The sequence below is a fragment of the Cyprinodon tularosa genome, unplaced genomic scaffold, assembly GCF_016077235.1.
Source record: "Cyprinodon tularosa strain WSP-4 unplaced genomic scaffold, ASM1607723v1 ctg533, whole genome shotgun sequence".
NCBI classification, from domain to species: Eukaryota; Metazoa; Chordata; class Actinopteri; order Cyprinodontiformes; family Cyprinodontidae; genus Cyprinodon; species Cyprinodon tularosa.
In genome coordinates this window covers 140326-262221 of record NW_024039267.1, presented here as the reverse complement: position 1 = coordinate 262221, position 121896 = coordinate 140326, and the positions used below count along the sequence as shown (strand labels likewise).

The following is a 121896-nucleotide window of genomic DNA, read 5'->3' as shown; positions in this document are numbered from 1 at the left end:
AGATAACATTAAAGTAAGAATATAAAGATTTTTTTGTTTTGGCAAAGTTGAGAAAAATGGTTTTAATGTTAGAATGATTAACTCCATCCTGCTGTTTTCAGGTCTGCCTGTTGGGGGAGTCACAGACATTGTTTAAATGTGATGACAGCAGCAGCAGCAGTTAGTTTATTGGAGTGCAGAGAGATCCTGATCTCATCTCAGACTGAATCCCAGCAGATCTCTGGGTTTTAAATCCAGCAGCAGCAGCAGACTGAGGTGGAGACAGGAATGTTTCACCCAGCAATGTTTCTGCTGTTCAGGGTCTAATCTTTACAAACCAAGTGAAACAAGACAGTGAGACAATCCCTTTTGTTTTGCTTTCCATGAGCTGCTGTACCTGCCTGAACATGACACATCTGACTGAACCGGAGAACGTTCTGGCTGTAAATCCCTCACAAAGAGCCTGGCTGCTCTGCTGTTCACAGTCAGGTTACAGAGAAACCCTGCAGCAATGCAGGCAGGGGCAGAGCTACCAGCAGACCTGGATTGGTCTTTATCTCTAAAATATTTATATCTAAATCAGAAAAAATGTTCTGATGAACTCTATCACTGTTTCTTTGCTACATGACGCCCCATGCAGGGAAAAGGTGACTTTTTAGCTTTTTCTCATATTTACCAAACTCTACACTGAAGGCAACATGCTTGTTTTTCCTCAGGGGGGGTTGGAATGTACTGGACACTTAAAAAAACAAACATTTATTTAGTCAAACTAAAAAACCTGATCAGGAAAGAGTGACTAAATATCAGTGCAGTGAAATACTCTCTGTATTTTCTCCAAATCAAAGCTGCTGGTAAGTGAAAATTAACTTCTGATCCAGTAACAATTTAAGCCAGAGCATTTTTTTAGGCTATCTATTTGTTGCTCTGTATGATTGCATCCCTTTTTCTTTCATCTCTTTGCAGGAAAACAAAAAGAACTGATTGTTTTGTGCTTGAAGAGCATAAAACCAGCTGTGGACCACAACCAGAAGTCTTCCTTTGTCTGCAGGTATTTGTAATATCCTGAGGGCAGATTCAGGGTGTGTCCCACAGGTTCACAGCTGAAGCTTCACTATCTGAGGATCTGTGAGCAGCTATAGAAAGAACAGCAGCAGCAGACCTATGAGGCTGACCCATGAACATGTTCTAACGCATTTAATCCACAATCACTTAAAAACAAGCTGCAAACAATGTTTAATAATCCAACCATATACTCCACTGCTTGCTCACTTGAATTAATCACCATAAAGAGCAAAATACATGAATAAATTCAGAAAAAAACATAATAAAATAATCTGATTCATACATTTTTTTATGAAAACATGTATCTATGCTAGTATTACTAATTTATGAATGTTCTAATTAATAATTAAGTGACTATTTAAATTATTGTTTTTATTGTTCTAGTAATTGTTGATGTTTTGATTTATTATTTAGCTGTTTTTAAATGCTGTAACAAACGCTGCCATTAATTACTATTAAAGTAACCATTACAGTAATAATTCATTTTTGGTGGAAATAGAAGCAGCAGCAGTGAATTTTCTCAGATTATATTAGATTGTCCTGAACACATGAGAGGGGCCAATAGGGGCCAGACTGAGGGCCACTAATGTGTTCATCTACTGTCTCTTTCATGCGACCTGAAGACATAAATGAGGCGGAGAAATGTCCCTGGAGGGTTTTTATTGAAGGCATTTTGATCGTGGGCGGGGTCTGGATCCCCCCTCCCCAGCCTGTTTCTCAGCAGCTAGTCTGAGTCTGGATCAGAGCTGATTTTGATCATCATGCGCTCTGGCCGAGGTGTGATGCGGCTGTAAGAAATGTCCTGTTTCCTCTCCTCTCCGTGGAGGTGTGTGCTGAGTGTCACAGTGGGCGTCTCTGCGTGAAGCGCAGCCTCCTCCCAGCCAGGCCACTCCCGGGAAGCGCGCCGCCCGCCTCGAGCACTGACGGACGGACGGACCGTCCCCGCTGCTCTTCCTCAGTGCGCCTCGGCCGTCTCTCCTGCGCGCATCTGTCCTCCTGGCTCCTGGTTGTGGATGAAGGCATGTGGGAAGGACTGTGACGCTCCGAGCAGCATGTAGCACCTGGAGCTGCCCTCCTCCTCCTCCTGCTCCTCTCGGCTCTGCGTGTTCTCCACCTCCCGGAGCGCTCATTCTTCCGCTCCGCATCGCCTTCAGCGGGATTTTTTATTAGTTTTTTTCTTACGGGGATCTTGTTGGGGGTGGGTGGGGGTTGGGGGTGCTCAGGCCTGTTTTTAGAGGAGTGAGTCTCCATCCCTCAGCACCTCCCGGTCGATGGTCGTAGAGGAAGCTTCCATCTTGAGCAGCGCTTCTACAGTCGGAACCATGGCGAGCGACTCCCCGGCGCGGAGTCTGGATGAGATAGACCTGTCTGCACTAAGGGTAAATATCTTCAGCCCGCGTGCGCGTGTAGAGGTGTCCTTTCCTATGTGTGCGCGTGCATGTGCAACACCTGTCCCCCCCTCCTCCCCTCCCCTCCCCTCCCTCCATCCTCCCTCTCCTCTCTCAGGATGTGTCTCCAAATGCGCTTTCCTCTCCTCTACCTGTAGCGAGCACGCGGAGGCTTTAATCTCAGATGTGCGCGTGCATGATGAGATGTGTGGGAGGTGTGTGTGTGTGTGTGGTGAAGAAGCAGTGCGCGTGTAAAGCGGACATTGATTGAGGAAATAAGGTCGGTGATCAGAGATATCGGTGTGGGATCACTCAGCTGCTGCTTCTGGTTCTGCTTAACCATTGGGACGTGACGTAATGAGGCCCTGAGCTGCTGCTGCTGTGTGTGCGCGCGCGCGTTCACCACCCCGCACTCTCGCGGCATCATAAACGCGGCTCTTGTCTGCACTATGTGGGGCAGATGTTAAAAGCCGCTCACTGACACTTTGCACAAAGCCATCGGATGCACGCGCACTCTCCAAACACGCGCGCGCTCTACCTCCTCTCCTGTTCTCTCTCTCAATCATTCTTTCTTTTTTCCTCGTGCACACGCGCATTTGCACGCACGCGCCCTCACTGCGGGAGGGGGTGGTGGTGGGGGGATAACAGCGATTATAACCGCAACAGGAGCGAGTTCCGCCATTTCGTGATGTTGTGGCGACAGCAGCCTTTTGGGTTGATTTTTTTTCTGTATCACAGCGGCTGTTTGTGCACGCTGACAGGAAGTGCAGTACCGGAATGTGTGCGCGTGCACCCAGGCATGCATGTCAAAAAGAAAACTGACTACAGTTTGTTACAGGTCACCCTAAAAGGAGGCGCGTCATGGCTGAATGAAGCATGTCACATGGATGTGCCCCCCCACATCTCTATCCTTTCCCAGCTGCTTATGCAACTCAGCTGTACCTGCAGAGCAACCATCAAGTCTGGACATGAGCGGCGGGGTGGGACTGAACCTGAGCGTGTCTGTAACGCACTGAAAGGCGTGGGGGTGGGGGGGTGGGGCGGTGATAGAGACAGAAAGATGTGAGGAAGAGGTTTCTGTGCAGCCAGAACCTGTTCTTTCTCCATCAGTGGAGTTCAGAGCAGAAATTGGGTCAGAGAAAAAGAAGGGTTGGTGGGCGGTGGAGGGGGTGAGGGAAGCTTTTTGCCACACTTCCTGTTTCTGTGATCGCCTCCTCTCCCACCCTGTCTGGAGTCTTCATGGTCCACACTGGATGTTTAAATGCTGCCTGTCAGGGTTTATAAATAGCTGTCTGACTGTCACATATAGGAACATGATTGTGTTATATCACCTGGTGAATCATTCTGGAGGAGAATCCTCTCATGCAGAGCCTAAAGTGTTATATGAGGCCAAAGCAGTGTTTCATGAGGTGTTTTATAATATATTCACATCATTGCAGCTTTTATGTATTTCTAAAGCTACATCATAAACATTGTGTATTTCATATCACAGACCATCAGAGAATTGCACAAACTATGGGGCAGTGTTCCACTTTTCATTTTTCAACCATTCGTCTTTGCAGAGGAGCCCAAACTCAGGCACATTCAGTGGAGAACATCTGTAAACATCTGTTCTGTCTTACCATAGACTCCCAGTTGTCAGTCTAGCTATGCTAATATACACTATATTGCCAAAAGTATTTGCTCACCTGCCTTGACTCACATATGAGCTTAAGTGACATCCCGTTCCTAATCCATAGGGTTCAATATGACGTCGGTCCACCCTTTGCAGCTAGAACAGCTTCAACTCTTCTGGGAAGGCTGTCCACAAGGTTTAGGAGTGTGTTTATGGGAATTTTTGACCATTCTTCCAGAAGCGCATTTGTGAGGTCGCACACTGATGTTGGACGAGAAGGCCTGGCTCTCAGTCTCCGCTCTAATTCATCCCAAAGGTGTTCTATCGGGTTGAGGTCAGGACTCTGTGCAGGCCAGTCAAGTTCATCCACACCAGACTCTGTCATCCATGTCTTTATGGACCTTGCTTTGTGCACTGGTGCACAGTCATGTTGGAAGAGGAAGGGGCCAGCTCCAAACTGTTCCCACAAAGTTGGGAGCATGGAATTGTCCAAAATGTCTTGGTATGCTGAAGCATTCAGAGTTCCTTTCACTGGAACTAAGGGGCCAAGCCCAGCTCCTGAAAAACAACCCCACACCATAATCCCCCCTCCACCAAACTTTACACTTGGCACAATGCAGTCAGACAAGTACCGTTCTCCTGGCAACCGCCAAACCCAGACCCGTCCATCAGATTGCCAGATGGAGAAGCGCGATTCGTCACTCCAGAGAACGCGTCTCCACTGCTCTAGAGTCCAGTGGCGGCGTGCTTTACACCACCGCATCCGACGCTTTGCATTGCACTTGGTGATGTATGGCTTGGATGCAGCTGCTCGACCATGGAAACCCATTCCATGAAGCTCTCTGCACACTGTTCTTGAGCTAATCTGAAGGCCACATGAAGTTTGGAGGTCTGTAGTGATTGACTCTGCAGAAAGTTGGCGACCTCTTCGCACTATGCGCGTCAGCATCCGCTGACCCCGCTCCGTCAGTTTACGTGGCCTACCACTTCGTGGCTGAGTTGCTGTCGTTCCCAAACACTTCCATTTTCTTATAATACAGCTGACAGTTGACTGTGGAATATTTAGGAGCGAGGAAATTTCACGACTGGATTTGTTGCACAGGTGGCATCCTATCACAGTTCCACGCTGGAATTCACTGAGCTCCTGAGAGCGACCCATTCTTTCACAAATGTTTGTAAAAACAGTCTGCATGCCTAGGTGCTTGAATTTATACACCTGTGGCCATGGAAGTGATTGGAACACCTGATTCCAATAATTTGGATGGGTGAGCAAATACTTTTGGCAATATAGTGTATCTATAGCTCTGGGTTCCTTGTCTTGCCCCAGGCTCATCCTCTGTGGCCTAAAGGGCAGATTATACTTCTGCATCCGCACACATCAAATATTGTTTGCGTCTGGTTGCGCACCAGTTTTGCTGGTATGCTTCTGCACCGTCGGTCTGGAATTTCTAGGGACGAACAGCCGTTTCCCGCCGAAGCGCAAGGGGGAGCATATTGGAGAACTTGCGAGAACTTCTGTGGATGGTCATGAGAACTTCGTTTTTGCAGAGACCTTGGCATCTTTATATAATTTGTCTGAGGCATTGTATAAGTGGTTGTACTTCCAAACCTCCGCGATTAACCTTTCGTTATAGTTGTCCATTGTAGTTGTTCTTCGGTTTTTAAAATGGCGGGTTTGCGACCATTCAACGCATAGTCAGGATTTTTTGAGGTGCCCCACGGCGGGTGCAGAACCTCTGAACGGGGGCGTGGTTGCGCACAGAGACAGATTTGACGGTTGCAGAGGCTATGCGTCAGAAGCATAAATTGGCCTTGGATAAAATTCCCCTCAATCTTTTCATTAACTCTGTCCAGTTTCTTTATTCCTGTTGAAAAGAAGCATTCCCCACAGCATTATGGTGCCACCACCGTGTATCTCTGTAAAGATTGTGTGTTCAGCTTGACCTTTTTTTTTTTGGTCTGATCAGACATCAGCCACCATTTCTGCATGTTTTCTTTAGAATAGCTAGTAGCAAACTGCTAATAAGTGTATTTGTATTTTAGGGCTAAAACAATCAAATTAGTCATCATTAATAGATTATTGAAATAATCGTCAACTAATTTAGTTATCGATTAATCGTTTACTGGAGTACAGAGACTTTTAAACATGCCTTTAGCTGACAGAGCGACCCACTTAGAGCAGTAACTAGTTTTTTTTCTCCAGTGGAAATTTAGAAACGCTTGTAAAGACAGAGTGGTGTTCTGTTTAAGGTAGATGTCAGCTTGATGAGAATTTTTTTTCTGGACCAAAAAAAAACAAAACAAGCTAATTTACTTCCAGAGGTTAGATAAAGAATTTAAATCCTTTAAATCAGTGAATCCCTCAGTCATGTGAGGTAAACACATCCTCCTTGAACCCTAGTCGGCCTTGGCAGATGGCCGCTCACACTGAGCCTGGTTCTCCTGGAGGTATCTTCCTGTTAAAAGGGAGTTTTTCCTCTCCACTGTCGCTACAAGCATGCTTAGTGTGAGGGATTGCCTTTGAGTCAATGAGTCGATGCATTCAACTGTTTTTTCTTAGATAGAAAAACTTTGAATCAATTTCACTGGATGATCTGGTGAACTGTAAAGGGCCTTGAGATGACATGTGTTGTGAATTGGAGCTATAGAAATAAACTGAATTGATTTGAAATTAATTTTGCACATATGAACAACAATAATGTGGCTTTACCTACAATATTGGAAACACAATGAGAAAAAAACATTTAGATATATTCAAAACTGAAAACATCTAAACTAAAAAAATGACCAGAATGATTAAACTAGTTATAGCTGAATGGCTAGCTAATTGTGCTGGACTAGTTAGCTTCTTAGCAGTTTTAACTTTCTGAATTAGTACTTAGTAACATTTTAATAAATCTTCTTTAAAGCCCATGTGATTGATGTTAGAGTGTTTGTGAGACAACTGAGGAGCCTGACGTCCCGCTTTAACGTCTCAACTTTCTATGCCAGCGTCCTGGTGGCCGTCGCGCATCTCTTCTTTGGTTCTTGTGGTAAAATGAACATCTGTATAGCAGCCTGATGTAAGGCCATTAGCATCGATAAGCCTCACGCTTCGCTACCCTCTGGTGATCATTTATCAGATTTAGGAGACTATGACTTTGCTGAGCTAGCGAAAAAGCTTCTGAATTCTAGTTTACTAATATCCCAGACAACCTAAAATATTGCCAAATTTTGTTACATTTGAATTGCTTATTTTGCATTCATTTTTAACTAGCATATTGTCGTGAAAACATGTTCCATTTTGCTGAAGAAAAAAGGGATTTTTTGTCATTTTGATCATTTTTTAATTCATGTTATTTCTCATATTCAGTCCACATGGGATTGAGTTTCAAATATTTTCCTGAGTATTGATAGTGAGTTTGAATTTTAGTATGATGATGACTCACTAAATCGTGTAATATTATCTACTCTCTTCAGACATCTTGTCATGATATGTGTTTTATAGCTGCTTTCAAAGTGGCAGCGCACTAAAGCTGTAGCTGTGAGGAACACGAACGATAATCAGTGTTTACGACAATGCAATTTTCAGTAGTTCCTGTTGGGGGAGCCCCACCTACCTAGCGCTGCTTATCAAATCCAAAAACAATGTTACACTACACAGACAATTGTCCAGCACTAGGACTGTCTTTTCTTTATGATTGGCTGTCACCGCTGTCACTCCTGAGAAGCTCACTACAAACATTTGATGCACCACTGAATTGGGTCTGTGATTGGATGGTCAAACACACTGAAGATAGTTATATTAAAAATACTTCTAAAATCAAAATGTCATCCATGTAAGTATATTTATACACACATATATATATATATATATATATATATATATATATATATATATATATATATATATATATATATATATATATATATATATATATATATATATATATATATATATATATATATATATATATATATATTGTCATTACACTGTACAGAGCAATGAAATGAACTCCCCCTTGGGGATCAGTGGGCTGCCATGTGCAGCGCCAAGGGAGCAGTGTGGGGTTAAGGGTCTTGCTATAGGCACTAATTAAATAATTCTGGTCATTTTTTTAGTTTAGATGTTTTCGGTTTTGAATATATCGAAATGTTTTTTTCTCATTCTGTTTCCAATATGTTAGGTAAAGCCACATTATTATTGTTCATAGGCGTATTGGCCCTGAGACTTGACTGTGTGCAGTCTGTGTGTCATGATCGATTTAAGAGATCTGACCCACATGCAGAGAACCACTCAGAGAACCAGGGGAAAGGTTTAACAGGTTTCTTGAGAAGAGAGTACAGGAGTTGAATCAGGAACTCAGAGAACTGGTGAACCAGAACTGGAAAGTCTGGAGAGGAGATCACAGTGATCAGTTCAGGGCGGAGTCCTAGTTCTGTGGAAGCGGGACTCACGTTTGAGGGGGTTCTTGTTTTTTCCTTGATCCAGTTGGTGTGGGTTTCTCCAGAGAAGAGGGAACTCTTTGGAGAGCAGACAGGTAGACATTCGTTGGACCCTGAGGAGCAATGGAGCAGACTGTCACTTGGATTTCTGATAGGGACTTGAACAGCTCGTGTGAATGTTTTCCCCTTCTAAGTGTGAACTCAGTTAATCCTTCCAGGGGGAGAAGGCCAGGCATCCAGTTACACAGGAAGGCTTCCTGCCGAAAAGGCGAAGACAAAAACAAAGTTAGACACAGAGAAACAAAGGCTCAGATTAGACTCAGCTAAACTCAGCTTCGCTAGAGTACCCAAAACTGGCAAAAACTCTGGCGTCGAGGTAGTTACAGTCCGCCACTCAAATACTCTTCAGTGATGAACCAACGAGCCGCAGGTGTGCAGGAAGGCCAACGAGAACAGGGCACCACCTGGTGGTGGAGGGAGAGAAAAACACACAAACAACCCACACAAACTGGATTCCTGACACTATGGGAGTGGGGCTTGAACTCAGAATCCCCTGATTGGAAGCCCTATGGCATAACCACTTGGCTGCTACTCCTAAAGCAGGCATTAGCATCTTGCCTATCTATCGGTCTGTCTGTCTGTCTGTCTGTCTGTCTGTCTATCCATCTATCTATCTATGTAAACACATTTCTTTTATTTTTAAGATAAAAAAAGGGTAAATTTTAAGTTTAGTGGGGCTAACAGCTAGCTCTAAATCCCGTGGTTAACTGCTAACTTTACTGCTATCAACGCTTTAGTTCATAATCTGTTTGATAGCAAGTTAGTGTGTTCTTGTGGTTGTGTGAAGCACCAGAGAGAAAGGTTTGACTTTAATGACCCGGTGTGTCTTCTTCATGACAAAAGTTTATTTCTGTAAAATGCCAGAGTTATTAGGCCAACGTGGCAAATGTTTCTGTCTATTTACCTCAATGCTGTCAATTCAAAGTACTGATGGAGCAAAGTCAGATCATTTCGTTCCTCATCTGTGGTTCCTTGGTGGGTTTTTTTGCAGTTCTTTAGTTTCTCTTTGACATCATTTTGTCTATACTTATTCTTTCTGACTTACTGCTTTTATTTCTCTCTCTCAGTTTTATTAAATGGTATTTTTTGTCTTGTTTCTCGGTTTTGTCGCATTGCGTCCACTTTGTGTCTCTCAGTGGTTGTTTTCCATCTTGGTTTAATGGCCATATTGTGTCTTGCTTTCATCTCTTCGCCTGCTCCCTGTTTTTATTCTGCTGTGGCCTTTTAGTTGTTTTAGTGTCTTCGGAATCATGTGATTTATTATTTTTTATCTCGTATTGCACTAAAGTGGCGATCCTATCTAGTTTGGTCTTTTGGAGGTGATACCTCCGTTATGTCATTGAGTGATTGTTTTTAGGAATCTGTGCCCTTTTTGGTTTGCTTGTGTAGATTTTAATCTGCTTACTGTCGGCTTATTTCTTTGGTAATGTTCTGTTTTATTAGATCTATTTTTGGTATTTTTCCTTTATAATGTGTCTGTAAGGTTAAATCTTTAAGCCACCATGATATCTTTTCAGGTTTTGTGTTTTTATTTCTTGATTATTGCTCTTTACGCTCATGTTACTTTATGTCTCATCCTCATTTGTTTTGTCCTTTTTCTACACCTCTACAGCCACAGAGTTTTCCCTTTTTGTTTGTCTTTTTGCAGTTGTTTTGTGTGTATTTCTGTTTGATTATTTGTCCTATTAATTTTACACTTTGGGCATTGGGTTACCTTGTCATTTACTCGTATTTGTTGTACATAAACGTCCCATATGTTCTATGTTTTTGCGAGTAATGTTTTCTCTGTGTTGTAGGTCAGTTTGAGACTTTATCATCTAGTGATATCATGTTCTTATCATCTGATGTTCCTTTCTACTCTCATTTCAGAAAGATAATGGAAATATTGTACAATGCAAACATAAAAATTGCATAATTTTTCTCTCTTAAAAGTATTTTATAAGAATTATGACAGTAAAACACCTGCTTTATTTGTATATTATGTTTGGCTGATTCCATGTCAGACCTCATTTTCATTGACTGTAGTCAAGATCTTATTAGATAAAGCTGACTTTAAAGACATTTTAGAGACTTTTGCCCCTTATCCGGTCAAAATATTTAAATGAATTTCTGGAAATGCTTTGCTAGTTGTTTTTTTCCTACATACACTATATTGCCAAAAGTATTTGCTCACCCATCCAAATTATTGGAATCAGGTGTTCCAATCACTTCCATGGCCACAGGTGTATAAATTCAAGCACCTAGGCATGCAGACTGTTTTTACAAACATTTGTGAAAGAATGGGTCGCTCTCAGGAGCTCAGTGAATTCCAGCGTGGAACTGTGATAGGATGCCACCTGTGCAACAAATCCAGTCGTGAAATTTCCTCGCTCCTAAATATTCCACAGTCAACTGTCAGCTGTATTATAAGAAAATGGAAGTGTTTGGGAACGACAGCAACTCAGCCACGAAGTGGTAGGCCACGTAAACTGACGGAGCGGGGTCAGCGGATGCTGACGCGCATAGTGCGAAGAGGTCGCCAACTTTCTGCAGAGTCAATCACTACAGACCTCCAAACTTCATGTGGCCTTCAGATTAGCTCAAGAACAGTGCGCAGAGAGCTTCATGGAATGGGTTTCCATGGTCGAGCAGCTGCATCCAAGCCATACATCACCAAGTGCAATGCAAAGCGTCGGATGCGGTGGTGTAAAGCACGCCGCCACTGGACTCTAGAGCAGTGGAGACGCGTTCTCTGGAGTGACGAATCGCGCTTCTCCATCTGGCAATCTGATGGACGGGTCTGGGTTTGGCGGTTGCCAGGAGAACGGTACTTGTCTGACTGCATTGTGCCAAGTGTAAAGTTTGTTGGAGGGGGGATTATGGTGTGGGGTTGTTTTTCAGGAGCTGGGCTTGGCCCCTTAGTTCCAGTGAAAGGAACTCTGAATGCTTCAGCATCCCAAGACATTTTGGACAATTCCATGCTCCCAACTTTGTGGGAACAGTTTGGAGCTGGCCCCTTCCTCTTCCAACATGACTGTGCACCAGTGCACAAAGCAAGGTCCATAAAGACATGGATGACAGAGTCTGGTGTGGATGAACTTGACTGGCCTGCACAGAGTCCTGACCTCAACCCGATAGAACACCTTTGGGATGAATTAGAGCGGAGACTGAGAGCCAGGCCTTCTCGTCCAACATCAGTGTGCAACCTCACAAATGCGCTTCTGGAAGAATGGTCAAAAATTCCCATAAACACACTCCTAAACCTTGTGGACAGCCTTCCCAGAAGAGTTGAAGCTGTTCTAGCTGCAAAGGGTGGACCGACGTCATATTGAACCCTATGGATTAGGAACGGGATGTCACTTAAGCTCATATGTGAGTCAAGGCAGGTGAGCAAATACTTTTGGCAATATAGTGTATATCATTAAAAAAGTGTCTTCACTGGTAGCTTAAGATGAATTTTCTTGAAAATCACTGTGTCTGTGAGTAACTGAATAAATAAACTGCAGTAACAGCCATTACCCTTAAAGGTAAGCGTGCGGGGACTGTTGTATTTTCTTAAACGTGTCAGTGCATGGTTCCGCTTCTCATGAACAGCATCAGTCTATGGCGGAACCTGCGATTTAAAATGTTTAACGTCTCTATAAAACTGGCTTTTCAATCCCTTCCTCCTTTCCTCTTTTTAAATATGACAATATAAGCATAAAGGTTCCTGTCCCCAATCATAAAAACTGAGCCTATTTTCTGTCTTACCTGCATGCAAATCTGATGCAGGTACAGCGAGGACAGAGGAGTGAGGTTGCAGGTTCATCCGTTCAGTCGCTCTAACCTTCGTTCCCGGTGATTGTAGAGTTAAGTATATCCAAAATAACAGCACTAATTAAATCAGCAGAGGTGATTTAAACTTAATCAGGATTTTATTAAAAAGGCAAATGAACTGTTGAGTGCCTTAAAGGTGCCTGTAATTAAAAATCAAACATTAATAACATTTTCTATTAAAGTTTCATTTAGAAACATTAGAATAAATGAAAGCAGGGTTTTAAAGACTTTGTTCACATTAAACAAAATTCTGTGCAGGTAGGAAATCAAACAGACGTGACATAATAGTTACTTTATGAAATGAAGAAGTTAATCAGTGAAAAAGGAGAAGAACTGATGCTTTAAGTTGAGCTTTTTAACAGGTGAACAGAGCTAAAACAGTTTATGTTGAACTGGTGCTGCAGCCTTTTCTTTTTTGTTAGAGCTAATTTTTTAGGATTTTTAGTCTATGAATCCATGCATTCAGCCATCAGAGGTCTTCATCTTAAAAGAGAAATGATCAGTAGATTGATGATCAGTCAGTAGCTGAAGCTGCTCACTGTATGCAAACGACAACAATAAGAAGAGCAGCTTAGGACTGAATCCTCATGTCTTTTGTTGTGAGTTAACCTGTAATCTTCCAGTGATCTGAGTCAATAAGAGAGAACAACGATGATGTAATCCGCACAATGACACCCTTAGCTGTCATAGATAAATGCGTCTAGATTCAATGGAAGTGTCTGGACACACTTTCCTACATGTCGTTGGGAAATCTTAGTAGCAGACAGTCGACAAAAATATAGTTCTATTTTTTTTTCTTGCCTGTGGTCCATCTGACCGTTCTTAGAATATTTAACAGGTAAACAGATGTGCATGTGGATCATGTGGATTCATGTGGATTGGTGTACATGTGAGATTCACTCCTCCGGGATTTGATGTGCTTGAGTTTGACCTTGAGTGAAAAGGAACGTGGCTTTTTAAGTTAATCCTTTTCAGGAGGATGCTCTGTAATAGTCCCAACGCTCTCCTTTGGGCCACTGTACCAGCACACACACACACCTAGGAGACACTTTAAGATCTGTGTTTTGGGAGATTATGTGATTTCTAATGAACCTGAAGACAAAACTAAGTGCTTGTGTTTCTGTGTGTGGAGTTTTCTTGCAGACATCTGATGTTTTTTTCTGTGCTTTAAAAGCCAGATTAGAAATGTTTAGAAAAACCCATCCTTTTGGAGTATATTTATCTTAGCTCTTAATGCTTCTGGCCTAGACCACCCAACATATTTAGTGATGAATTTAATCTGCCTTATGTTTGGATCAAATATAAAACATTTCATTGCAATAACTGTGAAGGAGCCTTATTCTGTTCATATGAAATTTGCATGAGGAAATAAGGCTGGTTTATGCTCAGAAACCAGGTCTTCTGCTTGTGTTTCAATTCAATTCAATTCAATTCAGTTTATTTATATAGCGCCAAATTCACAACACATGTCATCTCAAGGCACTTTACAGTTCAACCAGATCATACAGTCAAATCGATACAAAGTTTTCTATCTAAGGAAAACCAGTTGATTGCATTGACTCATTGACTCAAATACAATCCCCCACACTAAGCATGCTTGTAGCGACAGTGGAGAGGAAAAACTCCCTTTTAACAGGAAGAAACCTCCAGCAGAACCAGGCTAAGTGTGAGCGGCCATCTGCCGAGGCCGACTGGGGTTCAAGGAGACAGAAGCAGAGATACAAAAAGCAGCTGTAAAAGGCGGCCCCGTCCAGGAAACACACAGCCAGGCAGACGAGCTCCAAGGCAGCTCCCATGCCAGAGGACGAAGAGAGCACATCCACTCAGTCATGGTCAGAGAAACAGGAAAACACTGGAAAACAGGCCGATCTCCAAAATCTATAAACAAGGGTGTTGATAGAAGCAGCACAGCTGATGTTTCTTTCCAGGATGACGTCACAGCCAAACAGGAACAGACGAGGCAAAGCTACTCTGAGGAAAAGCAGAGAGAGCAGAGGGTTAGAGATTGAACTAACAGATTCTGCAGAATAGGAGAACAGCGAGAGAATGAAGCAGAATGATGAAATGGGGGTCCCTATGTCCTCCAGCAGTCTAAGCCTATAGCAGCATAACTATAGAGATAGCTCAGGATAACCTGAGCCACCCTAACTATAAGCTTTATCAAAAAGGAAAGTTTGAAGCCTAGCCTTAAAAGTAGACAGGGTGTCTGCCTCACGGACTAAAACTGGTAGTTGGTTCCACAGGAGAGGAGCCTGATAACTAAAAGATCTGCCTCCCATTCTACTTTTAGAAATTCTAGGAACCACTAGTAAACCTGCAGATTGAGAGCGAAGTGCTCTGTTAGGAACATAAGGAACAATCAGATCTCTGATATAAGATGGAGCTTGGCCATTTAAGGCTTTATATGTGAGAAGGAGGATTTTAAATTCTATTCTTGATTTAACAGGAAGCCAATGAAGAGAAGCCAGGATAGGCGAGATATGATCTCTCTTTTTCATTTTCATTAGAACTCTGGCTGCAGCATTTTGGATCAGCTGAAGGCTTTTAACTACAGTTTGTGGACTTCCTGATAGTAAAGAATTACAATAGTCCAGCCTTGAAGTAACAAATGCATGGGACTAGTTTCTCAGCATCACCCCTGGACAGGATATTTCTAATTTTTGCAATGTTCCTCAGATGAAAGAAGGAAATTCTAGAAACCTCTTTGATATGGGATTTAAATGACAGGTCCTGATCAAAAATAACACCAAGATTTTTTACTTTATTATCTGAAATCAGTTTAATCCCATCCAAATGAAGTGACTGGCTAATCAGTTTCTTTTTCAGAGACTCTGGTCCAAAGACTATAACTTCTGTTTTGTTTGCATTCAGAAGCAGAAAGTTAAGAGTCATCCAGGTTTTTATGTCTTCAAGACATGCCTGTAATCTATGTAATGGGTTAGCTTCATCTGGATTTATAGACAGATATAGCTGGGTATCATCAGCGTAACAGTGGAAATTAATCCCATGCTGTCTAATAATTCTACCAATTGGGAGCATGTATAAAGTAAAGAGAATTGGTCCTAGCACTGATCCCTGTGGTACTCCACAGGTAACCTTTGAGCGTGTTGAAGATCTATCATTAACATGAACAAACTGAATTCGATCAGATAGATAAGATTTAAACCAGTCTAGTGCTGTTCCTTTAATTCCAACAAAATATTCAAGTCTTTCTAAAAGAATATTATGGTCAACTGTATCAAATGCAGCACTAAGATCCAACAGGACGAGCACAGATACAAGTCCATTATCTGAGGCCATGAGAATATCATTAGTGACTTTCACCAGAGCTGTTTCAGTGCTATGATGAGCTCTAAAGCCAGACTGAAACTCTTCAAAAAGTTCATTATGGTGTAAGTGATTGCAAACTTGTTTGGCAACTACTTTCTCAAGAATTTTGGATAAGAAAGGAAGATTGGATATAGGTCTATAATTGACCAAGTCATCTGGGTCAAGAGACGGTTTCTTAAGCAGAGGTTTAATTACAGCAACCTTAAAAGCTTTAGGTACATATCCCTGTAACAGAGATAGATTAATCACATCTAAAATGGAGGAGGAGATCAAAGGGAATACCTCCTTAAATAACCTGGTTGGAACTGGATCTAACATACAAGTTGAAGGCTTAGATGAAGACAATAATTTTGCTAATTCAGAAAGTTCAACTGGATCAAAGCAGTCTAAACCCGGTTCAGATTCCATGACTACCTCAGGTACAATCACGGATAGAGGAGTGCTTATGATCTTATTTTTAATAAGATCAATCTTATTTATAAAGAATCCCATAAAATCATTGCTGCTAAGAGCAGGTGGAATGGACGGTTCAACAGAGCTATGGCTCTGGGTGAGTTTTCGCACTTAATGCAGACACCTCTCCAAAATTGTAGGTGATTGCAGACAGTGCCGCAGACAGGAGGCCTCTGATTGGTCAAATCTACATCCGCTCTACACTATGTGTATTTCCTGTTTGGTACCTTACCGGCTTGTTTTGTTTGTATGATCGCCAATGTGGAAAACGACTCGTGAAGATGGACCAGCTAGAAGAGCGACGTACATGAGAACGCTGGGACCACCTGGATCCCCGCTCTTTTTCGCCCTTATGTCCCTCCGTTGTCGAGCAAACTTGCCCCCAATTCCTCACCACCTCGGCCGTATCTAGACCCACAGCTAGTTCCTGATTGTACCTCTTGCGTTATAGTGTGGAATAGCAACATTTATGTCTCAATATTGGGCATAAATCAAATATTTGACATAGTTGCGACATACTCTTTGTGACACACAGCTGCAGGAGTATAACCAGCCCTTTACACTACCCGTTTGAATCCGTTTCAACATCCATCCGAGCAAGGTGACCAAGATAACCTCATTGAGTTAATCAGTAGGGCTTGGCATGGTTCAGTTTTGACTCAGATCTCAGATAACAAAGAGCACATGAGCAGACCGTGTCATCTCCTTACAGTCAGCCTCCGTAATCATGAAATTTCCAGTGATGATTCTGCTTAGCAGTGTGATCAACCCCGTCTGTCATTGTTTCCTGCGTCTGTAAGCCCTGATTAGATTATTGTTTGTCGTATCCACTTCCCTAAAGCCGACTCTGTCAAATAAATTCACCAAAGACTGCCTTCTTTGCCTGACTCTCCGCAAACTTCCTGAATGTTACGGTTCCGCCATGGTGGTTTGCTTGTTTCCCTCTAGAGAGCAGTAGTACCGTAGATCGTCCCTAGGAGGCGAGGAACCGTGCTAGCATGATGTTTAATCGGTCCTAAGGAACCAAGCTCGGCACGGTCAACTGATGCGAGCTCGGTACGGATCAGGTTTCAGAGGATAGTGTAAATGGGGCTATAGTCTAATAAACTAAATACATGAACCTCAAAACATCAAACGTTTATTTTTAATACATGTACATGAGTTAAAAACATACCACTTTTGACCCTTATTTTTAATTTAACTTTGGTGATGTATTTCTTCTGAAGTATACATTGTATGACAGCCTTTTATGTGTTTTGAAGTAGTACCTTAGAAATTGATGTCACCTTCAGAATAAACAAAGGTTAAACATGGTGAAACGGCCTGAAAAGTTGATTTCCAAGCTTAATTTCATGTTTTTTGTCTTCTAAGCTAATTTACTTGAAACAAATTTGCTAAAAAAGTCATTTACTGCGTAGTTTCTTGAATAAATATGGACCACCTAAAAGAGAAACAGCTGTAAAATAGACGTCCATTCTGTGGAGGGAAACTTAATATTCAAGCCCAAAGGAAAAATTGTAACTTAGAAAACTCCAAATGAATCTGAATAGTCTATTTAGAGGACACCGTTAGTAGTTTAACTCCTCCATGCTAAGTAAGAAGCAGCTGCTACAGTGTTGACAGCAGACTAAAAACCTATCTAAATCCCTTCATGGTAACTTCCTTTCATAAGAACCAGACAAATGTGCAGCAACCCGCCTGCTACACTTTGGTTCGCATTGGTAAACATTTACTGTCCAAAAGGGAAGCGGCCAACTCTGTGGTTCTTGGCCCTTTTGTTTCCTTAAATCAGAACCAGACCTAAAAAACCTGCAAAAATGTATCGTTTGGATGAAAAAGGTTTTGCTATGACCTTTAAGCAATCATACACTGCAAAAAATATAAATCTTAATAAGTCATTTTTTCTAAAAATAAGTGCATTTTTTCTTGAATTGAGGAGGAAAGGGAGACACGTTGGTTGCTTTGTCTAATTTCAAGTGCATATTATCTAATTATTTTATTTTAAGAGTAGAAATACTCATTTTATTGGAAAATCATCTTATTAACCGGCTTAAATTAAGGCTAGATACATTCATTTAATACATTTTTACTAATTTCTAGATGGTTTTTGCAGTGTAGTTTCCAAAGGCCTATAAATGGGTGCTTGTAATGTTATCCCTTTGTGATATGATATGACTGTATAGTTTTGGTTTATCTGTGAAGATTCTCAGTCCTCTAGGTCAGAGGTCTTCAACAGGGGGTCCGCGGACCCCTAGGGGTCGCGTACCCCTAGGGGTCCTCATGCAGTACCCCCGGTACTGCATGAGGGTCGCGAAAGTCTTGGTTGATTACTTTTTTTATATTCCCTCCTGCAATTTTTTCCACTAATGAAATGTCTTGAAATCCACATTAACATGAATTGAACACACTGTAGTAAACAGATAAATGGAAGCAGAAGATGTCTTTCAGTCATCAATGCTCACATTCAGTGACACACAGGAGCTCTTTCAAGCTGGGCACCGTTTCATTCACAACACCTGTCCCATCAACCAGGAATCAGAATCAGAAATACTTTAATAGTCCCAGGGAGGGATTACTTTCGTAACATGACTCCATCTGTAATAGAGTGACCATAGGACCAGTTTGATAAAACGCAATTTTATACAATATACAAAATTAGGGGGTCCCCGCTCCATCTTGCAATCAGTTTGGGGGTCCTTGGCTTCGAAAAGTTGAAGACCCCTGCTCTAGGTCATGGTCAAGCTTGGAAAGTTCATTCTAGGCAACTGGATATAAAGTTTTCTAGAAGACGTTTCGTCTCTCAATTCTAACTATTGTTGGGGATCACTGAGATTAAACTCTAAACTTCACATCCGGCTCCCTAAACTGAATCTATCAAGCCTGTAGTTTTGGTTGTATTATTCCTGAATTTCTGATTTAAAATGATTTGGGCTCACGCATAAAACTGCCAGCAGGAGGTTATTTTGCTTTGATGATGGATCATAACCAGTGGAAAACCTGTCAGAACCTGGATTACACTGCAATGAAACCAGAATCAATTTAGATCGATGTAATGTAGTGTTTCTGTCCATCCGTGCATCCTTCAAGGAAGGCTAGATAGCAAATCCTCATTTTATCAAAGCCTAGTACACATATATTTGTCAGAGAAGTAAATGTTTGAATTAAACGTTGCAAGAAAAAATACCAGCTTTAGCTCAGGCTACCAGCTAGTGTTATCTGTGCTACATACAGACAGATTTAGGTGTTTTTGTAATTCAATAAAACATCGCAGAGTTGTTTACTTTGCTCATGATCTGGTCGATTTATGCCATGATGGTACATCAGGCAAGCTCAGGAGTCAAAATATTGATGCACTAATTTCACAGATGTTGTATAAAATAAGCATTTAGCTATTTAGATAATTTAGCTGCTAATTTAGATGTTATATTTAAACAAAGATTGGTCTGCTCAGTAGCGAAGTGGGTAGCACTGGTTCCTTGCAGCTAGACCCCGGGCCGGGTTCAAATCCTGGCCCGGGGTCTGCCTGCATGTAGTTTGCACTGCAAAAACGATCTAGAAATAAGTAAAGATTTCTTAAATTAAGTGTATTTACCCTTAATTTGAGTAGGTAAGTAAGAGGATTTGCCAATGGAATGGGTATTTTTACTCTTAAAATAAGACAATTAGATAAAAGTCACTTGAAATAAGTTAATGCAATTGTTTTTTTCTTATTTTAAATGTAAATTATCTTGTTCCATTGGCAAAGTGTCTCACTTACCTCCTCAATTCAAGAAAAAAAATGCACTTATTTTAAGAAAGAATTACTTATTAAGATTTAAATTTTTTGCAATGTACATGTTCTCTTTGAGCATGCATGGGTTCTCTCCGGGTACTCCAGCTTAATCCCACAGTCCAAAAACATGACTGTCAGGTTAATTGGCTTCTCTAAAGTCCCCTTGTGTGAAAAGTTTTGTCCTGTTTGTCTCCATGTTGCCCTGCGATGGACTAGTGATCTGTCCTGGGTGTACCCCTTCTTTGGCTCATTGACAGCTGGAGATAGGCATCAGGACCCCGTTGCCCGATCACGCTTATCCCAAAATGGATTGATGGATTTAAAACAAAGATTTAAATATAATCAAATGTGATGTGCTGTTTTAACACAAGCTGAAGATTGTCACATCACATGGACTCACACACAGGTAGAGCTTTGATAACCCAAATAAAGGACAAAATGTTGGAGATGATAATGCTTTATCTATACATTTCAGATTCACAAAGGCTTTGTTTATATATTTTTACATGCGTCACAAAAACACATTAATCTATGCTATTAAATGTCTCTTTTTATTGTTTAATAACCATAGCTATGAGTCATTTAAATGTCACAGCAGCAGAAAAGATTTTGGTCTGGTATTATGGGCACCTTGCCTTTTTCAAGTAGCTTTTATTCCACTCCTTTATGATGAAAAATGATCATTCATATTAGATGTCTGCTCCTGGTTTAAGACTGTATGTGATGAGTTGTGATTGAGAATGAAAAGGTTTCCTTGTGAGGGAACGACTGTGGTGATATAGGGAGGATTTTACGAGGTAATACATCAGGTATGCCGAGCTCACTCAGCCCATAAAGAAGGCGTGTTTGTGTGTGAAGGTCAAATGTATTTTAAAATTCCTTCGCTGTCTTCTACCCATTCAGGTCTTATGTTCTTCTGACAGGCTCTGCTGTTTTTCACTGTTCTTGCTCATCATTCGGCTCTTTTTCCCTCGTTTTCAGGACCCAGCTGGGATCTTCGAGCTGGTCGAACTGGTTGGAAATGGCACCTATGGACAGGTCTACAAGGTAGGATTGTAAAATCTAGGCTTATGTTACTTTTAATAGGTTTTTTTCATTTATATTTACTGATAGTTGATTTGTTAATCAAAAGTAAAGTATTTAGCGTCCTTATTTTGGAGCTTTCCTCATGAAAATATTTAATCTTCAAGGTTTTAAAGCTCTTTTTAAATAATGTGCAGTAAAAAAAAAATATTGTCCCTTTTAAGAGTCCTGCAGAGTTAAAGTGGGTGAATATGAAACACACTGGTTCTGTTTTTTGCTCTATTTATTATGACTTCATCTGAACAAAATTTAATTATGACAAAAAACTGAGTTTATTATTGACTTTCTCGGAGGTAGACCTGAGAGGGTGGAAAAACAAATAACCTGTGTGCTTATTTTAGTGTATTGTTTTACCTTGAAAGCAATTAACAACCTCTCACGTCTGCTGATGCACATTGAGCTTCAGTGCTGAGATTCTGTCTGCTGGATTTGCCGTATTGATTTGCCTTCTCTACAAGTTGACACCTCCTCTGCAGAAAATGATTGATGGAGAAAAATTCACACAATCTGTGTGCACTTACTAAATAAAAAAGGAAAGGAGGAATGAACACATAAACAGGAAAATGCTTTCTAAATGATTATCTAGTGTCAGTTCACAGTCAGATGCATTTGATTCGATCTTTTTTTTGTTTGACTTTTCATTCTTTGGTTGAATCCTGATTGAGTATTTGGTGAGTTTTCTTGCCTGACTGTAAATTTAATCCTCATTTTGACATAACAAACAATACTGATCAAATGTACTTTCAAATTATAAATACCTACAAGTCTAGACATTTTATAAAATAAAAGCTACATTTAAAGGTCATAGAACTAAAAATTATGTGGAGATCTCACCATTGGCCACTTACCCCCGCATGATACCTGGACACCCTAAGTTTATTGGTTTTCTAATTGTGTCTGTGGTATATCAGATTGGAAAAGGGAAAGATTTGTCTGGCAAATAAACAAAATCACGATAATAAACTAATTTCTTTGTCTTCATCACAAAAAGATATTTCAAAAAACAATATGTATATTCAGACATCATACTAATAATGTTGGTGGTGTATGTGGTGTTTGTGAGGCATAAATGGGCATCAATAAAGTGTCTACCTAAAATGACAGGACTGGCGTCTGGTTGAAAACTTGTTGGAAAAGCTGTTGTTCTTGACTTCAGATGAGTTAACAAGAGGTAGGGATTTGCTCGGGTGAAGGTCTTAGAAAGGATGAGACTCTGATAAAGGCCGAGCATTTTTGCTTGTCTACATTAGGGACTTGTCTTTACTATCAGACATTTGAGAATTGTAGTAGGATTGTAGTAGGAGAATGTAGCAATGTCAGGAAAGGGGTTTTTAGGTCCTCCGGCAGCCTATGCCTATAGCAGCATTTCAACCTGGAGAAACTCACACAGAGAAAAGAAGCAGTTAGAAAGATTTTATTGACATTAATTAAATAAGCTCTTTAGCTGTTGGACCTCGGCAGAAGACATGATGCTGTGAGTTGGCATAAGCTTAGATGAATAACTTAAGAAGAGGATTACAATAGTCGTTCCCCCGGGACCTGGACACTGGTGGTGGAGTGAGCCAGAGGATGGTAGCAGGAGGTCTAAGAATAGTCAAAGAGTGAGGGAGGATGTGGGTGATAGTTTGGCTGATGCACTAAATGAGAAGCTGGGCCTTCTTAATGAAGAGTGTCTTGATTGATGATTCGCTTTCGGGGGGCTGTAGTCCATTGTTAATTGGGTGAAGCTTGAGCGAGACACAACAGCAGGTGGTCCAGGTGAGGCTGCTAATGAGTCTTCCAGGTTAAAAACTTGGGCTTAAGCTTCATAACTACAGAGACAGTTTAAAGGTAAACTTAGCCACTCAACAATATGCTTAATCGACAAGGAAAGTTGTATACCTAGTCTTAAAGGTGGAGCTTAACAACTAAAAGATCTACCTCCTATTCTACGTTTAGGAACCCATGGAACTGCCAGTACACCTGCATCTGAGAGCAAAACGCTCTGTTAGAAAAAATAAGGACAATTAGATCTCAGATGTATGATGGAATTTGATTATTAAGGGCTTTACATGTTGTTCTTTGTTTACAGGGTCCAGTGAATGATGCTTAATTTTAAGAAATGTGATCTCTACTTTTAATACTTATTTGAACTTCTGGGATATGAAGGATTTTTCAATGATTTTTAAGGGTTACTTATAGCAAATGACTTTATATAAAAAATGAATGCACTCGTTTTTATTAGTTACTCTGAAAAAGAAGAGTAGTTTTAATAGTTTGATTACTTTCTCTCATAGTCAAAAAAATGTTGAGTCTAAGTCACAAATAAGTCAGGGAGACCAACTGCTGATTGCTCAGCTAACATTATGCATTGACATTATGGCAGAGAAGCACAAATAAAAGAAGTGGAACGCCCCGTCTACGTGGTATTTTCTGCTTAATTTTTAAACATATTGAACCACTCTGCACCAAAGCTTGTTTTTCTTCTTAAATTTTCAAAATTTTGTGGGTACAGCATTGAAAAGTAACCTAATGCCAGAATATTTCTGATTTATCCTGATTGTTCATGTCGTGTGACTGCTTATCCCAGTTAATCCTGTTTGGGTTGTTTTCTACATATTTTATGAGCAGGATAGAGACTTGTAGCTATTGCTTCATCCCACTGTGGTCACTTACGTCTCTGTAAGAGTTTCTTAAAATCTGTTCCAAGACCACAAAAACCAGGTTTTTATGACAAATCATTACTGATAATCTATAGTGGAAATCATCTTAGCCCTGATTCGCTTTAAACATTACACTCCCTAACCTAGAAATGAATGAGAATTAATTACTGTTTTCCATGGTCTTTGTAATTAGCCCAATTTGAATAATTTAATTTCCTGGAAACTCCTTGGCATGATTTTGAAATTTCCATTAATCCTTATAAAGCCAAAAAAATTAGGAAATTTGGTGTAACCTCTTCTTAAAAGTGGGAGTGAAAACAGTTTATAAATAGTCAAGTATCAAAGCTAAAACCCTAAATTTTGATTCTATTTAGAACATATTTGAAATCAGATTAGGTTATTAGTTTAAGCAGCTCAGGGGCTGCCAAAAAGCTACTCCTGAAAACCTACCAAATGTTGAGAAAAGCTGTATTTTCAGGCGTAAAACTTCCACCACAGAAGCTGCTGTGCAAGTTTCCTGCTCACTGGGACTGGCTCTGCACTCAGGTTTCAGTTTCTCTCATGTTTAAAAAGCTCAGACATGACACTCCATCAATGAGGAGGCGTCTTCTGCTTGTATTGCATCTGATTTTGCAGTGAATCTACTACATGGAGGCAGGGTTTCATTGATTGAGGAGCAGAAAGGATAGATATCTCTCTCTTTTCCTGCAGTTCAGTCATAAATGTAAAATACTGCAAGATCACTTAATACACAAGAAAATAAGAAATATACACCTGGGCTGTTAAGGGGTTCAATTCAATTGAGTTTATTTCTATAGCACCAATTCACGACACATGTCATCTCAGGGCACTTTACAGTTCAACCAGATCATCCAGTCAAATTGATACAAAGTTTTCTATCTAAGGAAAACCAGTTGAATGCATTGACTCATTGACTCAAATACAATCCCTCACACTAAGCATGCTTGTGGCGACAGTGGAGAGGAAAAACTCCCTTTTAACAGGAAGAAACCTCCAGCAGAACCAGGCTCAGTGTGAGCGGCCATCTGCTGAGGCCGACTGGGGTTCAAGGAGACAGAAGCAGAGATAGAAAAAGCAACTGTAAAAGGCGGCCCCGTCCAGGAAACACACAGCCAGGCAGACGAGCTCCGAGCCAGCTCCCATGTCAGAGGATGAAGAGAGCACATCCAGTTAGTCACAGTCAGAGAAACAGGACTACACTGAAAAAACATCTAGAAACAAGGGTGTTGATGGCAGCAGCACAGCTGATATTTCTTTCCAGGATGGAGTCACAGCCAAACAGGAACAGACGAGTCAAAGCTACTATGAGAAAAAGCAGAGAGAGCAGAAAGTTAGAGATTGAACTAACAGATTCTGCAGAATAGGAGAACAGAGAGAGAATGAAGCAGAATGATGAAATAGGGGTCCCTATGTCCTCCAGCAGTCTAAGCCTATAGCAGCGTAACTATAGAGATAGCTCAGGATAACCTGAGTCACTCTAACTATAAGCTTTATCAAAAAGGAAAGTTTTAAGCCTAGCCTTAAAAGTAGACAGGGTGTCTGCCTCACGGACTAAAACTGGTAGTTGGTTCCACAGGAGAGGAGCCTGATAACTAAAAGATCTGCCTCCCATTCTACTTTTAGAAATTCTAGGAACCACTAGTAAACCTGCAGATTGAGAGTGAAGTGCTCTGTTAGGAACATAAGGAACAATCAGATCTCTGATATAAGATGGAGCTTGGCCATTTAAGGCTTTATATGTGAGAAGGAGGATTTTAAATTCTATTCTGGATTTAACAGGAAGCCAATGAAGAGAAGCCAGGATAGGAGAGATATGATCTCTCTTTTTAATTTTCATCAGAACTCTGGCTGCAGCATTTTGGATCAGCTGAAGGCTTTTAACTACAGTTTGTGGACTTCCTGATAGTAAAGAATTACAATAGTCCAGCCTTGAAGTAACAAATGCATGGACTAGTTTCTCAGCATCACCCCTGGACAAATATAGAGTGACTGGAGATTAAATTCAGATGATCTTATTAACTGCTAGGTTTTCTACCAGGTCAACCTGATACTCTTTAGTGCAGAACTTTTCATTTTAAGAGGGCTACTTTTGATTAGCTACTTGTGCTAGTCAGGCACTGTATATATAAAAACACACAAAAAATTACATTGAAAAACAAATCAAACTACAGATGCCAGGTTTTTGTGCTGATAGTATTTACCCAATAGACAGTATTTTTGCCTTTGGTGCGATGAGCAGACCATTGCACCTCATCCATTGGCAGTAATTAGTCACCCATCCAGTCAACTTGGAAGTGAAATCTGAATGTTTCTGCAGCTTTAGCTCACTCTTCAGGGAACAGTGCCGTTGTTCATTTTGTATTCTGAGTCATACTTGTCTCTTATGTGTTATGGCATTTTTTTGCACCTTTTTTCATAATCTTGGTCTTTCCCTTTTTCTTTTTGCACCTCTTCGGTTTTGATAACTTGCTTACCTCAATTACTTCCTCATTTAGTCATTGGGCGCATTTTTAATGACATACCGCTATTCACTGAATGTTTTTATGGTAATTATACACAGTTTTGTGTACTTACAATCAGAGCAAAAGAAAGCAAAACACAGAAGTTTCACATAATAAGTTAACAGGGTGCAATAAATTTGTCAGAAAACTGTATGCAACCAGAGGGAGGTACCAATGTAGAAAATATACCACTAGACCTCTTTAAGAAGAAGCCAAATAAAGTTCCAAAGTTGGAAGAATTCATCTAAAAGCTTTCTCAGATACTATGTGAGAGCTGCACTTTAGACAGATAATAGGAAGGCTCTATTGGGTACAAAAAAATGTAAGTTTTTTTTTTGTTAAAAATCTTTGTCATTAAGTAGTTTGTCTTTAAACGTTAAAAGGATTAAAAAGGTTAAAGGGCTTTTGGAAATCTGAGTAAAGTTTAGAATGGGGAGAGTAAATTATCCTCACCAATGATAAGCTTGTTTTCAGTTTTATAAGACCATAGATCATTAAGATTTTTAAATAATTACTCAGTTTTGTTATTGATTTTTATTTCAGATTTTGATGTAAATGGAAATGACAAAACTGGAATCAGTGTTTTGGCATAAAAAGTTCCTACACTTTTTCAACAAAGTAAATAAATGTGCTGGAGAAGAGAAGGAAACAGATTTGTTGATTAAGTTCTGCTCAGTGAAACAGTGGATAGCACTGTTGCCTTGCAGCAAGAAGGTTCCAGGTTCGATTCTCTAGTATTAACGCTGAATTTCTTTTTTGACATCTACGGATGGCAAATACCGTCACTAATATTAGCTGACATGATAAAGTAAGTGCAATTTGCCGGATTACTGATCTGTGGTTTGCCTTCTCTACTTCCTGTTTCTAACTGGAAGTCAAGATATGATGACAAATCATGATTAACATCACCTGTTTTTTTTTGTTTTTTTTTTACCGTTTTAAGAGTTTGCTCATAATTTGCACAAGATTTAGATCAAAACATGGCTAAGGACTCTTTTTTCCAAGAAGCCTAAAAATATGTCCGAAGGTGAGGAGAGGGATTCAGGATGTAAGGTTCTAGTCTCATTTTCAGGGTGTAACAAAATCATGTTACCCGTGCAAAGCTTCCTTAGCACTGTTGGTCTATTGCCCAGAAAACCTTCAGCATCAAGCTAGGGTTAAACAAACAATGCAAGGATAGATGGAAAGTAGAAGAATTTTAAAAGTAAGCAAGAAGTAAGAATGGTCTGAAGAGTAGGATCAAAACATCTTCAAAAGCAGCTTATTCCAGCACACCAACAAACAAGTTGGTGGATTTTCCAGTATGATGGAGCACCGTGTCACAATCAATAATGATAGGATTTGTTTAAAAGGATTTTCTGTAAGAAATTAAGGTATTTTAAAGGTATAGTGGAGGATGCTGACTAGACTTGATGTTAACTTGATGTTGAAGTAGATGGTACCCAAGGCTGTTTAGAGGTCAGGTTAAATAATAATAGAACTCTTCCCTCATTCTGAAGCTATTAAAAAAATCATTATAAAGCTTTAAAAGAGCTGTTTCAGTGGAGTTGATGTTTTTTTAAAGCTAGACTGAAAATATTAAAAATGTGTAACTTGACCAGTAGAGATCTCTATTGACTTTCCACAGTTTTCTAAAATAATTGACACAGAAAATGAAGCTTTGAAATCAGCTGGTAGTTAACAAAAATGCTGCCAAAATGTTGAAATCATTGAGCTGTGGACAGGAAACTAAAAGCAATGTAGAGAAACAGAAGCAGTTGTCCAATTCAACCACTGAAAGGATAAAAATGTGTCCCCATCAGTCAGGATGTGGTCTAGAAGTTCATTTATTTAGCATTTTAAAAAGAATAACAGGACATATTAAGAGGAAGTATTAACGTTTCTGCTAAGCCTGATAGATTTCCTTATAAATCCCTTGTTTTAACAGCTCTTTAGAAAAAAACAAAAAACAAAACCTTTCATTTGTGACCACCCTGTAGTTAAAAAGTGCTCTTATCTCCTGCAGATTTCCCCTGAAAGGCTTTAATTTGGAATCGGCTGCAAACAGCTGAGCATGTTTGGTTTAGATCTGAAATGAAACTAGGAGCCTGTCGGATGTTCTGATGTCACAGCCTTTTGTTCCCCCACTGAAAAACAGCCATTTTTTGTAATTTTACTTCCTGAAAATATCACACTATGTGGCTCTTTTACACAACCTGCAATTTACAGGATGATCTCACTGGCTGAAGAAGGAACCAACAAATTACTGTCAGGTTCCTCCAGAGAACAAAGTAAACAGGAACAGCCGTGCAGTTTTAGAGGAAATAACGCCTCCAACATTATGGGGAATTTGTCTCATCAAACACACAACATGCCATGTTATCACCTGTGTTCATGTGAACTGCTGTTTACAGAAGAGATCATGAAGACAGGAACTTCCCTCCCACACCTCAGCGATGCACATGTTGTCGTGTTTTCTGGATAATTGGAATTAATCACAGGACTTAGTTGTGTTTTTACAATGCTGTTTTTCATCTACACCACATTTAGTTTTAGGATGGATATTCCTAACAGTTTTAGCTTATGTTCTCTCCATTGGCTGCTGATGCAATTATTTTCATTTAGTTGATTGATGTCTGTGATGGATCGATATGGCAGTGAATGCTAAATGTTTCATTAAAATTGCATCTTTCCTGGCTCAGTTTTACAACTCAGACTAGAGGACCTTTGTAAAAGGGATAAATTGGATTATTTGCAGTTGGATGAAAGTGATCTTGTTCTTGTATATCTTCGGGTTTTGTACAGAAGCGATAGCAAAGTGTGGATGTCAGCAGTTTTGTTGAGTGGTTATGAGTGGTAAGGCATTGGAAAGTTTGATGACGTTAGAAACAGCTTGTGGTTTCTAATGAGTTAAAAAAGTAAAGTAGAAACGATTATTATGCAAATCAATTAATCTGTCAATAATTTTTTCTGATTAATAATCGGACAGTCAAGAAATACTTAAAGTGATAGGGAAGTCATATTTAAATTTAAAATCACTCTGGCTTAAACATGTATATAAATGCACTATTTATCAGACTGTATTGTCCAAAAGTTAGAAAATGTCTTTTTTTCCCCCTCCGTTATCTTATGCAGGCCAGTTAGTTATATGTCAGTCTGAAACCTGAATTCGACCATTCATATGTCAATGGTCATCTGTTAATCAAATTTTTTTGGTCATAGCATCTTGATTCATATCTCACAGCTAATATATGCAAAGGTTGAAATAAGAAATCAGAATCATTTCCTTTCCCATTGAGTTCCGTCCCAGTGTTCACGGGGATGGACGTCTGTGTCTTCAGCAGGCGTAGAGCTAACAGAACTGGCAGCTTTGCGAGGCAAGGTCTCAAACATGTACGGCTGGAAGCCTTCTACACCAAACCAAGCTTCTGCCGCCCTGGCGTCCTCTTCCACAACATCTTCATCCCGCTTTCCTCCTCTAAATAAAAAAATGTAATGTATGAGACTCATCCACGACCTCCGACACTGAACTCTCCTCCTCTTGCATGTTTCCTCTGTCCATAGCGTTCCTTGACAGTGTCGTTTCTAAGTCACCAATTTAGTGCTACTTGGTCCCAATGGAATTTCCCATTGGGAACCTACTAGCACTAAGTTGCTAACTGGTTAGCAAAATGCTTCAGACAAACCAGCCACAACCAAATAGCTTGTGAATGTTCTTAAAGCTTAAACTTAACAACTTAAAGTGTTGCTAACCATTTACCAACGCTTTAAGTTTCTAACTGGTTAGCAAGATGCTTCAGACAAACTGGCCACAAACAAAGTTATTTTTGGTAGATGCATCCTGTTGATGCCTCAGCTTCAAGTTTGGTCACCACAATAAAATCACATGGATTAAAACCACTCAAAGTAAAAAATACTTTATATTTCCTCATATAAATTCTATTTTACAAATGTTTAAATCTCATACAGCTTTGAATTGACTGGTTATTGTCAACCTTCAGAGTCTATCAACATTTAAAATGTTTTTTAATTTTTTTTTAAATAAGCTCAGAAAAGTGTTTAATTGTGAACATCTCATTAAGCTCTGCTGTGAATTTTGGTCAGATTAGGCTAAGGTGAAAGGTTGGATGAAAACTTACTGTGACAAACACTCCAGGTGGCTCTGCTGTGAAACAGGGTGAAGAGCAACATATTCTTGGTATGAAGTATGGTGATGGATTAATGATGCTTTGGGTCTGTTTCTTCCCAGAATCCCAAAAACTAAAGGTTCATAGCTGATGAAAGGACGCCTCAGATCACAACTGTCCCATTAACTTATGTATCAAAATTAAAATTAAATAGTAATTATAACATCATGAAGTCATGATATGGAATATTCTGCTTATTTAACTGTAGCTCATCTTTTAATATGGAAAATAATTTATATTATTTTATTATTCCTCTACAGACTGGTAGGAGTGTGTGGGTGACATGAGGTACTTAGGGTTAAGAACATCAGTTTAATAGTATCTAAAATATTTCAGCATAAAGTGTCATAACTGCTTTTATTCATATTTAGTTTTATCAACTAGAATTCAAATACTGCATAAATAATTAATAGGCAGTGGAATAAGGATGAAAGCAACGGAAGTCTAGAAATATTGGGGAAAAAAACAAAAAACTGGTCCTGACACGAGAGGCACATACCAGGATAAACAACAGGTACAGTCTTACATGAAAGGAATGCAGATACTGAAATTAGGAACTAGACCAGATATGTACGGGAGGGAAACCTGAAAGAATAAAATGACCAAGATTACAAACTAGTTTCAGGAAATACAAAACCATCATGTTTCTCCAAAACAAGACGATAAAAATCAGAGATCAAGAAATTGACAACCAGAGAGAAAGAAAGGAGGCTGAGAAGACAAAACATATAATCTTTTATAAAAAAGATATGATTTTAACATATTTTACACACATAGGATTATTTTTAGGACTATATATATATATCAGATAGTAGTGGTACTTAAGTGTCCAGCTTGAATACCAAAAGGATTAATATGGTTACTTAACTAGTGAGGAGGAAGTCATATGTTGTCTGAGGGACCTTACGGAATGATACCATACCCAAGTGCTAATCCCAGTTCCCCAGATTTTACTATTCAAATTAAGAAATTAAAACTTTGCTGATAGACTGCTTTGTGCGTTGTTTCTCACACAAAGGCAATTAGTTACAAAGAACTTTTAAAAATACCTGACCAACTTTGAAAGAAGAAATATCCAGAGGTGACGATTGTTACGGGCTTAAAACAGTTTTTCTAACCCCTGAACGTTTGGGGGCTTGTCCGGGATGTGTATGGTTTACTAATAGTAACTGATCGAAAACTTTTAGTTCTATTTCCTTAATTAAATCTATTTAAGGGGTAAGGTGTGATGCAGAAAGGGAAAAAAAGACTTCTTATGAAGTAAAATTAAATCAAAAACATAAACCCTCAGACAAAAGGAATTACTCCAATTAAACGGAATAAGAGCCACATGAAAGAAACAATGTTATGGTGATGTCCTGATGTGATCTGCAGGGAGATGTTTTCCCTAAAACAAGATGTTACCTGAGCTTTTAACAGTGGGTCAGTGTTGCCAGATTGGGCTGGTTAACCCCAATTGTGCGTCTTTTGAACAGTTGGGCTGTGAAAAACAGCTTGTTTCTTAAAATGTGGAGTACTTTTCACATAGTGTCTGTTATTGTAGAAAGTGATATTTAAGAAAGCATTTTAATACAGAATACTGTATGGATGCATCAGTTTTTATCATGTGTTTCATTGGTTCTCTGTTTTAACAAAATCTTGAAGAGGGATTGAGATTTTTGCTGGTTTTTATGGAGGTTGGCAGGCTTTAGGTTGTGTTTGGATTGAACTCAGGCAGGCAGATGTTGCAACCCTGCAGCTGGTTTTAACAGTTAATGTAAGTATTCTTCATAGACATATTACCATCAATGACTCAATGTTTTCCCCATAGGGTCGCTTTAACATTTGCTGATGGTCCAATACTCTAACCTCTCACATACTCTATTACACCTCTTGAGATACCATTATTGTTGCCGTCCGGTGAACATTCAAGACATCTTAAAATCCATGCAACCTAAATCATTCACATACCCATCTCTGATCTGCATGAGCAACACATTATATCCAAATCAGTTTGGTCCTTTTGTCCAAATCAGTGTGTTTCAACATAATGTAATGGCTGGTTCTTCTCATCCAGAGCAGGACTTTAGTTTGAGCCTCTGTGGGTTGGTCTGTGTGGTTTCTCCTGGTTAATTGATTTCAGCTGAGTCGTCACACTAACATTGTTGGAGAATTTAGCAGAAGAAAGGAGTCCTATTAGGTCCAATTAGGATAATTTGTGAATTGCTTTGTACCACCTGAAGGTGATCTAAGGCTTATTCTCTTCTAAGAATAGATCCATGGTAAAGCGGTTTCCTTTTAAAAGGGCCTTTAACTCAGAGGTTGGCAGATCATCTGACCTAAAGCATCTCTCTTTGCAACATTAACAGCATGAGTTGAGATATAATGGAAGTCAAATCTCAGGGGAAGTAAAATCCCTCGACTGAAACTGTTAGATGGTGTTTCTGGTGGTTAAAACGCTACTGTTGGATGGAAAAACTAAAATCAAGGCCGTCATTTCTTTTGTCCATTCTTTGTTCCTCTTGGCTGATTTCAGGATGAAAGCTGTGATGTTTCATTAATTTTATGGACCTTCCGGAGAGGATAGTGCCAGGTTCACACAACAGTTGGGATTAAGTTACTGTGAACAATCACAACATTATTAGTTTCCGCCTGGAGTAACTGTTAAAGATGTGAACTGTTTGACTCATATCTCACTGAGCGTTAGGACAAAGTTTTTGCTTTAAACAAATTGTACAAGTGATTCATTTCCTGCTGCAGCTGCATCCATTAATGTTAAAGCAAAGCCTGGAAGGGGGTCAGAGACATCGTCTCAGAGGTGAGGTGATTTCCAGCTTCAGGTTCGGGTTGTTTATGTAGAAAAGAAGTTTTAGATTTCTTGGACTTCTTAGAGTCATGATGCCTGGAAAGAAACATCTACAATCCCACTGCTCACTGATGAGAGGGTACACGGTGGCTACACACAGCCGAGTGTGATTCATCGCAGGAATATTTTTTGTTATCGCTGCCTGTATTTTGAAGTCTCATTAATCATTCTGTTACAGACACAAGTACAAACAATGTTCTGCTCTTTTTCGTCACGTTTCCTGGAGGTTTTCAGTAACAGGAAAAAAAAACATCTGATTCTTGTCAAACTTCACACTGATTTTGACTTTTTAAAGCTTTTTAAAACAACACATTTACTGTATGAAATATCTAAAATATCAAAGTTCTACAGCCTTAAACTGGAACTTAAACCAGGTGTTTTGTGTTTTTTATCCACACATCTGTTCATTTATCTGTCCGTCCACCTGACAGCCTATTTTTAAAGGTGTGTTCTCACCGAATGCAGATTTTGTGTGCTGAGTGAAGGATGTACATGTTGCTGAGGAGCACTGTGAGGAGAAGGTCGGGATTCTAGTGAGGCGAAAGGCACTTTTTTGGCAAATACAGTAAGCAATAATGCTGCTGCACCTTTGAAATACAGAAAGTGATATTAGCATCAGTTAATATTTAGTGTATATTTTCACATCACAAATGTTTCCTTACTGTTATATACAGTAAGGAAAAGAAGTATTTAAACACCCTGCTATGTTGCAAGGTCTCCCACTTGTCATCATAGGTGCATGTCCACTGAGAGACCTAATCTGAAAAAGAAATCCAGAAATCACAATATGATTTTTGAAAGTATTTATTTTTATGATCCACCTGTAAATCAGTAATTGAACACCTGTCTATCAGCTAGAACCTCCAAAGACCTGTTAGTCTGCCTTGGAAATGTCCACCTCCACTGTATTTAGAGTAGAAACGAAAATCCCTTTATTGTGCCATAATGGGGAAATTCTGCTGTTACATTTATTTATTTATTATGCACCTGTTTGAGGTTGTTTGACGCCCCTTCATGATTTCTAAGTGGGAGAACTTGCAAATTAGCAAGGTGTTCAAATACTTATTTACCTCACTGTAAGTTTAAGTAGACAGGCTTTTTTAATCAAAATGAAAGCTATCGAAAATAAAGTTGACAAACAATGAAGTGGGAATGCTCTTAAGAAGTCGGCACATATCTTTGTAATTTATTTTAGCCCTAAAAGAACTGCCTCTCATCCTCCAATCTTCTGCTGTGGTTTCCTTAGCTCCATAAGGGGGATACAGCCGCTGCGCTGGTTCTGGCGCTCTCCATGCCAGCGTCCCTGCTCTCATTTCCCCGCTGCTCCTTTCTGAACTCCAAAATGGCCATCTCACCTTATCTTAAGCTCTATAGAAAACGGCCGTGATCCAACTGTAGGTCTTAGACTTCTCCATCTGGGATCATCTCTGGAGGATCTGCTGGACCTAGGGACTCCAGCAGCTTTGTCCAAAGTAACTAGAATACTGCAAATTGCTCAATAAAATCCATGTTCAGGTTAAATTAACAACCAATGATTTCAATATGTGGTGGAGCCCTGAATATTGTTGTCGCCCACCAGGCAGGTTTTTGGCAAAATGTCAGGTAAAGCACATGAAACTGCTAGGTTTCTCATTCACTGTGAAGGCACCATAAGAGCTTTGTCATTTGGTCCTGATCCAGACCCCTTTAAGGTACCATAGGGTCAGAATGCAGATGGAACAATAAATTAGGACATTTTTTTTAACCTACTTCATGTTGCCGCATAGGTTCATTGTTTTCAACTGTATTTATGGTGTGAATGCCGGGCATTTGTTGCCTCTACCGGTCTGGTAATCAAGCCTGGGTTTGAATTATGAAATCACTGTCAACCTCTAAAATAATAAGGGGAGGAGTCCTATTTTTATTTATGTAACGTTGGTTTGGTTTTTTTGTCCTTGATACAACAAATTATTTAATAAACAACACAAATAAATAAATAAATAAGCAAATAAATAAATAAAAAGAAACAGAAGAAATAAGTAAACAGGAAAGAAATGTTCACTCTGCTGGTGGCGTCTGGTTAAAGAAAGGATCTTTTCTCATGTGATCAGCTTTTTTGCTTTTTCTAATACGATCTATTAGTGCTGCATCTAAATTAGCTAGCCTGGTATTTACTAGTGTTGCATCGATACCAGTACCAGGCGGGGCCCCGATCCAGCACTAAAATGGTGGTATCAGTATCGGCGAGTACCAACAAATAGGGCACTGATACTATTTTGAGAGCCAAAAGTTTATTCAACTTTTTCACCCATTCCAGGTAGGCAATAAAAAGTTCTACTGGATTCACTTTGTTTTAGTCTTTTTCCTGCTTCACAAAGGTAGGCAGCAGCTTGACAAAGTCATAATGGCAATTATTTTACATCCAAGTAGTATGTAGTTCTTTATATATACACACACATCAATTTCAAACAGATGGTATCGGTATGGTATCAGTATTGGCCAGTTCTGCTCAGCCAGGTATCGGGGCCAAAAAATGCCATCGGTGCAACATTAGTATTTACCCTCTGAACAATGACGCAATCAATCCATTAAAATCAACCAAAGTAGCATTAGGAGTACTTTCACCTAACCTGAAGATGAAACAATTTCTCCCCTTTTCACAGGCTACATTCACACTGCAGCCTGAAGTGACCCAATTCCGATTTTTTTCCCATAACGGACCTGGATCTGACCTTTTCGTGGCAGTCTGAACAACACAGATCAAATTTTTTCCAATGCGACCCAGACCACTTGGCTATGCGCTCCTGAATCCGATACAAATCTGATCTATTCAAATGCGACCTGTGTCTGAACGGCCAGGTCGCATTCATCTGACCTGTATGCTATTAATACTCGATAAAGGTCACTATTCGGTGTCTTGCAATGATAGCAAGAAGAAGAAGCAGTTGAAAAACAACTACAATGGTTGACCTTAATTAGTAGAGCAATCTTTTTTAACCATCTTGAAAATATTGAGTTTTTAAGGTTGGGAAAGATCGCTAGATGCGCTCCAGCACTACCATCCATGTTTACTTCTGTAAACATAGAGCATGCTAGCCTGAGACTTCATTGCGTCCTCTACTGCGCATGCGAGATACTTAGGTTGTATGAATGAAGTTAACACAGGAGATCACATTCAAGTTGCAAATGTTTGGAAATGTGCAAACAAAATTGGATTTCACAAAAAAATCTGAATTGAGCATCGTGGCCTGCAGTGTGAACGCAGCCCAAGTATTGAGACAACCTCCCTGGGTTACTCATCCCTGAAAAAGACTAAAATGCCTGCAAGCTTGTTCCTGTATTTAGAAAATAACGCAAAGCTTCTTCACGTGATATTTGAAAGGTAAAAACATGCAAATGTCGCCTCAGATCTGAACCCCAGTGCTGAACTTTGTAGAGAAACACAGAGCTGCAGAACATTAATCACAGCCCCTCTTTGTTCCAACGCGCAGACCAGGATCCAGTTTGGTGGCTCACGCATGCAAAGCGTTTCACCCGGAGAGGGAAGCTCGTTTCGTCTCCCGCTCCCCCAGATGTCTCTTGAAACAGCAGAAATGTATTTTTAAACCCGTTCCGCTCTGGTGATCTCATGTTCCAGCTGATGTTCTGATGAACACACACTTTCTTAAGTTCCTGAAATGACAACAGGGAGCTGACTGTGGAAAAGTCTGTAGCGTCTCATCATGGTTGAACTTTTCATGCTAACTCCTGAAAGCAGTGCTCCTTGTTGTGATGGAGACCCAGCTTGTGTTTAACTGTTTCTGCCTTCATGTGTCAAGGCTTGTGTCTGGGTTAGGAATGCGAGGCATGCCCGATGCGGTACCTGAGGTGTTTTTTTTTGTGCCTCGGGCTGCTGCAGAATATTCTGCTCCTTTTTTTTTTTTCCATCTCCAGATCCTCCTCCTCAGCTGCCACCTCCTCCCCCCCGTTCTCGCTCAGGCTCTATCTTTATCTCGCTCTCGCTGCATATATATGTGCGGATTCAGATACTGTTTTAATGCCGCCTTCTCGCCATAATCTCCGTTACACACACACACTCAGTGGCCAGCTCACACTGGGAGCTCAGCGTCACCTTTGGGAGATTGTCTGGCCGGCCGTCAGTGTCAGGGGAAAAGAGATAACAAAACAAAGAGGCTCTCTGAGATATTATCGCTTCCTCTCATCTGTCCTGCTTTATCTGCCTCTTCTTTTATTGCTTCATCGAGGTGGATCGCTGCCATTTGTCCTGCAGTCAGAGCCACACTTCTCACACTTAACCTGTGCTCTAAACAGTTGCTTCACACCCATCTGGATTATGAATTTGGTGAGAAAATCCCTCCCAAATCATGACCAGGTTGGTGTTTATGTAATTAAAAAGCTTCCTCTTTAGCAACCAACTGATCCTAATGTTATAGCATACTGAGATCTGTATGGTATATCTTTATTTCTTTTTTTTATGTTTAACTAAAGCATGTAACTTTTAATGTGACATATTTGCTGCAAATCCAATTAGAAAGCTTTAAATTAGCTCTTAGCTTCAGGGTTAATACAGTGGGAAATTTGTGGGACAGTGGATTTCAATTTAGACCTATTTTTATCTGGATATATGTATATATTTCACGGCTGCAGAGTTTTTTAAAGGAAAAGTCCGGTCAGCAAGGAATAACCAATGGGTCATTACTTATAGCTAAAACTAATAGGTTTGCAGTGATTTAATGAATTTACAGTTAATCAGTAAAAAAATAAAAACAATGATTTTTGTTGCGATCACTGATCTGGGAGCGGCCATTTTTCCTAAATATAGTAGCCCCTCCCTCCTGCCATCTTCCGGCAGTGACGTCACGGTGCGGTAAGCCTAGCGCCATTCTCCCCGCTTTACAAGCTAAATCAATGGGAACTACTAGACACATCTGCAATCAACAACAATTATTGAAGATTTCCAGAGGACTTCACCATTGAAATTCACCAGAGCTATAGTGAAACTGACAATGTCCACGTGCATGGCAGCTGGATGCTGGAATACATCAGGTTCATCGTTGATTGCCAACTTGAAGAGGGAGGATTTGAAATCGAACCTCTGGTCAGAGAGAAAACATGTCATTAATCCGTTACTCTCCGCTTCACATAGTTCACTGGTCTTCACCATCATAGATAAAAGTGTATTGTGACAAACACCAGATACAGCACTGGGACTTGATCAACAGCCGATCCCACACCGATGGCAGTAGTGTTCTTTGACAAACATGGATGTCTCCAGTAAAGCACATTCAAATGAAAATTACTCTTAATTAAAAAAACAACAACCATTTATTGAAAAGTATGTAATAATTTTATACTTAAAGTACTTTCAGAAGATTGTATTCTAAATGTGACCAGACTTTTCCTTTAAGACTTCTGTATGTAAATTGTGTTTTTCATTTTGTAAAACAAAAAAACTGTCATTTTCGATCTGTTAAAAATAAAACAACAAATTAAATTAATATTTAAAATACATCTTCCCACTATTAACAAAAAACAAACTGTTGGATTTAATTTCACACAGTTCAGTCTGATAATAATAAGGAAACTAGACAGTCTGCTATCGTTGGTCATGCTAATGTCTCAGATCTTATCTATGTTTGGTAAACCTAGATGATTACTTTAAATCACTGACTTTGAAGAACTCCCCTCCTCCTCCTCAGCAAGCATGTTGCGACAGTGGACAGATAATTGGATTGAGTCACTGACTTCACTAGTAGCTGATGCTCCATCAGCATGCAGCAGCACTGGAAATGTTAAATTCTCTTTAACCCAAAGTAACCTACAGCAGAACCATATGAAGATTAGCTGAAGACACACAGATTTAGGATACTGTGTGCCTGATTACTTAAGTTTGATATACTAATGCCGTTTTCCAAAGAGCAAAGCTGAAGCTTGTAGCAGAGGTGTATAAACTTCCCACATTTATTGGGAAAAAATTCAAAGGTCATGAAGACAGCTGCACCAGTACCAGTGAGCTTTAGTGTCTCCAGTTTAAAATGAATAATTTTAGTTCCCTTAGATCCAATGTGAAAGGTGGCATTGCAGCTACCTCAATGAAAAAAAAATCTTTTTCAATTGAAAACTGTTACCATTCATTTCCAAAAAAAAACACATTGTTTCCATCCTTTTTACATTTATAGGGCGGGGCCATATTTAAGGCCAATTTATGCTTCTGACGTATAGCCTCTGCAAACGTCAAATCTGTCTCTGTGTGTAACCATGCCCCCCACGCAGAGGTTCTGCCAACTGTCGTCACGCGCCTCAAAAGAAAATCCTGATTACGAGTCGGACGGTCGCACACCCGCACAGACAAAAAGCAGCTGTGATTGGTCCTTGGTTTGCCTTTCATCCTTCTCGATTCGGTGCCGGGGCGCGCCGTTTTTAAAAACCGAGGAACAACTACAATGGACAACTATGATAAAAGGTTAATCAAGGAGGTTCGGAAGCACAAACAGTTCTCCAATAGGCTCCCCCTTCACTTTGGCGGGAAACTGTTGTGCGTCCCTAAAAATTCCAGACCAACGGTGGAGAAGCATACCAGCAAAACTGGTTTACGACCAGACCCAAACGACATTGGAAGTGTGCGGATGCAGAAGTATAATCTACCCTTTACACTCAATGCAGTTTCAACCAAGCATAAAAATAAACTTTTAATTCTAAGTTTTATCTAATATATATGACTCTTAGCTTCTATTTATAAATATGATCTGTCTACTGTTATTTTTATCTGTCTCATAAAACATAGGAATGCAAACATTTACTTATTTTATGCTATGCTAATTCTACGCTAGTTTTAGTCCGTAGCAACACCGTATTCTGGGGCCATGTTGTCACTCAATGGAGCACCATAGAAACTTCATAGTATTTTCAGTAGCTTCTTTAGGTTTGGTTAGGAGTCCTGTGAGGTTTAGTGTATTAGAGAGCAGACTAGTGAGGAGAAACTAAATGCAATGTGACATTATTCTGTGTACTATTTATTTCTAACATATTTTTTAGATTAGATTTTAGATTAGATTCAACTTTATCGTCATTACACAGGTACAGGTACAATGCAACATAATGCAGTTTAGTTCTAACCAGAAGTGCAATAGCAGCAAGTGCAGGATAAATAGTGGTTCCATAAACACAGGATATGGGTTTCTAGTGAATAAATATAGAGATGAATACCATTATAAACAGAATCTTACTAATAGATTTGTCCTATGATTATTATATATAGATAACTAGTGTTAAGAACTAAATTTACAGCTGGATATGTACCGAATATGATATACAGGTGGATATTACTATAGAAAAGGGTTTTTACAGTTATATAAATGGATTTTACTATAAAATGAATAAATTAAGTTTGGACAAAAGCTATCTAAATTAATGTGAAGTGGAAGGTAATTGCATATTACAGTTAAAGTACATTATTGCAAATGTATATATGTAACAATTGGTGCTGTGAATAAACAGTCGGCAGTGCAAATCTTGACATCCTCTGCCTCTTTATTTCATAGTGTGTTATAAATAATGCCGTATAAAAACATGTTATCAATTTGATCATCATTGGATGATTAATGAATAACTGTTTATTTTTCCCTTCTCTCTGTCTCTGTGACTATGATGTGCTTATTCATATTGTCTCAGAGTAAGCAATAAATCCCAAGAAGCAGAACAGCACCGAGTATCAAAGTATAAATGAAAACTCAAAATATAAAACGCAAACAGAACCAAAGAGGGCAGAGTCAAGACAGAGGATTCCTTTTCAGTTTTGTTATTTTATTCATAACAGGGAAGCCCAAGGGAAGTTCTCCAGGGACATTTTTAGATGCTTTCCTTTTCCACCACACCTGAAATCATCAGCCTGTTACCTGGCGTCTCCATGCAGAGGGACTGAATGCTGAGGAGGGAGATGAACTGTTTGATTCAGATGTGTTGCATAGTGGATTCATTTAAAGCTGGTAGATCTAATATAATACCAGGAACTGTGATACTAGTTTGCTGTTTTGCACTGGGCCACCATCAGAGTCTGTGTGTTTCTCCTGTTGAAAACCTTCTTTTCTTTTAGTACATCTACTGTTTGAATTTCTAGAGCTCATTTAGATTTGCTTCATTCGTTTCTTTCACACCTGGAGTGAGTTTCCTAATAGCCTCATGTGCCATGCATCAGGCTCTTATCCCTGCAGGATTTACTGGTTTGTCTTTGCTTTCTGCACCATCGGATCCTCCTTGTTACTTCTTTGAAGTGCCTCTGCTGCAGTCGCTGCCTCTGACTAGTTCTATTACCGTGTCAGTCGTTTAGTTGTGCATTTTTTTTTGTTTGTTTCTTCTCAATCAATCGATTTATATCCTGAGCAGCTGCCCGTTTATAAAAGGTTTAACGTGATTCGTTTTGAGGACCTGGTTTCAAAGATAGACCCTCAGTTTCCTCCTGCTGACTCTGAAGTCGGTATCACCGCAGCTGCTGAGGCCGGGAAAGTGGAAATTCATTCACTTCTCCGCACACACTCCGTTTCCTCATGGTAACCATAGCAACAGGCCAGGCAGCCAGGCCAGCCAATGGGGAGGCGTCGGTGGAGGCAAAGCGATGGCAGCGTGAGGCGTGTGTGTGTGTCAGGCAGTGAGGCTTCACAGACACACGGGGTCACTTCAGCAGCGTTCACACACAGCGTCTCGGTTACTCAGCGTTGCATCAGACACTGAATGTTTCTGACAGGACCAGAATCACCTCAGAGGACGGAGAGTCTCTGCTTCACATGCCTCTGCGTGTTTTTTTTTTTATGTTCTGTCTCTCATCTTCTGTTTCCTTTTTCTTTCACACATTACAGACTTTTCATGTTCAGCCTTCTGATGCTAAACTGACTTCACCGTGTGCTGTAAAACAGTTTGGTTATGAAGTCAGACTCAGTCAGATGGATGTAGGACTCGGATGGAGTCAGACTGTTTAATTATTCCTTAAAACATCAGCTTCAATCGAAAATATGGAGATAATATGTCAACTGTAAACTCAATCTGCATTATTTTTCTTTTTCATTTTTAAATGAGGGTGGGAATATGAGATTATTAGAAGCAGTAAATTAATTAATGGTTACCAGAGCAATATTGGACCAGAATTACCTTTTGTGGAAAATGAAAGTAAAAAAAATGGGCTAAATAAAAGCAATACTTCTTTGAATGATCTTCATTCAGGGAAGAGGCTAAGCTAAATAGAGTAACATAAAGCTAGAAGTTCATTTTATGGGTAAGAAAAACGAAAAGATTACCTGAGGTAGTGATATAAATGACTCTGTCAAAGCCAATGTTAACCACAGAAACACTGAACCAGGGGTACTTTCTGTAGAGGAGTGGGAACCACTGACAGAAATATCAATGTTAATGGTTCTATGCAAAGTTAATGGGTAATAACGGTTCATCTACAGAGGAACAACTATTAACAGAAGTACTGAGCAAGAAGAACTTTCAATGGGAGGGTATAAAACTTTGCTTTTTTCAAAGGTAATGATGGAAAATTGCATGTGTTTCACACAAAGCAATCGTGAAAAAAGCACAGCTAAAGACAGAAGCAATGAACTAGGGGTACTTCTGCAGGTAAATAAATAAAAAACAGTGAACAAAGTCAAAGCCAGCAATGGCCTTACTGTTTGTTTCCCAAAATCAGGCGTGTTTAACTAAACTGAAGACTGAATCAGGGTTTCGTATGTATGAAAACAGCTCAAAAGGTAAATAAAGTCAATGACAGCAATACCTTTAAGGATGCCTTCATTCAAAGAGAAAACAAGAAGTTCAATTCTGATATAAACTGTCATGGTCTTTTCAATGTTATGGGGATTGACATCTCATGTGACTTTCGGATACTATTCATTGGCAAAAGACTGCATTTTGTTGCTTTGTACTTGTGACAGTATGATGACAATATAGTTGAGTTATATTCTAATATATTGTTTTAGCCCTTATATTTAGTCTTTTCTTTTACAGTGCTAAAAAATAAAGAGAACACATAAACAGCACAGTATAACTTCAATCAAATCCAACTTCTGTGAAATAAAACTGTCCAGTTAGAAAGCAACACATCAACACATCACATACTGTGAAATTGTAAATGGAATAGACAGCAGGTGGAAATTATTGCCAATTAGAAAGACACACTCTATAAGAGAGTGGTTCTGCAGGGGGGGACCACAGGCCACGGCTCAGTACCTATGCTTTCTGGCTGATCTTTTGGTAATTTTCAATGTTTGTGCTTTCACAATCGTGGTAGCATGAGACGGACTGTACAACTTGCACACGTGGCTCAGGTAGAGCAGCTCATCGAGGATTGCACATCAATCCAGCTGTAGCAAGAAGGTTTGCTGTGTCTGTATGCATAGTGTCCAGAGGCTGGAGGCATTACCAGGAGACAGGCCAGTACACCAGGAGACGTGAAGCAGGCCGTAGGAGGGCAACAACACAGCATCAGAACCACTACCTCCACATTTGTGCAAGGAGGAACAGGAGGAGCACTGCCAGAGCCCTGCAAAATGACCTCCAGCAGGCCACAAACGTCCATATGTCTGCACAAACTGTTAGAAGCTGACTCCATGAGGATGGTATGAGGGCCTGACGTCAACAGATGGGGGTTGTTCTCACAGCCCACCACTGTGCAGGATGCTTGGCATTTACCAGAGAACACCAGGATTGGCAAATTCACCACTGGTGCCCTGTGACCTTCACAGTTGAAAGCAGGTTCACACTGAACACAAGTGACAGATGTGATAGATGTAGAGTGATCTGCTGCTTGCAAAATCTATAACCGGTTTGCCATTCAGTCAGTAATAGTGTGGAGAGGCATTTCTTTGGAGGGCCCCACAGCCCCCCATGTGCTCGCCAGAGGTAACTTGACTGCCATTAGGAGATGAGATCCTTAGACCCCTTGTGAGAAAATATGCTAGTGCTGTTGGCTTTGGTTTCTTCCTAATATAGGATAATGTTAGACCTCATGTGGCTGTAGTTTGTCAGCAGGTCCTGCAAGATGAAGACACTGAAGCTATGTACTGGCCCGCCTGTACTGAGCCTCATTTTTACCTGTTCTAATGACATTACATCAAAGTTAGGTCAGATTGTAGGATTTTTCCACTAACTAATACTGATCCAAGCCTCTATTGGTTAACATATTTGATTTAAATTGTTGATATTTTTGTGCACGTTCAGCTTTGAACAGAACAAAAATAATTATTGAGAATATTTAATTCATATCTAGGATGTGTTATTTGAGGTTTCCCTTTATTTTCTGAGCAGTGTAGTTTTTCCTCTTGATGACACTTTCAAATATTTTTTAAAACTTTGTTTTGCTGCATCTTAAATTCTGAATTTAGTAAAACGTTCGGCTGGTAAAATTTGTAAGAAGACTATAATTAACCAGGCAAATATTTTAGAAATGTTATTACAGTTGATATAAGTATTCATTTTAAATGCTCACACAGTGATTCATTAACAAGTTATATTCAGAGATATTCTATTTTTTCATTTATTTTCTTTCTTTTGTGAGTATGTCTAGACTTTAATACATGTGTGAAAGGGAAAGATCCATGTTAAAGTGTCTAATAAAGCTACAGAGCTCAGTTTCTGTCACCAATGATTTACTCTTGTTTTCACTGCTGCTTTTTTAGGGGGGTGGGTAAGAATATCATGTCTCCCCTCTTAATCCAACCTGCAAAGCTCTGTTTGGTTCAGCTGCTTATCCAACTGGGAAAACGGGACATGTAGGCGATGATTGAGAGCTCTGGAAGCTGAATCATACCAAGGCCGTGAAAGGTTAAGGATACCAATCGCTCTCAGAAGCTTATGAACAATAAAGATAAATTAATAAGTTTAGGAGTGATATGTCTTGGTCAAAGATAATGTTTTTATTGCAACAGGTAACAATCATACTGTAAACCTAATTTTTGTAGTATTAAGCAGACCGTGTGCATGTTTTATAGACCTGGATGACGGCTGTAATTTAACAGTACTAAACTCTGTAGTTGGTGAGTTAATTCATGGGATAGAGGTTTTAGAATCACTTTTACCACCAGTAAGTAGCTGGGTTTTGTCTGAAAATGTTTCAGCCTCTCACCTCACTGTGCAGATGCTCTCAAATCCAACTTCACTTCAGTTTATTTTGGTTTGAATACATTTCTATAAGGATCTATGAGGTTAATGTCTGGACTTTGACTATCCCTTACAGCATAGAGATGGACTGATACATCAGCCTGCCAATAGTTTAATATTTTTACATTTACTAAATAATTGCATTTCAAATTTGGTAGCAATTTAAAGTGGATTGTAGTTTATTTCATTTCAATATTTAATTTACTGATGATGACTTTTCTTTGTTCAACTGTTGAAAAGTTAGTATGGGGTTTGAGAATAAGGGGAGGCAAAAACGTTCATGTCAACAAAAGGGGCCTTTCTCAGTGAGAAAAGTCTCTGTGTGTTTGGAAGCCATGCATTGCTGCTCTTGTTCTCTGGTGTTGCACCAATTCCATTTTATGGCCCCAATACCGATACCTGGCTGAGCAGTATTGGCCAATACCGATACCATCTGTTTTAAATTGATGTGTGTGTTTATATAAGGAACTGCATACTACTGGATGTAAAATAATTGCCATCATGGCTTTGTCAAGCTGCTGCCTACCTTTGTGAAGCAGGAAAAAGACTAAAACAAAGAGAATCCAGTAGAACTTTTTATTGCCTTCCTGGAATGGGTAAAAATAGTTGAATAAACTTTTGGCTCTCAAAATGGTATCAGTGCTCTATCTGTTGGTACTCACCGATACCGATACAACCATTTTAGTGCTGGATCGGAGCCCCGCCTGATACTGGTATCGGTATCGATGCAACACTCCTGTTTTCTATCCATAATTATTGATCTCACAGCTAAATGTTTCTTGTTATTTACATTGAGACTTAAGTCATGTTTATTATCATTTGTATCATATAGATGAGCAAGAAAAAAAAAACAATATTGGCTCTAATAATCAGCCCAAAAATATCTGCAACACATATGGGAAGATTGATGTTAAAGTTATTGGTATTGGTATTGGTTGACCTCTACTTTACAGTTGGTATGGTGTGTTTTGTTTCTGCTGCACTGGAGTTTTAAAACATGGTTTTGTGCCCATTGTTCAACATTTGTACCTTGGTCTTAGTTGTCAAAAGGAGTTTTTTCTACATGTTTTGTGATCAACCGGAATGCAACTATGCAAACCCAAGTTGTGCTCTCTGAACAATTATGTATTTTAAAGGGTTAGAAAATGTTATTTTAAGTCTTCTGAGATGCAGGGGCAGGAACAGTTACTATCTAACGTTGTCCCTATCTTTGCATTCTGTTACACATCTATATGAAGCAATCCTCCAAAACGCCTCTGTTACTGTAGAGGCAATCACACTAATAGTGGCTCATAGATCCAAAAAGTTTAGAACTGACTGAATGTTTGGGTTTTCCTATTTCTAACTTCTGTTCATTTGTTATTTTTTTTATCAGGGTCGCCATGTCAAAACAGGCCAGCTTGCTGCTATCAAGGTCATGGACGTTACTGGAGTAAGTGTCACACTCACAGTCATTATTTCTGCCTCACAGCAGATATCTCTATATCTGCTAAACATCCTTGTCCTGACCTTCTATATCTGCTTGTTTATATTCTTTAGGATGAGGAAGAGGAGATTAAAGCAGAGATTAATATGCTGAAGAAGTACAGTCACCACAGAAATATTGCAACCTATTATGGTGCTTTTATCAAGAAAAACCCTCCTGGAATGGATGACCAGCTATGGGTAGGAGTTTGCTTTAATCAACAGATAAAATGTTACATATTATATCAGATATTGTCTTTATTAGGTGATTTTTATTTTTATTTTGTATTGATAAAACCGTAGTGGATCATTTTGAAAGCCTGTTTATTCCTCTGACAGCTAGTGATGGAGTTCTGTGGGGCCGGATCGGTGACGGACCTGATCAAAAACACCAAAGGGAATTCTTTGAAGGAGGAGTGGATCGCCTACATCTGCAGGGAGATACTTAGGGTGAGGAAAAAAAACAAAACTAAAAAAGAAAATTTAAAAAATTCTATATTGACCAAAACCTAAACTAAGGGAAACCCAAACCGGCTCCCTGAGGTACACCAGGTTTATCTGTGGGTTCCCACAAGTAGTTCTGTGCAAAAAAGGAAAAACAAAAAACTTGTGGTGTTATTTGTGCTTTTTTTTCAGGGCTTAACCCATCTCCACCAGCACAAAGTCATCCACAGGGACATAAAGGGCCAGAATGTGCTTCTGACTGAGAACGCAGAGGTTAAACTAGGTGAGGAACTCTTAGCTTTGAGGAACCCAAAGCTAAACAATGTGAAGATAAAAGCCATATCTACATTGTGTTCGGTGTTGCTTGTGTGTTTCCACAGTGGATTTTGGTGTGAGTGCCCAGCTGGACCGCACGGTGGGGAGAAGGAACACATTTATCGGGACGCCGTACTGGATGGCCCCCGAGGTCATCGCCTGTGACGAGAACCCTGACGCCACATACGACTTCAAGGTAGACCTGATGGCTGTTGGTCTGTCAGACCAAGGTAGAAATAGATTAGAAAGGAAGGAGGAAGCTTTTAAAACTGTTCAGAGTATATAGTAAATACCATTATTGGAAAAAAAAAAAAAGCATTCACTGCAGGTTCTGGGCTGTATGAGGTCCTCCAAACTTTTTAGCTGCAACATTTAACCTCCTGGAGCCTGAATTGATATACGTGTACATATGCATGTTTTCCCTTCAATGCGATGCCAAATTAAAATGGTTAATGTTACTAAATAAATATAAATGAAGGTAAAGTTTATTTTGTAACAGCAGTTATAACTACATAATAGCATATACTGTGACTAGCACTGGGGTGATGGAAAAACGCTATGGTGGCTGTTTGCCTACACTGCAAAAAAAAAAAAAAAAAGTGTAAATACACTTATTTTAAAACTGCCTTACAATAAGTAAATTTACCGTTAATATGAGAAGGAAAATAAGATGATCTGCCAATGGAATGAGCATTTTCACCCTTAAAATAAGATAATTAAATATTATGCACCTAAAATAAGATTTTTTCTTACCTATTTTAAATGTACATTGTCTTGTTCCGATGGCAAAGTGTCTCACTTACTTCCTCATTTCAAGAAAAAATGCTCTTATTTTAGGAAAAAATTAACTGTAATTTACATTTTTTGCAGTGTAATGCAAGTGGTTTGTTGCTTATTACCAACAACAGGCATCAAAGAGTTAAACAACCTCAGGCCTGTTGAGGATCTAAAATTAAGAACACAATTAAACGTGTTGGTTTAAAACCGTTTTATGAGCTTAAAAACTTTATACCTTTAACTTTTTCAAATATTTTACCATTTCAAGTACCTCAACCATTGAGCACCTTAACCGTTAAAGAATCACAGAGCTTTAAATAATCTTAAACTTTTCGAAAAACTTGAACCTTCTCAGGAATCCAGGCCTCTTGACAAACCTTCATCATTAAAGCAACTTGTATTTGTGTTATATTTAATATGTGACCTGCACATCATCTTCAAAGCCTATTCCAGGCAACTATAGACAAGGCAAGGCAAGGCAAGGCAAGGCAAATTTATTTGTATAGCACAATTCAGTACAAAGACAATGCAAAGTGCTTTACATGATTAAAATACAGGAAGATAAAACAGAATCAAAGCAAGTAGGAAAAAAATAAATAAATCCATGTGACTATATGATCTGGTTGAACTGTAAATTGACTTGGGATGACATGTGATGTGAATTGGCGCTATATAAATAAATTGAATTGAATTGAATACAAACGGGTTTAATTTAAAATACATGCATAAATCTAATCTCCATGCATTTTGACGTTTCTCTGCTGATTTAACACTATTAGGCCCCTAATATATCATAACCATCAGTTTATGCTCCTTCTCTCATTTTTTGCTTTTTATGCTACTGCATCCTCTCCCCTACTCGCATGTGAGCCTGTTTCTCTGTACTCATGTCAACTTTTGTCACTTTGAGGGAGGGAACAACTTCAGAAAGAAAACTGCCTGTGATTGGCTAATTTTCAGGAAATCCCTCCTCTTGATACATTACTGTTTTCATCCTCAATGTGGCTGGTAACGTTAACAAAGCATCTTCAGGCTAATAGCTTTGAAACATTGGTTTACTGAAGTCATCCTTTAATAACATCAATAATGTGTTCTGTATTCAGCAGCAACAGTATGAGGCTAAATTGGGGCCATAAAGTTTGTTAATAAAATTGTTTGAGAAAACAAAAAAATTTATTTTTTTTGCAAAAAAAAAAAAAACTGAAAATAAAAGTTTGTTAAAACTTTTTTTTTGTCAAACATACATATATATATACATGCACACACACAAATATATATATACACATACACTATATTGCCAAAAGTATTTGCTCACCCATCCAAATTATTGGAATCAGGTGTTCCAATCACTTCCATGGCCACAGGTGTATAAATTCAAGCACCTAGGCATGCAGACTGTTTTTACAAACATTTGTGAAAGAATGGGTCGCTCTCAGGAGCTCAGTGAATTCCAGCGTGGAACTGTGATAGGATGCCACCTGTGCAACAAATCCAGTCGTGAAATTTCCTCGCTCCTAAATATTCCACAGTCAACTGTCAGCTGTATTATAAGAAAATGGAAGTGTTTGGGAACGACAGCAACTCAGCCACGAAGTGGTAGGCCACGTAAACTGACGGAGCGGGGTCAGCGGATGCTGACGCGCATAGTGCGAAGAGGTCGCCAACTTTCTGCAGAGTCAATCACTACAGACCTCCAAACTTCATGTGGCCTTCAGATTAGCTCAAGAACAGTGCGCAGAGAGCTTCATGGAATGGGTTTCCATGGTCGAGCAGCTGCATCCAAGCCATACATCACCAAGTGCAATGCAAAGCGTCGGATGCGGTGGTGTAAAGCACGCCGCCACTGGACTCTAGAGCAGTGGAGACGCGTTCTCTGGAGTGACGAATCGCGCTTCTCCATCTGGCAATCTGATGGACGGGTCTGGGTTTGGCGGTTGCCAGGAGAACGGTACTTGTCTGACTGCATTGTGCCAAGTGTAAAGTTTGGTGGAGGGGGGATTATGGTGTGGGGTTGTTTTTCAGGAGCTGGGCTTGGCCCCTTAGTTCCAGTGAAAGGAACTCTGAATGCTTCAGCATACCAAGACATTTTGGACAATTCCATGCTCCCAACTTTGCGGGAACAGTTTGGAGCTGGCCCCTTCCTCTTCCAACATGACTGTGCACCAGTGCACAAAGCAAGGTCCATAAAGACATGGATGACAGAGTCTGGTGTGGATGAACTTGACTGGCCTGCACAGAGTCCTGACCTCAACCCGATAGAACACCTTTGGGATGAATTAGAGCGGAGACTGAGAGCCAGGCCTTCTCGTCCAACATCAGTGTGCGACCTCACAAATGCGCTTCTGGAAGAATGGTCCAAAATTCCCATAAACACACTCCTAAACCTTGTGGACAGCCTTCCCAGAAGAGTTGAAGCTGTTCTAGCTGCAAAGGGTGGACCGACGTCATATTGAACCCTATGGATTAGGAACGGGATGTCACTTAAGCTCATATGTGAGTCAAGGCAGGTGAGCAAATACTTTTGGCAATATAGTGTATGTGTATTTATTATTTTTTTTCAACGTTTTTTGTTATAACTTGCAGATTTTTTTTTGGCTACAAACTTAGTTTGGCGTTGGGCGCGGCGCCTCAGATGATGGGCATGTGGAATCATGACTAACAGCCCAACATAGTGGTTGAACAAGCTATTCCCAGCTTTGGCATTCAGGGACCATTGGAACTGAAAATTTCATCATCAGTATTCTATGTGTATGTGTTTAAATTTGGAAATATAGCAAGGTTGGCCAATAGAAGCAGCTTATATGAATACATGGCTGTAATCCCAGAGGATATAATTTGATCTTGATCTTGCAAAGCATTTTAATCACAGGTGGTTTACTTTCTCAGGTTGGTTCCACCATTTATGAAACAAAAGCTAACATAAGCGAACAGAAACGAGTCCACACAATTAAAAGAGAATCTACAGGAGCGCAAAAAGCAAGAGAAGGAGCATGGAGTGATGGTGGTGACATATTGTGGGCCTCATTGTATTAAATCTGCACTTCTTTTAAAATGCAAACACAGCGTTTCTGTGTGTTTGAAATAAAACTGCTTCTATCAGTTTTTATTATGAGTGTGCACTTATGGCTGAATTCTTTCTTAAAACTCAACATCTCTACAGTCAGAAAATCAGACTGTTTGTAGCTGTGAAGAAGGATCACAAGGTGACCTTTAGAAAATGATTCCCTTTGTTAGTTTTTGGATTCCTGCAATCCCGGATTATGCTACTGAGCAGACAGAAACAAGAAGCATCCTATGAGAGACAGGGAGTCTGCAGTGGTTGCTGCGTGAAGGATGTGCAGCACTGAGGACAGATGAACCCCTGCAGCGAGCTGGTGGAGGATGAGCGCCTACACCATTAACTCTGACCCTCCAGGGTTAAATGTGTCAGGAAAGGCTGAGTTTATCTTCCACTAGTCGTTCTTGCTGGCTGAAACTAAGCACAGAAACATGTAATTGTGTTTAAAGGAAGGCAGAGCTCTGCAGTGGCAGATGGGTAATGTCTCCCTCTGTATTTTTATCACTTGACGAGAACACTGACCTGTGGAACCATCTCTCAGAAACTGGAAGTGTTGAGTGGGAAACACGTTGTGAGGATGTGTTTGTCTCTCTGCAGAGTGATCTGTGGTCGCTCGGCATTACAGCCATAGAGATGGCAGAGGGAGCACCACGTAAGTGTGATTTTATTCCCATCCGCTGAAAATCAGCACAATTTGTCCTTCTTGACTTTAAATCAGCACTGGTTCTTTTCAATTTTTCTTCTTGTCGTTATTTTTCCTTTCTGTTCTCTCCTACATTTCCTCTACTTTCACAATTTTTTTATCATATATTTTCTTTTTTCTCTTTTAACTATCTAATTTTCTTCTTATTGTTATTTACTCACACACCTTCCATTTTTATATACTTTCCAACTATTTCTATATTATCCTTCCTTTATTTTTCCTTATTGCTATTTTCTTTAATTTCCTTTTTATTTATCTCCTTTCCATTCCTCGCATCCTCTTTATTTCCTCTCTCATTTGTGATCCTCCATCCTTTCCCATTCAGCCCTGTGCGACATGCATCCAATGAGAGCGCTCTTCCTCATCCCCAGAAACCCTGCTCCCAGGCTTAAGTCAAAGAAGTGGTGAGTCTGATAATCTGAAGAGCACTAGTGAAAGATTACTGACCTGCTACAGAGACAGAACGGCTAATGTGTTTGCACGTCCAGGTCGAAAAAGTTCCAGTCATTCATAGATAGCTGTTTGGTGAAGAGCCACAGCCAGCGACCGAGCACCGAGCAGCTCCTCAAACACCCGTTTATCAGAGACCTTCCCAACGAGCGGCAGGTCCGGATCCAGCTAAAGGACCACATTGACCGAACCAAGAAGAGGAGAGGAGAGAGGGGTGAGGCTGCATCCCCCATGACTCACCTCACAACTCCTGACAGACGCATTCAAAGATAACATGACCTTTTTGTTTTTTCCTTGACAGATGAAACGGAATATGAGTACAGTGGTAGTGAGGAAGAGGATGAAGAGAGGGATATCGGAGAGCCCAGGTAAGAATATTTAGTCTAAATTTAAATATCAGTTGGGGATTCGGAGCAAGAGAGAAAACCTAAACTCTGAATTTGTTGTTTTGGTGATGGTTATAGCAACAGATACAGCCATAAACAACACACATCTATGGTGGATATCAGAATAAAACCAGGCAACTGACTAGACCTGGCAATTATAAAAACAGCCAGGTCCCAAAAGGCCAGCAACATTTTCAAAAGCTAGCCTTTTTTTAACAGTCAACAGACCTCTGTAGGAATGCTGATGGAGCTATGGTTTGGGTCCTGATCTACTAATATCCTGAATAAAGAGCACTAAATGTTTGTGCAATGGAATTACATATTTTCAGATCAATATTCAGCTCTGGGTGCGTATCGATGCTCTGTTCAGGCTACCCTTCTCCAGAAAACTCCCCTTGCAACTTGAGGGTGTTGGACCTGTGACTGAATTTGACATGTGACCCGTAGCACCGCTTTACAGCAGTCTGAGCTTCCATTAAACCGCAGAGCTAACTAAGCTAAAAGTAACTGTTGGCCAACAAAGCAGATATGACCCCTACCTGTGTCACAGTGGGGTAGAGGTTTGACAGGACCCAAATCCAGACACGAAGCTGAAGTGGTTTCTTCGAGATTTAATAACAAAAAGGGTAATAGAGGCAAAAATCCAAAAACATAAATCCACAAAAACTGAGAACCAGGAATACTAAATTGAAGGTAATTGAAGGAAATGATGACAAACCTGCAATAGTGACTGAGCAGGAGGTGCATATATGGGAGAGAGAAACAAAGACCAGGCTGATCAGCAGATTGGGAGCAGCTGTGAACAGAGGAGGCTAGAAGGGAGCTAGGAGAAGGAGACTGACACAAGTGGGCAACAGAGGGCAAACAAGAAATACCTAAGAACTCAAATACGTCCAGAAAACACCACAAAATAAGAATTAAACCAATAAAACATGAAAAATATGGATCAAAGTAAAACTGAAAACTCAAAAAGAAAACTTGACAACCTGATCAGACATATTTTGGTTCTCTGATGTAGGGTTTAACCTAGAGGGTGAATGTGGCCTTCTTTTCTACAATTAACTTGATACATTTTTGGGATTTTAAACCTGAAAGGTATGGTTTTAGCACCCCTAGTGACTGAAAGTTACACAGAGTTTTGCATTGCTATCAGCAAATGTGGGAGAACAGAGTGGGTTTACTTTACATGTCCATAAGGTGACTGTAATTTGCAACAGCACTGGACACAGATGGCGGGTATGAGAAGGCATAGGTAGAGGAGAAGATAAAGGCCCTTCTTTGTTTGTGTAAATCTTTAGAACTGATTTGCAGCAGCAGATTGTTAGTTTCAGGACCTCAGCAATGAACAGTGCCTGTAGGTTAGGAGCACACAGAAAAAGCTAATTGTTACACAATATGCTGAAAAATAACACCTTCAAGAGTGCTACATGTCATTACACTATTAATTTTTCATACAAAAGACAGGCTTATGAAAAGTTACTTTTTCACTACATCTGACAGAGGGACAGTAGCCTTAGCGGTTAGTAGTTAGCAATAGCTTCTGCTGATGTTTTTATCTTTTAAGAAGTAAATAAATTATTATCCTGGAATAATTTTACATTGTAAGTCAGATAATAATTTATGTATGAAAATATATCATTTAATCATCATCTTGTTAATAATTTAGTTAATTGTATGTGGGTTTCCCGCCTTGGTTATCTTTACTCTTTACAGCTACTTACATTTACAGCTGTCATGGGCTGTGGATCAGGCAGATATTCGGACACAGCCGAAGAGATGTTTCATAGGGATTATTAACATAATATAGTAATTTATAACACATGTAACTCAAACTTGTTCTTTCCAAAGTGTCCCCTTGTAAAATCTATGACTGCAGGACCATACAGGATGATAACAGATGCTAATGCAGGGTTTCTAAGATAAAATGAGCTTCCCTTCTCCACGTAGGGCCAGTGATATAGTGTTTATAGAAGGTTACATAGGGTTGATGGATTAAGTCGGTACATTGCTTCTATAATGCTAGCCTTGGTGCAAAATAAGATGAATTACATTTTAGTATCGAATAAAAGACCAGTTTAGTGTCACTAAACAGCTTAAATGGTGCTAGATGATGCCACCTCTGACTTTTGCCATATCTGCTGCTTTTCAGCTCAATCATCAACATTCCCGGGGAGTCCACTCTCAGACGGGACTTCCTGCGCCTCCAGCTGGCCAATAAGGAGCGATCGGAGCTGATCCGGCGTCAGCAACTTGAGCAGCAGCAGAACGAAGAGCACAAGCGCCAACTACTGGCTGAGAGGCAGAAACGCATCGAGGAGCAGAAGGAGCAGCGGCGACGGCTGGAAGAGGTAGCAACAACTCTGAGGTTCCAAGAACAAAGAAAAAAGCATCAAAGTCATTATGTGGCTATTAATAAAACCTCAACATAGAAAGGGGAAAGAAACTATTACTGGGTAAATGAGCACCACTGCAACTAAGCTGTAGCTATTTTACCTCGTCAAAAGCCATCAGATGTGATGCTGGAAAAAAGCGCACCTGTGTTGTTGTTCATCAGAATACAAGAGACACACACCTGGCATGCACAAATACACAGCTAACACTGCGGTGTGAAAATTGTTCCCACTTACAGCAACAGCGTCGAGAGCGGGAGATGAGGAAGCAGCAGGAGCGGGAACAAAGGAGGAGGTATGAGGAGATGGAACAGCTCCGGCGGGAGGAGGAGAGGAGGCACGCAGAGAGAGAACAGGTAGAAAAACACCTGGATAATAATTCTTTCAAAACCTTTAGTTAGTTTCACTGCTTCTTAAAGCACTTTGGTCAACTTCAGTTGCTTTTATGTCCTCCAATAAATATATGCCACTTTTTCTAGTAACCTCTATATGAGTTACACCAACATTTAATTTCCAATTAATAAAATACGTTTGAATTGAACATAAAAATCTATTAGTAAATAGAATGCTCTTCTGAGAAAATTATGTATGAAAAATAACTTTATATATTTCATCCTAACTTGTAAAATATAAAGGTAAATTAACTAAATTGTCCACATTGAGTAATACAAAGCGTTTTTTTCTTTCACCTTTCGTTCAGTACATATACAATTTTAGATTTTTTATTATTTTATTGACATCTTTAAAGTCTAGATTTGTTATCTAATAGCTAATATGTGTATTAAGGATGTTAGAAATGTTGGCTAGTATATTTAGGTAGTAATAATGTTGTGTGTTTGGACAAAGTTTGCCATAGTATTATCACACACACACACACACACACACACACACACACACACACACACACACACACACACACATATATATATATATATATATATATATATATATATATATATATATATATATATATATATATATATATATATATATATATATATATATATATAAGCATCAGAATTCCTATGACCTTTTTAGTTGGAGTAACTGACTCTGACATTAGGATCCTTGATCCTTCTTAGGTTCCTGAGGGCATTAGCTTTAGGCTTGGTTAGCATTAGTATTAAAATACTAACATTATCATAGATGTAATTTTTGGTAGGTTGTTGAAATCCAATATTATAGACTCTGTATGCATTTTAGCATCTGGCTGTTTCTTTGATGCACAAATTGGATATAGATTTTATATATCAACATGTTCTGGGTCACTAAAATAGATTTATTTATTTTATTTATTCATTTCAAGCAATTGCATGCATTGAAACATACAAGTGAATGCTAGTTCATCATTTTAAACGTATGAGTCATATTATAACTAATAGAAAAAAGAAAAAGAAAAAAAAAACAGAACTGAAAGACAGTGAGAAGAAGAAAACTTATTAAATATCATAGTAAGCATGTATATATTTCCAGCTACTTTTTTCTTTTTTTTTTTTTCCTTAATGGCAACTTATAACACAAAATTAAAGCAAAAGCAGTTTAAAAATAATAATAATAATGTTTCCAGTACTGAGAACAAATAAGCAAAATCGCAATTGTGTTAATCCAGCAGTTAATTAATTACATAGTATCGTTTTGTTTTTTCAGCATACCAGCAATGGTAAGGAAGAACTACAAGCACACATTAACATTCACTAATTTACATTTAAGGGAAGGAGAAATTGTGTTAAGATAAAACAAGTAGGACGGTGAAACATGCAGTGGGCGATCATATTGTTTCAATGTTCATGCACAGGTTGAATTCCAAACAGAAATGTTTGATGAGAGATTCTGTTGCAAAGTGATGAACTCTGACATATTGTCCCTTGGAAAGTAAATAAACTTTCAAATGGTTCTCTGCCGAATCCAGTTCTCACATTAAGTAGCTGCTCTAATGGTGAACATATCATCACAATTAAAGGGAAGAGACAGGTTTTCTTTGCAAAAACCAGTATAATTTTTCAGAGTTATGGTTTTTTCTCTGCAAAGCTGAGTTCTCCATGACTGTTTTATTATAAGCATGCCCCTCTATTCCACTAATGACAGCTCCCTGCTGCTTTTTTCTGAATTACTATCCAATCTTAACACTCCTTTCATAAAAGTACTTTTCTGTGCCCTCTTTCTTTCTATTGTTCTCCTCTTATATTTCCTGCTCTGCTGATATCACTGGTTGCCTGGGGCTCTGATTCGCTTCTGTTCCGCCTGGTCGCTCTCTGATTGGATGCGTCTTTTTGCGCTGTCCGGCCTCTGATTGGGTAGGAGTATATCCGTAGACAGCTGGAGGAGGAGCAGAGGCAGCTGGAGATCCTGCAACAGCAGCTTCTGCAAGAGCAAGCTTTACTGCTGGTAACACAACATGCAAACACACACGTAGATGCAGATAATCTGATTCTAGAGATAAGACCCACTGAAACCATTTCTCATCTTCAGTTCTTTGAGGAAGGTATATTTAGAATCTCTGAACTCTGTGGTTTGCAGCTTATTCTAAACCAATTAAGTCTGAAAGTTAAAGTTTCAGATATAGAAATGTTATTTAAATGCAGCATAGAGTACAGGACTGGGTGGAAGAACCGCGGTGAGAAAGGTGAGCTTCAATGGCTGCCTGAAACCGTAGCTCACCACAGATATACGCCTCAAAGTGCGCATGCGCAGAAAAGATAGCTAACGGGACGAGCACGTAGGACAGCCTTACGTAAACACGCCAACAGAATGATTGACAGCTAGGAGGACCACTTCTTTAGATGATCCTCCCGGAAATAAAAGATCGTCCTCTATACCTTCAATAAATAACAATCAATTGCATTTTAATTGAAAACAATATATCGACAAAATGCAAACATTTTTCTAATCATAAACCCTTTTTAGCTCTTATGGAATAAATCTACATCTGAGCACAGCATTTACTCTTTTTAATCCATTATTTAGCCTATTCAACTGTGCCACTGGTTTTAAGTTAAAATCATTTAGCTTTTTATTCATATTTTATGCAACTTGAAGTACTGCTTTGATCAGTATATGGACACTATTATAACGCAATTTATTATATTGAATACGGTAAAAATATATAAATACATAGCAACTATGCATACAATACTGCATATAAGAGTTTAAGTGTTGCTGTAAAAACAAAATAAGGTTCCATTGTTAATACAGACATTAGAGAGATTAAAGCATTGTACAGAAAAAATGGCTGCCTGTGCTTCATATTAACATGTATGCAAGAAACAGTGAATTTAATGACTTCAGTATGTATTTTAAAAAGTGCAACTTACTGCTTTCATTTTTCAAGGCTTTGAAATCAAAATAATACATTTTTCAAAATCAATGTGTTGTCCCAACCTTATTTTTATGATAATTTGTAATTTGTGTTTGAGACCACTGTCCTGATCTAGCTGCTAAGTTAAACATAATTTTATTTTAAATAGTTTTCTATCATGTTTCTGTCCCTGATAAAATATCTACACAGTGTTATACTGCCACCGTCGTGCTTGACAATAAGCCCAGTGCTCTGTTGTTGCTCCTCGTCTTTCTGGCTGAAAAGCTCAGTCTTGTGTTACCATAGAAATTTCCTCTTGAAGACATTTGGCTTGTCAGTTAACTTTAAACTTGCTTCTTTTAAGTTTCTACCTCTGCAGTCCTAAACTTTGGTGTTTTCTGGGGGGGTTTTTTTGTCTTTCCCAGACATAACCAATTTCTCTTCATCCAAGGTTAACCATTTCAGTCTTATTTCCCACAATATAAAAAAGCTGTCCCTTGTTCAGGGCCCTGTCACACCTTGCTGATTTAGCCAGCGAATGCCTGACGTCCCAGAATCTCCTAAAACGCTGGCATACGCTGAACTTTCTATGTATTTTTCCAACTTTGGGCGTATACATAGCATATTCATAACGAGTCCAGAACGTAAGTCCAACGACAGCCTAACTTATGCATAATGAGGGGTGCGCCTGGAGGCGCCCAGTCTGCATAAAAACATTTATTTGATCACAGTATTAACCTAGCTGCTGTTTACCAACTGCCCAAAAAATGAAAAAAAAAAAAAGAAAAATAAAAAGAAAGAAAGAAGGTTTGCTGTCGCAGCAGATTCAGCATCATGTTTTCTAGGAAGTTTGTTGGTGGTGGGCGTGAACGCAGGGAGGATCCATCACTCACCTTCTGGCTCACCCTATGATGGGGATGAAGTCTGGAGGAGAACTGATGGTTTCCTCCTGTGAAGCCTCTTTCATATGTATATCAACATGTACCAGCGTGTTTCAGCGTACCTCAGCATACTCATAACTCAATGTACCCATAACTTATTCAACGTACGCCAGCATTTTTGCCAGATTTTTCGTATGTCAGGCATACGCTGGTCTTTATAGTCAAGGTGTGACAGGGGCTGCAAACTATGGCTGCAAACTTCTAAAAGTATGGGAGCGACTCCTGTCATATGCATTATGGGGGTTTAAACGTCTCTGTTGCTTCTTTTGTCTGCAGGAGTACAAGAGGAAGCAGATTGAGGAGCAGCGGCAGGCGGAGCGGCTGCAGAGGCAGCTGCAGCAGGAGCGGGCCTACCTGGTGTCTCTGCAGCAGCAGCAGCAGGAGCCTCCCCGGCCGCCACAGGACAAGAAGCAGCTTTACCATTACAAGGATCAGGCGCCAAGCAGCAACGACAAGCCAGCCTGGGCCAAAGAGGTAACCTGCAGGGTCCCAGACTTAAACTCCATCACATTTACCTTCATGGAGATCCGTTTCTCTGTGTAGAGTCATGAAAACTCCGCCTGAGATTTTCTGCTCTGTTGTAGCATTCTGATTTTCCTCCCAGGGACATGATCTCCATATGGAAACTTTAAGCTCTCCTCAAACTCAAATCAAAGCTTTTCTTTTAAATCTACAGGTTTATACTTACAGTGCCGTGGAAGCTGGACCACAGAGAGCCTCAGATTTGTTTTGGTTTGCTTCCTTGCAGGTATCTTCAGAGCTGCTCCCAGTGTTTTTCATGAGCCCAGAAATGTCACCCTGTGTCTTTATTTCTCTTAACAGATGAAAGTAAAGAGCTCGGAAATTCTGCCAATAAAAAAATCTTTAAAAAGTCTTAGTCATAACTCAGCAGACGGATAAATCCCTTTTTTTTTTTTCTTTTAAAGGGCATCAGAAGTTGCTTGGTGCCTTTTAATGCTGGAAACATTTTGTTTCTGAACATTTTAACGAAATTACTCAGCTTTGTTTATTTTTTCATTCAGACTCTGCTTTTACTGGTTTGTGTTTTTCTATAGTAAGAATAAGGAGGTCCACTTATTAATACATCCATGTTATATTTAAACACAAAAAAAAAGTAGAGGGAATCTACAGGTGCTTAAAAAGCAAGAGAAGGAGCATGGTCTTATGGTTGTGATATATTGAAGGCCTCTTTGTATTAAATCTGCAATCAGAATGTTTTAATTCCGTGTAGAGAGAAGTTAATGTGTGTGTCTGGAATAAAACCAGTCATGTCAGTATTTATTATCCATGTGCACTTTTGGGAGAAATCTGACTTAATAGTCACTCATTTATCACAAGACAGCCCAGGGATACACAAAACAGAGAAGCATGAAGAGGCTCATACCTAAGGATAATTTAAAGAGAGCAATTAAGCATTATGTATTTGGGCTGTGGGTGGAAGCAGAAGTACCCTGAGGGAACCTACCGTAGGGGGAGAACATGCATGCTTCCCTACCGCAAGGCAAAAGTGTAACTTACTGCACGGATAAAGTTAAAGTTAATTTAACATAAAAAAATGACATTAGTACTGCTATATTTGTCTCTGCTTCAGAGCACGGACATGGCTGTAATCTGGAGCCGCCATCGGCTTACATTTAAATACTTCCTGTTTCATGATACAGAAAACTCCGACTTTCAGCATAATGTGATTTACTAAGCAATTAATCTGTCACTGTCATGTCTTTTCCTCTGGGAGGAAAACTCTGAGGAGTGCAGAACGTGACAAAACTACAAACAAAACTAAAATCCAACAAAGTGAGGATAACCGGATTCCTTCTAAAACAATGATTGTTTTAGAAAGTGTAAAATATGGCAAGAATAATGGCATAAAATGCTGTTGAAGGAGTTGATTATTTCAATGTTTTTCTCTTTGAATAACAACGCTGTGAAATGTATTATGAATGACAGAAAATAGCGATTTAACAGGAAAACAACTTGTTATGTTACCAACAATCTAGTTTAGATTTGAAGGCATTAAGCTGATTGATTGTGTCAATAAGGGGGGTGAGGTTGCTTGAGGACCCAAATGCAGTGATGAGTGAAACAGAGATGAGTTCTTGTGGGTTAAATGAAAAAAACTAAGGCAGACATCCAAAAATACGAAATAAAAAGAACCAAAAACCAGAAAACATCAGGAAAAACTCACATGGGAGGCCAGAGACAAAGAAGGAACTAACAACAACAAGGAACCAGCAAAACATTGGCTGTGTTTGTATTTATGGGCTCGTCTTCCAAGGAGGCGTTCTTCCTGGACTGGATCCTTCAAAGTCCGTGAAAATAACGAGACCAGAAGAGTTTTGGCTGTAATTTGAAACAGGTCTAGCCTTAGCCGGCTTTCACCACCGTATGTCGCCTAGCAACCGTGACACTTCACAGAAAGCAGGAAAAGAATGAATACCGATCTTTTCAAAACTATTTCTTTTTAATTTTTTTCTTTTTTTATTGTAAAGTGGACAAAGACTACACTCACGAGAATCCAGAGTGGAATAAAGGTTCCAACCACCGGGAGCAAATAAAAGAAAAAGTAGTGATACAAACCTTAGTCAGTTAAATAACCTGCTGCTGTCATTCTGCACATCTCTGATGTTGCTGCTATTTTCGAATATCCATTACTGTAAAAATGTCCATAGTTGTATATTGGTTATTAACTTTAGAGTACAGTATTTTATTGTTTATCTTTTAACTCTTCACTATTATTTTATTCTTATTTTTCTAAGGTCCTCATTTATGTGACCGTTTTTTACTATAATCTTTTTGCTTCTTTAAACACCAGAATTTTCTCATTTTGAGACAATCAAGGGATTTTTAAAATTCTATTCCATAAAAGGGGGAGAAAGAATGTATGTATAAAAATATACCTACAAATTAATTTCAACAACAAAAAGTAATTAGTTATGCAAATTGTGCAAAAAAAATAGCAATAAAAAATAAAAATCCTATCAGATTTATAGTCCCCACACTGCAGATTATTATTATTAAATTACAGCCAAATACATTTACACAGTAACAGATAAAAACCTTTAGATAAACCAAACATTACCTCAACATATCTGACTCAATAACCATTAAAACAACTATTTTCAAGCATTTCAGACGGAACTATTCACTGACTTGAATTTTATTAAACTGAACATCCAATATTCACCACTGTTTGGCGCCATTTCCCTTTTTCCTCTGACCACGGAGCAGCCGGCTTGCTTGGTCTCGCAATGAATCCTGAGATAACAAGGATAGATAAGATACACAGGACCCGTCTTTCAAATCGGGCAAAAAGAAGGACGCATTTGTAGGCTGCATAACGAGGAGTCTTGGAATCCGACCAGACCTCAGCGCCGCACTACTATATCGGCCTTTGGAGGACGAAGCCCATAAATTCAAATACAACCAGTGACCGAAAATGAGGTGGATAGATGGGAGACTGAACAAAGATAATTAGCAGATATGGAGCAGATGTGGACAGAGGAGTCTAGAAAGGAGCTAGGGAAAAAGACTGACAGAAGACGACAGCAGAGGGCAAACAATACCTAAGAGCTTCAAATACAATCAAAAATAACTAGAATAACACAAAATGGAAAAGAAACCAATAAACAAGCAAACACAGAAAGACATGAATCAAAGTATAAAAGAAAACTCAAAAAAGAAAACTTAAATAAAAACAAAAAGTCCTGAAAGGTTGACTAAAGGACCGTAGGGCGCTTTGGTGTAAAGGTTGAATAGAATAAAAAAATTGATTCACATTATTTCATTAAAAATAAAGCCTGTTCTGTAAGAAAAGTGAGATGAATTTTAGGTGTAAACCTTATTGAAATATGGTGCTGATGACCCTTTAACAAACCAATTTATGAGGATTCAAAAGCTTCAAACTTAATGAGTGTTTTCATCCCATCAGTGGACGTCTTGGGTTTAATGCTTAATGTCTCCCATCCCCCGCTCCCTTTTAACTGACTCTTCTTCAGGTGATGCGACGAGCTCAGAGCAATTCACCTCGCATCCCCCCAAAGAAGTATCACTCCTTCAAAGAGAAGCGGGAAGTCAACCTGGACAACCTCCTCCTGCTGCCTGGTTACAGGCCTCCCCGGCCCCGCCCCCCTTCTTACCCTGCTCATGTCAGCCCCTCCAGGGACAACCTGCATGTACCCAGAATCCGGATCACCTGCCTACCCGAGGAGAATTATTCAGACCCACCGATGAGGAGGGAGAGTCCCGGCAGGAGCCCTGTGAGGTGCCCTGACTCCAGGGGCCGCAGCCCCGCCCGCCGGGTCAGTCGGACAGACAGACAGATGCCTCCTCCTGGTTCTGCAGCCTCAATGAACCCTAACCTGTTCCTATTAACTGCTTTATTTCTCTAACCAGGTGAACTCACATCCTTTAACTCTGGCTGCTGCAGCTCAAATGGTGATTTACCTTGTTTGAAAACCTCCCACTGGTTTATCTAAACACTTCTCTTTGGATTTTCTGGAGTTTCTAACAACTAACCTTAAAAAACTGAAGCTCTGATCTCTTCAAACAGTACTCAGCTGTCCATATTCAGGGTGCTGTTGATGAAGAAGCTGGTGTTCAATTCAGTCTCTTTAATCTGTACTGTTTATTCATTCAAAGAAATGCTAGTACCGAGTTGAAAAATTGGTCAAAAACCTCTTTCAATGCAACAGCAATGTTCTGAGTGAGATTAAAAGCAATACACAGAGACACACCAGCTCACTTCCTGTCATGAGTCATTACTTTTTTCTCCCTCAAAGCTGTTTAACCTTCTTTTTTCAAGTCTCTGGAACCTTTATCTTTTACCAAAGTGGGATCTAATGGTGTTTTATTGCATGATGTCCTTGGTTTTAATGTCTAACAGGTACTAACTTCAACCACTAATTTAAACTTTCCTTTCCCAGGTTTCATTCTTTTTTGTCTTTTTTTTTTGCATGATATATATGTTTCTTTCACTGAAATTTTGTTTTTTATAATTGTTTTAAGTGATGCCTCTCAAACTGCGGCTGTATTTGAGCCCTGAAAACATAAATCAAGGCTGTAAATGCAAGCAGTGCCATGTACCCATTTAGGGCAGATTTGCAGGCCTGCCCCCTGGTGGCAGCTGGTAGACAGATGTAGGGCATTGGCAGCTATTTTTAGTGGCACTGTGTGCAGAAAGGTCTATCCTATTCTAAGCTTTATAGGACTTCCCTCAAGGCTTAAGAAGAAAACTAAATAACAACACAGAGATACAAATGTGCTGGGCTTTAGAAGGAGCAATTAAGAAAGACGTTTTTTACTTATCTGAAATTTTGCCATTTCACAGTTCGTACACACAAAGGATTAGGATGGATGGATGGATGGATGGATGGATGGATGGATGGGTGGATGGATGGATGGATGGATGGATGGATGGATGGATGGATGGTACTACTAAAATGCATTGACACAGTAAATAAGGATTGGCAGAGTGTTGTTGTAACAAAGGAAAGATAAGGTTAGAGATAAAAGGAAAGAGGAGATAAAAGCAGGTGATCTGCTTTGGCGCCTAAAAGACGGAGCAGCTAGATTAAACTTTGGATTTGTAAAAATACACTTAGCTATATTTCACATTCGATTAACTATTAATTTCATATTCCTTGATATTTTAAATAATTTATTCAGGCCTTTTCAGTCACTAAAGGTCCAACTGCTTTGTCAGTTTTATAATTTGGTGGTCGGTCTGACAATTCACACAGCTAAAAAGTTGTTAAACAAAAACAAATAATTTGAAGTATAGTGCATTTGAAATATAAGAATTACAAAGGAGTATTAGGGCCATACTAAGCAATATATATTTTTAGGTTACAATAAAAAATTAAAGCCATACAATTACAAGAACAAAGTCATAACATTGGTTCTAAGACATAAAAGTTGTATTCCCAGAATAAAAATAAATATGGTAATAAGGTTGTAGCATTACTAGAATTAAGTTGTAACATTATTGTAATGGTCGTAACATCATAAGAATTGACTGGTGACATTACCATGATGACGTTGTAACATTACCGTAATGAAGTCGTTGCATCTCATAATGTCGTAAAATTACCAGAATGAACTGGTAACATTACTGTATTAAAGCTGTAATGTTACCGTAATGAAGTTGTTACATCTTCATAATGAATTCATTACATTACCCGAATTAACTGGTAAAATTACCATAAGCCATAGCATTACTGTGATGAAGTAGTTACATGTCTGTAATGATGTCATAACATTACCAGAATGAAATGGTAACGTTATTGTAATGTAGTCGAAACATTACCAGAATGGACTCGTAACATTACCATAATGAAGTAGTAACATTAATAGAATGAACTGGTAATGTTACCATGATAAAGTTGTAACATAAGTAGGATGGACTGGTAACATTTTGAAGTCCTAACATTAGCTGAAGGAATTGGTAACATTACCATAATTAAGTTGTAACATTACTAGAATGGACTGGTGACGTTACCGTAATGAAGTTTTAACATTGCCATAATGAAGTCGTAACATTACCAAAATGAACTAGTAACATTATTGTAAACAAGTCACAACATTATCAGAATAGACTGGTGTCGTTACCATAATGAAGCCGTAACACTAACCGAATAAACTGGTAACATTATCGTAATGACGTCGTAACAGCGGCGTAGGAAGCGGGGGGACGGGGGGGACATGTCCCCCCCAATATAAAAGCCAGGTGGATATGTCCCCCCCAAAAAATTGTACCGCAAAATATTAGATTTTGACAATTTTTTAACTATCGTGCTTTTATTTTGAAGGCGCAGCATAGCGTTACGTCACTGTACTCCCCCTCCCCTCTGTGAACTGTTGAGTGTTTGAGCACTCAGAAGGGAGGGAAACAGCGATACAGAAAGTCAGAAACTTGTTAATGAGGTAAAATGGTCTGTCGGGAATGCTGCTATGAATATTGCCTATTTATAACATCTTGTTGTCAGTTCACTTTCATATATAGAAACAATCTTTTTGGTTTAGGCATCTTAGTCTTGTAGGAAGAGAATTAGGGCCACTGAAAAAAGTTAACTGATTTTTAATTTTTTTTTTAGTTTAACATGGGGGGAAAAGTCAGAATTCTGACTGAAATTCAGAATTCTGACTTTTCTCAGAATTCTGACTTTAATCTCAGAATTCTGACTTTTTTTTCTGACTTCTTTCTCAGATTTCTGACTTTAATCTCAGAATTCTGACTTTTTTCTCAGAAATCTGACAGATGATTAATATTTCTAATCAATTTACAGTTTTGTTTTTTTTGGTGGGGGGGGGGGTACTATACAGATATATAAAAACAAGAAGGTCTAACTAAAAAATAACCAGAATATATGTTTAGAGTAAAGATTGACTACTTGTGTTTACACAAGCACACAAGAAAATGTAAAATATACGTATAAAGAAATATAACAGGAAGTACTGCTAAAACAAACTAAATGTTAAATAATGTAGATATTGCTTTAAAAAATTCTTTAGATTTGGAAATTTGGAAGGAATACATAATTTTGAAGCTAATCAACAAATCTGGTAAAAAAAATTAAATAAATAAAAAAGTTGCACTTTTTTACTTGAGGAATTTGTTGAATAACTTCATAATTATGAGTTTAACTAGTTGGAGTTAATGCTACACTTCTCTGCTTCCTGTCCTGCTCATAAAAGGTAAACATTATAAACCCACCATTAATTTTCTACACTATTTGGAAAACACAACACAAATGTAATATAACAAAAGTATGTTTAACAACAATCATGTTAGCATCCAGCCATAGCCATGTCTCTTTTAGAGACTAGCTCTCTTGTTTTAATGACCTTCTGCTCCTCCATTAATGAGGGGACCCCTCGGGCACGTAAAAAGTTGCCTAATTCCGTCATTTTCCACCAATGTGTCACTGGCCCTCTCAAACAACTCACTTCTTTGTCAGTGAAGCTGAGTGCTCCACCAATCTGCCTTCATGGTGCCCATCTACATTAAGATCCATAATTCTGAGAAAAAAAGTCAGAATTCTGAGAAAAAAAGTCAGAATTCTGAGATTAAAGTCAGAATTCTGAGAAAAAAAGTCTTAATTCTGAAAATAAAAGTCAGAATTCTGACTTTTTCCCGTATTAAACTGAAATAAAATGTAAAAATCACTTAACTTTTTTTTTTTCAGTGGCCCTAATCCTCTTCCGTAGTCTTGGGATGATCACTCATCCAATATTTAACTGCTTACTTTCTCTAGACGTTTGCCACGCTAGCCAAAATGTTTTTTTTATATATTTTTTTTTTATATCTCATTTCAGTACAATGCCACCACCAACTAAAAGGCTGAAACAGCAGTAGGACTTACTCAGATTTTTTTAAGAGAAACGTCAGTGTGAGTAACAGTCACCTAACACAACTTGTGTTGAAATTAGCCCGGTCTGGGCGTGCGTTTTACGAGGATTTTTTATTTTTTGCATGGTTTTGATTCGCCGAAATGGACAGATGTTATACCTGCCGTGCTCCTGATCGTTAGTTAACCAAAGGGAGAATTAATTCTAATTCTTAGCAGCGGCGGCCGCATTGGTCGTGCAGCGGACTGCTGCACAACCACTAATTAACCAACTAATTAACTTCTGCATCTTTATTTCCTCAAATAAACTGCTGGCTCCTCTTTTTACACTATAAACAGATTAACACAACATTGACAACTCTGTAGTTTTCTCTGTTCTGTCCTGCAAATTGGAATTAAAGGTGCCATTTCTACCAAAGGTCTGGACAGACTGGCCACCTGTCTAGGGTGGACCCCGCACCAGCACCTCCCGACCCCACTAAGGGACAGGGTGTACAGAAAATGGAAGGATGGATGGATTTCTACCAAAGATTGATAATGCGTTTTTGAACCAGATGCTTCAAAGCGCCCTGTCCATAATTCTTCAACACACTGTCAGCTCCCTCTGTCAGTCAACCTATATAAATTCATTTTTGACCATTATTGCAAGTTTGACAAAATAAAACATATCAAACTTTGCACTTGTGTGGCCTACTGAATTGTTTTGATTTTCTAGTGCGTATGCGGACACTAACTATGCCAAGGGCTGAAGCCCTAGAAAGACATCTCCCTTTGCTTAATAAAATACTCCAGTCATTTTGTTTGGTGATATGCTCACATCTTATGAACAAATGCATTATGTTAATTTTAAATGCATTATTTTTGCAAACACATTTATAAAGGAATAAAGTAAAAGATTAAATAGCCTTTTTTTAAGTAGCGTACTTAAGATATGTTTCTGTTGAATATTTACGAATCTCAGATTTCCGACATGTGTCCCCCCCAATTGTAAACATATTCCTACGCCCTTGCGTCGTAACATTTCCAGAATGAACTGGTAACATTAATGAAGTTGTAACATTACCAGCAAAAAGTTGTAACAGTATGACTAAAGTCATGTTATTACAAGTATAGTTTAAATATGAGATAATGCAATATTATGACATTAAAGAAGCCTTTTATGTTAACTCCTACAAGAAATAGCATTCTTGCTCCTGAGTTAAATGCCCAGCTCACTGTGCTGTTTGAGAGAGCTTGGTTGATAACTTTAATGAAGATTTCCTCTTAAAAAACAGTGTTTTAGTCAGGGTTAACCATTACGATTTTATTCTTGTAATGACATAACTTTATTCTTGAAATAAATAAGTCTTTTTATGGCCCAAATACTTATCTTAAGAAATATCTTGGTTATATCATATCCTTTATGTCTTTATGTCAGATTTTATCCTGCCTTTTAAGCTTTCTTTTTTTTATGAAACAGCACTATTGAGCTCAGAAATCAGAGGACAGTTATCCTTAAAAAAGGGCTATCAGCATGGTAACTAAACACTCTGTGACCTATAAACTCTGACCAGGGGCCCGTTTACCAACATGGACCCAGAGCAGGCTGATTTACCTTAATGAGACACACATTTGTTGCATGCCAAGTGACCGTTGTCTGATGTTTGTGTCAGGTGGAGGAACATTATAAGATGAACAGACAGGGTTCTCCTGCATTGCAGCATAAAGTGTCCAACCGGATCTCGGACCCATCCTTGCCGCCCCGCTCTGAGTCCTTTAGCAGTGGAGGAATCCAGCAGGCCCGGACTCCACCCATGCACCGCTCCGTAGAACCGCAGGTCAGTACACCACAGCTTCAGATGGATGGATGGATGGACATACAGGGCATACAGAACAACAACAAAAAGAAGCAGGTACCTAAATAGAACCAACAATCTGAGAGAACGAACCTGAACTGCCTGGTCTAGCTGCTGCGTGTGAACTTAACCCTTTGAGATTTGGAGCAAATGAGAGCTTTTCCTTATTCCTGTGAACACCCTTTTTTCTCACCTTGATCACTCTTCCTGACCTGCTTCCTGATCACCTACTAATACCTTCTGATCCTGCTCTTCTCTCTCCTGCTCTCCTCCACCTGGCCTGTTTCCTGCCTGTGTGTGCGTGTGTGTGTTCAGATGGCCCACCTGGTGCAGGTGAGGAGTCACGGCCTGTCAGGCTCCCAGTCCCTGTACGACCCCCACGGCGTGTCCTCCACCTCCGCGTCGCCCTCCCCCTCCCGGCCTCCCATGCCCCGGCAGAACTCCGACCCCACGTCCGACACCCCTCCTCCCCCGCCACTGTCCCGCCTGGCACCCCCCCTCGACAAACTGGACCGCAGCTCGTGGCTGCGACAGGATGACGACATGCCGCCCAAGGTTTCTGCATGCTGCCGATTGAGTGTGTTAGCATTAGTGCCCACTTTCCTTTTCTTTTCAGTCTTGTGATGTTTCAGCATTAAGGTTGTTCACTTTGTGCTCATCTCATCCTCATCGTTGTTTTTCTGTCTCATTGGAAACGGGTCTTTTTTTTCTCTTTTTTTTTTTTTTTGGACCAACAACTATTGAGCCACATTTCAAAGTCTTAACTGTGATTAAGAGGGATTAATATTTGATGTTAAGGAGAAAGAGAACAGATTGATTGATTGTTTTTAACAATTTTTCCAATTTTTTTTCAAATTCATTTTATGCCAATAGAAAGCAAGTTTTATTTTCTTTTAAGTTTTACTTCCATTTAAAAATTTCCCCATCAGAAAGGAAAATGCTTGTATGGTTTTGGCTTCCCTGCCAATTTAAACGACATTTTAATTTTTTAACTCTACCTTTGATTTGGGTGAATTTATTGACATGTATATAAAACATTTGTAGGATTTTTTTGCCTTTAAAGCAACGCTGCCTAACTTTTGACCCAAGTATTGGCTTAATTTGAGATATATTAGATCATTTTCAATATTTTCAATTTTCAGTTCAGCTCTTGGTGCGTATTGATGCTCCATGCAAGCTTATCTTTTAGAAAAATGTATCTATCTGTTTTTTACAGCATCTGTTTTGCTTTGTCCACAAAAGCATTTTCCTGATAGATGTAGCACCATTCAGGAGAAATGAAAAGGTTTTTTAATAGTAAGAGGTTTAATATAAAGAAATTATCAATCAGGTAAAAATTATTTACTTTCAATACAAAGTATTTTGCTCATTAGATAATCTGATACTAGATTCCCTGATCTCAAAAAGTTGTTAGTATTAAATGAAACTGTGTGTTTCCAGGTTCCTCAAAGGACCACTTCCATTTCACCTGCCTTGGTCCGTAAGAACTCTCCTGGAAACGGTCCTGGACTCGGTCCACGGGCTGGAGCTCACCTCATCCGGGCCAGGTACGTCCACACAGTGAGGGAGAGAAAGAAAAGAGGCTGAAGAGCTCTCAAATACCTGCTGTGTGTTCACCGGCGGGATTTAAAAGGTTTCCTTTTATGAATGAAACGGCGCTGTGTTCTTGTTGCCATAGCAACCCTGACCTGCGGAGGACTGATATTTCCATGGATACGCCTCTGAAGAGGACGAGCAGCGGCAGCTCTTCCAGCTCCAGCACCCCCAGCTCCCAGGGAGGCTCCAACGAACGAGGTGAGTGTCAGTCCTCTCTTCCTTTTCCTGTGTCTAACAGCTGGTGTCCATCACCTGTTGTCCATCACCTGGTGTCCAGCACCTAGTTTTCATCACCTGGTGTCCATCACCTAGTGTCCAACAGCTGGTGTCCATCACCTGGTGTCCATCACCTGGTGTCCATCACCTGGTGTCCAGCACCTGGTGTCCAGCACCTAGTTTTCATCACCTGGTGTCCATCACCTAGTGTCCAACAGCTGGTGTCCATCACCTGGTGTCCATCACCTGGTGTCTATCACCTAGTGTCCAACAGCTGGTGTCCATCACCTGGTGTCCAGCACCTAGTTTTCATCACCTGGTGTCCATCACCTAGTGTCCAACAGCTGGTGTCCATCACCTGGTGTCCATCACCTGGTGTCCATCACCTGGTGTCCAGCACCTGGTGTCCAGCACCTAGTTTTCATCACCTGGTGTCCATCACCTAGTGTCCAACAGCTGGTGTCCATCACCTGGTGTCCATCACCTGGTGTCTATCACCTAGTGTCCAACAGCTGGTGTCCATCACCTGGTGTCCATCACCTGGTGTCCAGCACCTGGTGTCCAGCACCTAGTTTTCATCACCTGGTGTCCATCACCTAGTGTCCAACAGCTGGTGTCTATCACCTAGTGTCCAACAGCTGGTGTCCATCACCTGGTGTCCAGCACCTGGTGTCTATCACCTAGTGTCCAACAGCTGGTGTCTATCACCTAGTGTCCAACAGCTGGTGTCCATCACCTGGTGTCCAGCACCTAGTTTTCATCACCTGGTGTCCATCACCTAGTGTCCAACAGCTGGTGTCCATCACCTGGTGTCCATCACCTGGTGTCTATCACCTAGTGTCCAACAGCTGGTGTCCATCACCTAGTGTCCAACAGCTGGTGTCCAGCACCTGGTGTCCAGCACCTAGTTTTCATCACCTGGTGTCCATCACCTAGTGTCCAACAGCTGGTGTCTATCACCTAGTGTCCAACAGCTGGTGTCCATCACCTGGTGTCCAGCACCTGGTGTCTATCACCTAGTGTCCAACAGCTGGTGTCTATCACCTAGTGTCCAACAGCTGGTGTCCATCACCTGGTGTCCAGCACCTAGTTTTCATCACCTGGTGTCCATCACCTAGTGTCCAACAGCTGGTGTCCATCACCTGGTGTCCATCACCTGGTGTCTATCACCTAGTGTCCAACAGCTGGTGTCCATCACCTAGTGTCCAACAGCTGGTGTCCATCACCTGGTGTCCAGCACCTAGTTTTCATCACCTGGTGTCCATCACCTAGTGTCCAACAGCTGGTGTCCATCACCTGGTGTCCATCACCTGGTGTCCATCACCTGGTGTCCAGCACCTAGTTTTCATCACCTGGTGTCCATCACCTAGTGTCCAACAGCTGGTGTCCATCACCTGGTGTCCATCACCTGGTGTCCATCACCTGGTGTCCAGCACCTAGTTTTCATCACCTGGTGTCCATCACCTAGTGTCCAACAGCTGGTGTCCATCACCTGGTGTCCATCACCTGGTGTCCATCACCTGGTGTCCAGCACCTAGTTTTCATCACCTAGTGTCCAACAGCTGGTGTCCAGCACCTGGTGTCCATCACCTGGTGTCTATCACCTAGTGTCCAACAGCTGGTGTCCATCACCTGGTGTCCATCACCTGGTGTCCAGCACCTAGTTTTCATCACCTGGTGTCCATCACCTAGTGTCCAACAGCTGGTGTCCATCACCTGGTGTCCATCACCTGGTGTCCATCACCTGGTGTCCAGCACCTGGTGTCCAGCACCTAGTTTTCATCACCTGGTGTCCATCACCTAGTGTCCAACAGCTGGTGTCCATCACCTGGTGTCCATCACCTGGTGTCTATCACCTAGTGTCCAACAGCTGGTGTCCATCACCTGGTGTCCATCACCTGGTGTCCAGCACCTAGTTTTCATCACCTGGTGTCCATCACCTAGTGTCCAACAGCTGGTGTCCATCACCTGGTGTCCATCACCTGGTGTCCATCACCTGGTGTCCAGCACCTAGTTTTCATCACCTGGTGTCCATCACCTAGTGTCCAACAGCTGGTGTCTATCACCTAGTGTCCAACAGCTGGTGTCCATCACCTGGTGTCCAGCACCTGGTGTCTATCACCTAGTGTCCAACAGCTGGTGTCTATCACCTAGTGTCCAACAGCTGGTGTCCATCACCTGGTGTCCAGCACCTAGTTTTCATCACCTGGTGTCCATCACCTAGTGTCCAACAGCTGGTGTCCATCACCTGGTGTCCAGCACCTAGTTTTCATCACCTGGTGTCCATCACCTAGTGTCCAACAGCTGGTGTCCATCACCTGGTGTCCATCACCTGGTGTCTATCACCTAGTGTCCAACAGCTGGTGTCCATCACCTAGTGTCCAACAGCTGGTGTCCATCACCTGGTGTCCAGCACCTAGTTTTCATCACCTGGTGTCCATCACCTAGTGTCCAACAGCTGGTGTCCATCACCTGGTGTCCATCACCTGGTGTCCATCACCTGGTGTCCAGCACCTAGTTTTCATCACCTGGTGTCCATCACCTAGTGTCCAACAGCTGGTGTCCATCACCTGGTGTCCATCACCTGGTGTCCATCACCTGGTGTCCAGCACCTAGTTTTCTTCACCTAGTGTCCAACAGCTGGTGTCCATCACCTGGTGTCCATCACCTGGTGTCCATCACCTAGTGTCCAACAGCTGGTGTCCATCACCTGGTGTCCATCACCTGGTGTCTATCACCTAGTGTCCAACAGCTGGTGTCCATCACCTGGTGTCCATCACCTGGTGTCCAGCACCTAGTTTTCATCACCTGGTGTCCATCACCTAGTGTCCAACAGCTGGTGTCCATCACCTGGTGTCCATCACCTGGTTTCCAGCACCTAGTTTTCATCACCTGGTGTCCATCACCTAGTGTCCAACAGCTGGTGTCTATCACCTAGTGTCCAACAGCTGGTGTCCATCACCTGGTGTCCAGCACCTAGTTTTCATCACCTGGTGTCCATCACCTAGTGTCCAACAGCTGGTGTCCATCACCTGGTGTCCATCACCTGGTGTCTATCACCTAGTGTCCAACAGCTGGTGTCCATCACCTAGTGTCCAACAGCTGGTGTCCATCACCTGGTGTCCAGCACCTAGTTTTCATCACCTGGTGTCCATCACCTAGTGTCCAACAGCTGGTGTCCATCACCTGGTGTCCATCACCTGGTGTCTATCACCTAGTGTCCAACAGCTGGTGTCCATCACCTGGTGTCCATCACCTGGTGTCCATCACCTGGTTTCCAGCACCTAGTTTTCATCACCTGGTGTCCATCACCTAGTGTCCAACAGCTGGTGTCCATCACCTGGTGTCCATCACCTGGTGTCTATCACCTAGTGTCCAACAGCTGGTGTCCATCACCTGGTGTCCATCACCTGGTGTCCAGCACCTGGTGTCTATCACCTAGTGTCCAACAGCTGGTGTCCATCACCTGGTGTCCAACAGCTGGTGTCCATCACCTGGTGTCCATCACCTGGTGTCTATCACCTAGTGTCCAACAGCTGGTGTCCATCACCTGGTGTCCATCACCTGGTGTCCATCACCTGGTGTCCAGCACCTAGTTTTCATCACCTGGTGTCCATCACCTAGTGTCCAACAGCTGGTGTCCATCACCTGGTGTCCATCACCTGGTGTCTATCACCTAGTGTCCAACAGCTGGTGTCCATCACCTGGTGTCCATCACCTGGTGTCCATCACCTGGTTTCCAGCACCTAGTTTTCATCACCTGGTGTCCATCACCTAGTGTCCAACAGCTGGTGTCTATCACCTAGTGTCCAACAGCTGGTGTCCATCACCTGGTGTCCATCACCTGGTTTCCAGCACCTAGTTTTCATCACCTGGTGTCCATCACCTAGTGTCCAACAGCTGGTGTCTATCACCTAGTGTCCAACAGCTGGTGTCCATCACCTGGTGTCCAGCACCTGGTGTCTATCACCTAGTGTCCAACAGCTGGTGTCTATCACCTAGTGTCCAACAGCTGGTGTCCATCACCTGGTGTCCAGCACCTAGTTTTCATCACCTGGTGTCCATCACCTAGTGTCCAACAGCTGGTGTCCATCACCTGGTGTCCATCACCTGGTGTCTATCACCTAGTGTCCAACAGCTGGTGTCCATCACCTAGTGTCCAACAGCTGGTGTCCATCACCTGGTGTCCAGCACCTAGTTTTCATCACCTGGTGTCCATCACCTAGTGTCCAACAGCTGGTGTCCATCACCTGGTGTCCATCACCTGGTGTCCATCACCTGGTGTCCAGCACCTAGTTTTCATCACCTGGTGTCCATCACCTAGTGTCCAACAGCTGGTGTCCATCACCTGGTGTCCATCACCTGGTGTCCATCACCTGGTGTCCAGCACCTAGTTTTCATCACCTGGTGTCCATCACCTAGTGTCCAACAGCTGGTGTCCATCACCTGGTGTCCATCACCTGGTGTCCATCACCTGGTGTCCAGCACCTAGTTTTCATCACCTAGTGTCCAACAGCTGGTGTCCAGCACCTGGTGTCCATCACCTGGTGTCTATCACCTAGTGTCCAACAGCTGGTGTCCATCACCTGGTGTCCATCACCTGGTGTCCAGCACCTAGTTTTCATCACCTGGTGTCCATCACCTAGTGTCCAACAGCTGGTGTCCATCACCTGGTGTCCATCACCTGGTGTCCATCACCTGGTGTCCAGCACCTGGTGTCCAGCACCTAGTTTTCATCACCTGGTGTCCATCACCTAGTGTCCAACAGCTGGTGTCCATCACCTGGTGTCCATCACCTGGTGTCTATCACCTAGTGTCCAACAGCTGGTGTCCATCACCTGGTGTCCATCACCTGGTGTCCAGCACCTAGTTTTCATCACCTGGTGTCCATCACCTAGTGTCCAACAGCTGGTGTCCATCACCTGGTGTCCATCACCTGGTGTCCATCACCTGGTGTCCAGCACCTAGTTTTCATCACCTGGTGTCCATCACCTAGTGTCCAACAGCTGGTGTCTATCACCTAGTGTCCAACAGCTGGTGTCCATCACCTGGTGTCCAGCACCTGGTGTCTATCACCTAGTGTCCAACAGCTGGTGTCTATCACCTAGTGTCCAACAGCTGGTGTCCATCACCTGGTGTCCAGCACCTAGTTTTCATCACCTGGTGTCCATCACCTAGTGTCCAACAGCTGGTGTCCATCACCTGGTGTCCAGCACCTAGTTTTCATCACCTGGTGTCCATCACCTAGTGTCCAACAGCTGGTGTCCATCACCTGGTGTCCATCACCTGGTGTCTATCACCTAGTGTCCAACAGCTGGTGTCCATCACCTAGTGTCCAACAGCTGGTGTCCATCACCTGGTGTCCAGCACCTAGTTTTCATCACCTGGTGTCCATCACCTAGTGTCCAACAGCTGGTGTCCATCACCTGGTGTCCATCACCTGGTGTCCATCACCTGGTGTCCAGCACCTAGTTTTCATCACCTGGTGTCCATCACCTAGTGTCCAACAGCTGGTGTCCATCACCTGGTGTCCATCACCTGGTGTCCATCACCTGGTGTCCAGCACCTAGTTTTCTTCACCTAGTGTCCAACAGCTGGTGTCCATCACCTGGTGTCCATCACCTGGTGTCCATCACCTAGTGTCCAACAGCTGGTGTCCATCACCTGGTGTCCATCACCTGGTGTCTATCACCTAGTGTCCAACAGCTGGTGTCCATCACCTGGTGTCCATCACCTGGTGTCCAGCACCTAGTTTTCATCACCTGGTGTCCATCACCTAGTGTCCAACAGCTGGTGTCCATCACCTGGTGTCCATCACCTGGTTTCCAGCACCTAGTTTTCATCACCTGGTGTCCATCACCTAGTGTCCAACAGCTGGTGTCTATCACCTAGTGTCCAACAGCTGGTGTCCATCACCTGGTGTCCAGCACCTAGTTTTCATCACCTGGTGTCCATCACCCTGGGGTCCAAAGTGGTGTCCTTCCCTGGTGCCCAATAACTGGTTTTCTTTCACCTATGTCCAACAGCTGGTGTCCATCACCTAGTGTCCAACGGCTGGTGTCCACCCCCTGGTGTCCAGCACCTATTTTTCCTCACGGTGTTCCATCACCTGGGTGCCCAAACCCAGCTGGTTTTCCATCACCTGGTGTCCATCACTGGGTTCTATCCCCTTTGTGTCCAACAGTTGGTGTCCACACCTGGGGGGCCCCATCCCCGGGGTGTCCATCACCGGGTTTTCCCAGCACCTTTTTTTCATAACCGGGTTTTGCCCTTTTAGTGTCCAACAGTGGGCCCATCACCTGGTGTCAGACCTGGTGTCTATCCCCTTAGTGTCCAACAGCGGGTTTTGGCCCATAAACCTGGGGGCCCATCCCCTGGTGTCCAGCACCTGGTGTTTTAAACATTTTGTGTCCAAAGTGGTGCCCATCACCTGGGGGCCCAACGTGGGGGCCCATCCCCTGGTGGTTCCTTCACTTGGTGTTTTATCCCCTAGTTTTCCAACAGCGGGTGCCCAAACACCTGGTTGTCCCATCCCTGGTGTCCATAACCTGGTGCCCAAAGCACCTAGTTTTCATCCCCGGGTTTGTCCTCCCCTAGTGCCCAACAGCGGGGTGCCCTCTTGGTGCCATCACCTGGACGTGTCATTAGTGTAACGGGGCCCATCCCCCTGGTGTGCATCCCCTGGTGTCCTTCACGGGTTTTCCCCGGCCACGGAAAAATTTTTTCTCCCCCTGGTGCCCATCCCCTGGGTGTAAAACCCAGCTGGTTTTTCCTATCACCTAGTGCCCAAAACAGTGGTGTCCTTTCACCTGGGGGCCTTCATGGTTTCCGAGCCCTATTTTTCATCCACCTGGTGTCCCATCCAATATTTGCCCAACAGCTGGTGCCCTCCCCCCGGGTTTCCCATATTTTGGTGCCCTTTCCCCTTTGGTGTTATATAGTGCCCAAAGTGGTGTCCATCAAGGTTTGTGTCCAACACCTGTGTCCCACCCATCTAGTGTCTTTTCACCTGGTGTCCTATCACGGTGCCCATCACCTAGGGGCCATCATAGTGTTTCATCACCTGGTGTCCACCCGGAAGTGCCCAAAGTGGGGGTCCATCACGGTCAAAACCCCACATTGGGTCCATAAATTAGTTTTCATCCCCCTGGTGCCCCACCCCTTTTTCCCAAAAAATGGTGTCCATCTTTTTGTGTCCAACAGGGGGGCCCCAAAACTGGTGTCCTTTCCCCACTGTTTTCATCATTGGGGGGTCCATACTAGTGCCCAAACGTTTGGTTTGTCCTCAAAATTGTTTTTCCATCCCCCGGTGTCCTTCACCTGGAGGTTACTTTTCACCTAGTGTCAAAAATGGTGTCCATCACCTTGTCCCCCCAAATCCCCTAGTTTTCCAAAAGCTGGTTTTTTCCAAATAAACTGGTTTTCCATCACCTAGTGTCCAACAGCTGGTGTCCATCACCTGGTGTCCATCACCTAGTGTCCATCACCTGGTGTCTATCACCTAGTGTCCAACAGCTGGTGTCCATCAGGTAGTGTCCAACACCTGATGTCCATCATCTAGTGTCTATCACCTGGTGTCCATCACCTGGTGTCCATCACCTAGTGTTCATCACCTGGTGTCCATCACCTAGTGTTCATCACCTGGTGTCCATCAGGTAGTGTTCATCACCTGGTGTCCATCAGGTAGTGTTCATCACCTGGTGTCCATCAGGTAGTGTCCAACAGCTGGTGTCCATCAGGTAGTGTCCAACACCTGATGTCCATCATCTAGTGTCTATCACCTGGTGTCCATCAGGTAGTGTCCAACAGCTGGTGTCCATCAGGTAGTGTCCAACACCTGATGTCCATCATCTAGTGTCTATCACCTGGTGTCCATCACCTGATGTCCATCATCTAGTGTCTATCACCTGGTGTCCATCACCTGGTGTCCATCACCTAGTGTTCATCACCTGGTGTCCATCAGGTAGTGTTCATCACCTGGTGTCCATCAGGTAGTGTCCAACAGCTGGTGTCCATCAGGTAGTGTCCATCACCTAGTGTCCAACAGCTGGGGCCCAACACCTGGTGTCCATCACACTGTGTCATCATCTGGTGTCCATCATCTAGTGTCCAACAGCTGGTGTCCATCACATTGTGTCCATCACCCGGTGTCCATCACATTGTGTCCATCACCTAGTGTTCAACAGCTTTTATATTTTTTTTAAATGTTGTGATTTACATGAAAAAGGGTGAAATTATGTTGGCTAATCTCACTTTCTGATGCTTCAGTTATGCTTCTCCAGTTATACAAAAAAGCTTAGAAAACGTAATATTCGTCCGGTTATGGCGTCTCAGTGAACGGTGCATGTGCTGATGGCTCGCTACTGAATCCTTTAAACTAATCCGTAAGATAGACCAATATTGACAATTTCGCCTGTTTTGCTAACGGGTAAACGCTTGCTGGGGATTATGCCACCGAAAAATGCCAAGCCGGTCCAACAACCGACTAAAACGGCCCCACAAGTGAGTGCGGCTAACGTAGCACATGCGGCTATTGTGGCAGATGCTAACGTGGCAGCGCCGCTTCACCTGGATGAGGCTCAGGATGCGCCAACCAACCGTGATATTCTCGGAGCAATTAGTTTGTTGAAGGAGGATATGAATAAGCATTCTGCTGATATGCTGAAAGCAATTAAGGATATCAAAGGGGATATACAATCGTTCACTGAAAGAATTGGGGAAGCAGAGGCGCGAGTTTCGCAAGCAGAGGACGATGTTACTTCCCTTCAAAACAGAGTTAAATCATTGGAGAAGACAGTGGAGGTGCTTTGTGACAAAGTGGCAGAGCAAGAGGACAGGAGCAGACGCTGTAACCTGAGGTTGGTCGGGCTCCCCGAAAAATCCGAGGGATCGGACCTGTGTGGCTTCTTGGAGAAGTGGCTCCGAGGGACGCTAGGTGAGGACTTCACTTTGTCCCGCTGCGTGGAGAGAGCCCATAGGATCGGGCCCCTTACCTCCAGTCCTGCAGCTCCAAGGGTTATTTTAATTAAGTTTCTGAGCTACCGGGACCGGGAAGCAACTCTGAAAGCCGTCAGGAAAATGAAGGAGGTGCGCTATGAGAACCACCGCGTCACCTTCTTCCCTGATCTCTCGGCTGAGACTCGCAAGCTGCAAAGGCGCTTTGATGGAGTGTAGATCCGGCTTCGTTCCCTTAAAATTCGGTATGGCATTCTGTACCCAGCCCACTTGATCATCACACATAATGACAAACGCCGGATCTTCAAATCCGTGGAAGAAGCCGAAAAGTATATTGATGCACTGCAAAAACAATCCAGAAATAAGTAAAAAATTCTTAAATTAAGTATATTTACCCTTAATTTGAGCAGGTAAATAAGATGATCTGCCAATGGAATGAGTATTTTTACTCTTAAAATAAGATAGTTAGATAATATTTACTTGAAATAAGACGATAAAATTGTTTTTTCTTATTTTAAAAGGAAATTGTCTTGTTCCATTGGCAAAGTGTCTTACTTACGTCCCCAATTCAAGGAAAAATTCACTTATTTTAAGAAAAAATAACTTATTGAGGTTTCTATTTTTTGCAGTGGAATAGGCTCGCAGGCTGAGGACAATTCCAAGACTTAGTATGTATTCGCTACTCTTATTCTGGCATAGTTCCTAAAAATAACGTTTTGTCTTAAAAAAGGGAAGCATGAACACTGTTAATATTTTTCTATTACTCCTTTGCAATGTTAGCAAACCTTGCCTTAATTACTGTTATTTTGGTCAGAGCACTTTTTGTTTATGCCGGCCAACCTATACATGACCATCGTTATGCGTGCAGTTTTTTACGTTATCCACTTGGTGGCTGCAACGTTTCATATAACCCAAGTTCAATATTCAGAAGGGGTTACCGCCACATTTCATTTGGGGAAATATGTGGAGATTTGGGTTACAGGGCTCTCTCTGGACACTGTTTTTTTGTGGACTTTACACTACTTGAATGAGAGAATAGGAAGGGACCAATGTATTTCATTTGTTTACATCTCCAATTACACAACTTATGTCTGTTTGTCCTGTAATTAATATATCTAGTTGGAATGTCAGAGGTCTGAATAAAATTGTCAAGCTTAAACAAGTGATGGGCAGAATCAAACAGATGAAAACTACAATATGCTTTTTGCAAGAGACACATTTGACTGGAAAAGATGTGAATAAAATTAGATCTAGGTGGCCTGGCCAGGTATTCTCCTCTAGTTTTACAACTCATGCCAGGGGAGTCATAATACTGATTCACAAATCAATTCCATTTGAACTAAAAAATAAATACTTCGACCCATCAGGGAGATTTATCATTCTTAGTGGGACTATAGTCTCTACAATGGTCAACTTTGTGTGTCTATATGCCCCTAATGGTGATGATCCTGCTTTTTACCAAAATTTGTTTTTAACCATGGCAGCTTATAACGGTCCATTTATAATTGGTGGAGATTTCAATTGTGTTTTAAATCCTGCAGTAGACCGTTCAAACAGTTCTGTCTTGTCCCACCAACAAGCTAGGAAAACTATCAAGAAATATATGAAAGATCTGAATTTAGTGGAGGTTTGGAGACAACTTTTTCCAAATAAAACAGAGTACTCTTGCTTTTCAAGCACCTTTAAAACTTACTCACGAATAGACTTTTTTCTGGTCTCTTCTAGTCTATTATCTACTGTTCAAAAATGTTGGTATGAAGCTATTCTACTCTCTGATCACGCTCCAGTTATTCTATCTATAAAATTACCAAATTAGTGTCGGTCTTCAATCCCATTTCGATTTCAAGCTAAATGGTTTAGGTCTGAAGGGTTTGAAGAATTTCTTGAAGGGAAAATAACTGAGTATTTTAATTTTAATACAAACCAAACCAGTGCATCAATAAAATGGGAAGCATTTAAAGCTTATATAAGGGGGGAAATAATGAGCTATACTAGGCATAAATCAAGAATACATCTAAATAAACTAAAAAACATTGAAAAACAAATCAAAGAATTGCAGGAACAGATGTATTATTGCAATGATACTGACAAATATAGGAGACTTCTTTTATTAAAATCAGAATATAACGAGCTCACTACCAGCAAAATAGCAACAAATCTATTGTGGTTAAAACAATCATATTACGATCAGGGTGAGAAGGCAGGAAAACTCCTAGCTTGGAGGCTCAAAAAGTTACAGACAAATCGGGCCATAAATTTAATCAAATTAAATAATGGTGAGAATCTGGTGGATCCAGTAAGTATAAATGAGGCATTTGCAAAATATTATGAAAATTATTATACTTCACAATATCCAGATAATACAAATAAACAAAAGCATTTTCTAGACCAACTTCAATTTCCAACCCTGTCAGAAGAGAGAAGGAAAGATTTGGATGAAAAATTAAGTGTTGAAGAACTCAAAGTGGCTCTAAGCCACATGAATTCTGGTAAAGCTCCCGGCCCCGATGGCCTACCAATTGAACTTTACAAGAAATTTCCAGATAAATTACTGCCCCCTCTACTCGAAGCGTTCAATGAATCTTATGAAAAAGGCACCCTACCCCCATCCTTACGATTGGCAACTATTTCTCTTTTGTTGAAGCCAGGTAAACCCCCAACAGAAATGGACTCGTATAGACCCATTTCTTTAATGTCCTGTGACACAAAAATTTTGTGCAAAGCTTTGGCTCGAAGGATTGAAACACACATCCCCAATTTAATCTCAAATGACCAAAATGGATTTGTAATTGGACGTCAAGCCTTTCATAATACCCGCCGATTACTTAATATATTGTATGAAAAACAGTTTGCTATGGACCATGCCTTTTTGTCATTAGATGCTGAAAAAGCTTTTGACAGGATTGAATGGAGTTACCTCTTTGATATCCTTAAGAGATTCGGCCTAGGAGGAAAATATTTAAAATGGATTCAGTTACTGTACACTGAGCCAGTGGCTAAAGTTGCCACAAACAATCAATTGTCAAGATGTATAAACCTCTGTAGATCGACACGACAGGGATGCCCATTGTCCCCTCTTCTTTTCTTGTTTGCAATTGAACCGCTTGCCATGGCAATACGTAAATCCCCCGAGATCACTGGCATTCAAATTGGGGATGTAGAGCACCGGTTGTCTCTCTTTGCAGATGACATTGTTTTGTATTTAGCTAATTTGGAAGAATCTGTTCAAGCTGTTGATAAACTACTAAAGGAATTTGGAGAATTCTCAGGATATAAAGTTAACCAAAAGAAAAGCTCCTTATTAATGCTGAACAGAAATAACCCTCCAATACAAACACAATTTGCATGTACCGAAGAGGGCTTTACTTACCTAGGAATTAAGATTGACAGAGATTTAGAGAAAATGGTTTCTATAAATTATGATCCTTTAGTGCAGAAAACATTAGATTCCCTAGAAAGATGGAACGAAATGCCAGTCTCAATGATAGGGCGTATTAATATTATTAAAATGTCCATTCTTCCAAAGTTCTTATACCTTTTCCAGTCCATTCCTTTACACATTCCAGCTTCTTTCTTTTCTTCTATGGATAAAGCTTTTAACAAATTTATATGGAACAATAAGCGCTCCAGATTGCGACTCTCTCTTCTTTATTTGCCCTATGATCGAGGTGGGCTTAGAGTGCCAAACATTAAATTGTACTATCGTGCTGCACAACTCTGTGCTGCTTCCTGTTATTTTTCAACCGGTGACATACCTTGTTGGGTACAAATAGAAAACAACTCTGTAACATTACCTTTGTCATCCTATCTTTACTCAGCGGAACTTAAATATTTATTAAAAAACACCAAAAATCCTTTTCTCAAAAACACCATATCAGTTTGGCACCACTCCCATAAGGATTTAGATGAGGTGTCCAAAATCTCATATCTGTCACCTATTTGGGGAAACAATAATTTCAAACCAGGAAGAGCAGACAGGGGGTTTAAAATATGGATGAATAGAGGCTTAAATAAAATAGGGGACCTTTATAGTGAAGGAGTTTTGATGACTTTTGAACAACTGGTAAATAAGTATGGTCTGCCCCAAAAGCATTTTTTTAAGTATTTACAGATTAGAAGTTTTGTCTTCGCCTCACTGAAATCTACGTCTGAACCTCCACTCACAACCATAGAGAATATAGCCTTTCACCATAATCAGAGTAGAGGCATACTTTCCAAATTTTATAATATTTTACTTTTGGCTTCAAAAGAAAATAGTCTTGCATATTTACAAGCTTGGAAAGCTGATCTGCGAACTGAAATCCCTGAGGATGATTGGAATAACTCATGTCTATTGGCGCAAACGCAAACTATTAACACAAGGTTTAGATTATTACAATACAAATGGTTATTTAGAACGTATATCACTCCTGTAAAACTTCACCATTTTCATTCAAATATTCCTGATATCTGTGTTAAATGTAATATAGATAAGGGCACTCTTTTCCATTGTATGTGGCAATGTATAGAGATTCAAACTTTCTGGAAGGAGGTTACCATGTTCATCTCCCGTTTGATCGAACAGGATGTTCCAATGGACAGTAAACTTTGCTTATTGCACATTTTTCCAGATGGACTTAAAGGACTTATGAAGAGAGGGAAGCTTTTGAGTTTTTGCCTTTTGCAGGCTAAACATTTGATTGCTCTGAAGTGGAAGAACACAGAAAGACCAAAGATAAATGAATGGATTAAACTATTGACCAACAACCTGGCAATGGAAAAGCTGACATATATAACAAAAGGAAAGCTTGAAGACTTTAAGGATATTTGGTTTCCCTTCCTACATCTTATAAAATACTGTGACATGTAAAGTTATTTTTTCCTCGTTTTTTGAGTGTGTAGATAGAGTGAGCCCTGGGGTTTAGTGTTCTTTTTGGGTGGGGGGTGGGGGGAGGGAATTCACCTTGCTCTGTTTTGTCTTTTTGTTTTTAGTCTATTTTGCTTTATTTTTCATGTTTCAGCGTGTGTGTATGTTTGTTTTGTATGTCTAACAGAAAATTCTAATAAAAATATCTTTGGAAAAAAAAAAAAAAAGAAAACGTAATATTCAATCCACTAATTTATTTATGCTACAACTTATATAATATCAATCACGAAATAAAGGCACCACTGAAATATTTACATGTAAATGTAAATTTTCACATTATGCACATTTTAACGGTAGTACGACTAACAAAAGTGACACTGTTACACTCCTCCTTAGCAGTAGGTGGCAGTGATGCATCTGAAGGTTATTTGCCAACTTCTCCTAAACAAGGAGTAGAGAAAGAAGACAAAAACTGAACTATTTGCAACACATTTGATCATTTTGAATTTGTAATTTATACCTGTACTTTTTAAAAGCTGTTACTTTGTACATCGAATTTTAAACCTCATTTTCATACAGATCAGAACATTTAATCTCACAGCTATGTACAAAATGCCATCAAGAAACAACTCTTGAATCTTCATGTTTACTGACGTACATTTACAAATTAGCAGTTATTTCACCCCACAGATTTCCCAATAAGAAGATTAGAACCAGCAGGAAACACTTCTGTGTGAAGACATCCCAGATTACTGTATCTAAAGTCCGGAACTGAAGTCCTAAAACTCTTGCGCTGACCCAAACTCAGGCATGCTCATTGGGTTCTCTGTGTTCTCAGGTAATTCTGCTGCTAAAACCGACGGCTCCACGCTTTCCTCCCACGACACCAAAGACGACAGTAGAGAGCTGACTCGGCCCAGCAGGCCTGCAGTGAGTTCGCATTTTTAACCAACACAAACAAACACGTCCATCCATCTGTGTGTGAGAGCGTCCCACTGGCTGGGCGCTAAACTACGGGTTGACCATGATGCTGTTGGTTCTGTCTCTCCTCTCATCCTGTCCTCCATCTGTCCTTCTGTCGTCCTTCAGAGTTATAAAAAAGCTTTAGACGAGGTCAGTGACATTTCTTCTCTTCCACCTGTCTCTCTCCCTCTCTCCCACCGTCCTCCCTGTTTTTCTGTGTTCTGGTCCGTCTTCAGGCATGCCAGGTTGCTCATTTCACATTTTTCCTGTTTTGAGGAATGTTGGAGGAATAAAACCCCAACAAGAATGATGTGGATCAAACAGTGTGGAATAAAAAGAAACATAACTGGGTTAAAATCTGTATTTTACATTCAAAGGATTGCAACCTCAGAATTCAGAAGCCATTTCTGATTCCTTGGACTGATTTTCTAGAACCCTGGCCGCAATAAGAGAACGGTATATGTACCAGATCTGCTCAGATCTGATTTTGAGAGTGTTGGCCTGGTGAGTTAGAGCAGTGCTCTGAGAAGGTTGCAAGTATCTGGTTTGATCCCCGCAGCCTCCAATCTGGGTCTCCGAGCAAGACCCTTAACCCTGCTCTGCTCCCCAGGTGCCACACAATGGCAGCCCACTGCTCTCCAAGGGATGGGTTAAACGCAGAGGTGAATTTCTCCAGTGTGAGATCAATAAAGTTCAATTAAATTAAATAAATAAAAAAATTAAGTTCTGCTCGGGGCCCTGCCCCTGCTGATGACGTCAATATATGGCAATACCACTCGGACAAACTGTGTTGCAGCCATTTCATAGGAATCAAATTTCTTCTGGATTACTACCTTTATTTGCAATTACTTTACATTTCATTGGCGATCTAAAGTAGGTGAATGGCGTCCTCTTCCACAACATCTTCATCCCACTTTCCTCCTCTAAATAAAAAATGGATGATGGAGGAGACTCCTCCACGACCGCCGACACTAAACTCTCCTCCTCTTGCATGTTTCCTCTGTCCATAGCGTTCCTTGACAGTGTCGTTTCTAAGTCACCAATTTAGTGCTACTTGGTCCCAATGGAATTTCCCATCGGGGACCTACTAGCAATAAGTTGCTAACTGGTTAGCAAAATGCTTCCAAGACACCGGCCACAGCCAAACTGGTTGCAAAGCTTCCACCACAACAACCCCGCCCCCTTAATAATTGACCAATCACATTCACTTTATTCACTGGTGTAAAGTCGTGCACCACTTGAGAGAATTCAGAAATGCAACGGTTGGAACAGCCGCTTCCCTACAATTTTAAATTGCAGCATATCCATATTTTATCGATGGAATTGAAATTTTAGATTCTAGGGATGCATGATTTATCGATTTTGGAATCGGCTCTTATTTGTTGTTTTTCTATACATGAATATTTTTTGGCCCTATATATGCAATGCACTAAAAGGCATCTCTCTAAGATCTATAAATATATATATCAGTGTATTGTGGTTCTCCTGTGTTCTAAACAATAGGAAAGCATTCAATAAATATATGTTTGAACTCAATTTTGGAAAATACAAAAACCTAATGAAAGCGTCCATCAGCCCCCACCCTTAGAGTGTCACCACCAACTTTAATCACCCTTGCCCGAATGTACGTATATCTGTTCATGCATTCGCAGGACGGATCGTTCTTCCGGGACAGATCGGGTAGCGACAGAGACATTACTGATTTCTTATTAGTTGTGTCTAGTAACGTTAGCAAATCGTCTTCAGCCTTATAGCTGTAGTTTGCCACGGTCATTAATGTGTTCTCACAACACTAGCAATAAGCTATAAAATGATTATTGTTAATTCTGAACTTCGTATTAGCTAAGCTAATGTTAGCTTCACTATATTTTCATTTCCTTTGAGCTTTATGCTACTGTGAATCATATCGAAGAGGTTTCCAAAGTGGGGCCCCTGGGGGTCACAAAACACCAAGTGGCGTCCGCAAGATGATTTTCTCAATCATTGTGATGTTTAAGGTATATGTCAGACCAAAATACTATATATAATTAAATACTTAAATATGAATGTAAATGTATTACATTTTAGATCATAGACTGTATTTATATTGATTAATATATTACCATATATGTAGTATTAAATTATAACATACAGAAATGCATAATTTAATGTTCCATATAATAATTACAAAAGGGTTTAAAATAATGAGTGAGACACTAAATAATTGTATTGAAAATGTATATAGTCTCATATTTTTAGGGGTTCATCAGTCTGTGGCACCGTCGTTTTATTATGTGGGATTATATTACGCAGGTTGGTGCAGGGCTGTTAATAGGAGGATTGGGGCCCCTGGGCTGGAGCTGCAGTGGCTGGTGATCCCTTTCCAGACTGTTTCTTTTCTGTCTAATGCCAAAAAAAAAAAATTAGATGGACAATAGATTTATCCAGCTTCCAAAAGCATCATAACTTCAATATTTTAATTTAAATATTTCTCCAGCAAAGTTTTTATTTATCAGTTGTTTGTTTTAATGAAATGCAAATATCCGCTTAAAGGAATAGTACACCCAAAACATGATTAGCCTTCATTTTCTACTCACCCCCATGCTGAACAACACTCTGGAGTACTTTTTTGATATCTCAAATGCATCTGGAGATCTGGGAGGCTTCTTGCTGTCTGCTGACATTCAAATAATGGAAGTCTATGGCGCCCGAGACAGAAAGGTCCATAAAAGTCCACAAAAAACGTGTCAATATTCCTCCATACTGCTCGTCAAATGTATTCCAAGTGTCCTGAGTGGGTAGCGTCCAGAATTTACTTGAAACGAAGTCATTTAGAATGTTTTTAGAGCATAAACAGTAGTGTATAGGATTTCCTAAAAGCGCGTTCACGAGTCTACGGAAACCGCGGCAGACCAAACCGGATGAAAGTGCGCATTCAGCTCGGCAAAGAACTCCTGCTCTTCCTCAACACTGAAGTCCTCAGACATTTTTCTTTCGTTGTTTCTTTCTTTGCACAGGTAAACAGCACATTTCTTCTTCTACGCTTGCATTATCAGCAGAGCAGACGCTGAATGCGCACTTTCATCTGGTTTGGTCTGCCGCGGTTTCTGTAGACTCGTGATCGCGCACGTGCGCGCTTTCAGGAAATCCTATACACTACTGTTTATGCTCTAAAAACATTCTAAATGACTTTGTTTCGAGTAAATTCTGGATGCTACCCACTCAGGACACTTGGAATACATTGGACGAGCAGTATGGAGGAATATTGACACGTTTTTTGTGGACTTTTGTGGACCTTTCTGTCTCGGGCGCCATAGACCTCCATTATTTGAATGTCAGCAGACAGCAAGAAGCCTCCCAGATCTCCAGATGCATTTGAGATATCAAAAAAGTACTCCAGAGTGTTGTTCAGCATGGGGGTGAGTAGAAAATGAAGGCTAATCATGTTTTGGGTGTACTATTCCTTTAACATCATAACAGAGTTGAAACATTTATTCATTGCGTCGCTGAGATAAAAAAGCTGCTGTTTTCCAGATTTTCACCCAGTTATACCTTCTCTTTTATTTCCCTCTCATGTGACATAATGCTGCTGAACTGTTTTCCCATTTTGTCAGACAGGAAGTCGACATTTGATCAGTTACCGTACGACTCATGACTTCCTGTCGTATCCCTCGGTGGAAACGTCACTTTATTCATCTCTGCAGTCATGGTTCATTTTCACGGTCCCACTTTCTCTCTTTTTATCTTCCATTTTACCCTTCCTCTCTTTCTCATCAGGAGGAGTTGGTAAGATGACTCCCCCCCCCTCACCCCCCCACTCCCACCAGCCTTACCAAAGCCTCTCGCATCCCTGCTGTGATCTCTTTGGCCAGATATTTCTCTGGTTGCTTCTGTTTTTATGCTGTGATGTGTCAGTGCAGCAGCCATGTTGCTGCAGGAATCTCACTGTTTTTGTTCATCTGTCAACATCTGGTTCATAACTAAGATATTCACCAGTATTTCATTTAAAAGCCAGCTATGTATGACCAGGAAACTGTAAGAGAGAGGTATAAATTATGTTTCAGGCCTTAATTTCTCCATTACTATTTGTTTAAGTTAATTTTATTTTGTTTTTCACTTTAGTTTCTTTTAATTTGATTAATTATTGTTTAATTAAGTACTTTATTATAATCAATTTAATAATGTTTAATTAGAATATTGCTCCATTGTGAATGTATTCTATTTTATTTACCTTTACTTATTTTAGTGTTTCTTATTTGTAGAATTAATGTTTTATCCAGTTTTCAATTTTAAAGGTTTATTTATATTTTTTTTAAACTACTTTTTTTGGAAGGTTTAGTTTTTAAAAAAAATAAAGGAACATATTTCTCTAAAGAATATGTCAAAATGAATTATTAATTAAACATTAAAAGATGTAATTTCAACACATAATTACAGGATAAAAAGAATGAAATATATTTTTGGAAATTTTTTATAATCACCAAAATCTAAATAAATAAATCATATATGAAAAGTTAAGTTAGAAGTTGTTTAAAGTAAAATGGTAGTTTTAATGATATAATGTTGTCATTTTCTATTGCATTATTTTATCTTTTTAAAACCGATCTAGATTTAGAAAATAAATGATTAAATAGTGCTTTATAGTTCCTGTTTCAATTTGTCAATATTTATACTGTATATATTAATTCCTTGGGAATAATATAATTCCTTTCATTCATTAATGTAGATATTCAGACAAATTATTTGCTCTAAAACAATAAATTCAGTGCATCCAGATAAAATTGACCGTCTGCTGACTGAACTTGTGAATCCTGCTGCAACACGCTGACTCAAGCATCACACTATGAGACAGTTGTTGCATCTCAGTTTATTTATCTGTGGCTGCTGGATGTAGAATGTGAATTTGAAGTTATCTGAAGTGTGACCTGTAGCACTGAGGCATGGTAAATGTCTGTAGTTGGACTCCCCTCATGTCTCTGTTTTCTCCTCCTGCTCGCTGCCCCCGTCATTACAGAGATTCAGAAAGAAATTCAAATGGAGCGTACTAACAACCTGCATGGTGTCTCCAAGATTTGTTATGTTTTTGTGATATTCTGCCTGCTGGATTGTTTGGCCTGAACTCCTGAGCTGAAGGGTTTCTTATCACCAAAAGGTCTTTAGAAGCAAAGCTTTCATTCTATTCTTATAAGAAATGTTTTTAAAACTGTCCTTCTCCCTTAGTTTATGAATTATTTTCTTAAAATATATTGGTTACTTTCTGAAATGTATCAGGGATTTAAATATTTCTTTGTTTCCTATAACTTTAAAGGTTAACTTCCTAAATGATTTTGTGCAACTTTCTAAAACGTAAAGGTTACTTTCTTAAATCTATGAGTTGCTTTTAAAAACTTATATTTATTGTATTAATTATTTGTTAATCAGAGATTATTTTCCAAGGACTTACTGATCATTTTCTATAATAGAACTGTTATTTTTTGGGAATCCAATGTTACTTTCCAAAACTTACGTACCTAAAATGCAAAGGCTTGCTTCTTTCCCCAAATGAAGAAATTGCTTTTATGAAATTTAAAGGTTAAATTAAAGAGTAGTGACTTTCTTAAATCAAAATATTACCATGTAAAAATTACCTGGTTTTCATTTTTAAATTATAAGTAAACTTATAGATTCGTTAACAGGGACTCAATCTAACTTTTTAACAAGCATTAATGCAATGTAACCTTCCTGGAACTTTAAAGTTCCTTTTAAGGAATAAATTTGTTATTTTGCAGAATAATTTCCTCTAAAATCACTCATCGTCACTTCTAAAAACCTGCTTTTACTTTCTTAACTGCAATTTACTTTGCAGAACATCTATGGGACTTTTTCTTGTATTGTTCTAAAACTTTTGCACCTTTTTCTCATACTTGCATCTTAGGTTTATCAAACACTCAGGTTTCTTTCTAAAAACTGAACTGAACTGGGATTTAAATATTACTAGGTTGGAAGTTATTAGTTTATTTACCTTAATTTTAAATGTTGATTTCTTTTACCATTTTTTTGAACTTTCCAAAACATACTTAAAAAATGGTATCTAGTATTATTTCATTATTATTTTTAAAAGATGATCAATTCTTTCATAGGGACTTGCTGCTCACTTTCACAAGCATAACTGTTATTTTTGGGAATATTGGTGTTACTTTCCAGAACTTACCTTGCTTTTAGTTTTAGAATAAATCCTTAGAAATCACCTGAAAATTACCGGATACTTTTCTAAATTAAGCTTTTTTTTTAAGTAAACTAAATTAAGCTAAATTAATCACTTTATTTAACTTAGCTGGTATTTATTTATCTTAACATAATTCATAATTCTTACAGATTTTAGATTATTTTGCTGATTCATTTTCTGGAAAGAAAAAAAACTGCTTACATATCACTTTTTAACTGCAACTTAGTTCGCAAAACTTTTATGGGATTCCTTTTTTCTTTATTTTGAAAACTTATAGATTGTTTAGTAGCATTTTACAGGTTACTGTTCAACAATCCAAATGTCACTTTCTAGAATGCAAATGTTAGTTTTATAGAACTTACAGGCTTCTGCCATAGTAATGTAGATATGCAAAAGATTCCCTGTAAACTGGAAAAGCTGGAACTTAAAGGCTACTTTACAAAATGAACACATTACTCTATATATTACTTTCTTAAACCTGTATATTACTTTTTAGAATATATCATTTAATTATTTATTTATTTCAAGGCATATGTGTTACTTAACTTACCCTCCATAGAGCACATGGGAATAGGGAACAGAGGGAGGGAAGGAGTAGGGAGGAAGGGAAGGTAGGATGTAGGGAAAGCAGAATAAGTAGGGAAATGGCGGGTTGAAGCCCATGAAGGTGGTGAGTATGTATCTGTAGCCATGGGAGATGTTGATGTATGTATGCCAGTTTTAGATGAAGATGTAGTGTCTATCAGGTAGACCGTGGTTGTTCCTGGACACCAGATCCCAGATGTAGTAGAAGTGGTGGTGGAGCATCTGTTTGCTTAACATCCAGCAGAATGTGTGATAGGCAACCTTCAAGGCCGACACATCGGAGCCAATTTCAGATAATGACAATCGTTCAGATAAAAACTGTTGTTTAACTGTTTGCCATAAAGTCTTACTAGAAACTCTCTGTGGTGAAATTCCGCTCCTCCGAATTTCTTGGTCGCTCTTGCAACACAACTTTGGCAAAGCTTTGAAAGTGTCCTCAAGTGCAGTCGCAAAAATCATCAAGCACTACAAAGAAACTGGCTGACATGAGGACCACCCCAGGAAAGAATGACCAAGAGTCACAGCTTACAGCTTTCTCCACAATCTATTTTACTCTACCTGGGATCCGGAAGCTCAGCTGGTCTGTAACCCTCAGCGAGGATCGTCTCCAGTTTGGGATTCTGATCCAATAGCGTCTGATTCTGAGTTCTGATGGCTCAACATATTCCATCACATCGGCCAGACGGCCTCACCGCTCCAAACAGCTGCCAACACTTTCCGAATTTCATGATAGGCCAGGTAGCCACCAAGTCCAATAGGCAGAAATCCAATAGCAATAATCCAGTTATGCATCTTCATCGTCCTCCACAGACAGACACATTATCCTCCACTTCCCCCAGGAATCCATAACATGCTGAGCAGCATGTGTCTCCAGAGGACTGTCCTTTGATCAATGTCTTTGTGGAGGAAATTTGATCGAAAGCGTAGAGGCCAGCTACTCAGATCCATAATTTCCACTCTTCAGAAGATATGCAGAGATGCTCCAAAATAAAACAAAAACACAGCAAAGCAGGTTGACATTTGCATTAACAGTAGTTACACTTCTAGTTTGTCCACTTCTAGTTCTTTATTATTTCTGCAGCACTAAGTCAGCCGTTCAGGGACTACCTGAGAGCGTTAGGTGGACAGTAGGTTTTATTGCTGTATATGTGGCCCGTTTATTTAGTAGAAGAGGGTTTCTGTTGTGGTTTTAACACTGGCTGTATTATTCATGGGAAAAACAAGCGTCTGTAGCTGAAAAACAGGAACCTCAGTGATTGCATCACTATACTCTGTTACAGTTCAGAGGATAATGAAAAGCAGCGTAACTTTGGTAATCCCAGGAAAAAACCTCTGGAAAGTGACTCATCAAATTTGCGTAAACTTTGCAAAGTAACATGTAAATTTTCTAGAAGTCAAATTTCATTCCCTGAAAAGCCGAGCCGGTAATCAAATTACATTTCAGCTTTATTTTTGTTCTCTCAGCTGCAGTCAGAGACTGAGAGGCTTAGAAAGAACTTTGATGTATTTCTTAATAAAACTGCACTCAGAGTCCAGCGAATCATCAGAGAATAAATGTTCTATAGTGGAAAAGTACTTTTTCACTGACAAACTCTTCTCTCAGCTTATTAATCAGATTTGTCTGAATTTAAAGTGTGAAATTAGTTCAAACGTTGGGATTATGTAGAGATGTGTTGATGCACATTTTATTTGATACATTTTTTTTTCCTCTCTTAGTGCTTTGAAAGCAACATTAAAACTAAATGTTACTGTAGCTTCATTCCTCTCATTTACCTGCTCACACACCTGCCTGAGCGAACAGAGCAGAACCAGTAACAGTGGATCCTCGTCCTGCAGGACCTGACGGCTCTGGCCAAAGAGCTGAGGGAGCTGCGGCAGGGAGAGGAGACCAGCCGTCCGCCTGTCAAAGTGACCGACTACTCCTCCTCCAGCGAGGAGTCCCACAGCAGTGAGGATGAGGAGGGAGAGGGCAGATCTAATGATGGTTCGGTTGCCGTTAGCGATATACCGCGCATCATGTGAGTACCTTTAGATCTCCTTTAAAAAGAGGGGAGAGCTTCATGCTTGGATTAGACAAATATATATATATATTTATTCCTTTGGACTTTCAGGCCTCCAGCAAGTCAAAGCACCAACGAGTCCTTCGGTGAGGTCGGAGGTGAAAATGACAGCCACAGTGACTCGTATGGAGACAGCTCCCAGGACAACACGCTCATGATGAGAGAGGTGAGTACCGACTCTGAGCGCCGGCTGCTTCCCTGCAGAGCTGCTTTGGTTTGGGTCCGTAGCACAGTCACGTTAACGCCATGAGGAGGAAATCTGGCCTCGTTTAGCTGCTGCTGGATCAGATGGCAGCACAAATACAAGCTGAAAGACACACTCATGGGACATTGATGCAAAATAAAACAAAACTAAGGTTAAAGGTCAGGGGAGACACACAGGGAATGTTCTGTGTGTTGATGTTTAAAATAACTGGTTGTAGTTTTAATAATTTTCTTGGCCCATAAACTGACTATTAGAACCAAACTGGACCTCTAGCAGCATCCCTAACGAGGAAGGGTTTCCACCAGCCTCCTTTGTAACAATGAATCCCCGCCAGCCCACCGCAAACACCTTCACAGCCAGCAGGGTCCAGCTTTATCATCATCCCCTTTCTCGCCGCTCAGGGCCCTCTTCTCTTCTTCCAGAGGTTTAGGGTACAGAGGCGGAGCTCTGCCCCCAGCAACGGTTTCCATGGCAGCACTAGTCCCTTCCTCGGCAACATCAGCCTCCCAGATTTGGTGCAACAGAGCACCTTCTCTCTGGGCCACGCCTCCGGGGTCCAAGTAGGTTGAGCAGATCCCGGCCCCCTGAAAAACCTCCATTCCTGCTCTGATCCGGACCAACGTCCACCTCCTCCTCCATTTGACCCACCTCATCACCTGCCCACACTGTTTTACCCCAGTGGGAAATTCCCAGTGCATTTTCCACTGGGGAAAATTCTTCATGACGTCTAGAATCCATTAGACATTAGAATAGATTGGAATAGAATAGAATAGAATAGAATAGAATAGAATAGAATAGAATAGAATAGAATCAAATAGAATAGAATAGAATAGAATAGAATAGAATAGAATAGAATAGAATAGAATAGAATAGAATAGATTAGAATAGAATAGATTAGAATAGAATAGAATAGATTGGAATAGAATAGAATAGAATAGATTGGAATAGAATAGAATAAAATAGAATAGAATAGAATAGAATAGAATAGATTAGAATAGAATAGAATAGATTGGAATAGAATAGAATAAAATAGAATAGAATAGAATAGAATAGAATAGAATAGAATAGAATAGAATAGAATAGAATAGAATAGAATAGATTGGAATAGAATAGAATAAAATAGAATAGAATAGAATAGAATAGATTGGAATAGAATAGAATAAAATAGAATAGAATAGATTAGAATAGAATATAATAGATTGGAATAGAATAGAATAGAATAGAATAGAATAGAAAAGAATAGAATAGATTAGAATAGATTGGAATAGAATAGAATAGAATAGAATAGATTGGAATAGAATAGAATAGAATAGAATAGATTAGAATAGAATAGAATAGATTGGTATAGAATAGAATAGAATAGAATAGATTAGAATAGATTGGAATAGAATAGAATAGAATAGAATAGAATAGAATAGAATAGAATAGAATAGAAAAGAATAGAATAGATTAGAATAGATTGGAATAGAATAGATTGGAATAGAATAGAATAGAATATCCCTTTATTGTCCTACAATGTGGAAATTCTGGTGTTACAGTAGCAAACGTCTATAGCAGAAGTTGTCACACAATGTGGACCTTAGAAAGGTCTATAAAAATAACAAAATAAGTAAATAAATCAACAAATAAGTACTGTAATGTACAGTGTTTTTACAATGGGTTGGAATTTCTGTAATTGAACCTCCAGATGCATTTAAACTTCTCATAACTACGTTTTCCAAGTTTTCCCACATTATAGATCATAAAAAGTGACTTAATATTTACTTTGCCTAGCAAGTACTTGCTTCCATTGAGCAGTAACTGCGTTCCTAATGTAGTTACTCAATTAATACTAATTAATATCTATAAATGTTACTTTAAAAAAAGAGCTAAATAAGGACTTTTCAGTATTAATGTACGCATATTTTGATAACTGATTAAAGGTATAGTGGATTTTTCCTGAAACATAGAAATGCCTGCATCATTTTAGAATTACCTTCACTTGCACAGTAGCTCCTCCCTGCTGCCTCCTCCAAAAATACACTCTGGACTTAACTCTCCTCTAAAGCCTTCCTCTTCATGTCATGAACTTGTAAAAAAAAATAGGATAAATTAGAAGGTTACATATTTTATAAAACTTGTTCATACATTTATTAGCAAAGGTCTTTGGGAAAATTTAATCAGTCAATAGGGATTTATTTGTAAAATGTGGATATTTTGCCTCTTCTTTTTCCTGTTGTACAGTCTGATTAGGGTAGATTGGCCCTGGAGTCTAAGGCTGTGTCCAAACATCCACCCTAACCCCTAAATCCCTTAATCACTATATAGAACAGAGACTATATAATCTATACAGTATATATAATCTATATAACTATATGGACTTTATAGTGAAATCAGTTACAGTAGCAGCCATTCAAAATGGCCCTTCCCCGTCAAACGGCAGCTTAATGACAGCCAACTTCACTGAATACATGATCAAGCTTCTCTTTAGATCTTAATGTCCAAAAATCATGACAGAAGGAATATTTTAGTACAAAGATTGATGTTTAAAAAGGGGGAAATTTTAAATGGCTCCTTCTGTAACTTACCGTTTGGACAGATGATCACTACTTTTTGCTCCCAGTTGGTCACGTAATTCCTCCTCCCCACATGGAGCCTGCGCCATCTTTGTTATTTTTCGCTGCTCACACTACCTTGTAGCGGCCCGCTGTCACAATAAATCCCAGGATGCTTTGCGGGGAGAGATCTCTCACAAAGCATTCTGGGATATATGATGATCACTACTTTTCATAATGCATTATTGGAAATTTCAACTCTACTACGTTTTCATCCACTAGACGTTCGGAAACTTGTTTAAAATGGCGTAACCAGTATATAATGCTGGTTATAGTCATTAGGCCAGACATTCCGATGAAGCCTCTATCTTTTTTCCGACCCCTCAGTGTATATCGCTCCCTGCCCTGCCACCCATTCGATTATGATATGGCTATGCCACAGAGATGTTTTCCTACATACAGTACAGACCAAAAGTTTGGACACACCTTCTCAGAGGTTACTTTATGTTCAGGTGTCCTCTGTCAGGTTTAATAAGTTGGATTTCTGGCCTTATAAATGCGGTTGGGACCATTAGTTGTGTTATGCAGAAGTCAGGTGGATACACAGCTGATAGTCCAACTGAATAGACTGTTACAATCTCTATTATGGGGAGAAAAAAGCAGCTAATTAAAGAAAAACGAGTGGCCATCATTACTTTACGAAATGAAGGTCAGTCAGTTTGAAAAATGGTTTGATGAGTCCAAATTCAAGATCTTTGGTTCCAACCATCGTGTCTTTGAGCGACGCAGAAAAGGTGAACGGATGGAAGCAGTAATCAAAGCAAAAGGAGGCTACTTTGAAGAACCGACAATATAAGACATTTTTTCAGTTATTTCACAGTTTTTTTAAGTATATAATTCCAAGTTTTTTTAATTCATAGTTTTACTACCTTCAGTGTGAATCTTCAATTTTCATAGTCATGAAAATAAAGGAAACTCTTTGAATGAGAAAGTGTGTCAAGCTTTTGGTCTGTACTGTAAATATCTGGACTGATACACTTTAAATATTCCAGAAATAATCGATCGAAATTGACCAAACTGAAAGGCTTCAATAGTTCTCCTCTAAAGTCACAACTGACGGCACCAGTAGTTCCTGTCATTCTATGAAGAGCTGAAACTGTCTAATTTATGCATTTCTTTATAAGCAAGACCTTAAAACAAAGTTTAATTTGCTCATTTTTTAATATTGTGCTAAATAAATGTGTCTCTCTTTACTAAACGTGGATCATGTAGAGTTCACTTCCTTCATTATCAGGCTCAATCATGCCCCATCTTCTCCTTCTCTACCTCCATCTTTCAGTTTTCCAGCATCTCAACCAGGAAGTTCTCTCCTTTCTGGTTGACATAAAGTAAACAAGAGTCTGATAATGAACGCGTGTTAAGAGCCAAAGCCGATGTTTCCTTCATTTTGTTCTGAGCTTTGCTGTGTTTCTGCAGTACGGGATGGGAGGAAGCGGAGGCTCCAAGGCTTCCTTCACCCCGTTTGTCGATCCCAGGGTGTACGGCACCTCTCCGACTGATGATGACGAGAAGAGCTCTGCTGCAGGTACGTTTCTCTTCCTCATTGGTTTCACCTCCCTTTCCTCCAAGGAGAAGATCCAGATGTCTTAGGATGCAGAAAATGATTAATTTGGATTGTTCTAAAAGTCCTGAGGTCCATTAGAAAGAAAGGAAGATGTGACAAGAAAGTCATTATTTTCTAAAGCTGTTAAGATGCGTTTCCATCATCAGATGAATTATTGAAAGTCTTTCTGCTTGTTGTGCTACAGCTCTGTTTGCCGACGAGCTGCTGAAACAGGAGCAGGAGCAGGCGAGGCTCAACGAGGCCAGGAAGATCTCTGTGGTCAACGTGAACCCGACCAACATCCGGCCGCACAGCGACACGCCCGAGATCCGAAAATACAAGAAGCGGTTCAACTCTGAGATCCTCTGCGCTGCTCTGTGGGGTGAGACGCCAGCGGACGCCTGGAGGACGCGTTAACATCTGTGTGGCTGCAGGAAGTCAAAGGTTTTTTCTGTTTGTAGGAGTGAATCTGCTGGTGGGGACAGAGAACGGTCTGATGCTGCTGGACCGAAGCGGCCAGGGCAAAGTTTACAACCTGATCAATCGAAGGCGCTTCCAACAGATGGACGTTCTGGAGGGACTCAATGTTTTAGTCACCATCTCAGGTCAGTCTAAGACCCGAGGTCGATATGTTTAATACCAAACCTCCTTAGAGGACTGATTCTGCAGACACCCTCAGCTTAAACAGGAGAACCTGTCTACATGAGAAACTATAAAAATAGCTAATATCATCTTTATCAAAGAGGGAAAAAGGAAATCAAATGTAGGGGAAAATATAGACTGTTCTGCTCAAATTAAACCGTAACTTTTACAGTCTACATTCAAAACAGTTTTTCTAATATAAATTTGACTGACAGCCACGTCAGTATTCCTTTATCTCTAGTATCATTTTTTTTAATCTTTCTATAAATCTGCATGTTTCTATGCTAACTTACATTATAGTTGGGACAGTATTCCCATTTTAAAACATGGCGGTGGCAGCATCATTCTGTGGTTTCTTTATCTGCAGCAGTGATAGAGAAGCTGGTCAGAGTTGAGGAGAAAATGATTGTCAGCTGCACTGCAAAAAATATAAATCTCAATAAGTTATTTTTTCTTAAAATAAGTGTGTTTTTCCTTGATTTGAGGAGATAAGTAAGACACTTTGCCAATGGAACAAGACAATTTCCTTTTAAAATAAGAAAAAACTATTTTATCGTCTTATTTCAAGTAAATATTATCTAACTATCTTATTTTAAGAGTGAAAATACTCATTCCATTGGCAAATCATCTTATTTACCTGCTCAAATTAAGGCTAAATATACTTAATTTAAGCCATTTTTTACTTATTTCTGGATTGTTTTTGCAGTGAGACGCCTGTTAGAGGCTCCAGAAAGCTAGTTACTTTCTACAGATTTAACAATTAGACTAAAAAAGAATAATAAATGCACCACTTTAGCATTTATACTGGATTTATCCATTTAAATGAATATATCCAATGTTTTGTAATGAAATGCTGTTGTATTCCTCACGGTCATGTGTTGTTTTGTGAACACACCCTTCTAGCTGTGTGTTAGAACAACAAATGAAAGTGTGATTTAAGCTCAGTTCATGGTCAAAAAGATATTTCTGCACAGATATGGAATAAATTCAAGAATTTATTAATTCAAATATTATATTTAAAAATGTCAGATTTAAAGGCTAATGCACAGACACAGCATAAATTATATCATTCATGCACAATCTGCAAATAGAAAAATACTATAGCATTAACAGACATTCAGTCTTGATGCAAAATCTTAAAATTATATCTAAGATGTAATTACCATAACAATGAAATTAATACATGTATATTACATGAACATCATCAGTTTAGCACTTTTGGCACATCTGTATTATTATGCTCCATTACCACATTAATTTTATTGTGATGCATTTGTATAATATGTTTTATTACATGATTTAGAGACTTTATTGACTTTATACTGACTATGCGATATAACTATGTTTTTTTAATTATAAGTTAAAGTAATCTACTGATGCTATGAAACAGCCACTATGTGTCAAAGTGATGAATTTATCACAACATCATCGTTGTTTGATGCTGTAGCACACATATTGTTTACATTGTGATCGGTCTAACTAGGGAGTACCAATATGGCGGCTGGTGGCTTTACTTCAACCTGGTACTACAAACTGGCAATCAGCAGTGAATAAATAGAGATCATTGATTGGGACACACTCCCCAAACTACTCATACTGGTTACTTTGTTGCTCTATACTGACACCTGCTGGATCTTTAACACCATTGCATCAGACACATATATTTGATTACTTCATACAGTAATTTATTTATTGTATGACATATTGTATTATTTTAGACCTCAATCAAAACAATTAAAGTGTGAAATATGTTTCATATATTCTAAATATACAGTAAAGGTAAAGTAAAGGTTTTGTAGATGTGATGCTGCTTATTAAATTGCCATTGATGCAGGAAGAATCTGGTATTTAGTTCATTGTGTTTTTATTTTTAAGGCAGGTCATAAAAAAGTTCTCTGAATATTCATGATGGTTGAGCAGTTCTCTGAACTCCTCCCTCTTTAACACTGCCAGGTCCTTCCTGGAAGCTTGATACCTGCTGTGGTATTAAATCACCTGAGTCTCAGCATGTTTGTTTAATCCAGCCAGCAGCGCTTCACACAGATACAGACAGATAGGATGGTTTCTGAGTCTCTACAGTCCTGTTGATGCCTCGCTCTAATGCGGAGCGTTGAGGAGAGGCTTTGATTTATTTATGACAGTTTAGTTGCACAAATGTGACATTTAACCGGTGAGAATAAATGGAGTCAATAAAACTGAGTCACTCCAAATGTATTTGGAGTCTGATCGATGAAGCTGACAGAGAGGGAGGAAATACAAACCGATATCTTATTTTCTGTTGTTAAATTAAAATGTTAAATGTTTTCTTTTGTTTTCAAAATGTCTGAATGGGATGAAGAAGTGATCCAGATGTGCTGCCTTATTAAAACAGTTTAGCTCCTCTGTAACAGGTGAAACTGCCACTGTATCGATCACATGACTTATTTCTTAAAGTGATACGCACACCGATATGGGGTTTTGCTCTGTGACTTCAATACCTGCACAAACTCATCGGTGTTGCCCAATCTGTCACTGCTCCTTTTTAAAGGATTCTTTGGTTATGTTTGAGTGATCAAATATAATGAGCATAACATTAAACACATGAACGTTGACTTTATATTAGTGTTTAAAACCTTCTGGGAATAAAGTTTGTCCTAATTTTACAAATAACAGCTCAAAACATGTCAGCCTTTGCTGGTTTAGTCATTCCAAAAAAAAGAAAATTAAAAACAATCCACTGGACTTTGTTTTCAAGTTTGAACAGGTTTTGCTTTCCATCCAGGAAGCTTTTTCAGTTCAATTCATTTTTTCAAATTGAAAAAGCTTCCTGGATGGGAAGCAAAACCTCTTGTAGCTTGCCTTATTCAACAGTAAACATAATATGACTGGAAATCCTAAAAAACAGCTGGAAACTCTTTCCCTAACTTTGCCAGACTTGTAATCTCTGTTTATTTGTTTTATTTAATGATCCCCATCACTCTCTACAAGTGTAGAGACTGCCCTCTTGGGGTACATTTTCAATTAGAAAACATCACAATCAAAACATAAAACAAACCAAAGAAACAGAATTAAAAATTACAAACAATCAAAACATCAGCAGCTGTGTTGATCTTCTTCTAAGTTGAGGTGATGAGATGTCCAAAGTTCTGGAAGGCTTAGTTTGGGTCTGAGCTGGGTGATCTCTGTTCAGACGGCCTCGCCAGGAGGCCAGGTGTGTCCTTTGTTGGTTTCCAAGGCCTTGCAAAAGTATTCACCCCCCTTGAACTTTTGGGTCTTTTACCAAATTCCGGGCTTCAAATATAAATATATAAAACTATTTATATGGAACAAAACAACAATTATTATGTGGAACAAAATGTATTAAATGTGTTAAACTTTTTTAAAAGAAATAAACTGCAAAAGTGGGTGTGCAAAATTACTCAGCCCCCTTGAGTTAATACTTTGTAGCGCTACCTTTTGCTGCGATTACAGATTTGCTGGTTTTGCACATTGAGAGACGGACATTTCTGTCCATTCTTCCTGCAAAGCAGCTGCAGTTCAGTGAGGTTGGAGGGGGTGTTGTGAACAGATGTTTTCAGTTCTTTCCACAGATTCTCCATTGGATTCAGGTCTGGACTTGGACTAGGCCGTTCTAAGACCTGGATATGTTTATTTGTGAACCATTCCACTTTAGATGTAGCTTTATATTGTGGATCATTGTCTTGTTAGAAGATAAATTTCAGTCTTAGGTCTTTTGCAGACTCCAACAGGTGATGGTTAATGAGGCATCTTGAAGCCAAACTATTGATGCTGCGTTGATTCTGTCTCACAGCATACTGACACCTGCTGGACATTTAAAGCCACTACAGGCAGTTCTTTTTTGAAAGACTAAACTGAATTGATTTGATGACCTAGTACAATGATATCATTTCAGTTATTGTAGGTTATATTATACTATTTAATATATATGTTTAAATTGAAAATATCTTTGATATTTTTAGATGCAGCCAATAAATAATGTAAAAAAATATAAGTTAAAAAATTTAGGGGGAAATGTGAATGAGGATGCTTGTGGATTAGGTTTTTAAATCATAATTTTAAAACAATAGTTACAGTACAAACAGTAAATATGCTAAGAATCAATTTCAAATCACCTTTAATTCAGATAAGTTGATTAATAACTGAGAGGAAAAGGATGACACAAAGAGAAAATTAAAATAAAAACGCAACGGCTGAAACGATCCTATTCCTTTTCAGCTGCTCCAAAAATTTAATTTTATTTAATTTTATTTATAAACTGCAAAGGATGAGTAGCAGGCGCATCATGTTGACAAATACCAATACAAATACAGTTTAGTGAGTCAGTTAGTTAGAAACAACTCCTGTATTTAGCTTCATTCATCTCTACTAGGGCTGCAACTAACGATTATTTTAAAAATCGATGAATCGGCTGATTATTTTTTCGATTAATCGATGAATCGGACAAAAAATATTTTTTATATTAAGCTCTTTATTCCAAAATAAACATTTTAAGACAGGAAAGTACAGCAGTTAAAGTTGCTACTTGAGAAAATACTGAACCATAGAGATAAAAATAGCCCTGTGGTTCAAATTATAAATTGTATTTGGAATAAAAATGAGAGAACTAGGGGTGCTAAAAAACACATCCTCCAAAGACAGATATTTACATGGGAATGTGGCAGATAATTAATTGACATATTACTGATCTTGCTGGATTTTATTCTGCTTTACTTCCATAAATTGCAGGATCTTTACTTTATTTTTGCCAGAAGATTTAAACTTTAAAAGTCTTGCCCTCATAATTTGCAAGTTAATTTATTTATAAAGAAAATATAAACGCTGCTTAAGCTAATTCAAATGAAATTAAAAGTAAAATAAGTAGCCAACCTTATCACTGTCTGTAACCTACTAACACGGTAAGGAAAGCATCAGATGAGCTACCTGAGAAACTAACGTTACGTTTCCCCACTTTAAAACCAAACAAACATGGTTACTCATACTGCTGATCAGCTCTCTTCACTGCCATTTAAGGCTCCAACATGTTTTCTTTTCAGGTGCTGCGTCATAACAGTGGTGCTTCCGTGCCATGTTCATTTGTTTTTACAAAAGTTGCATGTTACGACTTTTTTCACTGTACAAAGCGCAGGCTACTTAATTATTGTGATCAATTTGCGCCGTCAATCCCGGCACATGCGCGCTTCATTTGCAGTCTGGACGCTGAGGGTAAACATCCTCTGACTGAAGCGCTGAGAGGGAGCGGGGTTGGGATGGGGGAGGCGCCCCAATGATGACGGCGGCGGATGACGCATTAATCGCGCGACACAACTAATCAATGATGAAATTTGTTGCCAACGCTTTTAAGTCGATTTTATCGATTCGTTGTTGCAGCCCTAATCTCTACATCAATTTGAACCATCTTCCCTGAACCTGCTGGGGAAAACAAGCCCAAACCATGATGCTGCTACCACCATGTTTGTCAGTATAGGTGGTGTGTTAAGGGTGATGAGCTTTGTTGCTTTTACACCAAACATAACGTTTTGCATTGTTGCCTAAAAGTTGTATTTTGGTTTGTTCTGACCAGATCAACCTTCCTCCACATGGTTGCTTTGTCTCCCAGGTGCCTAGTGGCAAACTTTAATTGAGAATTTTTTTTTTTTATATATATCTTTAAGATATGGCTTTCTTCCATTAAGGGCAGATTTATGCAGTATATGATTTTTTTTCCTATGGATCTCTGCAGTTCATGGGCTGCATCTCGGACCAGTCTTCTCCTTGTTTGACAGGAAAGTTTTGAGAAACAGCAGGGTCTTTGTAGATTCAAAGTGGTCTGATACTCTTTCCTTTTCAACATTGTATTTTTTTATCCAGAAGGTTTAAAACAACCAATCAATTTAATTCTACTTCATGATCTTGTCCTACTTGTTGTTGATTCTTTACAAAGAATTACAACCTAATATCTTTATGTTTGAAGCCTATGATTTGGCTAAAGGTGGAAAACTTCAAGTGGGATGAATGATTTTTCAAGCCACTGTTTAGACTGAGAGAGAATATTATGTTCTTAATTGCTGCAGTCTGGTTCTGCCATAACCAGCCTGCCCAGTTAGTAGCTTTTGAGCAGTCTGGGAGTGAGATCTCCTGACCTGCAGAGAATCTCATTCAGGAGTTCCTCCCCAATAAGGTCTCTCTGTGGTCGCACAGCTAAAGAGAAAGAATAAGTCTGAATCAGAGCCTTTTATTTCACTCTAAATGTGAAGAAACATCTTTATTTGATCCAGATCTGCTGATCAGCTGAAAAACAAACCCCTATTTTCCTCTTCTGCAGGGAAGAAGAACAAGCTCCGAGTTTACTACCTGTCCTGGCTGAGGAACAGGATATTACACAACGACCCCGAGGTGGAGAAGAAGCAGGGCTGGATCACAGTGGGGGAGCTGGAGGGCTGTGTGCACTATAAAGTTGGTATGTTGTCAGCTTACAAAACCATCACACACAACTAGAGGGAGTTTTTTTTTATTGCTACTTTTATTGCTAATTATACTATTCAGACATTTCTTTTTTCATGTCTGACATGTTTTTTAAACTTTCCTGCAGTGAAATACGAGAGGATTAAATTCCTGGTGATTGCTCTGAAGAACTCAGTGGAAATCTACGCCTGGGCACCAAAACCTTATCATAAATTTATGGCCTTTAAGGTAAGAACAGCAAGCTGTACGTGTTCGACTTATTTGTGTTGGAGACAAGACGCCACATTACTACATATAAGTATTTAGACGAGTTAAAAGTTTACCATCAACACGCTCCTGTAAACCACTAGGGGGAGCCAATCACTAAGTCAAGTAAACAGAACTTTCCTTTTTTTGATCCAATGTTCCTGGAAATGTCTCTGCTGACAGTCTGGTCTCATTTGATTTAGTGGTTATTGTGATTCCTGGATTGTGGAGCGATTTTACATTTTTTTTGGTTTGCATCATCCATGTTTTAATGGGATTGTTGGCCTAGTGGTTAGAGCCTTGTGCTTGTGCTCTGAGAAGGTTACTAGTACCCGGGGCGATCCCCACGGCTGCCACTCTGGGTCTCTGAGCAAGAGCCTTAACCTCTCCAAACCCACCGGGTCGCCGGTGTTTCAGTTTTGAGAAAAACTCAGAATGCATGAAGGTTCCACCGGTAAAATGTTTACCACTATAGACATGTTAGACATCATTGCAAAGCTTAGATTCTCAACAATTCAACCACCTAGTTCATTTTATGGACACAGTGAGCACCAAAGCACAATGAACACAGATACAGCAGCATGTCAAAATGTAAACATGGCAAAGCAGCCACAAAAACATACCTGTGAAGGCATCCAGGAGCCGTTTTATAATTGCAATCTTCAATTGTTTAAACTCCATTCGTGCATAAGGGTCCACAGATTAAAAGTAATCCAGCATATTCGTAATAAAAATATTCCATGATTAGAATATTGTCCATAACATCTGGTTTGACATAAAAAAAAGTTAGCTGGTCATAACTAATGCTCAGTATCTTGTTAATATTTACTTCCTAATACTTATTTCCTGGGTTGTTAGCCCGAGATGTTTGGTATGATTCTTTACATCATCTTCTTATCTACAAGACAAAAGTGTCTACATCTTTGTATGACACGATTTGAACCAGATACAGTCGCTAAAATCTCACTTCCGGTCACCTGCTGTCAGCCAGTGACGTGTGATATTACGCCTCATAGAATCCTGCTGTGAAACACACAGCTGTAGCTGGTTCGATGCATGCAGCTCCAAGCTGAGTGACACAGCGGTCCTATTTTCTTTGAAGTTTGGATGCTGATTTCGTTTTATTATAATGCCCAAGGCTGAAAAATAAAATAAAATAAAGCTCAGAAAAGGCACTGGGGCTTATTTTAGCTTGAAAAGCAGCAGTTTCACTATCTTTTACTGATTTTTATGTTATTATGGATGTAGAAATTCTACATTTTGTTTCTGATTCTGAAAAAAAGTGGGGAATACTTGCTTTATAAATGTTTTGGGGCTATCAAAATGCTTCAGTTTCATTTTATGGGCCAATTAGTAAAGCAAAGCATAGTAAAAACATTTGGCACATTTGGAGACACTGCTGACACCCAAACTGTTGGAACTGTTGTAGCTGAAATGTTCTGCATTTGTGGTTTACATGATGTAGAACAAAGGGAATACAATGAGACCTGCCTTTTCTCATGTATGTATCTATTACTGCATTCCAAAAAAAAGACCTATCATTTTCCAGAATAAACAGAAACAACTGTAAGTCATGTTTGAACCGATGCAGCTTGGTCTGTGTTCTACTCACCCAATTTTCATTTATATATTCGGAAACTACAGGGTGTTAGCTTTCAAATAATGTATTACACATGTAATTTGGGCTTAAAAATCCTAAGTTATTAGCTTTTGCATTGGGGTATGCAAAATAGGCGAGAATTACCCAAAATGAGGTGGATCTGCTCCCCCCGGGCGCCGCACAATGGCAGCCCACTGCTCCCCAAGGGTTAAAATGCAGAGGTAAACCTCTCCAGTGTGAGATCAATAAAGTTCAAATATGTTTTCGAAGCTAATTTTGTCACCTGTTGTTCACCGTATTTTATCCTCTTGGATTCAAGACGTGTTTTCTGACCAAGAGGTCAGAAAACGACCTCATCAGAAACGAGTTACAGAGAGATTCTTGGCTAAAGCTCAGCAATTAAATGTCTTTACCATTCTCTCTGTCTGTGTCAGTCTTTTACAGATCTTCAACATCGCCCCCTGCTGGTAGATTTAACCGTGGAAGAGGGCCAGCGGTTAAAGGTCATCTATGGCTCCACTGTTGGTTTCCATGTGATAGATGTGGACTCTGGAAACCCGTATGACATATACATCCCCTCACATGTAAGTAAGGGTGTGTCTGTAATCTGTTTTTTTTTTATATTGTGGGGGAAATCAAATTTATTCCCACTTTAAGGACCTGATCCCAGTATTAAAAGCTTCATACAAGTATTTATTAACATTTTCAACATTTTGGGATTTTATGTAAAATATTAGCACGAGTAATGGGAGGAAAATGATACATGACTTCTTTTATTATGGAGAAATGGAAGGAGCTAAATCTAAGACAATTCTGGAAGAAAATCTGTTAGAGATGGGAAAAGATTTGAGAGATTCGTTCCAGTAGGACAACAACCCTGAATACTTATGGAGTCAATTTTGTGCGATTGTTGTTGCCTGCAAATAACAGGTTTTTTAAATGGAAATTTGAAGAAAAGAAATGCTAACTAAAATGTCAAAACATTTAATATAAAAATGAAACTTTGAAAATTGTTTAGTAAAAGAAAAGGTAATTTTTATACTTATCATTTTTTTCATATTTTATTTTTTAAAAGTTCTTACTTTTTTTTTTTTTTTTTAGAGATTTTAGATTTTTTTCTTCAAATATGTGTTTCTCAGATTGAGTTTTACATTCTATTCAAACCCTCTTTTAAAGATCAAATTCTCTTCACTTCCAGCCCAATATAAACATTCGCTCATGACCAGTAGCTGCTAACATCAATGCAGACCAGCAGAAATGCATCTTTGCTCTTCAAGGAAAGACCCCCGTAGTGTAGAGGATGTGACCTGGTAAAACAACTTGAAAAGAATAACAATTTTAAACCTTAATTTGAAATAGAGAAATTTTCCCAATAAAGCAAAATATTGTTTTGAAAGACTAAAATCTGTTATATAAAAAAAATAATAATAATAATAATTACAATGATACATTTCAGGAAGTAAAATTCAAAATTTGAGAAGATAAAATTTGAAATATAAAGTATGAGAAATGATTTTACAAAAATCTTAGAAAACAGCAAAGTTGCTCTTGAAACCTTTTTTTAATTAAAACATTTTTTCTTACTGATTTCTGATTGCCTTTCTTGTTTTTTCAATTTTTAAAATGGAAAATGTGTTTTCTACTTGCAACAATAAGGAATCAAAATTCCCTCCATAAAGATTCAACAAGACATCCAATTGTGTTTAGATCAAAGCATATTCATGTATTATGATGGTCTAGTCAAAGTCCAGAAGCTAAATCTAGCTTGTAATCAGTGGTGGGTAGATTACCCAACAGTTTACCTGGAGTAAAAATGGTAATCCAATCAGTCACTCGAGGTAGATTTAAAACATACTTAGTGAAATAGATACTTAGTTCTGAGCACTGAGCTCATAACATCATATCTAATGTTTAAACGATGTATCAGACGGAGAAATATGTCCAAATTCTGCCATTTAAAAGAATTAAAATATAATTAAAACAAAATAAACAAAGAACACACTGAAAAAAATGTAAACCTAGATAAGTCATTCTTTCTTGAATTGAGGAGATAAGTCAGACACTTTGCCAATGGAAAAAGAGTTTACATTTAAAATAAGAAAACAACTATTTCATTGCCTTATTTCGAGTGCATATTATCTAATTACCTTGTTTCAGCGTATAAATCCTCATTCCATTGGAAAATCATCTTACTTACCTACTCAAATTGAGGGTAAATACAGTGGATTTAAGACATTTTGACCTGTTTCTAGATCATTTTTGCAGTGCATGGTAAAATAACAAACTCACACAGAAGTTTCCAATTTTTTTTTTTTAAACCTATAAAAACCAAAATGTACAGTATGCAAGGCACATGTGAGGAAAACCATAACCTACCTCTAGTGATAACTAGCTTTTACTGTAAAACTCGTGGTGGATAGAAAAAACAGAAACTTTATCTAAAAGTAGCAATACTCTCACTACAGTATTACCCAAGCAAAAGTAAAAAGTTCTTGAAAGTACAGCTTCTCCTGAAAGTATCTTTTTTTATCTTAAGAGGAAGGATTAAAAAAAATTCATCTCTAGATGTAAAGAGCTGATAGAGACCAACCTTAGAGGAGCTGTAGCTGGAACTGCAGTGAAAGGATGTCCCACAAACTGTTTAATCATCTTCAGACCTCATTGTCTTATTCATAAAAAAGAGATTTTAAAGAATAACATTTGGCTTTTTGTTGTTATTTTCTGCATTGAGTTGCTTAAAATCCAAACCACACATTCTAAGCTTTGTTGCTATAAGGCAGCTAATGTTATTTCTAAGTTTGCTGAGGTTTTTTTTACTTATCTCTTTATGCTATGAAATAAAAGATAAACTACAAATATAGAAATTAAAATGAGTTGTTTGCTAAAAGTAATAAATAATAATAGATTAGTACTGCTAGATCTGATTTAAAATGGGTCTTTAGAAGCTACTGGGTGTCTAAAGTTTAAATACAATGTAAAGTTTGCGCTGATGGATGAGGGTTTACTTTATTTATTAAAATCAGAGCGAAACACTGTGATTAATTGAACAAAGTTGACTCAGTGAGTAAAAGGATAATGTTTAATAATTCAGTTTCAGATTAACGAGCTGACAAACCCTGGATAGGGCGAATTAATATTCATGAAGAAGATGGATTGTCCACCGCAGTGTCTTTGATATTATTGTGAAGAAGCTCCAAAACTTCCTCTATTTATACTTTGTCTCAAAAAAACTTTTTATATCCTTCAAGCTGGTCTCCATCAGTATTTCCCCAAAGTTCTTGGAGAGTTTAACTTTAAACTCTGATTTTCCATGCAGTGTCTGACTGTTTTCAGTCTGGAAACTAAATCTAACCTACGAGTCATTCTGACCTATTTGCTGCTCCATCTCCAGTAATCTTATTTAAGCAGAAATCTAAAACGTTTAGGTGTTTGGGACAAAAAACAAGCAAGGAAAACAGCAAATGTCCAAAAAAGAAAAAGCTTAGAATATGTTTTTCTGACCCACATTGAAATAATAAATAAAAGTCTGGCTCCTTGACAGGAAGAACCAGAGATGACTTCAGAATGTTGTACAATTGTGCGTTTAAATAAATCCAACCGTATGTCAGGAAAAACATAACAACGAAATTGTCAGTGTCCTCCTCACACCCTGGCAGGGTTTCAGTCAGACATGGATGCAAAATCGGAAACTGTAACCATAGCAACCGCCTCTCGTTGCTTTTTGGCGCTGTTGATTCCTGCTGTGCTCATGTCTGTTTCCATGGCTGGGAAGCAGGAGAACACAGCAGTTTAGTTTCCTCTGTCTCTGGTACCCTACAGATTCAGGGTCAGGTTACCCCACACGCCATCGTGGTCCTGCCCAAGACGGACGGCATGGAGATGCTGCTGTGTTACGAGGATGAGGGCGTCTACGTCAACACCTATGGGCGTATCACCAAAGACGTGGTGCTGCAGTGGGGCGAGATGCCCACATCTGTGGGTAAGTTGGTCCGGCAGTTCGCTGGATTCAGATTTTAACAAAACGCTTTGATGACCTTTTCGATGAGCTGTGGGTCAGTCCTGTTTGATTCTTTAATATACCGTATTTTCATGACCATAAGGCGCACCGTACTAAAAGGCGCACTCTCAGTTATGTGTCCCATTTCTGTATTTAACACACACATAAGGCGCACCGGACTATAGGGCGCGTTTTTTATATACAGGTACATGTCCTCTACTAACTTTAAATAGCTCTACTGCGTATTTAAAAATACAGCGGGGGCAAAACTGAGTATGACTGTGCTTTATTCATGTATTTATTACAAAGTATTAATCAAACCTTGCAGCTGGCCATGAGACAGACACATCGCAGATGACACAGCGCTGTGATCACTCCTAAATTAACTTAAAATACTGAAACCTGCCGACGGAATATGTTCGCTTTTATTGCCGGTATCCTGGTGCCTGCCGTTTAAAGTATTTAGATGAAAAACACCTGCCAGCCACCGCGTGAACCCGGAGGCTGCCCAGCCTAGAGGCTGCTGATGAAGGGATTTCTGCTGTCGGTGCACCGCTGGTATGTGGGGGTCTGAGCGCCTCCGACAGAAATAGATAATCTGGATGAACTGACTGCAATTATTAAGTTTTCAGGTGGACTTTCTCACTTAAAAACATATTAAAACTACTTTATTCCCACTGATCACAGCAAATATAGCTGCAAGATTTAGATTATTTAGATGAAAAAACACCTGCCAGCCACCGCGATGAAGAGGAGGAGACCCGGCCCAGAGGCTGCTGTTGAATTAAGTTTTCAGGGAGAAAAATAGAGCGGGAGCAAAACTGAGTATGATTGTGCTTTATTCATGTATTTATTACAAAGTATTAATCAAACCCATCAAAGTCCTCATCCTCTGTTTCTGAATTAAACAGCTGCGCTAAATCAGACATGCCAATTTCCCCTTCTTCGCTGTCAGAGCCACTTTCCGTGCAGCGCGGCTCCTCAGAAATAATGCCGGCTTTTGCGAAAGCTTGAACAACAGAGCCAGCAGACACTTTAGTCCAAGCATCAACAATCCATCCGCAAACGGTGGCGTAACTTGCCCGGCGCTGCCTTCCACTTATCCTGAAACTGTGGTCTCCGTCTGTCATCCATCGCTCCCACGCCGCTCGCAGCCTTACTTTGAACGGCCGCTTCACACCGATGTCGAGCGGTTGAAGTTCCTTTGTCAGACCCCCCGGGATAACGGCGAGCACAGCGTTTATTTGATTCACCTTTTTTTCTCATCGGCTGTGAGATGGGCACGCAGCGATGGTGATGCGTGGAAAAAACCACCTGGTCTCCTCACATACACCTCCCTCAGCCACGCTTTCATCATCTCCTCATCCATCCAGCCCTTTCATTTGCTTTAAAATCATATGTCATCAGAGCGCTGTGTCTGTCTCGCTGTCAGCTCCCAGATCAGCTTCTCTGATTGGTTGATGCGGCGCGTCCAGCAGCAAAACTTCAATTTTTCCATCTCGAGCAGCAGCAGCGCGTTGGCGGTGCGTCAGATGCTTAAACGCTCCCGACGCGCAGCGCCTGCTGCTCAAAACGCGCTGCGGGACCTTTTGCTGCGTCTATACGCGCGTCAACCATTGACTTTGCATGTAAACTCGCTGCTTCTGCTGCACCTGCTGGGTCTGGTTCACACCGATGTCGAGCGGTTGAACAGCGAGCACAGGGTTAATTTGTTTCCCCATGTTTTTCACATCAGCTGTGAGATAGGCACATGGAGACAGATTAACAGCGATGGTGATGAGTGGAAAAAAAAAACACCTGGTCTCCTTACATTCAGCCACTCTTTCATCATCTCCTCAATGAGGTGGTCTCAAAAGTCGCAGTTACAACACACATAGGGCGCACCGCACCAAAGGGCGCACCACACATTTTGAGGGAAAAAAAAGATGTTTATGTGCTTATAGTCGTGAAAATACGGTAATCATTATTTGAAAGTAAAAGATGCAGAAACCAAAGTATGCATAGACCCTAATGCAGAGGTATTCAGTTGAGCGTATGCAGGAAAGAGAACTAAGATGGTCTGATTCCCCAACTGAGCTGCAGATGTTTGCAACAAACCCTCACAGAGAAGCTGTGTTTATTCACATTAATTACATGTGGACTCCAGTATGTAACTGAAGGTGTGTAATAAAAATATTTTCAATGCTCATCTCTCAAAGAATTTGAGTTTGCAATCAAATAAAAGAAATATAACTTATTGTGTTATTCAATTCAATTCAGTTCAGTTTATTTCTATAGCCCCAATTCACAACACATGTCATCTCAAGGCACTTTACAGTTCACCAGATTCCAGTCAAATTGATTCAAAGTTTTCTATTTAAGGAAAACCAGTTGATTGCATTGACTCATTGACTCGGATGTAATCCCTCACATTAAGCATGCTTGTAGCGACAGTGGAGAGAAAAAACAGGAAGAAACCTCCAGCAGAGCCAGGCTCAGTGTGAGCGGCCATCTGCTGAGGCCGACTGGGGTTTAAAAAGAAACAGAAGCAGAGATACAAAAGGCAACTGTAAAAGGCGGCCCCGTCCAGGAAACACAGCCAGGCAGACGAGCTCTGAGCCAGCTCCCATGGCAGAGGATGAAGAGAGCACGTCCAGTTAGTCAGGGTCAGAGAAACAGGACTACACTGAAAAACAGGGGGATCTCCAACATGTATAAACAAAGGTGTTGATGGCAGCAGCACAGCTGATATTTCTCTCCAGGATGGAGTCACAGCCAAACAGGAACAGACGAGGCGAAGCTAATATGAGAGAAAGTAGAGAGAGCAGAAAGTTAGGGATTGAACTAACAGATTCTGCAGAGTAGAAAAATAGAGATAGAATGATGAAATAGGGGTCCCTATGTCCTCCAGCAGTCTAGGCCTATAACAGCGTAACTATAGAGATAGCTATGAGGTGTTATTTTCTAGATTTTCTTAACAGAATATATAATTTTCTTTTGTCTTTGCTGTCAAATTAAAACAGCTATATATCTGCAACTGGAAATGTCCCATAATTGCTGTCCCAGTCGTTTTGTAAAGGACTGTTTAAAATTATAAACAGCATTGGGTATAAATAAAGGGAACAGCAATCCGGGGTTGACCTGCACTTCACCCGCATGGCTGCATCCATCCATAGAGAAATTATCCTAGGTCCTCCAGTACTAGTTGTTATTAGTGAAAATAAGATGGACGCCACCTAAAACAATCAAATGTCACAACATTCCTGATGCTGATGGTTACTTTGCAGATCTAGGATCTTTCTTTTGGGTTTGGAATGGCTGACCTGGGGTTCTGTGTCCAGTTAACGGTGCTGATTCTGTAGAATCTCTGGTTCAGAATATAGATACCAACACATGATGAGAAGCTGTCAGAGTATTAGCCTCCTCTGATTGAAGCTCTGTGTTTTTATTCTGCATGTATCCTCCTGTCTTTGCAGCCTACATCCACTCCAACCAGATCATGGGCTGGGGGGAGAAGGCCATTGAGATCCGGTCCGTGGAGACGGGACACCTCGATGGAGTTTTCATGCACAAGCGAGCTCAGCGACTCAAGTTCCTGACGGAGAGGAATGACAAAGTAAGCATCTTGTCTCGACCCAGACCTCTTATATTCTCTTGTAGTTTTATTACTTTTTAGATTTTTAGAATTTTGTGTTAGCTTGTATTGAATCACGCTCTAATAACACTTTATGTTTACAAAACAGAATTCAGTGAAGGTTCAGTTCTTTTGTTCTATTTGGTTGAAAAGTCATTTTTTTCCCAGCTTTTATTGTCATTAAAATGTCACATGTACAGAGCAATGAAATGAACTCTCTGCATTTAACCCATCCCCCTGGGGAGCAGTGTGGGGTTAAGGATCATTGCTCAGGGACCCAGAGTGGCAGTTTGTGGGAGTCAGACTCAAACTCAGACCCTCAGGATTCCAAGCTGCAATGCCCTAACCACTAGGCTGCCCCTCCCCTTAAAGGCCAGAGTTCTGTCAGACCAGCATACCCAGTCAGACCAGCATACCCATAGTCAAAACCTGTTTATCCCTTTAGGTTATCCCTTTAGTCCTGTACAAAAAATAATTTAATGGCTTACTTTTAGGTGTTTTTTGAAGCGTATGGTGATCTGACCTTAAATAGTTTTTGATGTACATGACTAAAGGGATATATGCCAATTGAGGTAGTTTAGAGTTTTTCATTCAAAACTAAAAAGATAAACGCAAATCTGCCTTTTTGCGCTTATGATTAACTATGGATATGCTGACCTAACAGAACACTGCCACTCCCCCTTTAATGATCATAAATAAAACAGCTTTTTTGCTGTCGTTTGTAAGGAATAAACCTGAGGGTTCCCTCTGTTCTCTGCAGGTCTTCTTTGCCTCGGTTCGCTCGGGAGGCAGTAGTCAAGTTTTCTTCATGACCCTGAACAGAAGCTCCATGATGAACTGGTAACCCGCCTCCTTCTTGGAACCACCACCCTTTTGCAAGAGGGATGACAGGAGGACAGTGTCCGTGCGTGTTTATATGTGTGTGTGTACTCATGGACGACGGCGACAACAAGCTGCTGACTGGACTGCACATCTGGAGGAGGTGTTAAACCCCTGCAGGAGGCGCTGCGGGTCCTGTGGTTGGCGTCAGTACCTGCAGACCAAAGGTGACCCCACATGTCAGCGGTCGGCGCTTTGGCCTCCACCAGGGACTGTTGGACTTGACTGATGGCTGACCTGACAAGTAGCCTTTGAGTAGGGAAGCCTTTTTTTGTAGCACATCAGTGACTTTCATCCAGGGTGTTCACACTGCGAGTATACAGGTGGTTCACGGCCATGCAGGCGTGTCTGCTGCAGCAAAACCTCACTGTTGTAGTTGTAGTGAGTAAGCAAAGTAGCATTAGACATAAAACTCACTTGAGAATGAAATAATAAATGCACACAATTTTAGAATCATGCTGCTTTCATCATTTCTGTTTTATTAGATCATGTGTGAATCGAGCACATGTGAGGAAATCAACACCTGCAGAGTTTGGACATTTTTTTTTGCTTCAGTTTTAGGATTAGAAATGCACAACTTTAGAAAGCAACAAATAAAAGGCAACAGAAAACGAATTGACTCAGAGCGCCTCCTGATTGAATTTGACAATCTTAATAGACAGTGAGAGGAAATATTTGACCATAAGGTGAAAACAGGGCCACAACATTTCACTGTTTCAGCCATAGATTGAATAAATCCTGCTGTATTTTGTTCAAGCTTAAACTCTTAAAAGATGGGGGGGGGGACAATCAAATCATGACAAGTGGCTTTTTACTGCTCCTGCTGCCTTTTTGAAGCTTTTTAGCTCTCATGCCTCACAGTGAAGAGCTGCCAAAGCCGCAGGTTTTCAACACATCCGTCTGATGCTGACATGCTAAATTTAAAATGGAATTGCTCAACTCAAAATATTCTCCAAACAGATCAAATGTTACATTTGAGACTTTTAAAACCAAATTATATTTTTATCGTATTCTATAATAATAAAAAGGTGCAAAAATGCCTGATTTTATGTTTCTGTAAAAAGTAGTGTTGCACCAATGCCATTTTTTGGCCCCGATACCAGATACCCGGCTGTGCAGTATCGGCCGATACCATCTGTTTCAAATTGGTGTGTGTGTATATATGAAGAACTGCATACTACTTGGATGTAAAATAATTGCCATCATGGCTTTGTCAAGCTGCTTCCTACCTTTGTGAAGCAGGAAAAAGACTAATACAAAGTGAATCCAGTAGAACTTTTTATTGCCTACCTGGAATGGGTGACAATAGTTGAATAAACGTTTGGCTCTGAAAATGGTATCGGTGCTCTATTTGTTGGCACTCGCCGATACCGATACAACCATTTTAGTGCTGGATCGGGGCCCCGCCTGGTACGGGTATCGGTATTGGTGCAACACTAGTAAAAAGTTTTTTTTTTTTTGGTTGACTGAAACATTTCCAATAACTCCCAAAAAAAACTTGCTGTGAACCTTATTAATCTTAAAAGAACGTTTGTACAACTACTTCACCCAGTAGTCCTGATGAAGCTGTTAAAAACACTGTTATTATTAAAAGTTATGCATTGGAGGAATCTACTGTAACACCTCAGTGGTACATTTAACCACTGAGGTGTTACAGTAGTGATACATGTGCTTGGAGAGCCAGTATTCACTTTAAAATGCAATATGGCTGCCCCATCATACAAGCTTTAAAAAAAGACAAAAGAAATCTCTCTGTGTGACTTTAAAATCCCGTACGGCTACTTAATAGATGAAAAACGGCAGCAGAGCACTGGTCAAATTTTTCTCCATTGCTCTCTCTTTAATTCAGTCTGAAAATAAAGAACTATAGATTTAATTTTTCACATGTTCCAACAGTTTTTGCATTAAATAAACTCCAGTTCACCGAGCAAACATTTTAGCTGGTTTAGAAATGCGAACAATTAAGTTTTTTACCAAATTATGACTCTGACTCCTTAGTGAAGTAGGAAACAGGAAAGGCTAAAATAAAAGCTCCTTTTTAGGTCAGAGTCTTAAATTTGATTTTGGCTTTTTTTAGAAATAAACTAGCTTTAATTGTTTTTTTTATTGTTTTAGTCAGAAAGTACTGTAGAACTTCTTTTCATCAACATTTGTCACAATTATTAAGGTGGAATACTGTGATAATGCATGATCAAGCTGTAATGTTAGATATAGCTAAAGTTTAAGCATTTTTTTTATCATTTAGGCTAATATTGACCCCTGATTCAGAGGAAAATGTAACTAAGATTAAAAATGACCCAAAGTGTCCTGATCGCGCAATCAAATCCAATATGGCTCCTATTTGTATTACAAGCTGAAACCCTTAGAAATTATATATTTTTTTCATTTCTTTCATATGTAAATTTTAATTTAGGTAGAGTATCTTTGAGACTCTTGCCAAGAGCATCTTGATTCAATTTTAAAAGCCTTAAATTAGGTGCTACTTTAACCTTTTATAGGGAATGAGTAACAATTATTTAATGCTCTTAAAAATCATTTTATTGCCATCAACATGTACCCATGACTCTAATATATATATATATATATATATATATATATATATATATATATATATATATATATATACATTTATATGTATAAAACATGGCAAAATTCATCTTTACCGTGGACAGGCTGTTGAAATTTGCGTTTTTAAATAATCTAGCTTTTTCTCCGCCTCAAGCTTCATTCTGAACATATGGATTTACGATCAACCGGAAGCAGTTCCACGCTGTTTTGGAGCCAGTTATATCTGATATAATATATCCAACGAAGTTGTTTTTAAAAACGTTTTTATTTTTTTAAATAAAGCATTTTAAATGCCACTATATCACATTTGATAAATTTTAAAGCCAATTAAGGCCTTAATTTCAAAAATAGTTATTTAATGACTCTTAATGATTTTTTCTGACTCACAGAAACCCTGTGTTCTGCTAATCATAGCTAGCTAGGCTACTAAGCACAACCCTTACCAAACCCCACCTATTTCCCAGCTAGAAACTGGAAAATATTTGAGACATTAAAGTTCATATTGGCATCTATGCAAACAAAAAAACCCTATAACCTTAGAAAAAAATACTTTTGAACTAGGGTTGCCAACCCTTCCTTTAGAAAAGGAATCTTTCTGTATTTAGAAATAGAATAACCTGTCCCATATTTAGTGGAAAAGGAACGCACTTTGTCCCATTTTGCTGTGAGAGTAAAAAAAATAGTCAGTAAAAAGCTAATGGAAAATGAAGAACAAGGGCAGCTTAGATACAAAATGGTAAACTTGTTCCTGGGCCCTGTGCTGCGTTTTGACCAATGAGCTGACAACATACATTTAACAATCCAGAATACCTTCATCCCATTGGTGGAGCCAAGTGTTGCTCATGGAGAAGATAGCGGGAGACATTAGAGCAGTATGGGGGATGAATGGAGTAATTTAAATGCTGACGCTGCTTTTGGGGGCAATGCACCTTCACATAGCGATGCTCCTTCTCCTCCAAAAAAAAAAAAAATGAGGTGGGTGGAAAAAGTCTGTGATAATGAATATAAAGCACATTGCAAATATGCATCTAATTCAATGCAGATTTGAGTCAAATAGTTAAAAAAATAATTTCACACACAAAGGGGGGCTAAAAAAAATCACCATGCCAGGAGAAGGGGTAAAGGTTATCAGGTCAATTGGCACGCACATGAGGTGTCCCTTTTTTTTTTAGGGAGTTGGCAACCCTATTTTAAATTCTGTCTCTCAAGTTAATTCAGTCACAAAGTATACAACTTCTGATCAAAAGCACTTTATTGCAATTTTTGATTGCATTAAAGTGAAACCACATTGTAATGGCTTTTTTAAACATAATGGTAGAGCCTAATTCAGGTCATTTGCAGAATTAAATAAAAAAAAATTATTGCATAAAGGGTTGGCCTCGTGGAAAAGCTGAAAGCACATCATTGTTGCATTGGTGAATCATATTTCTCAGAATAGCTTCCCAAGGTCTGTTTTTAACTTGGTTTTGTTTCATTATGTTTACAAACATGCAGAAGACACTAAATAACCTGAAAATTAACAACCAAGTGCATTTAGAAATACACCTCCTATCTGCTCCAAATAAAAAACTCAGTGTAGCTTTTTGGGTTTTTATGACTGTTTTCAGTTCCTCCATGAGGGAAAGCATGCATGACACACAAATAACAAAACAGCAGGAATTTTAAGGTCACCAATATGAAATGCTGTAGATTTGGTCTGCAAGCTTGGGTTTATATGCAGGACATCTAAGTAGCTGTACTGACTCCTCTAAGGAGCCCTTGCTCACAGTGTGAACACACATATTGAGTGATGCTGCTGAAACATCTGTCTCCTCTGAGAATATGAGAACAATCCTTCAAAAAAGCAATGACTGTCAGCTGGAGAAATGAGAGATTTAACACCTCATCGCAGACAGTCTGCAGGCAGCTGCCACGGCTGTTTGTCTTGTTTCTGACGGGGAAGGAAGGTTGTAGATATTGTACTATTGCTGCAGCAGCAACACAATGACGAAAATCTTCACGTCTTTTCTCCCCTGGAAGAACTCGTCCGTAGAATAGTTGCCAACTTCTGGAAGATTTCATTTCTCCTGCCTCATGTTAGGAACATGTTTTTTTTTTTTCCAGTTTCAACTCTTCTGCTTGGTCATCGCTTTTGTAAATACTCACAATGACGTAAAGGACACGTTTGTTTTTTGCAAAGGAGATAAAAATCAAAACGGATTCATTATTTTTGGGGGATTGCATAATTCTTTAAACCATTCTATTATGTGGTTCCTTCAGAATGGGACTTTTTTCACAACAGTTCTTGGAACTAAAAGTTTATTTTCTTTCTGTCATGGCTGTTAATTTAGTTTGCATGAAGACATACATGTTGAACCGTCTTCACTTGTTATGAATTGCAGGTTTGAGGCAATACGCTTGTTGGTCTTTCAATATAAGATGGACGAAATGTAGGCAGTTTGTGTTTTTTTTAAGTTTGATAACGGTAACAATTGTACACTGGAGAATTACGCGT

The 121896-nt window shown here is 39.8% G+C and overlaps 1 protein-coding gene across 17 annotated transcripts; it reads left to right on the top strand.

Moving 5' to 3' along the window:
• The first annotated feature begins 1831 nt into the window (after positions 1 to 1831).
• On the top strand, positions 1832 to 117616 carry tnikb (TRAF2 and NCK interacting kinase b). 17 transcript variants are annotated; one of them, XM_038304393.1, is made up of 34 exons: positions 1832 to 2420; positions 20861 to 20926; positions 46642 to 46698; positions 46806 to 46931; positions 47070 to 47180; positions 47367 to 47457; positions 47555 to 47685; positions 51922 to 51976; positions 52353 to 52431; positions 52516 to 52691; positions 52779 to 52845; positions 55013 to 55211; positions 55493 to 55609; positions 57552 to 57638; positions 59766 to 59963; positions 63485 to 63787; positions 69535 to 69651; positions 69985 to 70224; positions 71110 to 71216; positions 71348 to 71463; positions 86121 to 86212; positions 86372 to 86395; positions 90002 to 90010; positions 94851 to 95032; positions 95126 to 95240; positions 99290 to 99398; positions 99622 to 99798; positions 99878 to 100021; positions 106360 to 106494; positions 106627 to 106727; positions 108780 to 108929; positions 112165 to 112324; positions 115798 to 115937; positions 116716 to 117616. In XM_038304393.1, the coding sequence occupies exons 1-34, from the start codon at positions 2313 to 2315 to the stop codon at positions 116797 to 116799; spliced, it is 4173 nt and encodes a 1390-aa protein (XP_038160321.1). In that variant the 5' UTR covers positions 1832 to 2312; the 3' UTR covers positions 116800 to 117616. The 17 variants fall into 17 exon arrangements, with proteins under 17 accessions (XP_038160321.1, XP_038160317.1, XP_038160319.1 ...); XM_038304389.1 differs by having other exon boundaries at positions 69487 to 69651; XM_038304391.1 differs by lacking the exon at positions 86372 to 86395 and having other exon boundaries at positions 69487 to 69651.
• The last annotated feature ends 4280 nt before the right edge of the window (positions 117617 to 121896 follow it).

Excerpts from the sequence above, each read along its gene's own strand:
- tnikb (XM_038304389.1), top strand. The coding sequence starts at position 2,313 with ATGGTCGTAGAGGAAGCTTCCATCTTGAGCAGCGCTTCTACAGTCGGA. Across the intron at positions 59,964-63,484 it reads AGCCAGCCTGGGCCAAAGAG|GTGATGCGACGAGCTCAGAG; the intron begins GTAACCTGCAGG and ends ACTCTTCTTCAG. Across the intron at positions 108,930-112,164 it reads ACATATACATCCCCTCACAT|ATTCAGGGTCAGGTTACCCC; the intron begins GTAAGTAAGGGT and ends GGTACCCTACAG.